Source organism: Medicago truncatula, chromosome 2 (assembly GCF_003473485.1).
Source record: "Medicago truncatula cultivar Jemalong A17 chromosome 2, MtrunA17r5.0-ANR, whole genome shotgun sequence".
NCBI lineage: Eukaryota > Viridiplantae > Streptophyta > Magnoliopsida > Fabales > Fabaceae > Medicago > Medicago truncatula.
In genome coordinates this window covers 1,317,542-1,418,866 of record NC_053043.1, presented here as the reverse complement: position 1 = coordinate 1,418,866, position 101,325 = coordinate 1,317,542, and the positions used below count along the sequence as shown (strand labels likewise).

Genomic DNA, 101,325 nt, shown 5'->3' with positions numbered 1-101,325 from the left:
CACAAACAATAACACCAACTACTACCATGAACCATCACTACATTTTACAAAACAAATATCTATCTTTCTCATTTTTCATGTATTAAATATGACTTTCTTAAAAAATAAATGTATTAAATTTAACTATTTGAATCATGGATATCATGTGAAAGTGAATATTATATATGTTAGAACTCAACATGGTTGTAAATTTTAACATCTATTACATTTATACAATATGCATCTATGATCTATCAAATAGCTGTTTAAATAAATTACGTTATATTATTTTATGGACAAATTTTAAATTATATCAATTACCATTCTATAATTAGGCGAGGAACACCAACATCACACACACACATATATATTCTTTTATTGCCCCTATAACTATTAAGGTATAATTTGTTTGAGAGTTTGGAGCGGAGGAGAAGAAAAGACTTTGAGGGTGAGAAATATAGGGAGAAATAGAAAGAAAAAATCACTATTTTTCAAAGATTTTTTTTTTTTTTGAGAATTATACAGTAATGTTTATGATTAATATATTTTTAATTTAAAAAATATTATAACAACATAGAATAAATTTAAAGAATTCACACAAACCCTCGAAAACCATCCTCCAATGTAATTTTTTAGTTCACCCAAACGAGGAGGAATTTGTGTTATGAAGAAAAATGAACCCCCAAAAGTCCTTCCCTCCTAGTTTTCTATATTTCTTTCACTTGTTTCTTCCTTATTTCCATAGCCTTCCCCTCCATTCTCCATTAGACTCACGAACAAAGCCTTATAGAAAGGGAAATACTAATATGTACCCCAAGTGAATATGCACCCCAAGTGCACATAGCAAGAATCTCAATATATTCATCTTAAAAGTCAAGCGTTCAACTTTTTAACAGTTAAAATATTGTATTTTCAATGCAAAACTATCTTTGGGATTGTTAACGTTGTGCCATAAAGGCACTAAGTTTACAAGACATATAAAAATGCTAAATATATTCAAAGATCCTTTAAGTTTTTACGTTTGTATTAGGTTAGTCTTTTAAAAAAACGTAATTTTAAATGGATCATTTAAGTTGCAACACTAGCTTTAAGTTATGATCACCGGTTATGCTAATGTTGTTTACATTGGAGTATGGATGCCATAACAAGTGATCCTCAAGATGGCCTAATACATACTTTCATCAGAAAAGTTTGAAATATATAGCTTGATTTTGGTTTTTGAGAGTAAGATAAACCTATTTCACGTAGAGAAAGTTAAATGGTATTGTTATATCAATGAACTCATTATGCTTGGTGACCTGAAGCTATTCGTTGAAATAATATATGAAGTCACATTTTTTTGGATCAAGAGCATATGATATTGTTTTACCATATCAGTGGATAAATCTTGAGTGAAATATAACGTTTTGACCAATAACATGTTATCATGACCAATTTTAATTTCTTGTATATTTCTTTCTAAAAATTTGAATATCAATTTTGATTTGTTTGTATATTTCTTCCTGAAATCTTTTGAATAGCAAAACGTAGGTTAAGGCCTCAAAGACAAATATACTAACATGTGCCTCAAACCTGAAAAAGTTTGAGATTTTGAAGGTTAAGGCATTGAAGCACTTATAATACCAAACTCCAATAATTATGGAGTTCCAAGCGGGTCAAATTATGAAAGACGATAATGTCATCATAAGAGTGTTGCAGCCGATTCACCTAAATTAGGTAACAAAAATCACATTATCAAATTAAGCCAAAACTCCACAAACAAAAAAATCCAGATAAATCATATTTTGGCTTTGTTATTTGTCATCAATCCCATTCAAGTATTCAATTGAGATATATGAAGAACTAGTACATGATACAACACAATAACACTAGTATTAATTTGAGAAAATGAAGTTATTTGAATGTACCAATCACATGTGTCGATGTTCAACATGTTGATCCATGTAATTATTCGTAACGAAACGGACCTTGTAGTCTATGTTGTAGTACAAAGTGGATGTATCTACGCAGAGAGAAATGAAGTAGAGACTGTTTTCATCATATAACATGAATACAAACAAACATTGACCGATATCTGCTTTAGTCAATTTGGGTAAGCTTAAGGTTTCGAACTATTGAATGGTAAGAGAATCAAGCTATTCCTTAGAATGAATGTATATATCAGACAATCGTAGATCCTCGAGAATTAGAGATCCAGCTAGAAGCAACATGAAATCTTGAATTCCATTTAATTTAATTTTAATGAGTTGCAATGAAAGGGTTTTGAGTGATGGAAATCCAAATCCAATAGAAGAAAAAGAGAAGCCAGCGGTCGAGAGTAACAAGAAAACACATGTAGGATTATTGATGGCAAAAACCTAAACACTCAACAAGAAGATTACCCTAAAATAATGTAGGGTTCACCCACCATTTGTGTATATCAAAATCTAAACCAGATTTGGTTTCTTTTCAGCCACAAAAAATTAAGACACTACCTGTTCCTTGTGCTAAAGACAACAACGTGAATTTCGTTCTCGCCAAATAACCCAAACCAAAAAAATATGCATAGATAGTCACATTCTTCTAGAGAAACCACTCAATGAACTAAACAACAACGCATGATCAGACAACCGCAAGGGCACACTGGAGATATACCCAACAATTGCAAAACCAAAACCCAAATTCTTTTAAACTGATGACAAACCAAAAACAAATAGTTCGTTATTTCTTGATTACCAGAAACTGATATACAAAGATTATGTTCATTAATTGAACAAAGAAAATAAGTAGTTCAGGTTCAAATGATAAAAGTAGTCGCGCTTGACCATTAACTAAAAGAAACGAATAATTTAAATGTGAGAAGAGTCGGAAATGTATTAGTTTATTATATGTAACGCCTTACCGACGGGTTGATGAGTTGGATATCCTCACGTCTGTCTTTTTCATGTTAAGGAAAAAACAAAAAAACAAAAAGAAAACCAAAATAAAAATTGTCATTTTCGTATGTACAAATTATTATCATGCAAAGTTGTATGGAATATCTTAAGTTTTATTGATTTAATGAGTCTGAATTATGATTATATTGTAATCTGATGATCAAGTGATAAGAACTATAAATTAGTAGAAACTCCATGAGTAAGTAGATCTCATCCCCATTTATATTTTTAGATGAACATGTATACAAAGGTAAGGATATGGCTGAGTAATCAAAGTCTTGAACTAGTATGTTTTGAGATGAATAAAATATCAAAGTCTTGAACTATTTACTAGTCAAGCCAAGTATTGTGACTTGTAGCCGTTATGAATTGTAAGTTGTTGATGTTTCCGTCAGTAATATTAAATATCTAAGTATCAAATGTCGTTTCGATATCATATTGTATCCTAGATGTTATAGAATGAAAAAAGAAAGAAAAAACAAAACACAGTGGTGCTATATGTAGCGAAATTTGTCCCGAGGCGTGTTTAACAAATTTGCACGTCATTATATCCCATGTTTGTGGAATAAAGCCTGCTGGCAGTTCTATTTAGCCAGTAACATTCATTCGCAATTTGTACAAAAAAAAAAAAAAAAAAACATTCATTCCCAATGGCTTTGGGACAATTTGGTTTGCTATACTTAGCATTATTCCAAAACAAAAATGAATTTGTTGGAGAGAGGGAGAGTAACTAACAAATGTTTCTTATGAGAAAAAATAACACATTAAATTTATTGAACAGAGAAAGTGTGAAGGTATAATAGGCAAAAAAACCAGATCTTCAAAATGATCATTTAGACCAAACCATAAACTTTTCATTTGGGTTCCATCTCCACGAGTCTTCAACAGGGGAACACTCCCCACAGAGGGCCCCCTTCTATCCTTTTATCTAACCAAAACAAAATCGTCTTATTTGATTCAAGGGAGAGGAGGAGAGGGAGCGGAGGGATTGTAACAAATTGAGTTTGGTTGAATGAAACAATTTGAAGGAGAGCTAAAATTAGTTTAAGAGGGATTTGTCTTTCCTCCCCTCCTCTCACCTCCCCTCGAATAAAAATAAAGAGACCCTAAAGAATTTGAACAATTCTTGCTTTCCTTGGGAATAGATCAGTCTAGCACGCTGTTTTTTTTTTCTTTTTCTCTTTCAATTCTAAACAATCCTACTAGAACATCAATAACAATAATGTGACATAAAATGGAATACTTATGGAATTTGCAAGTAATATTGCTAATTTCCAAGTAAATAATTTGGACTGAGTATTTTGTTTAGGTTGCATATTTTCAGTTGTTTATAAACTACTTTGTTTCTTTTCAAAAACTGAAAGTTGTTTATATAGTTATTCTCACAAACTTTTGTATATCCCATGATAAATATGGAGCCTTTGTACTACATATCACATGCAGAGACTCCATATCTCTAACACAATCATTATAGCCAAAAGGTTGTCAAAATCGAGACTTTAATTTAGGTCAAAAGGGAATAGCAAAATCGGTACTCATAAAATCGCAATCAAAATCGAAGGATTTTACTCAAGAACTTTTGTAGAATCGATATAGGAAATTGTAAAATTGCAATCAAAATCGATGGATTTAAAAAAATAATAATATTCCTAAGTATATGTTATAAATGGTGTATAGTCATAAATGACTTAGTATATAAGAAATCGTAAAATCACAATCAAAATCGATGGATTTTGCATAGTTTAGGATTCTACAATGGATTTAAGTCGTTGAAGGTGAAGAAAGTCACAAAATCCTAAATTTTAGAATTTAAGTCGGGATTTTGACAACAATGATTATAGCAGTTTACATTTATTTGTGGTCACTTAGTACCTAAGTAGCATTGATACTTCTAATAGAAGGTGTGTTCATGTCCGACATGGGATTAAGTTCCATTCCAAATTTTTCCGGTGTCAATGTGCCCGTGTATGAGGTGGTGCTTCAGAGCTTAGTACATGTTTGACGAAATCACGACGACACCAAAATTCTACTGAACTCCCTGCCGATCCAGACATGCACTTAGTAGTGTTTACCTTCTTCAACGTGTTTGTTATTTGTCTTTTATTAATAATAACAATTTAAGGGTCCTTCACTCACACATTGCAAAAGTGACCAAGAAACCAAAAGCTTATTTTCCTATGCCTATTGCACCACCCTTTAAAATTAGGAAGAAACTTCCCATTCATGGTTGCTACATTACTAAGAAAAGCTGGATATTATCCCATAATTAATATGGTATTAAGTATTAACATACAACTTCCTCAAGGAAAGTAGGAAACCAAAATCAATTTTGTGTAACTTGATTGTCAACATTAGGAAAGATTTAGAAGTTAATGAGTTTAATCTAAATATGATTGGCGTAATTTGATGAATGTAGCCGACTCAATTTAGTGGGATAATGCTTGGTTATTGTTGTTGATGTAACTTGATTGCCATCATCATTCAAGCATGATGACAAAAACATTATGTGAACCAAACAAGAGATCAATCAAATAGTAAAATACAAATGAAAAGGAATCTTTTTCTTGTTGGTGGTTTCAATCCGAAGCCATACCTTTCACCCTTTTCTGCAAGTTTATCTTCCATTCTTAGTTCTTTTGTTATGCCTTTTAAAAGTAAACTTGCAGCCACAATCAATTGTAAGTTGACATGTTGCAGATGCCTTTGGACATGAGGATAATACTCTTTCTGCTTTAGGCCATCTCTTGTAGCACCAGATTGACATAGTTTCTAAAACTCTTGCATTATCCAGAATAAACCTTGCTAACATAATGCGATTACGGTGTTGGTCTACAACAACAAAGTCCCGCATATTGCAAGTTGTAAGGTTTAATGAAAGGCAACTTGGAACTGATTCAGGATCCACCCAATTTTGTTTATAATCTCTTGTAGTGTTCAAATCCTGTCAATTGGTGCCTTGTAACTTCAGTTAATAATAGAATAAAATAATACTCCCTCCATTTTAAAAAATGAATGTCGATTTAACAAAAAAAAAAAAAAAGTTTTAAAATGAATATCACTTAAACTTTTTAATATACAATTATTATTTTATATTTGATTGTCTCTTAATTAATTGAGTGTACATTATTTTCAATGCACCAAATAGTAAATAAGGTTAGTTAAGTAAAATTGACACGTCCTTTAACATCATCAGACATATGTATAAAAAAAAACCTTAAATGTCAATCATTTTAAATTGGAGTACATAAAAAATGCACGATAAGAAAAGAAAAGATAAATCAAATAAGTTTCTTATATTTAAGACACATACCTCATAAAAGTCAAGATTTTGAAGCTTAGGGCAATGGTAGAGCACTTGTACAATTATATCACAGTTATAGTTGAGCACCAGATGAGTCAAATTATGGAATGTAGGAAAGTCATTAGGTGGACAATAACCCTACATTTGAAAGAAAGAAAAAAAAAACAATATTAAAATAATAGGGTGAAATTCGCGAAAATTAAAAATAGAAATTTATCACATTATTCTTTTTCATTGGCATGCATCATCAAACCTTGCATAGTTGTATGCGTAGAAACTCCACATTTGAAAGTGATTTCACCATAAAATAGCAACCATGATCGGTTATATCTGCTTTGTTCAACCTTTTTAAGCTTGAGCATCTTAATTGTTGTTTACGATATAAAGAAGAGAAACGAGCGGAAGGGTCAAAGTGTATATTAGATAGTTGAAGATCTTCAAGAAGTGGACATGCATCCAGAAGAAACGTAAATTCATGTTGATGATGAAGATAAATGTCTTTCAAATGTAGTGTTTTGAGTGAGGGAAAATTATAATGAGAATTAGCATCCTTAAAAAACCAAAACCAACGGAGTTTGAGAACAACAAGGGTTGTACAAGTTAATATACTAATAGGCAAACTAGGGGCTAATGTTAGTTTCCTAATCAACGTATTATGGTAAGTTGTTCTTCTCATCATATCCAAGTAGTTATCACCGGGAGCATGAATTGGAGAGGAATAGCGTTGAATGCCGAGGATGAAAGTGTTGATGGAATGATTACCTGCGGCTTTTCGCAAGAGCAAGAAGGAAGAAACGAATTCCTTGAAGCGGCGAACGGATTCTAGGTCTTCCATGTTGGTTTCTGTGAAGTCGAGAACGGGAACGTAACGCCAAAGATGAATCCATCGCTTCGAAAGAATGGATGTGGCTACGGCTTGTTTGGTGGGAACAGAAGAGAGTATGCGAGTCAGAATATCGTCTGGTAAACTTCCTAACCTATCCATCGCTGCAGTTGTTGTTGTTTGGAAGCAAATTTTAACCTAAAAGTGTTTTTAGGTTTTGCTTAAATATCCAAGATTGGGTCGGGTATAATTTTATTAAATCTTTGTGTGTCAAATCTTATGTATAATAAAATAAAAAGTGGTTAAATCTTATGTATAATTTTTACTTCCTTTGCATTCATGTCACTACATATATTGTTTTTGAATATGACTTCAAGTTTTGGCAATAATGCATCTTAAATGTGTGATTAACTTACTAAAACAATGTCTGGGTTACTTGGGGGAAGATTGAGAAAACAGAATGTAAGGTGATTTTCCGCCTCCAAATCCATGCTACACATGTAAGTTTTCTCTTCAGTTGTGTAAGTCATTCCGTAAATCTAATTGTTTATTGTTCTATACATAAAGCACTATTAAAGAAAATTTGTTGACTAGCTTGATTGACATTGCTTTGTTTTCTTCGCATAATTATTGAAAACAACAAAAACTATGCTTGAGACCCACATATTTTAAATTTTGCAGGCTGATGGAAGTTACATATTTAGCTTAGATATTAGTCCGAAGCTTTGTCAATTAGCTCAAGAACATGTCAAGAGCATGAGAGAATGATAATGTCAATGAAGGAGGGGATAGTAACAACAATTTAGAGATTTGGAAAGTTTTAGATTCATTATCATATTTTTTTTTTTAGGTAATGGATGGTTTTACTTTGATTTATTCAGTTATTTGCAAACTATATTTATGTATTTTTGAGAGTACTTTTCTCTTGTATGAGACATTATTATGTTGATCAAATTTGCAAACTATATTTATGTATTTTTAAGAGCACTTTAGGTTGATTTTTTTTAATTAAAAAATTGAAGTTAGAGACGGAATTTATTTTATGTAGAGACGGAATTTGGTTTCTTTGTAGACATGGAATATATGACTCAGAGACGGAATTTTTCCATGTTTGGTAGAGCAGAATCTGTAAATCCGTCTCCAATAGACTTAGAGACGAGAAAATTAACCACGGATCCAAATCCTGCTCCAATTCCGTCTCTAACTTGTTTAGAGACGGATTTTTTGCATTTTAGAGACTGATTTCACCCGTCTCTAATTTGGATTTTTCTAGTATACTATCACAATCATTAGCAGTCATAATTTACATTTATTTGTGGTCACTTAGTACCTATGTAGCATTTATACTTATAATAGAAGGTGTGTTCATATGTCCAATATGTGATTAAGTTTAATTAATTCATTTTTTCCAAATTTTTACCGGTGTCAATGTGTCCTTGTATGCGGTGGTGCTTCATAGCTTAGCACATGTTTGACGAAATCACGGTGACACTGAAATTATATTGAACTCCCGCCAATCCAAACATGCACTTAGTGTTTACCTTCTTCAACGAGTTTGTTATTTTTCAATTGTGTGACCACGTTATATGTGTGACCACATTTTTCAGTTGCGTGACCACTATTTAGAAGCTGAAAAATGTGGTCACACAACAAAAATGCGCGTGATCACTATTTTTCCACTTAGTTAACCAAATAAATTATGGAAAAATAGTGGTCACGCAACTTAAAAAATGTGGTCACACATACCATATATTTGGTTAACTGAAATTTTTCAGATTGGTACAAAAGGGTGTACACATTAAGGGTGTCTACCTATTATTGCTCCATAATTAATATGGTATTAAGTATTAACATACAACTTCCTCAAGGAAAGTAGGAAACCAAAATCTTTTTTGTGTAACTTGATTGCCATCATTAGGAAAGATTTAGAAGTTAATGAGTTGAATCTAAATATGATTTACGATAAAATATTATGGCGTAATTTGATCAATGTAGCTAACTCAACATAGTGGGATAATGCTTGGTTATTCTTGTTGATGTAATTTGATTGCCATCATCATTCAAGCATGATGACAAAAACATTATGTGAACCAAACAAGAGATCAATCATATAGTAAATACAAATGAAAAGGAATCCTTTTCTTGTTTGTGGTTTCAATCCGAAGCCATACCTTTCACCCTTTTCTGCAAGTTTATCTTCCATTCTTAGCTCTTCTATTCTTCTTGGTTCTTTTCCCTTTCCTTATAAAAGTAAACTTGCAGCCACAGTCAATTGAAAGTTGACATGTTACAGAAGCCCTTGGACATGAGAATAATACTCTTTCTGCTTTGGGCCATCTCATGTAGCACCAGATTGGCATAGTTTCTAAAACTCTTGCATTCTGCAGAATAAACCTTGCTAACATAATGCGATTACGTTGTTGGCCTTCATCAAAGTCCCGCATATTGCAAGTTGTAAGGTTTAATGAAAGACAACTTGGAACAGATTCAGGATCCACCCAATTTTGCAAACCTCTTGTAGTGCTGAAATCCTGTCAATTGGTGCCTTGCAACTTCAGTAATTATAGATTAAAATAATACTCCATCCATGTTTTAAAAAATGAGTGTCTTTTTAAGAACAAAAAAAAATTGTTTTAAAATAAATGTCACTTCAACTTTTTAATGTACAATTATTATTTATTTTTAATTGTACCTTAATTAATTGAGTGTACATAAAGCATTCCAACCGAATAGTAAATAAGATTAGTTAAGTAAATCTGACACGTCCTTTAACATCATCATTACATTTCTTGATATATGTATAAAAAACCTTAAACGTAACTCAATTTAAATTATAGTACATATAAAATGCAAGACTGAAAAGATAAATCAAATATGTTTAAGACACATACCTCGTAAAATTCAAGATTTTGAAGCTTAGGGCAATGGTGGAGCACTTGTACAATTATATCACAGCTATAGTTGAGCACCAGATGAGTCAAATTATGGAATGTAGAAAAGTCATTAGGTGGACAATAACCCTACATTATTTAAAAAAACAGTATTAAAAATATAGGGTAAAATTTGCAAAAATTAAAAATAGAAATTTATCACATTATTTTTTTCATTGGCATGCATCATCAAACCTTGCATAGTTGTATGCGTAGAAACTCCACATTTGAAAGTGATTTCACCATAAAATAGCAATCATGGTCGGTTATATCTGCTTTGTTCAACCTTTTTAAGCTTGAGCCGCTTAATTGTTGGTTACGATATAGAGAAGAGAAACGAGCGGAAGGGCCAAAGTGTATATTAGATAGTTGAAGATCTTCAAGAAGTGGACAAGCATCCAGAAGAAACGTAAATTCATGTTGATGATGAAGGTAAATGTCTTTCAAATGTAGTGTCTTTAGTGAGGGAAAATTATAATGAGAATTAGCATCCATAAAGAACCAAAACCAACGGAGTTTGAGAACAACAAGGGTTGTACAAGTTAATATACTAATAGGCAAACTAGGGGCTAATGTTAGTTTCCTACTCATATTATTGTAGTAAGTTGGTGTTATTGGAGAGGAATGGCGTTCATGAGTTCGAGAGGAATAGCGTTGAATGCCGAGGATGAAAGTGTTGATGGAATGATTACCTGCGGCTTTTCGCGAGAGCAAGACGGAAGAGACGAATTCCTTGAAGCGGCGAATGGATTCTAGGTCTTCCAAGTTGGTTTCGGTGAAGTCGAGAACGGGAACGTAACGCCAAAGATGAATCCATTGCTTTGAAAGAATGGATGTGGCTACGGCTTGTTTGGTGGGAACAGAAGAGAGTATGCGAGTCAGAATATCGTCTGGTAAACTTCCTATCCTATCCATCGCCGCCTGCTCTGTATTTCTATTACGTACGATGCTGTTTTGGAAGCAAATTTTAACCTAAAAGTGTTTTAAGGTTTTGCTTAAATAGCCAAGATTGGGTCGGGTAAAATTTTATTAAATCTTTGTGTGTCAAATCTTATGTATAATAAAATAAAAAGTGGTTAAATCTTTTAGAACAAAAAATATTGTTACTTTATTAAAAAAAAAAATATTGTTACAAATTTCTTAAGTATTTTTTTTATTTATTATTATATTTATCCCGTTGTCGAGTTATAAATATATATAATTTTATTTTTTTTAACAAGAAAAAAAATGAGATTATATATTAACCGATAGGCTCTCTCCAACACAACAATTGTATAGGGAGCAAAGTTTTTTTTTTAACAAGCCAAAAAATGAGATATATTAACAAAATGTTTTGGTCCCTAGCACAAGGAGTGCCAAAGGAAACAAAACAAGATTACAAAGTGTTGATCAAAACCAAACCAAACCAAAAAATACAGCAAGGGAGCAAAGTTAAACTACAATAATACTCCCTCCGTTCATTTGTAAGTGTTTTTTTAGAAAATTAACACCAAAATAGCGATGTGTATTTTTGCACATTTTCTTCCAATTATACCCTCATTTTAATCCACCAATAAATTCCTATCTCACACACTTTATCTTTCCAATAAATTTAATATGTTATGTTTCTCCCGTAACAAAAAATTATTATCTTTTTCTCCAACAAATTGCTTTTTTTTTTTTTTGCGCTCTCGCTCTCATAACAAACAATTGTCAACTTTTTAAATATTGTGCACATCTTTTTAATTATTATTTTTTTGAAGGGACATCTTTTTAATTATTGTAAGTCAATATAAAAATTATTTCAACTTCACATTTATCAAAAGTTAAGAAAAAATTAACATTCTTCCAACTCCTTTAATCAAAGTTAAGGCTTTAACTAATGCTAGAGTCACACTTGAAATTTGTAACAATTGTTCCTCATCTTATTTATAGAATTTTAACACTTCTTGAAACTACTGTTTCGAACAAAATTTTGTTTAAATTTAAAGATAATAAGAAACAAATTTTGTTTTAAAAAAACAAACAAACTTTGATTAAAAAACAAACTTTAATTTTTCAAATAGATAGCATTAATTAGTTTTACAAAAAAAAGATAAAAGTAATTGACAAAGGGTATTATTGCCAAATCGTACGCTTAAAATAGCAAAAAGACAGTTAAATAGGAACGAAAAATTCATCCTAAAAAGACACTTAAAAAGGAATGGAGGGAGTAACATCAAACACTCGACTCTAACTAGCGAAAAGATGGGCACCCACGTACCCGTCATTCCACTCTTTTTATTACGCTAACCTTTTAAAATTATGAACGGTGTTTTTTTTTATGAAATTTCGATTTTGATTAAAACTAAAAATATAAATGTTTGTTGCTTTCTAGTTATAACAAAGAAAACTAATCATGATTATCTATTTCAACGTCACCAACAATATAACAAAAAATATAATCTACAATTTTTTTTTAATGACACCAACAACAATCTTTATCATAGAAAAAAATTGTTTTTTAATGATATAATTGGGATAATGAAAAAGTAAGTATAAATATATTCATCTAATTTGTTACACTTTTTAAATGATAAAGGAAAAAAACAGACATATATATGTAATCATATCGTGTTTGTTTCATTTTTTTAATATTTAAATTTATTCTTATCTATTTGTTACAAATGTTAATTGTATTGAAAATTGAGGGTATTTTTGGAATGAAAATTCCAGCCCAAAAGTGATGAAGGGGTAATTTTCTTTACATATAGTCTAGCGGAAAGATATGCACCATCGAGCCCGTCTTTCTGCTCTTTCTATTGCACTAACGCATGTGATTATATTATTAGTTTGTTTGTATTATTTAAATTTTAAAAAATATAAATAGAACATTGCTCTTTTAAAAAAAATTATGTTTTGATTTTATCACTGGCCTCTTTTCATTTCCAGAGTCGAGCCTCCGAATTCTCAAGGAAGGCCCTGGTACCAATCACATGTGTCGATGTTCAACATGTTGATCATGTAATTGTTCGTAACGAAACAGACCTTGTAGTCTATGTTATAGTACAAAGTGGATGTATCTACGCAGAGAGAAATGAAGTAGAGACTGTTTTCATCATATAACATGAATACAAACATTGACTGATATCTGCTTTAGTCAATTTGGGTAAGCTATAAGGTTTCAAACTATTGAATTTTAAGAGAATCAAGCTATTCCTCAGAATGAATGTATATATCAGACAATCGTAGATCCTCGAGAATTAGAGATCCAGCTAGAAGCAACATGAAATCTTGAATTCCATTTAATTTAATGAGTTGCAACGAAAGGGTTTTGAGTGATGGAAATCCAAATCCAATAGAAGATAAAGAGAAGCCTTTGACAGAGAGGCGACAAAGGTCGAGAGTAACAAGAAAACACATGTAGGATTATTGATGGCAAAAACCTAAACACTCAACAAGAAGATTACCCTAAAATAATGTAGGGTTCACCCACCATTTGTGTGTATATCAAAATCTAAACCAGATTTGGTTTCTTTTCAGCCACAAAAATGGATATCAGTTTAATTTTATAAAAAAAATTAAGACACTAAACTGATGACAAACCAAAAACAAATAGTTCGTTATTTCTTGATTACCACAAACTGATATACAAAGATTATGTTCATTAATTGAACAAAGAAAATAAGTAGTTCAGGTTCAAATGATAAAAATCACACTTGACCATTAACTAAAAGAAACAAATAATTTAAATGTGAGAAGAAGAGTCGGAAATATGCATTACTACCTCCGTTCCTTTTTAACTGTACTTTTTGACATTTTACACAAACCAATACACTTAATAAATGTTACTTTTTCTTATACAATAATTTATATTTTTACTATAATAGTCTTAGTCTTTTAATATTTTATTTCATATATTTCTCTCTCCGCAATAATTAACTAAGGGTAATGTTGGTAAAAAACATTTATTGTTGCATTGAACTTTGAAAGTGACAGTTAAATAGGAACGAAAAAATTTCTACAAATGTGACACTTAAAAAGGAACGGAGGGAGTAGTTTACTATATGTAACGCCTTACGGACGGGTTGATGAGTTGGATATCCTCACGTTTGTCTTTTTCATGTTAAGGAAAAACCAAAAAACAAAAAGAAAACCAAAATAAAAATAAAAATGATTATATTGATTTAATGATATTGTCAGTCTGAATTATGATTATATTGTAATCTGATGATCAAGTGATAAGAACTATAAATTAGTAGAAACTCCACGACTAAGTAGATCTCATCCCCATTTATATTTTTAGATGAACATGTATACAAAGGTAAGGATATGGCTGAGTAATCTACTATGAACTATCGTCTGATGTTTATATTATAATTAATCTTTTGTGAAGTTTCAAACAAAATGTGACATTGAGCGCATAATTGTGTTTATGTTATGCATAATTATAAGTCTTGAACTATTTATAATCCAAAATCTTGTATATTAAATTAGTATGTTTTGAGATGAATAAAATATCAAAGTCTTGAACTATATTTACTAGTCAAGCCAAGTATTGTGACTTGTAGCCGTTATGAATTGTAAGTTATTGATGTTTCCGTCAGAAATATTAAATATCTAAGTATCAAATGTCGTTTCGATATCATATTTTAGATTATTGTATCCTAGATGTTATAGAATGAAAAAGGCTAATCTGCAGTTTTAACCCCCTAACTTTCAGAATGGTGCGATTTTAGCCCCCTATTAAAAAAAATTAAATTTTAAACCCTTATGTTTTAGCCCCTTTGCAAAACAGATCTTTTGGTCAATTTTGATCAGGTCAACGCGGATGTGTCATGCCACATGTGTATTTCCCCATTTATTTTAAATCAAAAAGCCAATTGTGTAATACTTTAAAAAAAGAAAAAAAAAATATAATGGGTTTGGCACGTGAGAGCTTCCAACGTTAAAAAACTCCAACTCTTCAACCCTTCTTCTTCATCTCTTCTTCTTGTTTTTATTCCACCATAACCCAACCTTCATCTGTTCTTCTCCATAAACCGAACCTTCATATGTTCTTATTCAACCATCTTATTCGACAATTCTTCTCCTTTCTTTCACATCGATTCTTCCTCTACCTCCTTTCTTAGTTCCACATCAATTTGTTTTGTGTGTTTGCAGATCTGAAAACAGAAAATGTCTGGTAACAATTCATCTTCAACTGTTTTTGGGTCATCAAGTATGGCCAAATCGAGGTTGGTTTGTTATTGTGGTGTTGAATCACCTCTGGTCACGGCTTGGACAGATGAAAATCCAGGAAGGAGGTTTCATGGTTGTGGAAAGTATTTCCAGAGAAGAAAATGCAGTTTTTTCAGGTGGTTTGATCCAGAAGTGCCCGAGAGGCGGAAGAAATTAATTAGAGGACTTTTGAAGAAGAATGATGCAATGAAGAAGAAGGAGAAAAAGTTGGAGTTTACAATTGTAGTTTTAGGGATGTTGTTGTTTTTAAGTTTGTTTGTGATTTTCATTAAGCTTGGTATGATGTAATGTATCAGTTATGTAATGTTGCTATGCTATGCTATGATGGACATGTAATTTCTGCTATTGGCAAAGAATTAATGAAAGCTATTAGCAAAGAATTTCTGCTATCAGTTCTGTAATGTTGCTATGATGGACATGTAATAAGTAGTTATTTCTCAGGAAGGAGACTTTGTGAAAGTTCCCTGAGTTTGGGGTGATTTGTTCTAAAATCAAAGTGACAAAAGTAACATCTTTGAAAGACTAAATTGTATATATGTTATAAATAACAAGAGTCCAATATCAAATGAAATCATGCTTTCATTTTAAATTCAAATAACAATGCTATGGCACATCAAATGAAAGCATGATTAGAATCCAAATAATAATGCTCCCTGAGTTTGTGAACAGATCGCACATTATTGACATTGTTCTCCTTTTAAATTCTTTTAACAATGGCACATCAACCATTGATCAGAGAATAGAAATGCATCATAGCTTTGGCACATGACATTTAAAGAGTACTTGACATTGGAGTTAACATAGTATTACTTCACATTCACCAAATACAAAATACATGAAGAGTACTTGACATTATAGTACTTAACCAAAACATCATAACCAGTACTTTAGAATACTTAACCTTACATAACCAAAATTAACCAAAATATCAAATAGAGTACTTGACATTAAATAACCTAAATTAATCAAAATATAACATCAGTCTCATTGTCAGTAATTGTCATTCCTAACTTAAGTTTTGTTCACAGATTGTTGAGTCCCCACAGCTGCCATCTCATCACTTTTCCTTTTAGCTCCAGCAAACCTTGATCTTCTAGGCACAAACAAGGATGAATCACCAACAATAACATGCTTGCCAGATGTGTTACTAGTTGCAGCAGTTACATGAGCATTTGAGTGTTGTGCATTTGAGTGTTGTACATTTGAAGCATGGTTGTTCACAGGAGCAGCAGATACAGAACCAGCATGGTTGTTTGTACCAGCAGTAGCAGCTGCATGTACATTTGAGTGTTGTGAATTTGAAGCATGGTTGTTCACATGAGCAGCAGTTACAGAATCAGCATGGTTGTTTGTACCATGTGCATTTGAAGCCTCAGGGTGTTGAAGTTCAGTATTATCCTACAATATCACAAAGTGTGTTAAATATGAGATCCTGTGTTATCTATCAGAAAGTGTTATAACAGCAGAAACTGTGTTATTACCTTGTTCCCTCCAGGTCTAATTGACCTATATCAGCAGCTGTTTTACCCTTACAAGTCCTCATGTTATGTCCAAGTTCTTTACATCTTGTGCACCTCATAGTCTCCTGATTTCTCTTTCCCTTCTTGCTAGTTGTTGACTTAGGCTCATCATTATCCTTCCTTCTAAGCTTCTTTGGCCTCCCAGGTGCCCTTCTGACTGGAGGTGGTAGTATTGGTGGAAGGTTCACTTCTGGCCATAGCTTTGGTCCATTTGAAGGCATGATAAAATTATCATATGTATCCAAGAAAGTTTGCTTCCTGTCATATGTAACCAGATTATACTTAATTAACCACTTAAATTAAGATTACATAAAGCAGAAAGCATATAAATTAAGATCACAACTCACCTGTACCAATGTGCCACATATTCATCTGGGTTTTGGCTATTGTAGTAGATTGCTGCAACAGCATGTGGGCAAGGAATACCACTTAATTCCCACCTTCTACATGAACAGGTCCTCTCTTTGACATTAATCACATACATATCACTTCCATCAGAAACACTAAAGTGAGCATATTCTCTATCACCATGCCAAGTTGGTGACCAATTATTTGCATCCTTCTTAGCCTTATCTAATATCTTTTTTATCATTGGACAAATATCACCAGAATATCTCAACATGTAATCCCTTAATCTAACTATCCTATTAGTTATATAGAACTTTAGTCCCTCAATAAGTGAAATAATTGGTTGCTCTCTTAACTCAATGATTGAAGAGTTAAATGCATCACACATGTTATTGACTTGTAAGTCACAACATGTGTGAGTATGGTATCCTGCCCTACTCCACATACCTGGTGGATATTGCCTCAACTCATCCCAAGCTGCCTGACTAAGACTTTTAAGTTTGTCCATAGCCCTGTTAAAATCAGGCATAGTATTTGCCCTAGCTGCAGCCCACAAAGCTTCTTTTAAGTGCTCACCCGGATTTCTTTTCCTAAAATTCCCATACAAATGTCTCACACACAATCTGTGCTCAACATTATCACCAATAGAAGCTATTGTATTCACCAGACCCTTCATCATTACAAACAATACAAAATTAATCTACATAATATTAAGTTAAGAGCATAAAAATAAGTAAAAAGTTGCAAAATTACCTTCTGCTGGTCTGATATGAAAGACCATCTTTTGCATTGAATGCAATTCAAATATGAAAGCAGTAGTTCAATAAACCAGTCCCAACTCTCTTTGGTTTCAGCTTCCACAATAGCAAATGCTATGGGGATCATTTGATTGTTACCATCTTTCCCAATTGCTGATAGTAACTGTCCACCATACCTCCCTTTCAGAAAACAACCATCCAGCCCTATCAAAGGTCTGCAGTTTTGGACAAATGCCCTCTTGCAAGCAGCAAAACAAACATATATTCTCTGAAATGCAAAACCAGCAGCTATCTCTTTACATTTAATCTTCACAGTACTCCCAGGATTACTTCTTAACAGCTCTTGTGCATAGTTTCTAAGATGTGCATATTGCTCTTCACTAGCCCCATGTATCATCTCTAAAGCCTGCAACTTTGTCCTATACATCTGAAACCTAGTAAGAATTACAGACCAGTTACGCTTACACAAATCTTGCAGTGCCTTAATGGTCATATCAGGTGTGTGTCTCAAGGTTGGTACCAGCTTCTTAGCCAGCAACTTTGTTCTTAACAATCTTACTCTACCAGTATTAGTGCATGTATGTGCTGAATTATAACTAGACAACACATAAAAAGTTTGAGGTGGAACCCTACTAAATCTCATGTGATATGGACATCCATCACTACACTTCACAATAATTCTCCTTTTCTCACTTTTCTTCAAGTGAACATTCTTCTTCTTCTGTAGAGCATATTCTTTCACAGCATTTTTTTACCAACAAAGCAGTTGCAAAAATCTGTCCCTCTTCAAATATCACAGTCTCATCATTTTCAGGAAACTTAAACCTATTGTATTTCTTCTTTTTCCTTTGAATACCATCATCCTCACTTGATTCACAGCTTTCTAGAAAATCAGAGTCTCCATTCTCATCTTCAAAATCTACCTCAGTTGTCGCCTCACTGTTCCTTGATGCTTCAACAGCAATAATTGCCTGACAAGAGTTGGATGACTGAGCAATAGGAGTTGGGTTCACAGTTTGTTTAGGCAGCACAGAAGTCCAGTCCCATTCTTCATCAAAATCACTGTCATCAATTGACACCCCATCAACACTTCCAATTTCAGCTTCAGACTCATGCTCATCACCCTCATCATCTCCATCACCAACATACTCAGGATCAGATTCTTCTTCCTCTGCAAGGTCAGCTGGTTCTTTCCCTTTATCTAACACAATAACTTCCTCATCACTCACATACCTGCTATCAAGTCCTTCCAAATCCTTATCAGCTTCAACATAAAAATTAGCAACTCCATGATTTATATGATCATTTATGAATCTAATGACATCCCTATCAGTTTTCAAAGGCCTAAGACCATCACTCAACTCCCAACCTGGACTGACATAAAACAACTTATACTCACCTTCCACACCAATCTCTCTCACCAGGTTGTTCAAATCTTTGAGGTTTGTCTCATCTATGTCTAACTCACCACCAAATTCATATACTTCACCCTTCTTATAAGCTATAAGAGGGTCAGAAATGAAATACCCTTTGTGGTGAAACCTTATCTTCAATGAATGGTCCTCAACAGCCCTACAAAGATTGAATAAAAATCACTTAATATTTAATTCATATTGTATTACAACTGTATGAATACTGTATTTTTATACCGTATTTATACTATATGAATACTGTATTTTCATACGATATTTATACTCATACTCCTTTCATAGCAATGTAAACCCAAAAAGCAGTATAAAATTAACATTTTCTAGCTTTCAACTGTGCATAATTAAATACAGTATTCAATACTTCCAACAACCCTTTTTTTATTCAGAAATAATGTAACATGAGCTTTGCTTTATAGTTAAACAATATATGAAACCAAAAAAACGCTTACTTTGAAGCATCCATGTCGGGAATCTGTCCAGAGAACACGTTTCCATGAGATGATGGAACTTCCATATTCAAATCTTTCTTCTTCACTGAACCTTCAGTCGCCATCGAATCGTCCTTCTTATTCTTTGTTCTTGTACTCCCCGTCGCATCTTTGTTCTTCACCCTAGAACCCGTACTCGCCGTCGCCTTTCCATCTTCTTTCCACTTCATTTTCACAACAAACGGAGATGAACAATCACCTGGAATTCGATTTGTGATGGATATTTGATTTCTGTAACGATTTTGGAAGGAGATTATTGAAGAACAATGGATTTGGAAACTTAAGGGTTTGTGGTTTAACCCTAGAACTAGAATCTGAAAATGCAGCTCTCACGTGCCAAACCCTTTTATATTTTCTTTTTTCTTTTTTATTTTTTTAAAGAATTACACAATTGGCTTTTTGATTTAAAATAAATGGGGAAATACACATGTGGCATGACACATCCGCGTTGACCTGGTCAAAATTGACCAAAAGGTCTGTTTTGCAAAGGGGCTAAAACATAAGGGTTTAAAATTTAATTTTTTTAATAGGGGGCCAAAATCGCACCATTCTGAAAGTTAGGGGGTTAAAACTGCAGTTTAGCCAATGAAAAAAGAAAGAGAAAAAAAAAAAAACAGTGGTGCTATATGTAGCGAAATTTGTCCCGAGGCGTGTTTAACAAATTGAAGATTGCTTTTTAGGCCCCCCCAATATCTCTTTAGGCCCCCTAAAAATACAAAAATAACCTTTATAATACATCCGGTAGTTACATACCGGTAGTGCATTTTAAATTTTCACATTTTACACCTTCGGTATGTACATACCGGAGGCACATTTACAAATTTTCGCTTTTATCGCATTATGTTATTTAAATGTACATGCTCTGCTATGTTGGAAAATTCACAAACTTTTGGTAGGGTGCATAAAATTTACAGAAATAAAAGGATCAAACTTTTCATTGAATATGACAGAACTCTAAAAAAATTATGCAGAAACAATACGAGAGAGGAAGAAGCAAGGTTTACCTTCTAAATGATTGCAATTGAGTAAAGATTGACGCAATTTGTTCTATTAATTGTAATGAAAACACAACAAAAATTGGCCAAAAAACGCAAGGTATGGAACAATATTGGGTCGGGTATAATTTTATTAAATCTTTGTGTGTCAAATCTTATCTTATATATAAAAAATGTTTAAATCTTTTAGGCAATTTTTTAGAAGAAAAAAAAATATTGTTAGTATTTTTTAAAATTTTTTATTATGGAAAATGTTGTCTTGAAAATGATACATTCAATGCATTAAAACATTAAAAAGTAACCTTTTTTATTTAAAATTTATCTATTATTTTTATTTTTGTATCCTTAAAATTTATCAATTTTTTAGTAATTAATTTTTTAATTAATTGATATGAACTCAATATGATTTGATGTCTAGATGACACGTTAACGGAATAATGAGAAACTCCAATGATCATCACACTATAAGATGATATGGTCCCAGTATACCGCACATGACATATTTTCTCTTCTCTTTATCATTTTTGAAGAGGACTTGAGGCATAAAGATATGGTTAACGAAGAACCAAATCAACCGTCGTTAACTTTTCTTATGTATTATTTTAGATCACATTCTCTTAATTTGTTTTTAACCGTGGCTTTGAAGAGGTTAATTCATCCAAGTATTTCTAATACTCAACTTTCAATGTCCTTGATAACATGTTGTAGATCCTATCATATTGATGAATATATTCAATGTTTTGTTTGTTTCCGTTATTGATTCATAATTATTGAAATGTTTTATGAAGTATATTTTTATTTTGACCTAAATTTACAACAAATAGTATTAGAGTCACTTCATGTTTGGATTATAAACATATTTTATTCCATGTTTAGGGTGAGATTTTATTTGTTGCGTGGCTTGATATATACATCTGCGATGGCTGTGTTTTTTTTTATCAATGTCCATTTGTCTTGTAAAGCCTGTTTGTTTTGTGATATATCAATGCCTAATTGTTTATGGATGTCTATTTGTTTCTCTAATTCATCGACGCCTTTGTATTAATTCATCCAGTTTGCATAATAAACTTTACTTTGGATCTTAATCTTATGGCTTACAGTTAATTTCTCCAAATCTCTAATGTTATTTGAGCAATTAGGATATCTATTTGTTTTCGATCCAGAAATTACGAGATTTATTAAATATTTATGCTAAGAATCCATGACTTCATGTTGGTTCTTTGACTTATTGATGCCTGCAAGTGAATTTTATTTTAAATCGGCCATATAATGTATTGATGGTTACTTTATTCATGTGAATATTTGGATTTGGGGAGAGATATTCTTTTCAGAAACGAAATGATAAAATGATCGTAGACGGTTGCGGAGCCAGGATTATTGTAAAGTTCGGGTAAAAAAAATTTGCAACACATTTGTAAGGGTTTACATAAGAAATTGCAAGCAAATAATAAAAAATCTAAAGAAATTACCCAATTTATAGGGGTTTATCTAAGAAATTCATAGGGATTTATGATGACATCTCGTCATTACGTAATTTTTATATGTATTTTGATCACAAAGTGGAGTTCACAAGGCAACTTATGCAGCAAAAGAGCAGAAAAATGAAGAAAATACAAAGAAGGAAATCGTGTCACGATTTGGTAAAAATGTGACACGATTCTGGAAGACCAAAACTTGCTTCGACATTGAGAAATCGTGACACGATTTGAGGAAACCCTTATTCAGTAATTTGCGATTCAAAGGAAAATAGTGTCACGATTTACTAAAAACGTGACACGATTTTGGGCGAAATTCTGTGCCTATTTAAGCTGAAGTCTATTTCAAAGACAAGGGTTACGATTTGGAGAGAGCAAAGTGCGATTTTGAGACTACAAGACGGCGAGAAGGGCGATTTCTTCACTCTTTTACCAGTTCATGTATGTATTGATTCCTCTAATGATTATGTTATTTGTAAACACCATTATGAGTAGCTAAATCCATTAGAGGTTAGGTCTGAGATGATTCTTTGTAACCCTAATTGATTCATGTTGCTGTGAAACTCTATTATTTGTGAATGACAATCTAGTTTTTATTCAATTCAATTGTTCTTAATGCTTTTTATATCATGATCAAATATAAATATGATTTAGTGAGAACGAACGACTACTGACCATAGCTTTCGACTTAGACCTAATTGAATTGTTCTAATAAACATGGTTAGTCTAGAAATGGATAATCCTTTATTAGTGATATTAGGTTAACGTGCTTAAACCTTCAAAGGTTATTAGACCACCTAAGGAATTAGGGGCTGTAACCCTAGAAGAGGGTCCTAACTCAAGGGATTGATTAAGACTATTTTGTTAACTATCGTAAAACTAGGGACTCATTCACAAGAATAAGTGCAGTATACCAATTAGGGGAACATAGATGATTCGAAAGACCTAAACTCATCTCTCTCTTATTCTTTAAACCAATCTTATTTTCTGTTATTGCTTATGCAACAAACCAATCAACTGCCTAGCGGCAAATTAAAAGAACCTTTATACATCTTAAGTTACAACGTAATTGAATTATTGAGATTAAAACCAGTCCTTGTGGGAACGATATTTTACTACTTCGATAGTATTTGGTACACTTGCCAAAATTTTATCAATTTACATAAGAAATTGCAAAAAAATTGGGTCCGAGCCCGGGCGAGTGCCCGGGGTCGTCGAGCCATAGAACCGCCCATGATCGTAGATTAACTAGAGACATATATGTATATAAAATACGGTGTAATCCATTTTATGTAGCCTATCAGAAACAAAACATCACAGCAAAATGCATCAATGAAATGCATCAATGAAAGTAAACGGGTTAAAAGATGTGTTACACGTTTAATGACGTCAAATGAGTGTAGAAAGTAGAAAACTTATAGTAATCCTCCTCCAATGATTAAGACCAAGATTTTGCACAAAAAAAAAAAACCGTACTTGAGGGTTTTTGTATGAGATCTGTCCGATGGTGATCATATAAAGGCAGTGGTGGCGTGCGGTGTTCTAGTATAGTGGTTGTAACACCCCATTTTCCAAAATGTAAAATAATACATAATAATCAGAGTATTCAACTTAAACAGGATGTCACACTTCTTTAAAAGATAAATAGGGTAAAATTATTATTTATTTAAACATCTTTTATCAATAATTCAACTTACATCGCAGCGGAAAAACATTTAAGTATTCAACAAGATGGCACAACGGCCTCAACATAAACAACTTATTAAAATTTCATTCTAGGTAGTTCATCAACATAATTCATAATAATACGTAACAAATGGAAAACAACACAAATATCTCCATCCCGTTACGTATCAGAGCGACCCTAAGACGACGCGTGAGAGAGTCAACTCACTTCAACAGCTAATCCTGGTTATCTACACGTTACCTACGTAGAGGCAACATTTAAACAGAAGGGGTGAGATTTCACATTCAATAACAATAAGCGTATAATTCTTTAAAAGAATTTAACGACACATAACAACACCTATTCATCTTTAGTAAAACTAATACACAATAGTTTGAGTAAGAGAATTTATCAACATAAAGCAACAACAAATCATCATCAACAATGTCTCACATAAACAACATAAACAACAACGATAAATAATATTGATACTTCACATAGTTCCAACTATAAATTATCAATTAACTTCAAATCATCATTAACGATGCTTCACATAAACAACATAAACAACAACAATAAATAATATTGATCATTCACATAGTTTCAACTATAAATTATCAATCAACTTCAAATCATCATTAACGATGCTTCACATAAACAACAACAATAATTAATATTGATACTTCACATAGTTTCTCATTAACAACTCATTAGTAATTGACAACTTGACAACAACAACAATGCGACAACATCGACATCAACTCGACAATGCAACGACAACAACATCAACTTGACAATGCAATATGCATGTGGTACCAATCAGGGCATCAAGCCCCCAACGTATGGAGCATAAATATACTCACAGGACATCAAGCCCGCAACTTATAGAGCAAATAGGCTCACAGGGCATCAAGCCCTTAAGTTTAATGAGTATGCATGGACTCAGCAACCAACAACTTTAACAACTTAGACAACTTTTAACGACTTAGACAACTTATACGACTTCAACAACAACTTACAGTCTTAGCGACTTTGGCAATAACTTGCAACATTAACGACATTGACGACAACAACGGCAACGATAACAACAACGACTTTGCATCATAATATCATAATTCATCAATGTATACATTCATATAGTTATTCGTTAATTATGAACAACATCATATAACATCGTATTTATCAACATATACATTCATAAATCATGAACAACATCATATAACATCATATTCATCAACATATACATTCATATAATAATTCATCAATCATGAACAACATTATATAAGATCATATTCATCAACATATACATTCATATAATAATTCATCAATCAAAGATATTCACGTCAAACCAAGTTAGATTCATCACAGCATAGGTTAAATACTCGTAAACACCTTAATAGAACTCATGGTACACAAGCTTTGAAGTTTGGAGACAATTCATAAGTTTTGAGTTGACTTAGAAATAGTTATGTGGAATTTTCATAAAATTTCACTAAGACCTCGTTGGAGTATTTTCATCATAACTCAAAAACCAAAAATCATTTTCAAGTCAATCCAAAGCCACTGGAAAGCTAATACAATTATCTACAACTTTCATGTTTACACAAATGGTCAATTCAAAACAGAAACGTTTGAAAAAGACGCAAAAACATGAAACAGGGTATGCTGTCACTTTGCAATTTCGCTAATGGCGAAAAGTTAGCTAATCGCGAAATCGTTACAGAGGATTTCGCCAATAGCGAACTTCTAGCGAGTTTCTCTCCTGCTGTTACGATTTCTGCACATTTTTCACCCAAAAAACACAAATTTCATCTACCCAAATTTGATAGGAAACTTAACCTATGATTATTCTACAACCTGAAGACCAATTATTACGTTAATTCATCGGATTACCTACTCTTTCAACAATCAAATTGCAATTCAAAACCCTAACTTCTTTTCAAAACTCTAACTTCTTTTCACAACCCTAACTTCATTAACATCTTAATTTCTACAATCAATTCTACAATTAAAACAACCAATTACAACTTCTAAACCTAATTCCCAAATTTCCAAAACTACAACCTACCACCTGTTAAATCCAGTTTCAGAATGATACAACTTAGAATTAGAGAAAGTTAGTCTCACCCTTACCTCAGATTGATCGACGAAGGACTCTACCACTTTCTCTCCTCTGACTCTTGTCTTCTCTTGGTTTTCTCCCTTTTTCTCCAAAAACAGGTTTCACGTAATCCTTATTTTCTAATTCTAACTCTTCCTTTTATATAAATCCTTAACCTACTTATTTTCTCTTATTTCAAAATCTGCCCTCCCAGTCTCAATATTCTATTCTAATATATATATAATATAAAATAAAATATTTCTATAACAAATACCAAATATATCTCTATAGCAAATATATTTCTATAACATATATATTTCTACACCAAATAAGAAATATATTTCTACACCAGATAACATATATATTTCTACACCAAATAACAAATATATTTCTACACCAGATAACATATATATTTCTACACCAAATAACATATATATTTATATCAGATAACATATATATTTCTACACCAAATAACATATATATTATACTAATAAATACCAACATATAACATAACAAAATATACTCATTAAAATAAATCGACTAAATTATAAAAAGATATTTAAACTCAATAAAATAAATAAATAATAAAATAGGTCGTTACAGTGGCGATGTGGTTCAATGCCTCTATCGTTGAGAAGAGTGTTACTGAATATCACTGTGTGTTGAATAAATGAGCTGTCCTTGAGGATGAGGTATAATCACCTTTATATAGACGAAGGTTGCACTAAAAGCTTTCGTGAAATGTGACACCTCATCAAGAAGCCGTTGGAGGAAACGTGGATGGTGCTAGAAAGGCTAGGGCGTGTTCCAACATGGTGGTCCACACCGTAACTCGCGTGTTCCCTCAAGGCATTATGCTTCGTTTCGTGGAATTGATCCACATGTCTTAATGGAATTGGGCGATCTAGCCAATCTAGAACAATACGTATGGAAGAGGGAAAAAAATGGTGGATGAAATTTGAGGTGGAAGAGTCTAGACCTAATACTGAAAAGTTATCGACAACGAGATTTAACTGTCGTTGAAATCATTTAACAAACGACAGTTAATTACTATTAAAAGTATTCATGTATTTTTTGGGTGTTAAAGAACAATGTTAATAGTGAGACAGACAAAATCCAAATATATATCTAGAGTTTTTTTGGGTATTCTTTTTCCTTTCTAGAAAGATGGTATACAAAATATCCTAGAAACACTTCTTCTGGGTACAAAATATCCTAGAAACTTAAGTATAGTAGCAATAATAATGATTGTAATATCTCATAAAACAAAATGTGGGCCAGTAAAGGTAAGTGCAAATGGCTTCAATGCCAACGAAAATAATCATCAACTAAACAAAACTTATTCAGATTCATAATCTTTTTCTGCTACAGCACTACTGCAAAAAGAGGCACTAGAATATACATCAATTATGTTCTTGTAGATAGTAGCTACCGACTTTCAATATGTAGAATATAAACGAGGCAATGCTAATCAGTAATCACTGATCCATTCTCTAATGTCCTCCATTACATTTACTCATTGTCATTGACATGTGTGTTTGAATATACAAATACACCTTATTAGACAATAAATTGTGGTGTGGACAGAGCATAAGCTAGTAACAATTTATAATGGTTGATGATCAGTATGAGCTTAAACAAAATGTAACATATATATAACAAGAAATAATCATTAGACATAACACTTTTACTAAACTGCTCTTACTTTATAAGAAAAAGAAAAACTTAAAATTGCATTGAAAATTGTGAGAGAAAAGTTGGAGAAGGTAAAGTTGGAAGAAAAAAATCAAAGTTATATTGGAAATGTAAAGTAACATTCATTTTAAAACAATTTTTTTTTACTAAAGCGACACTCATTTTAAAACAGAAAGAATATTTCTTTCTCACTTAAAAAACCCACACACACTCCACAACCATAGTTCACATCCACAAACACATGTTTTTGCTAAGTTTTATTTATTTTAAAAATGTGAAGGCTTATTTATTCCCAAAAAATTAAACCTTGCACTACTACAGAAATGACATTTCTCCACTGATGTGAAAACTCTGATGTTAAATGTCTTTTTTCTAGTAGTGTTGTGTATTTTTGTCTGCTAACAAATGACAAAATTACTGTATTGGAAATTAGGAGTATTGCATGTGATATAAGTTCTATGGTATATTTGTATGATTTGATGTAATACACCGTCTATTCCTTTTTAAGTGTCGCAGTTTGATCATTTGCACAATTTATATAACCTAATTCGACAATTTTTTTTTATTAATATATAAAAACAAAAGTTAGCATATAAGATGTTGTCTAAATGGTTTCGATGAATATTTTAAAATTATGCTTTTTTATAATCTATTATAATAGATAATTAAATATATTAATGGTCAAAATTATTCATTAACATGTGTGAAGTGGTAAACTACATCACTTAAAAGTAAAGGAGAGAGTATACATATTTAATGTTACAAATCTATATATAGGGCCGGGCCAACGGATTAATAGGATTAAAGCAAAAATTTAAATGTGGCCTTTATATTTTATTTTTGGTTTAATTGCATTTTTGGCTCCCTATCTTTTCAAAAGTTGTGGTTATGGCCTCCTAACTAATTTAAATACAAAACAACCCCCTATGTTTTGATTCTTTGGCAGTTTTGGACCCTCAGTCCATTAGTGAGGTGCCACATGTATTATTTAGGGGGCCACATGTATTATTTTGGACCCTAAGCAAAAGCTTTAAGCCTCAAAATTTTGGATGAAAAAAAAAATTATATATATGGCATGAGTGTGCCTTCATAGGGAGTTTGGAGGTTTGGGGGTGAGACGGTTGAAAGAATTCAATTTGGATTTATTAGAAAAGTGGTGTTGGAGGATGCTAGTTGATAGGAGTGGCTTTTGGTATCGAGTCTTAGTCGCCCGTTATGGCGAAGTAGGCGGGAGGTTGGAGGTTGGGGGCCGGAGTTGTTCTTCTTGGTGGAGGGAGATAGGGCTGATTAGAGACGGGGGAGGTGATATAGGTGGAGGTTGGTTTGGAGAGTGTGTGTCTAAGAAGTTGGGGAATGGTTCAGACACTTTGTTTTGGTTTGATAAATGGTTAGGGTCGGTGTCTTTTTGTGAGCGGTTTCCTAGGTTGTTCGATCTCTCTGTGAACAAATTCTTTTCGGTGGCAGATTTGTTTTCTCTTGGTGTAGAGTGGGGTGGGGAGGCGTGGAAGTGGAGGAGGAGGTTGTGGGCTTGGGAGGAGGAGGAGTTAGAGGAGTGTAAGGCCTTATTGACTGATGTTTCTTTGCAAGATTATGTTTCAGATAGGTGGGTTTGGTTGCCAGATCCTATTGTGGGTTACTCTGTTCGCGGTTCATATCATATGCTGACTTCTAGAGACGTTCCTCTGAGGGATCCTGCAACATCTTTGATTTGGCATAACCAGGTGCCGTTGAAGGTTTCTTTATTTGCTTGGAGGCTACTTCGTGATAGATTGCCTACTAAAGCTAATTTGGTTCAAAGACGGGTGCTTGACTCAGAAGCTTCATTGTGTGTTTCAGATTGTGGCATGAGTGAAACGGCGCAACATTTGTTTCTATCTTGTGATGCTTTTTCATCGTTATGGCCTCTGGTGCGCCATTGGCTGGGAATTCTAGGGGTTGACACCAATGTTCTACTAGATCATTTTCTTCAGTTTGTGAATTTGACAGGTGGAGGGAAAGCTACTAGAGACTTTCTTCAGCTTATTTGGCTTTTGTGCGTTTGGGTGGTATGGAACGAACATAATAATAGGTTTTTCAATAATGTTGTAACTTCTATTCCCAGGCTGTTAGACAAAGTTAAATATATGTCTTTAGCTTGGTTGAAAGCCAATAAGGTTGTTTTTAGGTTTGATTCTGAGATGTGGTGCTCAAGTCCCTTACAATGTTTGGGCATCACGTAATGGTTTGTTTGGTTGTTTGTTTGACTCTTTATTTGTAGAGTAGTTCTTTTGAAGAGTTGCTTTTGGTGATTAATATAATTCCATTTTTGATTGTTAAAAAAAAAAAAAAAGATTTGTTTTGTTTTTCATAAAAAAATAGGGTAATTAGTTTAGTTTAGATTTCATAAAAAAAATAGGGGACTATTTTCATAAAAAAGAAAATAGGGGACGACTTCAATTGGTTTTTAATAAAAAAAATAGGTTTATTTTATTTTTCATAAAAAAATAGGGTAATTGGTTTAGCTTAGGTTTCATAAAAAAATAGGGGATGATTTTCTTTTGTTTTTTAATAAAAAATAGGAGCGAAAATAAGATTGGATTGGATTTAGGAGTTATGTGTTGTTTTTGATTTCAAAAGCATTTGAAAATAACATTTTGATTCAATTAAGGGTTAAATATATTTTTGGTCCCTATAAATATACCAATTTTTTCGTTTTATTCCCTCTAAAATTTTCCTTCAACTTTTAGTCCCTGTAAAATTTTCAATTACTACTTTTGGTCCCTATTTTTAAGCAAATTTTTGTATTTTTTAATGAAATTGTACAGAAATTTATGGAATATTGTAAAAATCACTCCCAAAAAAAAATTAGAATTTTTTAACAAAACATGAATTAAATATGAATTTTTTACCTCCAAATATATAAAGATTCATATTTAATTCATGTTTTGGTAAAAAATTCTAAATTTTTTTGGGAGTGATCCTTATAATATTATACATTTTTCTGAAATTTTTTATTTAAAAATATGAATTATACATATGAGTTTACTTTAAACAAGTGACCAAAAATAAAGATTGAATATTTTATAAGAACTAAAAGTTGAAGGAAAATTTTAGAGGGACTAAAAAAAAAAGTTGGTATATTTATAGGGGCTAAAAATATATTTAACCCTTAAATTAAATAGGGGTAATATAGTAAAATTAATCATTAAAGTTAGGTTAAATCTAGGACAACATTCCGCATTCGAATTAACTTTAAGAAATAAGAGATTTTGTCCAACAATATCACTTTTTTTTTTTTTTTACAAACAATATCACATTTTTATCGAGTATATATTGAACAATACACAACCACCATATATGTTTGAGGCTGCGTGTCCATAATAATAGGTCTATCTATCACACTTGCCGTCTACGCTGAAATGAGCCATGAAATTGAAAGACACTCATGTGATGTACGTACCTTTTTAGTGGCCATGACTATATGTGACACATTTCATTATCAATCATAGTCTTGCTTTTAATTATAGTAACGTAGTGATTGTCTAATTCTTTAGAAGAATCACTGAATCACATCACATACAACTAATTTGGATCAGACCAAAATATAATGGAATGTGACAAACTAGCTAAAAAGAAATAGGATGTGGCGGTTCTGCCTACCATTTTATGGAGAATTAATAACAGTAGTTATCATCTCATTATTGGACTGATTAAGAACACAACACATGAGGTTGTGATTCTTTTAAATAAACTATAGGATATGATTGAAGAGTGCATTGGGTGCATGCAGTCCATATCTAGATTTGAAGATCCAGAATAATATAATTAATTAATGTTAGTTAAGCCATGATCACGTATACGCACAATAGATGCTTTATAGGATGTACGTGTGTCTTAGGATAATATTGTTAAGATGGAAATTAAAAGAAACTATACATAAAAAATAATAATAATCAAAAGTTGTAATCCTCTTCTAAGCCACTCCTAGCACTACAATGTCAAGATGAAATGTTGGCAACCTTTAAACAAAAAGTCATGATCCTCTGAAACAATGGAACAAACTGACCCACACCACACAAACTGCAAATTCCACTACTTACAATCAGAGGCGGATCTGGACTCACAATGTTGGTGAGACACAATTTTTTTGTCAAATAATTAAATAAAACTAAATTTAATAAAAAATTATATTAAAAATATTTTTAGCAAAACGATCATTTATTTGATTATTGATCATCCATCTTGATACTTGGTTGACTCTTCATATATTCTTCATCCTGATTCAATTTCAATTTCAAACAATATAAAATCAATTTTAGTAGTCAAAACCTAATAATAGCTTGACAAACACATGATGCTAAGGATAAAAACTCAATTCTTAAATCTTTTGTAAAACCATTTTCAACAAGCAACACCAAATATATAGTTTGATAATCACAAAAAACTGATATTACTTATTATTAATATTAAATTAAATAATTAATTTCATTCTCTATTTTTTTTATAGAAGTAATTTCATTCTCTCTATATGTCAAAAAAAATATGCATGTACTTTGTAAAACACAGATAGATACTAAGTGAACGATTCTCTTTGTGCTTTATCCAATGCATTGTTTGTGGGTCATTGTTAGTATTTGGTTTGAACAATACTCACTAGTTTGAAACCCATAGGGTGAAAAACTTTAGGCTTTTCAAGTACATGGGTTCTTTGTTTTCTGTTAATTGTACAAGAATTCAAGAGCACCTATTCATAAAAGTTTTTGGCTGGGCTGGTGTGGCAACGTGTTGTTCAGGTCCGCCCGCCCATGCTTACAATATTAATGCTCAATCAAAACATAAAATTGGTCCACCATTGAAACTTTTTGTTTTTGTCTTAAACCATTACCAAGATTAAATTTTAACATCATCAACCAAATGTGCAACGAACCTTCCATTATGTCCAAATATTTAATTATTACATAACTTTTCTCTTAACTTATTAACCAAATGTAAACCACTAGAAGTCTAAACATGGTTGAAAGCGTGTGACTGATTTTGCGATAACTAGAATTGATTCTAATAAAATTGGATTTATCTAAATTTATTTTGACTAAAAATGAATTGAACGTAAATTGATCTATGTTTGACTATGTTGACCTAACATAATGGTGATTCTTATCAATTTACACTTTGTCTCTACCCCACCCCAATAAAAATAACTTTAAAAGATATTAATTTGAGAAATGATACTTGAGGGAACCTTAAAAAAAGAAAAGTAGACCTATAAGATTGACAATACAACTTTAATGAGAATAAGACTCCATCCATCGACAAATTCTACACTTTCAAATAGATAATCCATTTTTAATATTTCCACCAAAGGACCCCAAAAAGATAACCTTGGCATTTTGCCACCAATTGAAATGTGTCAAGATATTTGAAAGGTGTTTAACCCTCCTTACAATTAAGAAATGTTGCAGCTTCTTCCAACTATGAGTTTCTCACATTGATCCAATGAAAAAACTTTTATGAAAATTCTCTTTTATCATTTTCTCAACTTTTTCCCCAGAAATTCAAGATGTTAGTCCTTGAATTTAGAATTAGAATCAACCTAGACACCTCGTAATAAACCAACATTCATCAACAAACATAACATTAAATTTAAACTTTCATCGGATATCAAGAATAAAAAATGTGATAAAAGACCTCACCTCATAACTTTCTAGTAAACCTGCTTTGGGGAATATCTTCTTTTTTAGCAAATGTGAAAGTAGAAAAAGGACCGATCTACAAGCTATAGCTAGCAAGTTGCCCAAATTGATTGATACCGGTATTTTAATTAATTTAAAATTTAAATTCATTTAAAAGTAATCCAATATATAAAAATATAAAACATGATAATAAATGATTAAATCTTGGATGTTACACCGAACAAAATTTAGAAGGTTAACATTTTCAAATGTGCCCAAATGATAGGTAGTAATAATTAAAGAATGTAAGAAAATATTAAACCAAATACCACCTAACTAGAATGACTTATTAGTTGAAGAGTATTTGTCCATGTAGTAACCACTCTTTTGTTCGTTTGTGTAAGGGTGACTCGTGTAGTGTCTCTGTGTGTGTTTTTTCTCCTCCTTTAATCCCTTTTGACTTATTTTTCTTTTATGGTATTAATTTTAATTTCCGCTAGAATGAAGAATTTTTTATTTGAATATCAATTGTTGATTTTATCCTAAGCAAGTTTTGAATCTAAAAATAAGTAATCAAATATTGAAGCACGTTGGTTGTTGGCAGTAGGCAGAATAAGGTTGAGTTGCTTTCTGGATCACCGAAAAAGCAAAAGAGTCCTAATGTGCCAATTGACTTATGTTATGTCATGTGTGGATAGATATGGACAAATTATCTCAACGTAATTATTCATTTGCATATTTTAATGGCTTATTATAAAAATGACTTAATTGCACTTTTGGACCCCTATCTTTTCAAAAGTTGCGGTTATGGACCCCTAACTAAATTAAATACAAAAGACTTAATTGAACTTTTGGACCCCTATCTTTCCAAAAGTTGCGGTTATGGACCCCTAACTAATTTAAATACAAAACAGCCCCCTATGTTTTGATTATTTGGCAGTTTTGGACCCCCAAGGCAAAAAAAAAAAAAAATTGACACGTGACACCTCACTTAGGGTGCCACGTCAGCGTTGACCGAGTCAACAATGGACCGGGGGTCCAAAACTGTCAAATAATCAAAACATAGGGGGTTGTTTTGTATTTAAATTAGTTAGGGGTCCATAACCGTAACTTTTGGAAAGATAGGGGTCCAAAAGTGCAATTAAGCCAATACAAAACAACCCCATATGTTTTGATTCTTTGGCAGTTTTGGACCCCCAAGGCAAAAAAATATATATATATTGACACGTGGCACCTCACTTAGGGTGCCACGTCAGCGTTGATCGAGTCAACAATGGACTGGGGGTCCAAAACTGTCAAAGAATCGAAACATAGGGGGCTATTTTGTATTTAAATTAGTTAGGGGTCCATAACCGCAACTTTTGGAAAGATAGGGGTCTAAAAGTGCAATTAAACCTATAAAAATCTATAAAAGAAAAACAAATTAACTTAGCTAGCAGACAAGTTGTGATAAGAGAGATACTTATTGTCTATTAAACAACCACGCATACAGACACATATATTGAGCACGACATAGACACTGACACGTCGACATTCTTAATAATTTAAAAGAATTACATAATTTAGTGTAATTAAAAATATCGTCGAGAAGTGTCCGTGCTTCATATTCTGGTTAAGCTTGGTGGGTAGTTAATGGCATGAATGAATAACGTCAAGAATGAATTTCAGAAACAACATTGGCCCATTTTTATTACACGAAAGTGTAGTATACTGGTACTGACCACTCTGCTGCACCAACTTGCAACTGATATTTCTCTTTCAAATTCCTACAAGTACTTCTCTTTTTAAAATCTGAATTATCCAATATATTCAATTCAAATTATATTACAAACGCAACACCAAACAATTATTTTGGTCTACAATACTAACACCACTTACTCCATTTCAAATACGGGGATAATATTGAAAAGAAAAACTTGTATATAATTTTAAAAACTGGATAATGATGATTCATTGGGTGCTTTACAGGTAGGATATGCTGCCTCAGCCACAAAGATACAATTATCTTCTTGTTTCTGCAGGCCACTGGATGGGTTCCACTGACCCAAACTTAGACTTCACGGTTTTATGATTGGGCCAAGTGAGACTCTGAGCGGGCCCATCACAAAGAGAATAGTAACCCCACCTATATCTATCTATCACTTGTGTGCATTTCGATGACGATTTATTATTATTATTTGGATTTTAATTATTTTTAAAACAATTTTTCTTTAAAATGAATTCAAAATATCGTGACTTATCTATAAAAATAATAATTTTATTAGTATCAAATAATTAAATCAATTGAAAATTATTATTATTTATTTCAATAGTAAAAACTATTTTGATTTTTGACACATTTTCGTAACATTTCTTTGATAATAAGAGAGTCAATACAACTTGGGATATTAAAATGAAGGGTTAATTATGTTTTAGGTTCTATAAATAGACGTGTTTCCAACATTAGTCCCTACTTAAATTTTATTAAATTTTTTGTCACCAATGTTTTTTTTTCCGTTAGCAAAATAGGTCCTCGTTGTTAATTGTTGCTGATTGAGCAAACGGTGAAGTACACGTGGATGCCACATCTGACTTTTTTTGTTGAGTTAAATATGTTTTTAGTCCCTATAAAATTGAGGCATTTTAAGTTTAGTCCTTACTTAATTTTAATAGTTGTTTTAGTCCTTAAAAAAATATTATGCACTTAGTATTAGTCAATGCTTAATTTATGCTCAAACTCTATTCATTTTTGGTCCCTACTTAAAATGTCTCGATTTTATAAGCATCTACGAAAAAAGGGTTAATTGTCCCTATTCAATCAGCAACAATTAATAGCGAGGACCTTTTTTGCTAACAGAAAAAAACGTTGGTGACCAAAAATTTAATAAAATTTATGTAGGGACTAATGTTGGAAACATGCCTATTTATAGGGACCTAAAACATAATCAACCCTAAAATGAATAGTGAGACTGGCTAATAATGTAACCTCTTATACAAGAGCATGAACGACCACATTGATTTATCATCTGAAACACTAAACCCACAAGTTTGTGAAGGAAGTTGTAGCAACACATACAAACTGCAATAATATGACCAAATTATGTGATGTTTGAGTGGAAAGCATCATTTATTGAATCAATCTCAAAATCAATATTATCAAATTGCACTCATCCTCAACAATAATAGGACCAAATTGATTTTTGACACATAAAAAAAGTATATTTTATGGATTTAATTTATATACACGGATAATGTAAAACTATTTTGCACATGCTTTCAATCAAATCATATAATGTAAACATTTTAAAACTTATTTATAAAATGTACATATTTTAATGTAATTGAATTGAATTTATGTATAAATATTTTTTTATACTTTCAAATAAATTAATCTTTTTATTTTATTTGAGTCAAGTTTAAGTTGCTTAGCCCCTGTACAAACACGGGCTTCATGACCTTCAACTTCATCCATATTCCTGCTGTCTCCAATGAGCTATAAGATATTTTCTTATATAAATTTCAATTATTCTTCTATACCATCATTTTCTCTTTGTTTCCAAGAATTGAACCACCAACCGAATAAAGTTATTTGTAATAAAGAAACTGGTCCTAACATATAATTATAAACTCTACTCAAACTTTAGATACCACCTAAATTCTAGTCTATATCATTAACAAATGTTAATACTACTCTCAAAATTTTGAAGACACCATACATGAACAAACAATCCAACATGGCATTGTTATGATCAAACATCTAACACAAACAAAGGTCATAAAATACTTACCCATTACCCTATGCTTGGTACCACATAATATTTGCTTCATTTATTATTACACAACCATAGAAGAAATTTCTTTATTATCATATCCAACACAAGTGCAATAGGCTTTTATTATCCATGAAAATGACACCCCTTAAAATCATTATTTCATCCAGCCTAAAAGCTTCACAATTACCTCATATATACAGAACCCTTTTTCATGCAATAATCAATTATTATTTTAGGAACAAGATTTTTTTTTCCAATACCATATGATCCCTTTTATTAATTTTATTTTTGTAGCAATTTTTTTTCACTTTTCACAATCTGTTTTAACTGAACCCCAAAACAAAGACAAATGCCAAAAAAGTACTCTTCTCACGTGATGATTTACCGTAGCAAGCAAATGTTGACTTTATTTTATAACACAATAATTCGACCAAAATAGAAAAAAATAATAAAAAAAACCACCTTGCACGCACTATGTAGAATATATATCTATATATATAAGTATATATATAACACACACAGTCACAGACCAAAGTTAAGATTCGTAAGATACAATACATTGATTCTTTCGGTTGTTTTTTTTTTTTTGGCTCTCTGCCAAAAAACAACAACTGCATTCAAAAGGGTGTTTCTTTCAAAGTTCAATCTTCTTCTCAATCACACATCACAAAAAAACAAAGCGTTCATAAATGACACATTTTTCACTTTATTCATAGAAAATAAACATAATAAAACATACCCTTTTGCTTGTTTTGTTGTTTTTAAAGATTTTTAGTGGTTACATTACAGTTATGGCCAACACAAAAAACAGAGAACCAAAGGTTTCCTCTGTTTTCCTCTGTTTCTCAATTTTCTATGTGGCAGTTTTGTTGAATTGTAACCATGTTTATGGTCAAACATCAACTGTTTTTGCTTGTGATGTTGCCAAGAATACAAATGTATCAAGTTATGGATTCTGTGACAAGTCATTGTCTGTGGAAGATAGGGTTTCAGACTTGGTGAAGAGATTAACATTGCAAGAGAAGATAGGGAACCTTGGAAACTCTGCTGTTGAAGTGAGTAGACTTGGGATACCAAAGTATGAATGGTGGTCTGAAGCACTTCATGGAGTCTCTAACATTGGTCCTGGCACACATTTTTCAAGTTTGGTTCCAGGTGCTACTAGTTTTCCTATGCCTATTCTTACAGCAGCTTCTTTCAATACTTCACTTTTTCAAGCCATTGGAAGTGTGAGTTTTCTTTTCTTCTTCTTTTTATTTATTTGTTTGGGAGCGATGCAATTAGTATTAATCAGACAACATGGTCCGAGAAAAAAAGTGATTATATCGTATTGAAAATCGATAATTTAATTCATTTTTTGTGGAACACATAAAGAAGTCTTTTTTTTTTTTTTTTATTTCTTTCTTGGTAGTAGCTTCTCAAAAACTGGGAAAAGGTGATGTTTTTCAACCTTTTATGGAATAAAGACATAAAAAGTTGTTAATTTTATTCATTGGAGTTGGTGGATTTTTTTTTTGTTTTTGAAATTTTCAGATATTGGTTAGATTTTGAATGTGAAATGTCATTTAAAAGAAGTAACCATCATGGCATGCCACGTTCAAGGGTTGGATCTCTAGTTTCAAAAATGGAGTTGAGAGGATATTAGTTGTTGTTGAATTTTGTAGGTTTGAGTATTAATAGTAGGTGGTTTAGCAATGAGGTTAAATGTATTAGTTAGTGATTAAAGGAAGTAGATGGTGGTAGTTACATGGTTGAATTTTGTTTATTTTTCATCATCCTTTCTTTAATGCTTATAGCATAATTTAGCATAAAAGCTAAAGCCTTTTAGGTACAAATGTTAAATTGAGCAATACAATAATAAATGAAACAAAGATATGGGTGAGTTCTCAGTTTGAACTTGCCAAATTAGTACTGTATCTTTTTCCAGCTTGCATATTGAAGCAAAAGTGAACAATTAATTGCTTTAACCAATGAAAAAGCCAAGTTCATTTATTTTGTAGCAGAAGTATATACTTTGTCATAATTATCAAGTACTAAAAGTTAAGGTTATAGACTAAATAAACTTACAAAAATAAAAGGGTTTAAAGTGGTGTTAAGGGCTAATTTATGGTAATTTCAGGTGGTTTCAAATGAAGCAAGAGCAATGTACAATGTAGGGTTGGCCGGTTTGACATATTGGTCACCAAACATTAACATATTCAGAGATCCAAGATGGGGAAGGGGACAAGAAACACCAGGTGAAGACCCTTTGTTAAGTAGCAAATATGCAGCAGGATATGTGAAAGGTTTGCAACAAACTGATGATGGAGACTCCGACAAGCTTAAGGTTGCTGCTTGTTGCAAACACTACACAGCTTATGATGTTGATAATTGGAAAGGTGTTCAGCGTTACACCTTCGATGCTGTGGTAAGTTAATGTGATTGTACTACTAGCAAGCCGACACTTCAGGTTGAAAACGTGCATGAGTGTCTGACACAAGTCAGTGTCCGACCCTTGCACGTTATCGACACGTGTGGTTACATTCAATCACTTTAGTAGTGATTGAATGGTTATGAATATAGAAAATCATTTTTTGTTTGTTCATTTTGTTAGGTGAGTCAGCAAGATTTGGATGACACGTTCCAACCTCCATTTAAGAGTTGTGTGATTGATGGAAATGTTGCTAGTGTCATGTGTTCATACAATAAAGTTAATGGAAAACCAACTTGTGCAGACCCTGACCTCCTTAAAGGAGTTATCAGAGGCAAATGGAAATTAAATGGGTAACTTAGAATTGTCTTAAATCTCACTTAGTTTGATTTCATTATTCATGTTGTTTTCACACTAAATAATATGAATATTATGTCGTGAATGTAGATATATAGTTTCTGATTGTGACTCAGTAGAAGTGCTTTTCAAAGATCAGCATTATACCAAGACTCCTGAAGAAGCTGCAGCCAAAACCATACTGTCAGGTAACAAAATATGAGAAAATTTGTACTTACATATTCCAATGAAAATTGCTGGATTTCCAATCATTTTGTGTTAGACTGTTGGTTAATTGAAAAATTATTGGTTTGCAATTTACACTTGTTGGATATAGTCGTAGTATTTAAACACGAACTATACTTCTATAAACCCGAAATTTAATTAATAGAAAGGTACTCCAGCCAGCCACTCTGCAATCTGAAATGTAGGCACAATTGGCCGAACTATGTGATCAAATATCCTGTGTTTGTGTTTTTTGTATCTTTTTACTTTCGGACTGGGCTGCTGTTCTAGTTGTTTACTTATCTTGGTTGTATGTAAATTTTGATTTCGTGCAGGTTTAGATTTGGACTGTGGAAGTTATCTTGGCCAATATACAGGAGGGGCAGTAAAGCAAGGGCTTGTGGATGAAGCATCCATTAACAATGCTGTATCGAACAATTTCGCAACATTGATGCGTCTTGGTTTCTTTGATGGTGATCCAAGCAAGCAACCTTATGGAAACCTTGGTCCAAAGGATGTCTGCACTCCAGAGAATCAAGAGTTAGCTCGTGAAGCTGCAAGGCAAGGGATTGTGTTGCTTAAAAATAGTCCAGGATCATTGCCTCTAAGTTCCAAAGCCATTAAATCATTGGCAGTTATAGGACCTAATGCTAACGCTACAAGGGTCATGATTGGAAACTATGAAGGTACCGATATTTCCTACCTCAGCAAATAAGTATATGACTTGGTCATATTATGGATATTATGGATATAATATGAAGTTTTGGTAAATGCATCCATTATATCTATGTAGAAACATAAAATATACTAACTGATCACAAATATATCTATTTGAATGCATCCATTGTCTCAGTGTCCAACACAGACACGCTATTGACATATGCGGTTACATTCGATCAGCTTAATTTTTTTTTAAATACTGTCTATGTGTCTTGTCGGTATCAGTATTGTATCTGTGTCCGTGTATGTGTCATTGCTTCATAGCATTTGACAAGTTACTGAAATTTTGCAGGCATCCCTTGCAAGTATACATCTCCCTTGCAAGGCCTAACAGCATTTGTTCCTACGAGTTACGCTCCTGGCTGTCCTGATGTGCAATGTGCCAATGCTCAGATAGACGATGCCGCGAAGATTGCAGCCTCTGCAGATGCTACCATTATTGTTGTAGGTGCAAATCTAGCTATAGAGGCAGAAAGTCTTGACAGAGTTAACATTCTACTTCCAGGACAGCAGCAACAACTAGTAAATGAAGTTGCAAATGTATCCAAGGGTCCTGTGATTCTTGTCATAATGTCTGGTGGAGGCATGGATGTTTCCTTTGCCAAAACTAATGATAAAATCACAAGCATTTTGTGGGTTGGCTACCCCGGCGAAGCTGGTGGAGCTGCCATAGCTGATGTCATTTTCGGCTCCTATAATCCAAGTAAGTTGTTCACAGTTTTCCAAAAAGTTATAAATCGTTGTTGTGGTTATACCGTGATCCCTAATATTAGAAATCACAGCAAATGCTGCTGATACAACTTGATCTCACTCCCCAGGTTGTGGCCCGCGGACATTATTTAAAATCAAAGCGATATACAACATTGACATTTGTCGATGATTTTGTGATGCAGGTGGAAGGCTACCAATGACATGGTATCCACAATCCTATGTAGAAAAGATACCAATGACAAACATGAACATGAGGTCTGATCCTGCTACTGGTTACCCTGGTAGAACTTACAGATTTTATAAAGGAGAAACTGTTTTCTCATTTGGAGATGGAATGAGCTTTGGAACTGTCGAACACAAAATAGTAAAAGCGCCTCAGTTGGTATCTGTTCCTTTAGCCGAGGATCATGAATGTCGTTCCTTGGAATGCAAGTCACTTGATGTTGCTGATGAGCATTGTCAAAACTTGGCATTTGATATTCATCTCAGTGTTAAGAATATGGGGAAAATGAGTAGTAGCCATTCAGTGTTGTTATTCTTTACCCCTCCTAATGTGCACAATGCACCTCAGAAACACTTGTTGGGTTTTGAAAAGGTGCAATTGGCAGGAAAATCAGAAGGAATGGTTAGGTTCAAGGTAGATGTTTGCAATGATTTGAGTGTTGTTGATGAACTTGGTAACAGAAAAGTTCCATTGGGGGACCACATGCTTCATGTTGGAAACTTGAAGCATTCATTGAGTGTGAGGATTTGATTTAAGTCTTCAAATCCTCTCTACATTGGGTTAGTTTTTATTTCCATTTTTCTTATTTGGTTTCATGAAAAGAATTTTCATAGGAGACCAGAAATAAGTTTGAGGTAACTGTAACAAAATTCCATGATTTGTAACATTATATTGAAATCACAAATTTGAATTCAAAATCTATAGTTTCTACTATAACTTGTTCTTTATATGATTTGATCACATATAATAGTCCTTTCACTGAAGTTTTCAACGATTCAAGTTATTATTCATTTATAAAAACCATCTTTGACAATAGTTGTCTTCGAAGTTTTATTGCATGAAATAAATGATTGCTTAGAACAACCATAATGGAGAGTGTTTCTTCTATTTAGCACCAAAACTAAATAGAGGTGCAAGAGTTTTGAAGACTGAGATTCAGTGACGACTTTAGTGGTGGGAAAGTCATCATGACTTGGGCGTAATATATTTTATGGTTAATGGTGCTTTACCCCCTGTAATATAGATCATTTTTGGTTTATATTTTTTTTGATATACTCCCCTGTAAAATATATTTTTTTTGGAAAAAAAAATATTTTACAGAGGGTAAAACACCATTAACCCTATATTTTATCAAAGATGAAAGAGAAATTATAGATAAGATAAGAGAGATAAACATAAAGTCATGGTAACTTTTCTTACTCAAAGGTACGGATCCAAATTTGAGTTTTAAGTGCTCTCTATCTATACACTCATTTAATAAAATTATTTATTTTGACATTATAAGATTCTAAAATGGAGTATCTCTTTTCTCATATTTAATATTTGAGTAAATTACAATTCCCTCCCCTTAAAGATGTTTGAATTACACTCTCCTCCTCTCTTATGTTAAAATATACATTTCCCTCTCTTGAAAAGTAAAATTTATACTTCCCTCCCTTGTAATTCAAGCAACTTTGAGGGGAGGGGAGTGTAATTTACTCTTAATACTTCAATTTTATAAGCATGTCAAAAATATGTCTGTAAAAAAATATTTCAATTTTAACTTAATTTACGCTTCCTTCAAGAAAAAAAGAAAAAAAAAACTTACTTTATCTTTTTCTTTATGCCACTTTGTTTCATTTACGTACAAATTTTCAAGTTTCAACACGTGACTGAGATTATTATTAAAAAATAAAATAAAATCTGGGTTCTTCTTCTCACCGCCGCAAACGTCCTTCACCTTCGCACCAACAGGTTTGTGAATCAATTGATCCTTCTGCTTCCCGATTGCAACAATCAATTTATTTATTCTCGTTCATTAATTGTTTCTTTACTCATCTGTGATTTATTATTATTATTATTATTAATTCTTATTGTTAATCCCATTTAAACTTGGAATGAAGAATCGCATAATTAGAATCTATCATTTCTCATGTTACCAGTTCAATTTATAACTTCATTTTGTTACTTATAATAAAATCTTATATGTTGAATCAATATCAAAACACTCATATTCTAACTTTACTTTTAAATACAATTAATTTAATCTTCTTCATTCAACATTTAAGATTTTCATTTTTGTGACTGCTTGTAACAATTCTGTTGTTAGAGTACTTCGAGTAGTGTGGAGGACACGGTGATGACCAAAATATTGTAAGATCTGCTTACTAGATGTTAATTTCAAGAACTTGCCTACGAGTGATGGTGTGGGGAAAATGGGTTCCTCCATGTTTCTCTTTTTAATGGCTATTAAGAATTATAATTTAGTCACCCTATCAATAATAATCACACTTTCACTCATCAGATACAAGTGGGTTCCTTGAAATTGTTATCTAGTAAGCAAATCTTACAATCTTCTCGTGACCATGTTGTCCACATTACAATGCCCTGAATCCTTGGGCGAGTGTGTGCTTCTCTAAGAACCTGCTCCAAGTACTCAACCTTGAGGATTGGATTTTATGCGGTCACAAAAATGCAGATCTGAAATGTCCAGTGAAGAACAGATTACTCATGACTTTAGTTTTATTTTAAAGTTAAGTTATAATAGGAGTCATTAGATATTCATTCATGATCCATCATCACATTTTATTATAAATAACCAAATCAATTTTTAAAATAGTAGTTTGCCTAACATGTTTTATCAATCAAATTGCACATGTTATTCTTTTGGCGACACCTAATTATGTGATCCATATTGGAAAACCAGTGGTATCAACGGAATCTCTCACATAAGGCAATTAGGAAGACTTTTAGGCTTTGTTTGCGAGTTTGGAGGGGAAGGAAAGGAAAGGCTTTGAGGGGTGCAAAATATGAAGAAAAATAGAGAAATCTTACAAATTTTTTAAAAGAGTAGTTTTTTAGAGAATGGTAAATTAATGCATATGATTACTTTATTTTTAATTTTAAAAATATTATAACAACATAAATTAAATTTGAAGAATTCTTATTAACCCCCCAAAACCCTCCTCCAATACAATTTTTTAGTTCCTCCAAATGAGGAGGGTTTTGTATTATGAAGAAAAGTTAACCCCCCAAAGCCCTCCTCTCCCATTTTCTTCTATTTCTTCCACTTGCTCATTCCTTTTTTCCTAAGCCTTCCCCTCCAAACTCGCAAACAAAGCCTTAGGAAAATGGGACTCTAGTCCTATTCCAACTTTAAATAAACTAACAGGCTGTAAAGTTGAATGAAGTTTGTGAACGTCAATGAAATAGGCTGTACTGTCAATACTCTTTGTTAGTTGACTTAGTTTATGTTGTATGAAGTTTGTGACCTTACTGTGTTTTTTGTTCTTCCTATTCATATCAAATTTTTCATTGATCCTGTTGTGTTATTTGAAGTGGTGATATTGGTCCACTTGATCCACCAGGCACCCATAGTTGATTGTATGATCCACATGAGATTTGATGTTTTAATATATATTAGGAAGACTTATCTTTGTTATGGATTTTAATGTATTTGTCATGGATATTTTTGTTTATTTGTTATGGATTTTATTTTATAAGTTATCACAGTGCATCAGTTATCATGAAGTTTAGCATTATATTCATCGAATAGGGGTCTCGCCAGTTCAACTTTCGCTCCCATTTTTAAAACATTTGACTATAGGTTTCAGACAGTAGTTTGCAGGGTAATTTTAACTTGTGTTTAGTTGTTTATTTATTCGCAATTCTGATCGGTAAACATCTTATTCACATCTCAGCTTTAAGCATGGATCCAGAAGCTGCCAGAAGTGCACGAGAATCTTTGGACCTGGCATTTCACATGTCCAATATACTCGACACGGGTTTAGACCGTCATGCACTTTCTATTCTCATTGCCCTCTGTGATCTTGGGGTCAATCCTGAAGCACTTGCTGCTATTGTCAAGGAACTTAGAAAGGAGAGGCTCCCACTGTCATCATTGCATCCTACACCTCCTTCTTAACCGTGAATGTATTAGTTAGATATGGATTTGTTACTCCTCTTTCTAATATTGTTGTGGAAGGTAATTTTTATGTTTACATTTGAATTGTTGTATGCATACTGAGAGGTTGGTTTATCGAGAAATGCTCATTACAATTTTGGAGCATTATAGATAAACAGAACAATGGAAGAGTAGTTTAGGTGTATAGTATTTCTTCCTTAGAAGTATGGGTTCTGTTTGGTTCATTTCGTTAATTTTTCCATTTAATAGAAATGCTTACAAAAGCTATTGTCTAACTTCATTGTAAGATTGGTTTATCTTGGAAACAATATGTATTTTAACAAAGTTTCCTAGTAATAGGGTACTTGCCTTATGTACTTTTTTATTACATCTATGAAACAAGGAAGGCTTTCCTTTCTTATTTTGTGTGACTTACATACAGGTCATATATTTTATTCATCTGTCGCATTCAAAGGTGTTTTGTTTATTTCCTAAATTTTCTACGATTTTTGGAAGCTACAATTTTAAAAGATGGGCAGATTGTTTTCTATTTCATAACTTCTTTTTCCTTCATTTGACCTCTTTATTTGTAAGTTTAAATCAGGCTTGGAGAGCATCCTAGCTTTATGAGACTTGCCTATTATTCTTATGTTTAGGTTCGATGACCTTTGATTTTAACTTTTAGTTTATTTATTAAATGTTCTGTTTATTAACTTTCTCGTCACATTTGTCACCTCTATACCAGCAGTTGCATAGATTGATACCTTCAGTTGTCCTTCAAAAATGATTTGGTTGATAACAACTAGAATGTTGAGGTATGGGATGGAAATTTGGTGTTGTCATTTGTCAAAGTGTCTTGCATAGAGCTGCTCTTGAATTTCTTAGTTGCACTTCAGGTGAATATATTTGACAACTGGTTTCTAATTTTGTTTGCTTTCTTGACTGTTGTAATATACAGAGCATCTCTTGTCATCTAACTAAAGTAAATTTCCTGAGACACAGTCATGCAAGATTCCTTCCTTAGTAGTATTTTTTTGACAAACATGAATCCAAGAATTATATACAAAATAGCATAGTTAAGAGATTATAATTTTTTTCAGCCCAGACCAACACATTTTCAATTGGTTTATGATCTGGTTATTTTGTTCAAACATGCATACCATTTATGATCTTTATTTATGGAAAACTTTCATGCCACATATTTGAATTCTAGTCTACTTCTGCTATGTTTGAGATATGCAATTGCAAAAGTTTATACTTGATCATCAAATACAATCCTCTCAGGCCATTTCACCAACATAGAAATTAGGAGAAGAATGACTAGAGATACATTTTTTTGTAAACCACAGTGCCGTATATAGAGATGGTCAACCAACATTTTTGTTACAAAATTGAAAAGGGGGAACCTAATAAACCTTTATTGTAAAACAAAAATCACAATAACAAAGGGAAACACATGATATGAACTCAGTCTACCTAGTTGTTGGAATTGGAAGGATTCCTATACTTGTAAAGAGCAGCAATGAGATCATCAATATATTGATTATGAATATCTTTTGAACTGAAAACTTTCCCCAACTCTTTAGCATTGTTCCTGAAACTACTTCCTTCCTCATCCACAATTGCCAACCTCAATGAGTGAGCCACAGAGTCCCTAGTAAAAGACCCATCTTCCTCACTCCTTGGTACCTCAACAGCCACTCCCTTTTCCACCAATGCCCTTGAAAACAAACATTGGTCAAGCAAATAAGGCAGTGTCACAAGAACATGGCCGAAATGAACCTTCTCAATAACAGAACCAGAACCACAGTGACTCATACATCCACCAATTGCTCCATGAGCTAAGATTTTAAGCTGAGGTGCCCATGTCTTCCAAACAATTCCGCGTTCTTTCGTTCTTTCCTCAAATCCTTCAGGTAATTCAAGTGTACCCTCTTTCAGATTCTTCAAAGCCCAAAAGAAAGACAACCCAGAAAGCTCAATTCCATGAGCCAACTCAGTTAAATCATTCTGACTCAACTTCAACTCACTCCCAAATCCAATGTAAACAACAGAAGATGATTCTCTTGAATCCAACCACCCTTTGATTTTCACCCAATCAGGATTGTTCTCTTCCTCTTCATCGTCTCTTATCTGCATAGATGGTGGAAGCAACCCAACAGGAACGACAGGAACCTTGTACTGTTCAGAGATATAATCCAACCATTCACCTTCAAGTTCTCTTGAGGTTCTGAGAAGAAAAAGATCACAACTCGAATAAGCTTTGTTGAGATCAAAACCAGCTATTCCACCTGATTCATTTCTAAGAGCTGTAAAAGCTCGAATAATCTCATAAGGTTTGAGATGAATGGTTGTTTGAAAAGGAACCCATTTTGGTGGGCCACACATGTCTTCAAGTTTGAAATTTGTTTTGACTTGATCCTTTGGTGGATCAAAGAAACATTTGTTCCAAGCTGGTGTTATGTTGTAATGAGCAGCAGCTATGTTGAGGCTTTTAGCTATTGGTGCCAACCAACCACTTGCAAAATCATAGAAAACCCAATCAGGTTTTGATGTTTTGAGAATCTCAGTAACATCATCTTGAAGACCTTCATAGGCTTGCTTAAGGAAACGGTTCATGTTTGGTTGAATGTCCATAGTGTTTTCTGCGCCTGGTGGGAGTTGCTCTATGTGTGGTAAAGGCAATCTTACCAATTTAATGAATGGTTCAATGGTTTTGGGTGTTTTTGGCATTTGGTCAATGTTTTTAGGGGAGTTGATGAAGGTGACAGTGTGACCCTTTGAAGCTAGAATTTTGGCTACTTCAAAGTAAGGGTATATGTGTCCCATAGCCAGCCATGGGAGCATTACAATATGAAGAGGTTTGTTGCTATCTTCATTAGCAATTGAACCCATGGAGACTTGGATTTGTTTGGTATGTATGAGTAGAAAGAATATGTAAAAGTTGAAGATATGATTAGGAAGAGTATGCAAGAGTTGAAGATATAGTAGCAGTCGAAGTCTTAATTAATATAAAGTTATTTTTTTTAATTAATATAAAGTTATTTTTGTATAAACAATCACTGCCACGTGTGACACGCATTCAAATATATTATTACTTGTAAAAAACACATCCAATCCAACGTTATTTTATTTCCACGAGGAGGCTATGCTCTTCCACGAGAGCCATGCAATGATTATTTTAGTGTAAAATAGAAAGAAGATTGTGTTTTGGCCTTTTGGGATTGATTCTTTCACTGTTGGTGTTGGTTCTTCTCTCTTGTCACGTGGTGGTGCTTGGCTGTTTGCTGAGAAATTCTAACGTTGTTGAAGTCAATATTACGGTGACTATGTAAAATATGGATTCCTTGCGGTCATAAAAAACCATTCTAACATTGATGACCATTATATCAAGATCCAGCATTGCAGAAATTAAATATTAGATTTCAGTAGTTTTTTAAAAATAAAAAAAAAATTGTTAGAAATCTAATCTCGACCCAACGATCAATAATGTCGTGAATGCGGCCTTTGTTGACCGCAAGAAATTTACACCATCTTTTTTAAAATGAATGTCGTTTTAGTTAATTGCACACAAATTAAGTAATGGAATAAAATAATCATTAGCCATGACACTTTTACTAAACTGCACAAGAAAAAGACAAACTTAAAGTTGCATTGAAAATTGTTTAAGAGAAAAGTTGAAGTATTTATTGAGGGTAAAATTGGGAGAAAAAAATTAAAGTTGTATTGGAAATGCAAAGTGACATTCATTTTGAAACAATTTTTTTTTTGCTAAAGTGACACTCATTTTGAAACGGATGGAGTATATTCAACTATGTTTGGTTTGATTATTAGGGATAAATTTTATACTCCCTCCGTCCCTAATTATAAGACTCTTTTGCTAAAATTACGGGAATTAAGAAAGCGGATATTTGTATTAAAGTTGTTTGTAATCACTATTGTTTTTACAATTTTATCCTTAAGAGAGAGAGTTAGTTTATGTTTTCCATATGCTACTTATTGCTGATTGAAGAAAAAGATGTATAATAAATAGGGGCATGTATGTAAAGAAATAATTAATGTAGTTGGAAATAACAAAGGGGTCTTATAAAAAGGGACAAAAAAAATTCTCCAAAGGATCTTATAATTAGGGACGGAGGGAGTAATAGATTTTGATATATTTGATTACTCTTTTGAAGTAGCCGACCCCACTTAATGAAAAAAGACTTGATTGTTGATGTTGTTGTTGGTTACTCTTTTTGAAAAATTGATTTTGTATTTAGAATTGGAGAATTAATTTTAACTTGAAGCAAGAATCTAGATCTCTTGATTCTAAAATTGTTTTTTAGACACAAACTTATTCTTCAAGTATGTTTCAATTTTGAAGGTGTCAAAATTGATTTTTTTACTTATGTATAATTGTTTTGAAGGTGTTAAAATTGATTTTAACTTGACTCTGAAAAGAGTCATTCTAGTCATTGCTGCAATAAGAAGGGTTCTAACTCAGAGCATGCCAATAATTCATCCTTAACGTCCATTTTTTTAGAGGACTTAATATCGTCCACTTCTTGTCATTAAATTTATTTATTTAAGAAAATAAGGGATAATCCCCACAACAATTTTTTTAGGAAGCATGCACACGATCATGTGACTATAGTTTATATAGTCGAGTAACGATGAGGGCACTATTTTTTTTTTTTTTGAGAGAAATGAGGGCACTATTTTAGTTGGTCAAGATCATGGATGATAGGACATAGACTCTAGTATCTTGGTTTGTAAATTTTTTTTTTTAGCACAAAAAAAAAATCTCATAGCATATAGACTCTAGTATCTTGGTTTGTAACTATCACTTGTAAATTTTACCATCGACACACTCAATCAATCAAACAACTTATTTTATGTTTATATGCCTCTAACATTTTACTTATATTTTTCTTCGCATTTTAGTTCTTAAAATTATTTACCCCATTTAATACTCTTTGAAGTAGTTAAAGGACTCGTAGCATTGACGCAGTTCTTTTCTATTGACCTAATCGTTTGAAGAACTAATACTCTTTGAAGTAGTTAAAATCTCATAGCATAGAGACGAAATTCATTTATACCGGCTTAATCATTTTAAGAAAAAGTGAATCGTTAATAAGACTATTAACCGAATCATCGACTAAGTTTCACATTCAACAAGAATATTATATGAAGAAATTACTCCCTCCGTCACATTTATAACTAAAAAATAATATTTTAGATTCATTGAATAATTTATGTATCTGATCATATTTATAGACCAGATACATTGACTATTCATTCAATAAACCTAAGAAAATGTTTTTTGATTATAAATGTGATTGGAAGGAATACAAATTTGTATCACACTAAAATTTTAGATTTGATTCACCCCACCAATTTATGTATATTGAATTTCTAAAGGGCTGATGCTTACAAATTGGTCAAATGTAGAAATTAATGGCAATGACCTGAAAGAATTAAGGTGAGGCAAGTGAACAGATATGCCCTACACACAAACAAATAACAACCTTTTTGTCCTATCTCCACAAGTTGAATCAAAGGTTTTTATTTCAATTCAAATGAATGTTTACTTAATTACTTCTAAACATTCCTATGAATTGTGATTTTGAAGTGAAGAAATGAAGTTTTCAATGTATTGATTATGAAGCTCCTTGTTACTAAATTTCTTCCCTATCTCTTTAGCATTCTTCCTATAATCACTTCCCTCTTCATCAACCATGGTAAATCTCAATGCCTTAGCAACTGAATTCCTTGTAAATGATCCATCTTCTTCATTCCTCACTATCTCAATTCCAACTTTCTTCTCTTGCATTACTCTTGAATACAAAGCTTGATCCAATAAAAAAGGCAACATAACAAGAACATGTCCAAAATAAAGATTTTCTATCATTGAACCTGAACCACAATGAGTCAAACAACCACCAACTGAACCATGACCTAAGATCTTAGGTTGTGGGGCCCAACTTTTCCACACTATACCATGATCTTTTGTCCTATCCTCAAACCCATTTGGTAACTCAACAAAACCATTTTTCAAATCTCTCAAAACCCAAAAGAAAGGTAATTTAGAATTCTCAATCCCAAGAGCTAATTCATTGAGATTTTCTTGGCTCAATTTCACCTCACTCCCAAATGCAATATAAACAACAGATGAACTCTTTTGTGTGTCTAACCATGCTTTGATTTGAATCCAATCAGGACTATCTTCTACCTCATCAGAAGAATCTCTTCTTGGTGGAAGCAATCCAACAGGAATCACAGGCTTGTTGTAAAACTCACCAAGAAAATCTAACCATTCTCCTTCAAGATCTCTTGAGCTTCTAATAACAAACATGTCACAATCTGAATTTGCTCTGTTTAGATCAAAAACAGGGGAAGCCCCTGTTTCATTAACTTTGATATCTTCAAGCAATTTTCTTACCTCATAAGGCCTTAAACCAATCTTTGTAGGAAAAGAAATCCATTTAGGTGGACCATAGTAATCTTCTGCATTTGTTCTAATAGCTGCAGAATCATCACCAAGTTGTTTTTTTGGTGTATCAAAGAAACATATGCTCCATGCAGGACAAGGACTGAAATAACAACATGATATGTTCAAATTCAAACCTTTTGCTAACTGTGGTAACCAACTAGCTGCAAAATCATAGAAAACCCAATCAGGATTTGAAGTTTTGAGTATCTCAGCTACAGATTCTTGAAGAGAATCATAGGCTAGTTTAAGGTAATAGAGTTTGTTGGAGGGAATGTCCATGGTTGAATCTGCATTTGTTGGAAGATGGTTTTTGTCAATGTAAGATGATAAGGGAAGTTTGATGAGATTAAAAAATGGTGAAAGGGTTTGTGAGAGTTTAGGAAGACGATCTATGATTGAAGGAGTAGATATGAGTGTGACAAAGTGACCATTTTGTGAAAGAATCTTGGAAACCTCAAAACATGGGTACATGTGTCCCATGGCTATCCATGGAAACATGACAACATGAAGAGGTTTGTTTTTCTTGTTATCCATGAATGAATGAATGTTGTTGCTGCAATACATGAAAAAGATGGCATATTCTTTTTTTGAAGGATGATGGCATATTATTATAGGGAAGAAATAGAAATGGATGGTAGTGGCATGCGAAACGCGCATCTACTAATTTATTCCGCTAAATTGTGCACGAGTAAGTCAAGGAGACACACATTTGTTTGTTTATTTAGGGGTTAGGCAAGTCTGCGGTCTGAATCGGATATCATCTACACGCACCAATAATAATAATAATTGGGTAGAACCGAGATGAGTGTCAAAACTCTTCATCAAAATTTATGCAAGAATATAAATGAAAGACAAAATAATAAATAATAATAAATGTTAGCTTGGTTATATTTATTTTTCATAAACGAAATGAAAATTATTAGACACACATATAAGTAAAGAAATCAGGATTCAAACCATGAGGTTTGACCTAAAAAATTCAACATTCTTAACGGTTGAATTATGACTTGTGAACAATGTACTTGTTTAACTTCGGGCTAATTATGTTGTAGGTAGGGACCATTTACAATTTGTTTAAAAGTTTAGAGAGCCAATTAAGAATTTTTTTTTTTTTTTGAGGGAGCCAATTAAGAATTTTTTAATTTTAAAGTTTAGCAAATTTTTTGTTGTCGTTTTCAAAGTGCCTTGTTTTGATTTATATTATTTATTTATATCTGTTCTTGAATTTCTTATTTGCACTTCAGTTGAATATTAAGAGCATCTTTTGCCATCTAACTAAGAGGTAAATTTTCTTCCTTAGTAATATTTTTTTTTTTACATTCATGAATCCAAGAATTAAATACAAAATAGCATAGGTAGAGATTAGAATTTCTTCTACCCACCAACACATTTTCGGAAAACATTTGGGTGACATTGGGGTGTCAATGTCATCTGACGACATTGGCCAACCACAATGTCACAAGTGTACAAAATGACAAAAAAAAAAAATTGGTTTATGATCTGGTTATTTTGTTCAAACATGCATACCATTTATGATCTTTATTTATGTAAAACTTTCATACCACATAATTGAATTCTAGTCTACTTCTGCTGCCAAGTTTGTGATATGCAAATGCAGAAGTTGATACTTGATAATCAACTACAGTCCTTTGAAGCAATTTTCACCAATATGAAATTAAGAGAATGATTAGTCTAGAGATACAATTTTTTGTAAAAAAAAGTGCCATATCACAAATCAGATATAGAAGGATGGCCAATTAACATTTTTGTTACAAAACTGAGAAGAAGGAAACTAAAATAAAACCTTTTATTGCAAAACAAAAATCACAATAAATATATTGATTATGAGAAGAAGGGAAACACATGATACAAAATTACTAGTCTACTTAGTTGTTGGAATTGGAAGGAACCCTATACTTGTAAAGAGCAGCAATAAAGTCATCAATATATTGATTGTGAATATCTTTTGAACTGAAAACCTTCCCCAACTCTTTAGCATTGTTCCTGAAACTACTTCCTTCCTCATCCACAATTGCCAACCTCAATGAGTGAGCCACAGAGTCCCTAGTAAAAGACCCATCTTCCTCACTCCTTGGTACTTCAACAGCCACTTCCTTTTCCACCAATGCCCTTGAAAACAAACACTGGTCAAGCAAATAAGGCAGTGTCACAAGAACATGGCCAAAATGAACCTTTTCAATAACAGAACCAGAACCACAATGACTCATACATCCACCAATTGCTCCATGAGCTAAGATCTTAAGCTGAGGTGCCCATGTCTTCCAAACAATTCCGCGTTCTTTCGTCCTTTCCTCGAATCCTTCAGGTAATTCAAGTGTACCCTCTTTCAGATTCTTCAAAGTCCAAAAGAAAGACAACCCAGAAAGCTCAATTCCATAAGCCAACTCAGTTAAATCTTCCTGACTCAACTTCAACTCACTCCCAAATCCAATGTAAACAACAGAAGATGATTCTCTTGAATCCAACCACCCTTTGATTTTCACCCAATCAGGATTGTTCTCTTCCTCTTCATCATCTCTTATCTGCATAGAAGGTGGAATCAACCCAACAGGAACAACAGGAACATTGTACTGTTCAGAGATATAATCCAACCATTCACCTTCAAGCTCTCTCGAGGTTCTGAGAAGTAAAAGATCACAACTTGAATAAGCATTGTTGAGACCAGAATCAGGCATGTTACCTGATTCATCTCTAAGAGCTGTGAAAGCTCTAATAAGCTCATAAGGTTTGAGATGAATAGTTGTTTGAAAAGGAAGCCATTTATGTGGGCCACATATGTCTTGAATTTCGAAATTTGTTTTGATTTGATCCTTAGGTCGATCAAAAAAACATATGTTCCAAGCTGGTGTTATGCTGTAATGAACAGAAGCTATGTTTAGGCTTTTAGCTATTGGTGCTAACCAAACAGTACCATAATCATAGAAAACCCAATCAGGTTTTGATGTTTTGAGAATCTCAGTAACATCATCTTGAAGACCTTGATAGGCTAGTTCAAGGTATTTGTTCATGTTTATTGGAATGTCCATAGTGTTTTCTGCACCTGGTGGGAGTTGCTCTATGTGTGGTAAAGGCAATCTTACCAATTTGATGAATGGTTCAATGGTTTTGGGTGTTTTTGGCATTTGGTCAATGTTTTTAGGGGAGTTGATGAAGGTGACAGTGTGACCCTTTGAAGCTAGAATTTTGGCTACTTCAAAGTAAGGGTATATATGTCCCATAGCTAGCCATGGGAGCATTACAATATGAAGAGGTTTGTTACTATCTTCTTCATTAACAGTAGAACCCATCAAGACTTGGATTTGTAATTTGGAAGGTATGAATAGCAACTAGGATGAATATGCAAGAAATGAAGATGTGAATAGGAAGAGTGAGTATGCAAGAGTTGAAGATATAGTAACACTTTTTGCATGCATTCTGCGCAAACGCAAAGCAAACTTCCACGAGAACCTCGCATACCACACAAACGCTGGTTATAGATTAACTTATTAAACTAATGGAAGAATAAATAAACATAAGTTAATCTATAGGAACTTCTACGGTACACCCGCAAATTAAGGTGTACCAGTACTCTCGCTTACATTTTTATAAATTAACTATAATTTTTTATGAAAGAAATAGGTGTTTGTTGACATATATATTTTAGAAAATATCATTTTATAAGAAAAAATATCATTTCATTTTTTAGAAAAATCATACTAATTTTTTTTTTCATTTTATTGTAAAAAATAATCAAAATTCTTTATTATGAGTAATAGGAATTCAGAAAAATCAAATTTTACTGTGTTGACGTTTTTGGTAAATAAGATTTAGTTATTATAATTATAGGTGATAGAAAATATTTTTTTCCTACAAAAAAATAACCCATTTAACTATATTTAAGGATTTGGTGTACCAATACACTCATATTATTGGGTGTACCATAGAATTTGCCTATAAATTAACTTTTGTAAGCATCTATTTGGAAACACGTCCTGTCATTTAATTTTGAGTCCAGAGGCAGTCTCAACTTGAAAATAGAGAAGCTCCAATTTGGAGAGTTTGGAAAAACGCTCGTTTGGTGGGTATTCACCGTGAAAACAAACACACATTAAGATGAATAAATATAATGTTTATGGTTTGAACCCCGACAATATAAATAATGTTCAAGTTCGAACATCCATATATGTATATATTATACAATTTCGCTATCAACTTTTCTTTTTAAAACATTTAAATATTAAGATTTAATTGTATGTTTGGTCTCTCATGTTTATTTTAGGTTTTAAGTTGGTCTCTTATGTTTTAAAAGTTTCAAGTTGGTCCAAAATGTTACTCATCTTAGAATAAGTTAGTCTCTTCACTACTCGACCGTTAGAGATTCGGGTTGAGAATATTAGTGATGAAATTTAATTTATTTAGAAAATCAATTTTAAAACATTTTTTTTAATTTTTTTGTATTATTAAACTCAATATCATGTCGCTAAAGGGACTAACTTATTTCAACGTGAATAACATTTTAGACCAACTTAAAACTTTTAAAATGTAAGAGACCAACTTAAAATTTGTAAAATACAAGGGACCAATTTAAAACCTAAAATAAACATAAGGAATCAAACATGCAATTAAGCCAAATATTAATGGAAACATTTATTATATTAATTATTATTTTGTTGTAATCAACCAAATTTTAATTGAACATTTTCTTATTGATAAAAAAAATTGTGATTATTATTCCAACATAACTTTCAAATTTTATTATGAACTGCTATGTAAGTTAATATTTATTTTTAAGTAAAAAAATATATATATTTTATTAATTATTTAATGAAAGTAATAGTAATTATTTTAAGCGTAATGCTAAGTATAGCGAGAGGCATTTTCACGAAGAGTTGTGTTATTTGAACATCATTTTATATAACAACCTTTGCAACAACTAAAATTTTACAAAGAAAATGAGTGATTGGCACAAAAACCAAAGCAATAGAGAAATAAAGTAAAAATATAATGTGAGTATGAAAGAGAAAGTTTTCATAAAAGTTGTCAAAAATTGATTGTTCAAATATCATTTCTCTTTCACGAAACCTTCAGGATCGGTAACATAACACCACTACCCATGATTTCCGTAAAACATTCTTATTTTGATACTTTCAAGTAGTTTTTGCCACATAAGATTTTGATGATGTGGACACGCATATTGCATAGTTTTTTTTTTTTTCAAGGCAGAGCAAAGTATTTTTTTTTTTTTAAAGAAGAGCAAAGTATTTTAGAAATAGGTTAATTAGTACTATTTGTTTGGTTTTATAGTTTAGAAAATAATGTCATTAGTATATTAAAAAACTTAAAGAAGTCAAAGACACTAGAAAACATTATTTATCTACGTTGATAAAAAATAATTGGCCAGTTGAACAGCTGATTTAGACGTTTCAAATGTCTCATCTATTGGAAATAACCTCAGATCAAAATTCAAACCGAATTTCCCACTTATTCAATTTAAAATGAAATTTTAATCATTAGGCTAATTTTAAAAAACAAATGTTAGTTTTTCAAAGGTTTTGGTCAAGGGAAAAAAACATAGTATTTTAAAGGTATCTATCTATATCATAAGATTTGATTTTGGAGTATCGAGATTACAGATAATCCTAGGTGTCTCTCCAAAGTTTCTGCTTTTTCCTATAATATGACCTATAAGTCAATTATTAGAGATAATACACGAATTTGTCAACTCATCAGAAAAAACAAAATACAATAATTTGTCAAAAAAAAAAAATAATAATACAAGAAGAAAAATAATTTGCCAAAACAAAACCAGTAAAGCATTCAAACAATGACCCTAGGTACAACATGAATAAGGAGAAATTCAATGTCTTTAAGGGATTACATGACTAAGTAAGTTATTACCACTGAGTTAGCAGCACCAATCTCGCATTAACGCGATTTGGAAATAAATCAAAATCATCTTCAGGAAGATTTTATTTGCAGCAATATCTAAATTGAACTTGTAAGCCTTAACTCTTGAAGAGCAGCACTTCACTTACCAATTTTTCCAAATTCAAAGAGGATGAACCATCAACATTGGTTGCTTCTTCTGCCATTTTCTTCCACTCAATTGCTTTTATCCTCATCTCCTTACCCTTTTCACCCTCTATTAACTCTACCACTAGCTTCTCCACTTCATCTCTTGTTACATTATCACTATCCATAGCCATTCCAAATTTCCATTCACTACAAATGTACTTGCAATTCAGAATTTGGTCATTGAAAATTGGACAGCAAATCAAAGGCACCCCATTACTTATACTTTCAATTGTTGAATTCCAACCACAGTGACTCAAAAACCCTCCCACTGCTTTGTGCTTTAGAACTTTCTCTTGTGGACACCAACCTACCATTAGTCCTCTATCTTTGGTTTCTTCCACAATTTCTTGTGGCACAAGCAATGTTTCACTTTCACCCTTAACTAAATCAGGCCTAATCACCCACAAGAACTTTTTCTTGCTATTTGCTAATCCCCATGCCAATTCAACTAGCTGGTTATACTTCATGACTATAACACTTCCAAAATTCACATAGAGAACAGAATTTTCTTCCTGTGAATCTAGCCATTTGAGACACTCACTCTCTTCTTTCCACAAATTGCATTGAATAGATTCAAATCCATTATTTTCTGAAATTTTATCAAGGAACAAATCAAGTGGGCCTAATGTGTAGAGTTTAGGAAACATTGTGGAGAGCTCATTCAATACATCATACTCCAGGGCATCAAAAGTTGGTAGAATAATAGCAGAAGCTTTTGAAGCTGCTTCTATTTGTTCTGTAACAAAGTCCAAAAGTGTATCATTTGGATCTGTTGTGTGATATATGCCTGGAAGGTTTCTTAAAGTAATGTTCTTCATGCCAGGGATCCAGTCTATGATGGTGTCTAAATGTCCATTTGTCAGATAACTCGCATCTGCAAATTAACATAAAAAAACGTACATTAGCATTTCTATGTGTCGAGAAATCTCACATTGAATGAAATAAGACCTAAATATATATTTACAAGTCGATTTTGTAAGAATAGAGTTAGGACCAACTCAAATTTTTAGAGGGTATAAAAACTAATCCAATATCCATTGGGCCACCCGCTATAGAGTCACTCAGGTCACGCTCCATATGTCTAGTCCTAGGCTGTAGGGGTGTTGAGAAGTCCTACATTGGATAAGCCCTAGCTTTGTAAGGATCGAGTTAGGCCCAACCCATATGTTAAGAATATGAATCAAATTATAACCATTTAGTTGAACACGAGTGGCTAATGAGCATTAGTTAAGGACAAACCGTTCAGGAGAATCCGAATTTGAATCCTTAGTGAAACATCATTGTATCTGAATTTACTTATCTCCTAGACAAACTCTAAATTAACAGGCTACTTTTCCGCTGAAAATCGAAGGGTTAGACAAAAAAATATAACCATATTAGAGTGAACATTGTAAAGGTGTGCACTGTGCAGTATATACCTTTAAGTGGTGTTAGGCCTCTTTCCGTGAGATTCTTGATTTGTTTGTAGCTCATGAAAACACAAGCACTATGAGCCCAAAAGAGAACATTAGGCAACCCAAATTGCCGAGAAGCTTGAATAGTGAAAGACATGACACCATCTGATATTATGCAAGTAACTGGAGGATCATTGAGTTTTGATACAAGTTTACAAAATGGTACCAAACAGTTTTTACTTGTAGAGTCACAAAGATCAGGAATGCTTTGAGTTGCATCCATGTTGTTTGTGGGAGGGAGACCATCTGGGATGGTTTCAAATTGGAAATCTTGCAAACAATTGACAACATTAGGACCTATGGATTTGAGTAAGCGTTTGTGGTTGAATTCAGTGTTGACAAATGTTATGTAGAAGCCTTTGTTGTGAAGTATTTTTGCCAGTTTGAGAAATGGATTTATGTGACCTTGTGTTGGAAATGGGATTAGAAGAGCATGTGGCTTCTTTGTTCCAGCTAGTAAATCCATCTTGCATGAATCAGTTTGATTTTAGTGTGAACTATTGTTGGATTGGAAACAAAGTGGATAATGGATAAATAAATACTAGTCTTATTTAGATTTGTATATCTTTCCAATACTACCGACATGTTACATGAATCAGTATCTCTTTCCATACACCTACATCAATTTATGTCCTTTAATTTGGTAGTCACTTAAATTTCCGGGACATCAACTCAGGTTTTGGTCCCATACACCTAAATTATCAACATTAATTGGTGTCTTTTAATGTCAGTCGATTAAATTTCCGGGACATCAACTTTGTCAAAAAACACTGACAAGTGTTGCTTAGATGATATATGTAAAACTGAGAAAGCATTTCTTTATATTTCATGTGCTAATTTAGTTCTAAGAGCTTAACATTTTATCAAATGATAAAGGAAGCTGGCAAATGAACATTGAATGATAAATTAACATTTAAGACTTCATAGTTTTTTTTTAATTATGTTTTTGCATATTTGGTAGCTAGTTTTCTTGTATGCTTTTCAAGCACCACAAGGATGCAATCCTTTCATGATATTGTCTATTTGTGAATTAGGTTCCTTCCCTTCTGGTATAAGATCATGATCAAGGGCATTCTAATTATAGTTATAAATAAAGACAAAACTACGTGTAAAATTGGGTGAAGAACTAACTGATCTTAAAAAACACAAGAGTCCAAGAAATGGGTTTGGCATGGATTGGTTAACTTATTTATCGACATCTAATTTATGTCAAATACATAACATCAATTATAATGATGTGTAAAAGCAAGTATAAGATATTGAGAATCAATCGTGAAATTATAGAGAACAATTGAAATTTCTTGTAAGACATTGTTAGTTACAATCAATCGTGAGCCTTGGTTATACAAAATAGGTTGATATTGATTTGTGCAGGACATAGTGTAGATCCAACCGTGGAGCTTCTCATGGGTGGTTCCTAGGGTTACAAATAGAAAGGTTAAGGGCCTGTTTGAAAGAGTTTTGGTTTTTAGTTTTTAAATTCTATTTTATAAATCAGTTTTAGGAAACTGTTCTGAAAAAGAAATCAACAAAAAAATTTGTTTGGTAATCTCAATTTTGAAAACTGTTTTGGAGAAGTCTGAAGGAAAAAACTTGTTTGGCAAATGAATTTTCGAAATATATTTTAAAAACATAAAAACTGAAAATTTGTTTGATATACAAAGATAAATTTTACTTTTTTTTAACTATTCTCTTTTAATCTCATTTCAAAATAAAAATTCTCTTTTCTTCTTAATATACCGTCCAAACAATAAACTTTTTTGTTATGTCAAAAGTTATGATTGAATAAATCACAATTTATGTTTATTTAATTAAATATAATTTAATTAAAAATTTGTTATTCACAAAATAATTAAATTAAATATAATTTAAGTTAAAGGGACATTTGATATTTAAGTTAAAGGGACATTAAATAAAGTTTGATCAATAATTATTCTAAACATGAATCAAATTCAGATTCTCTCGAACAATACATCATAATGTGCTCATTTTAGTTAAGAATTTAATTAGTAAGCACCGACAATGTAAAATATTTTTATACATACATTCAATCAAATCATTTTATGATATCACTAATTTTATAAGTTAGTTACTAAAATATTTCGTAAAATACCTATTTTTCATGTTGTGGTTGGATGCATGTATAAAAATATTTTACATAGAAATTAATTTCATATCACTATGAATTGAAAATAGTTGTTTCAAAAAGAATTAAAAACATAACAATTTATTTATTCTCTAAAAAAATAACAATTTATTTATTAAATAAAATAAAAGACACAATTTGCTCAAAAAAAGAAGGAACAATACCCCTTAGCCGCTTACACTAGAACGAGTAGTGCACACTACCAATAGAAATAGAGCAAGAAGTGTTGAGAGAGAAACAAAAGATTTTACCATTAATTACAAGTTTGCCATTAATGAAAAATGTGCATTTTCTGCGTGTTTTCTGTTTTTGGCAAGAGAAAAGCAAAATTGAAAAGCAAAACAATCTTTAGCTGTTTTAGTTTTTTAGTTTTAAAAACTGATAAATGGAAAACAATTTCCAAAAACACTTTTCTAAAACTTTATTATCAAACAGGTTTTTTATTTTCCAATTTTTAAAAACTGTTTTTGAAAAGTATATCAAACAAGCACTAAGTGTTTTTTGTCTTCACTCCGACAACTATATTCATCTTTGATGGTTGCCTCATTGAGAATCCATATACCAGAGCATGTGATCATACAAAGGAAGACTCAGTCTCACATCTCAGACAATTGCACTAACTGCAGTTATGACTTCAAACCAACTACCTGACAACAACCCTTCATAACTTTCACCACTAGGCCACTCCTATTTTTGCTGAACATTGTTACTTCCAAAATAGATATATGGTACTATAGCCTTTTTTTTTTTTTTTTTTATGGCAGTTCATGTTCATTATTTTTTTCCTTTCAGTTACCTCATAAAAGTTCTTTTTTCATTTTTTTTCCTTTTGATTACCACATAGCAATTCCTTTTCATTTTTATAGATTTAGTTGTTGCTTTTTGCAGTCATTTCATAGCATAATAATAAGGAAAATGCTAACGAATCCCTCGGAACATTCTTTAAGGGTCTGTAATCTTTTTTATGAAAATTTGTGTATTCATCATATTGGAATTTATAATATTTGATTATTTAAAGGAATAATTTCTAAATTTAGCATGTATTAGAGGCATTCTATTTTTGGGTGTGCTCACACTTAGCCATATTATTAAGTAGACTAACCATGTTATTAAGTTATTATTGAGTAAATAGGCACACTCAACATTGAACAATACAAGGTGTACATCGATCATGTAAACATGTTAGTAGGCTTTGCGGCTATCACTTTGTCTACTTTTATAGTATTTGATAGCTAGTTGTCTTCTGAACCTTGTAAATCTATGTTTTGTTCTGAATTCGAATTCAAAACTCGCACTAATGAAATAAAGATGTGTGGAGTAAAGGAAAATAGTAACCAATATTTAAGTAATCACAAGCAGCAGCAACAATAACTAGAGTTGTCAAAACGGGCCGGCCCGTTTAGCCCGAATAAATATAGGGCTTGGGCCTAAAATATTGAGCCCGAATTTTAATAGGGCTTTTTAGCCCGGCCCTTAAAAGTCCGGTACCCGTTAGGGCTAGCCCGAATGGGCCGCGGGTAGCCCGTTAGCCCGCATAACAAAAAAAAAATCTATAAATTATATATATTTTTCAAATAATTATTTACTTAATTGATTATCAAAGTAAAAAACAAAAGTGAAAATTCAATGAATTAACACAAATATAAATATAATATAAAATTATATTTATTCATTTCGTTATTTATAGTTTTAAAGATCGAATATATAAATATCTATAACCATAACATATCTAATTTATTTAAAATCATTTTCCTCGTCGTTTTAGTTTACGACGTTTGTACGAAAATATTTACAATTTACTTTTGGGCTAGACATTATTTAAACATATTAAAAATATTATTTATAAAAAAATTATAGCAGTGTTTTATATTACTTTTTTAAAATAAAAAAATATATATTATTTTTAATACGGGCCAGCCCGTGTAGGGCCGGGCTCGGGTAGTATATTTCAAGCCCGTTTTGTCAACCGGGCTTTTTGGCCCGGCCCGCTAAAGCCCGAAGCCCGCTAGGGCCGGCCCGTTTAGGGTCGGGCCGCCCGTTTTGACAGCTCTAACAATAACAACACCTAGATCTAATCTAGGAATCAAAGTGAAAAGCTCAAAACCACAATCATAAGATAAAGTGAGAAGAGAAACAAACACACCAAGAAATTGTTGACCCAGTTCGGTCCAATATGACCTACTCTGGGGGAGAGAGCACCTCTCCGATCCACTTAAGATGAAAGTGATACAAATGAGTTGCAAGAAATTAGCACATGAGCTCACAAAAACACAACCTAATTTCTACCCATTTTTCATGTCACCCCCACTCTCAATGAATCATAAAAGAAAACACTAAGGATCTGTTTGGTGCGCATGATAAGATAGAGACATGATATGATATTAAACTGGATAAAGACATGATATAATATAAACATGATAACACTTATCCTATCATGTGTTTAATGCACACATGATAAGGACCAGGATAATAATATTTTATCATATTTAATTATAAAATTACCCATATAATTAATAAAATTTTTAACATATTTTAATAGATTTTTGTATTATACATATTACAACAACATCACATAATAGAGGAAAAATTTGAAATTCATGGAGGGCCATAAAAAAACAAAATCAAAAGGAATCTGAAATGAAAAAAGAATAAAGAATAGAAATCTAAAAGAAAAAAAAAAAGAGGAGGAAAGTTCAAATGCATAAAAAAATTGAATTTAGAAATAAAAAAAAAAAGGAAGACAAATCCATAAAAAAAAAATGAATTTAAAAAATTGAACTTTCAAAATGATTATCAATAACATTCTGAAAGATAGAAGGAATAGAAATTGATTATGGTAAACAAAAAAATTATCGATAGAATGATTTAATTGATAAAGAAACAAAAAAAAAAAAAGGAATAGGAACTGAATGATTATCGATACAGTAATGATAATAAAAAGAATTAGATCATTTTGAAATCGGAAAAAAAAAAAGGAATAGAAACTGATAAAAAATAAATAGAAGTCCACAGCAAGAAGAAGAAAAAAAATGTATTCAATAAAAAATAAATTGAAATCGATAATTAAAATGGAGAAAATAGAAAAAAGAGGAAGAAGAAGATGATAGGAATGGATAAATGATTCATTTGAGATGATGAGAGGCGCAAGAAGAAGATTCATTTTTTAAACAGGTTAATTTTAACCCAATCTAAACTTAGATAGAAAATACAAAGGCGTGATAGGATAGGATAGGTAAAAGGAATGATTTATCCTATCTCATTGTTGCACCAAATAGAAGATTGAAATAATCATATCCTATCTCTCTATCATGCTCACCAAACGGACCCTAAAGAAAGTTCTTTTATCTTTCCAATGGTGAAATTCTCACTACCGAAGATGTTTACAATGTTTCCCAACCTCAAGAGAACCTCACTACAAAGACACTCAACCCTAAAATTACCTCATTTGTATTCATAGGTTTCTCTCTCAAAGCCACACCCAAAAACTTGAAGAACGAAACCTTAAATAGTATGCAAGATTACGCAGAATCGTACTACGATGGAGCAGGTAACAATACTGTAATATGCCTTATCGAAAAAATCATACTACAATCATCCTGCTACGATTTTTTCAATAGCAACTCAAACTTGATTCATCCAATCGTACTACGATTTTTTCAAAACTTAAACATTCAAACTTTGAGTCAATTTTCAATGTTCTGTTCCTTTGTTTGTATGGTTAGGGATGTGTGATGCAAGTATTCGCATGCTTTTCAAGCACCATATATTATTATGTTGTGACAAAAAAGAGATAAAGCATGATGGATGGATATATATTCCTTACTTGTGGAATTTTTAGGTTCCTTCCCTTCTCCTCTTCCTATATACTTGGACATGTGGACCAAAAATAAACAGAAATAAAATGTGTAGTTCCTAGTTTGTATGTGAAAACTACAAAATGAATGTGTGTTTGTTTGTTGAAGACTATTCGTTCCTTTGTATACACAACTGCTACAAATATTGAATTGAATTGAATGGCGAATAATAATAATAATAATAATTCTCCGGCGGCAAAGTAAAGTAAAGAAATGAGAATGAGAATTGGTATTGCTTAGGTGGAACCTACCTACGCACTATCTCTAGTATAGTAGTATCTGAATCAATCAATCAGAATCGCATCGTCAGAAGAGGGAGGAAGGATGGGTCACGAATACTCCAAACTGTCAGAATCAACAGGAGAAGGGAATAAAGGATCGCGTCGTGCTCGCCTCAAAAACCGTCTTCACCTTCATCGCCACCGTAAAACTCCTTCTACTAGCAGCAGTAACAAACTCCTCTCCGTCGACACCTTCACTGGAATCGCTCTCTTCGCCCTCCTCCGCGCGGAGATGCAATTCAAGGACAAATGGATTGCCTGCCTTTCTCTCGGCGAACAGACTTTCCGTACCAAATCATCTGATCAGACAGATAAACCAGTTTGGAATTCCGTCAGTTCTCTTTTCCTTTCTTTTTTATTTTTTTTTTAATCAAAATCAAAATACATTGATCAATTGATAGGTACTTGTCATTCTTTTGTGTGGCTGGTATTTTCTTCTGCAGGAAAAGAAACTTCTCTTGGAACAAAATGGGCCTCATATTGCAAGAGTTTCTGTTTATGAGGTGTGTTATAATATTTAACAACATTACCTTTTCATTCGTTATGCATGGAAGGAGTGGAAGTTCAGTAATAAATACTAACATGCCTTAGCATAAGTCTCATGTTTAACTTGGATATCCATCATACAAAATGACAACAATATAGAAGGCCGTGTTAGTCATAGCATTCAAGTAGGATAGTTGAAACCCATAAATGTTTCAAGTTTTAAGGGAAGTTTTACCACTTAACTGTAAGACATTCTATGTTGTGTGTACGGAACAAAATGCAGGGCAGTAAAATGTCAACGGGAAAATAAGATTATTGTTGCTGAGGTGAGAATGCTATGCTGGATGAGGTGTCATACATGACAAGATAGAATTAGGGAAAAAGAATCGGTAGTTCCTTTATAGAAACGGCGGTAGAATGTTACTCAGGTGGTTTGTACATATGCCGAGAAGTGCATAGAAGCACCTTTAATAAGGGTAGATCTGATGGAGGATAGGTTGTTAGTTAGAGATAAAGAAGATCAAGAGAAAACAATAAATAAAACGAATGAGAAAGATTTTTAGTCAAATGTTCTATCTTTAGATATGAATTATGACAGTTGATTTATATCGTTGTTTGGTAAATATAACTGACTACACCTAATGAAAAAATCTTTAGTTGTTGATTATTGTTTTACGTGAAAGAAAAAAAAACTGCATCTAGTATACAAACTAAAATTGTTGAACTGTTATAACTTTGGGTCCCTTGCCCTCAAACATTGTGTCTAAGTTTGATTTTTCTCTCTCATGTAGACCAACAAACTGTCCAGCAATACTCTTGTTGGATACTGTGAGATTGATCTGCTTGAATTTCTGTCCCAGGTAAGGAAACTTTGTTTTTTTTTCTTTTCAAGAAATCACAGATATTAGACTAGTTAAAGTATCAGCTTCTTCTTTGTCCTTTCAGCATTATTCATTTTACACACTTTCATTTTGAATGACACGGTGGTGCAGGATTCTGATTCTGACATTGAAACATTCAACCTTTTAGATCCATCAGTCCCTGGAAAAGTGGTTGGCAACATCTCCATTTCATGCTCTGTAGAGGTATATGATATACTAATACAATACAATTCTGTTTTTGTTAGGGTGTGGTAAATTTTTCTAACAATTATAAGTGAAAATGAACAGGATCCAATTGAAACAGAAAAAGGCTTTGTTAGACGCATTTTATCCATCATGGTAAGTTTGATCTTCCTCTACTTTCTGATAACCCATGCTTATCGTGAGATTTAAACCAAAGACTTATAAGCGAAGCACAAGAAATGATGATATATAGTAACTGCCTCATCTCTCTACATTAGGGTATTTGTGTTAAACCAAAATTGCACCATGGATTGATGCTGAGACTGTTCTGATACTGACACATTTGCAACATGTTACACAAATTGCTACCACTAGTAGATATTAATAGGTGATAATGTCAGTTTATTCATGCTGTCTCCTTTTCTCTATTGGAGGGTCTTCAAACTTGAAAGGATGTTTATATAAGTTGAATACATAGAAGAACATTTCTAATCTTTTATCTTATTCAGTGACATCCAATAATGCTTTATGCAGGACTACAATGGAGATGGGATGCTTTCATTTTCTGAATTTTCTGATCTGATTGATGCTTTTGGTAACCAATTAGCAACCAGAAAGGTTCAAACTATTTTACGCATTACACAGTGCTGTTAGTTTTTGTTTTGGCTTACTTTCTTGCTATATTATCACTAGTTTGCTTCTATACCTGGGTATGGATTTGGACTTCGATTCATATTTTTTGTATCTTCTAGTTTAAGATATTATGGCTTATATAAACTAATAAAATCTGAATGTTAAAATTTAGAATCTCAAATTTGGACAATGGAAATTAGCTTTTTTGGTCATATCAAAGTCCAAATCTTCACTACAGAAGGTCTGAGGCTTAAGGTTCAAATAATGCATCTTCGCTTTGTAAATCCTAAAATGAATTTACAATATAATATCTAGTTTTGTATAATACGAATTATACCGTTTCAGTAATATACAATTCTTTTTTTTAATAGAAAGAGGAGCTGTTCAAAGCAGCTGACAAGAACGGAGATGGTGTTGTGAGCATGGATGAATTGGCTTCCCTTCTTGCTTTACAACAAGAAAAGTAATGATGCATCTAGAATACAAAAGACTAAAAGCTTTGGTTTTGTATGCCTGTCGTCTTTTGCTAGCAGTGGAGATATATTTACTGCTTGTTATAAATTTTCCTGGTGATGTTTGTTTACATTTCTTTGATTCTTATGTGATTAGCTACCTTCTTGTGTAGCAGGGAACCACTGTTGAATTGCTGCCCTGTTTGTGGTGAGGTTCTTCAGATTTCTGACCAGTTGAACAGCATGATCCACTTAACTCTTTGTTTTGACGAAGGGACTGGAAACCAGGTGATGACTGGAGGATTCTTGACAGATAAGCAGGCTTCATATGGGTACATTATTTGCATGTTGCTACTAATTTAAGCCTCAAGAGACAGGAGAACATGATTTTTATTTTTTACCTAAGGGATTATTTAACAGTATTGTATTGACATGTATATGGACTGCAGCTATATATTTATGGTCTGTATATCACGAGATAATTGAAGTAACTTGTTTATTTTTCGGTATATGTAGCTGGCTCTTCAAAATGAGTGAATGGGCCCATTTCTCATCCTATGATGTTGGTATTCGATCTGGATCAAGTTCTTCCCATATTCTGGTATGCCATATTTCTTTCCATACCAATTTCTACTTTCTTTTATTTAAAAATCTGAAGACATAGATCATACATGGTTGTATGTTTCAAGTTTTATCAGGATGATCCGAACCAGAATCACATTCATCATATTTAGACGAAGGCTACAGAAAAAATATATAAACATTGGTTGTTCATACCTTTTTTATAGTCTCGTGAATTTGAATTGTATTGGTTCAACAACTTCATCAAAGTAGAGAACTAGAAATATCCTTAAGATAATTTGAAGAAACTAGAAACACAATACTAAATACTGGCATTTTTTATTCCATATTTGTTCCTTCTCACCCTTTCAGTATGTTATTGATTTACTTCATCTTATTTTGGCTTTAGGTATATGATCGGAAATCTCAAAGGCTTGTCGAAGAACAAATTGACAAAAAGATTGTTTTGTCAATGAGAGCTATTTATCAGTCAAAAATAGGTCTTGGTCTAATGGACATAGGTATGTGGGTTGTTTATTTCTTTCTTTCTTTTAATAGTTGAAAGAAATTGTAGGCTAAATGTATATTTGACAGGATTGATGATGTGTTGTCAGTAAAACTATTGCTATAAAAAAAAATCTTGTTGAAATATGCTGTGCAGATATTAGATCTCGCTGACATTTCTTTAACCCGATTTGGTGATTTTTTATTAGATTAATACTAATAAAGAAAATTATCAGTTTTAAAAATGATTTTTCATATTTTATCCTTCTGATACTTGGATCGCTCTTTACATGATACATGAGATTTGACGTCAATATGAGATTCAAATTGAACTCGAATAAACCTTTTCATTGGTGTTGAGTTAGTCATTTGCTTTACTTTGGCAAACCTCTTGGATGCAGGGGTAAAGGAGCTCCTGCAAAGCATTTCTGAAAAGCAGGGAGCAAAAATGGATTCACTTGAATCGGCTGCTGATATACCGAAATTCGTTGAATCTTATAAGGTATGACGATGTTTCTTTTAGTTCTTTGTGGATAGCATACTTTGATTTTGAAAAGTCGCGGAACAATGCAATTCTTGGTTATGTTATATAAGGTGCTCTTTATTTCAGTGTTGTGGTTTCTTTTGGAGTATTGCTTTTCATCTTGTGCATTTTAGCCATCTCGTCTAATAATATTTCTTTCTTTCTTTTTTAATAAAAAATACACATTCTGTGTGTGCATGCTTGATGGACATCCTGAGCAACTACTCTGTTTCACTTTCACAAATTAGCCATCTTTTCTTTTATGACTGTGTCTGTATTTTAAAACTGAAGGATAATGCTTTCATTCAACAATCAGCATATTCAAGTTAACATAAGCAAGTATCACTGTCCCTGCCACAAGACAAACATTTATTGCTGGCACACTGGAAGAACCACTTTGACCATAAGCATGATATCAAATGTTAAGAGTACAAGCATCTAATGGCATTGTACCCCCCACAATTGACAGTACAATAGGAAATGAGTATGACAATCATATACGGTGCAAAAGATATGTGTGCATACAACTATTTAAAAATGGAACTAGTTTTGTGTGTGTGTGTTGAAGCATTTTGAGGCACATTAGGATGTTATTTTTTTCTGCCATATTTATTTCCATTTTTCACCTAGTTCTTTATGTGCTGGACTTGTCTGCCCATAATTATATCCATCTTATAAAGTGAATATTGTCTTGTAGGGTCAAATCAGTTTGGCTGAGGTCAAGTATCCACTGGAACACTTTAAGGTGGGCTAAAACTGTAGATTAAATTTATTTGTAATTGATGCACAATTGCTTCTGAGCACACTTTTTTATCCTATTTAGTTATTTAAAGATGGTTCACTGGTTCCACTTGATCATGCTTAAAAAATAAAATTTAAAATAATGGTGTATCATATGCATATGGTCTTCAAAAAAAAAAAAAATGCATATGGTCTTATGACTTAATTTAGTAAATATTAATTCATGTCAAATATTTTCAAAAAATAATAACTTTTCTCCTGTGTTTTCATAAGCTAGGCAATGCTTATGTAACAACATATTTCATTTGGTTGCTGTCTATGCTTGAAAAATATTCTGATACCTTCATCTTGGTTACATACATTCTTCTTATCAGCGACTTTCATTCTGGCTACAGTATTTTTTTTAACAATTACAACATAGCATATTTTGTATGATCTACTTCAGTTGTTTTTTATTTCGCTTTTTAGCAATATTCGATGTGCTTTTGTGGGACCTTCAAATTCTCCTGCTTTTCACACTGATCTATACAAAGAACTAAAATAATTTGTTTTTCATGCTAGCTACATACATTTTGTTTGAACTTTGAACTAGAAGTTGGAACAAAAAGAAACAAGAACTGACCAATGATCATATTGAAAATCATTTAGACTTCATAACAGTAGTAACTATCTTGCAATATGACCTGTTTTGAATAATGTTCTGGGCAGACATTCAATGAATTTTTCATTAGAGAGTTGAAACCTGGTTCAAGACCAATTGCTTCTGCTGAGCATGACAACATTGCTGTATGTGGTGCTGATTGTCGTCTAATGGCATTTAAATCAGTTGATGAAAGTTCAAGATTTTGGATTAAGGTATTTCTTTTACATCTCTTGCATGTGGAAGGTTTCTTGTCTCAAGAATGCATTTTCTTTTTAATATTTAGATAGATGTTTGTCGCTTGAGAATATGCCCTTGACATATTTATCAATCAGAACTAGTAGTTGGCAAGTGTTTTCTGTTCAGTTTGAAGTTAAATAAATACGATAAAATTATGATTTTTCTCATTCAACTTGAACCTGCATGACTCGCCTGTAAATTAGGACAGAGGTGTGGGGTAGGGATTGGTTTTTGCTTATATGAGATTATAATCCAGTTTTATTTTTTTATTTTTTTTGCTAACATGAAACAATTTGATTGCTTAAACAGTATTTAATGATGAAAAGACCCAACTATTTGATGTGATGCGACTATTATATCCACCGCTTTTTCTTTATGATGTATTTTGTCATCTTATTTATCTGCTACAAGGAAAATCATATTATCATAGATATTGGGGTATCTCTATTTCTCTTTATTGTTAAACATTTTTATTCGCATGTGTATTCAAAATGAAATTCTTTTGGGATTGCTATTTGTTGCTTTCAGGGTCGAAAGTTTTCAGTTCAAGGCCTTCTGGGGAAAGAAATGTGTTCCAGTGCTTTTGTTGATGGAACACTTGTGATTTTCCGTCTGGCACCACAGGTGTTTGTTGTTTTCTTTCATTGGGACTTTAATTTTGTGTTCATTTGATTGCAAATTTTTATTGGAACGTTTATTTATTGCAGGATTATCACCGTTTCCATTTGCCAGTATCGGGAACTATTGAGCAATTTGTTAATATCCCTGGAAGCCTGTTTACTGTATGTGAAATAATAACTCTTGGAAAATGATATTTCATTTACATATAGAGTCTATTGTCTGTTATTGTGTATTAATTATCATTTGCAACTTTTTTTGATGTGTTCTATTTCTCTTAGGTCAATCCCATTGCTGTAAATAGCAAGTACTGTAATGTCTTCACAGAGAATACGCGAGTTGTTTCAATAATTTCAACTGTAGATTTTGGAAAGGTTTGTGATTGCAATCAATTTGTGTGTGATGCATGAGTTTATAATGTTATTCTGCTGAAGTTGTTCTGTATGAATTTATTGGAATATATGAATTTGGGGATAACACCTATAAAAACATCACTGGACCTTTCTGCAATTGCAAATCATGTTATGGTTTTAAGAATGCTACCATTTGCTGATTTTATGAAGTTAATGTTTTCTTCTTCCAATTTGTTATGTCACCACCATTAACTAGATTGTGAAAGGGAAAGTTTGCTCACAGTTACAACTATTTTATTACACTGTATAAGTTTGTAGATGGCTTTCTTTTTATGCATTTTATACTTGGTGTACTCCTATAGTGTAGTCCCATATTTTTGAACTTCTACCTGGTCTTGTTCTTATTTATTTATTTATTTATTTATTAATAGCATAAAATCTATCTCTGCATTTGTTAGAGGTCGAGATAATAACTCGTGCTTTTGCATCTCTTGCATTCTTGCTTTGATGGCTTGTACATTTGGGAAATGTTTTTACAAAACACCCTATAAGTTCCCTGGCTCCACTACAATTTCATCTTATTACTGCAGACGAATATGTTACTTGTATCTTAGAGAGTTACCAATGATTTGTGTTCAGGTGGCATTTGTTGCAATTGGAGCTACAATGGTTGGTAGCATTAATTTCACAAAGAAAAAGGGCGACTATGTGAAGAAGGGAGATGAGGTTTGGAATCCAGCCAGTTACAGTAAATTACTGTTTTTCCAATTTTCTTCATGTCCTTGTTTCTTATTGGCACTTGTTTGCTTTGATTGACAGTTTGGATATTTTGCTTTCGGTGGAAGCACTGTAATTTGTGTTTTTGAAAAGGTTGGTATTATAATCGGTTATACTGCCCATCTTTTATTTTTTCGGTTGATTATTTCATGTTTGAAATCTATTTAGTTGATATGGTTCTGAAATCTATTTTGGACTTTATCTATGGGGCGATAAAAATCCATTTCAATTTTTTTTTGACAAAATGTCAAGTCATAAAACTAACATATTTTACTTTTTAAACGTGTAAGATTATGTCTTCAAGTAAATAAGTTCAATTTATTGCCATTTTTTAAACTTTAACCTTGCAGAGCTTTTGGATTTGACATTGGTATTTTCGCATGCTAGTCTTTGGAATACATGTAAGCAATGACATTCGTTTTTTGGGTGTTATGCAGGGTTCAATTGCAATTGATGAAGACCTTCTATCAAATAGCACCAGATCACTAGAAACTTTGGTTACTATGGGGATGAGATTGGGTGTTTCCACGAGAAAATTGTCATGACAACTGATATAGGGTTGACTAACATAGAAATATGAATACTGTGTGATGTGTAGTTATATTTTTTCTTTTTAGCATTATAGTGTTGGATTGTTGGCTATTAATGGCAGATGTATCACCCAATTTGTAAAACTTTTCGAATCTCATTCAGGGTATCACTCTAGCTGCCTCAGTTAGATTTGTGACATTTATCCTCAGTTTGATCTGTAATGAAAAATCAGGAAAAATTGCGATTATCAGGAGTGTGTCTTTACCATTTTTAACAGCAAGGTAGGATAAAACCAACAAGAATGAACAAACCAAAATCAAACATGAGATTATCTTTTTACTCTATGACTTTGGATGTACTGCAAATGGCTTAGTTATTGTGGGACGGATGGAGTAAAAAAAATTGAAGGTGAAAAATAGTGTCATCAAATACTGCACCCAAAAGAGGAGACCACATCGTAAGAATATACTCCATAGCATGAACGCATCAATTATAAAATAAAGGGTCTTGTTAACGAGTATCTCCGGGGCACTCTTTAAGCATCCCAAATTTAATAATTATTCTTTAAAAAAATCAACTATTACAATTTCCAATGCATTCAATATACAATTTTTCATTAAAAACTTATCATTTAAAGTGCTTAAAGAGTGCTCCGGGGACAATCGTTAACATTTTCCTAAAATAAAGCTTGATCTCCATACATCATAGCCAAACATTATTTTTTTAAGAAAATAGATTGGAGAAGTTATAGTTATTTATCAATTTTTGAAAAGGTTTATTAACCTCTCGATTGAGGCTAAGGGGTTAAATTGCCTGGCAGTTCTAGTGTGTGGTTTAGATTCATGGTTTTCACAAACCGTCGTTTATGTGTTGAATTCAAGTCATCTTTATGAGAATCGTTCACAATAGGGTTTAATGTAAAGTCATTGTGATTTTGTTCCTGTTAAAAGTTCTCTCGGTTGAGAGAAGAGTGTGAGTGTTGTTTATAAACTACTTTTAATCTTGATTTCCAATCAATGTGAGACTTTTTTGTACATCGAAACAACAGTTCCTCAGTCGATGCTAGGGTCTGTCACCCCTCTTACGTAGTGTAGACCCTCGATTTCCATAGATAGCATCAATGTTTCGACTTCAAGCCACTTTTATGAAGTATTGTCTGCCTTTAGATAACTTCTCACCGTTTTGTCATTTATAAATGGATAGAGAATTGTGGATGTTGTTTATAAATCATCTTTAGCATTGATTCTTGAACGATGTGAAAAATAGTGACTATAAACATAAATACGTTGAAAGAGTGTCTTAGAAAGTATGTTATCAACAAACATCTTGTCTATACTTCATCTATGTGCTTATCTGAAATTAGTTGGTAAGTGGTGGGAAAGGTTAAGAACAAGTTAATAAGTAAATTAGTCATCAAAATCGCAAATATTCAAAGTACTTTTTTAAATTTTGTAAATTGAAAAATAAATCATTAAACACATCACTTTAAATGAATTATTATTTTCCTATAATTTGATTTGATGTGATAATGGGCCGGGTTTAACCCGTTTTCTTACAAACTTGAAAGCCCATTGATGAAACCCTAATTCCCAAAACCATAAAACACAAAGCATTGCTTCATCGTTCCATTTTCACTGCGCACAAAACTTCATCCTCTCAGATCCAATCTACGTGCCGTCACCATGGTAATCATCTCCACCGTCTCTGTTCCTATGTAGTCGTAAACGTATAAGCGCTAAACCCTTTTTTGTTGTTGAATTTGCAGGTGAACGTTCCAAAGACGAAGAAAACCTACTGCAAGAGCAAGGAATGCAAGAAGCATACACTTCACAAGGTTACCCAATACAAGAAGGGTAAAGATAGCATAGCTGCTCAAGGTAAGCGTCGTTACGATCGCAAACAGTCCGGTTATGGTGGTCAGACTAAGCCCGTCTTCCACAAGAAGGTAACTACCCACTTCACCCCTTTTATATATTTCATCATTTGATTTTTTAAATTTCATTTTTTTTAGTTGATTGTAAGAAAAAAGTACTTAGTTGAATATAATTATGATTATTGTTAGCTTTATGAAAATGATTAGGGAAGATTTAGAAGATTAATGGGAATATAATTATGAATCAAATATGGTTTATGGCGTAATTTGATTCATGTTGCCAAACCCACTTAGTGATATTATGTTTGGTTGTTGTTGTTGAACGCAAATGTGATTTTGAGCTGAATGTGAAATTGATTTTTTTTAATAGAAAGTAAATTCGATTTTTTAGCTGAACGCAAAAATTTCAAATTTGGTTTTTATTTATTGATTGATTTTGTATGTTTCATTTTTTGTTTAGTTTAATGTAAATTTGATTTTTTTTAGTTTAATGGAAATTTGATTTAATTTTTGTTTGTGTTTGATTTTATTGTATAGGCAAAAACCACCAAGAAAATTGTTCTGAGGTTGCAATGCCAAGGTTGCAAGCATGTTTCTCAACATGCAATCAAGGTTAGTTTGTTTATTTAGTTGAAAGAAAGAAACAACAGTTTCAGAAATTTTATTTTGTAGATGGATATGGTTGTTTTTGTATCTAATGCTAGTTATTTTTGTTGTGTTTCTGTTTTGCAGAGGTGCAAGCATTTTGAGATTGGTGGTGATAAGAAGGGCAAAGGAACTTCTCTCTTCTAGGTGGAGAATTAGGATATGTTGTTTTGATGTTTTATTTTCCATTGTTGTTGAAATGTTTTGGTTCTCTTATGGATTTCTGATAGATATATTTTGTTATTTGAAATATCTTTGTGATTGACAAGTGAAAGCTCTGTTGCTGTTATCAATTAGTACTTGTTTACATTCCTTAAATTCCTTTGATGATTTTAAAAATCTTTATCATTTTGGCTTGCATAAAATAATCCATTGTTATGATAAAATTAGATGTTATATCATTTCAGCTAGTTTGTGTTGGTGTTAATTCTAGAGTTACCGTCTCCACAATGTTTGGTAAAATGAAACTAGTGTGGAATTTAGGTTTAAGTTTCTGTGTTAATGTGGGGAAAGTTGGTGATTGAATTGGAAGAACATGAAATAGCTTAAGCTTTATGTTGAACACATGTTTGAAGGGAAATGGTTAATGTGTTTTTTTGGGGGAAATGATTGGGGTTGATGTATATAATAGTTTAACTGCTTAATATGTTGAATACATATGTTTGAAGAGGTGGTTTCTCTTGTTCTAAACTCTCTTTTACACCTCTCTTTTTAGTTGAGTTGTTTGGTTGAATTTAGCTTAAGCTATTATGTTTGTATGGAAATGGATTATGTCCAGTTTTTTCTCTCATTTAAATCGTCATTATATGAAACAAACTTTCAGGGCATTGTGACAAATAAAAGGTTTGACGCATGCAATCAGAATACTAAAATTATGATGAAAATACATGTTTTTTACTGCTTCTTGAGTAATTTATAAATCCATAAACTGGGTTTGCTATGGTTTAACTTTATTTTGATGTGATAAATTAAAACTTAATAAAATTAAGTGCACCATAGAAATGGCCAGTTTGTATTGGATGATTATGATTATTTTAATCATATCATAACGACTCATGGTTTGTTGCCTCTAGAAGGAACACATTTTGTAGTTTTCTATTACTCCTCTCATCAACCATTTAGCTTATTAATATATCGACTTTAATTATGAACTAAACAAGTAATATATCGACTTCAATTTTTATGAACAAAACATTTTTTTTAAAATTGAGTCAATCATTTTATAAAACAATGTTGAATATGTGGCTCCAGTGAAAGACTCATCCGTGCAATAAAAATACGTTGATAAAAGGTGGTTCTTCATTTTATGACGTTAGTTGTTTATCATATCGGTACAACCTATTAAAATGAAGGATAGAGCACAATTTTATTTAGAGTTGTTCAAAACCGAACAAATTCAATAGAAAAACTGCAAATCGAACCAACCTAAACTGAAATCGCAAAAAACCGCATTTGATTTGGATGTATTCGGATCACTTTTTTCCTCAACCACATGGTTTGGTTTGGTTTGCCGTTTTTATTTTATCAACTGAACCAAACCAAACCGCAACATAAGAAAAACACTAATTAAATCTATGTTACATAGACAAATACTCATAGAACTCAATGGAAACTTTTATAAATGACATACTTTTTTGCTTGTTAAGTTTTTTCTTTACTTTTTATTTCAAAAATATATTTATGTGCTACTTGAACTTTTAAAGAATAATAAAATCTTAGTCTTTTACATTTCTTACATAATAGAATTACTTTTTGTCCACGTTTTTTATTTGGTGGAAATGAAATTGTAATGTAGAATGAATTAAAAATATTGTCGAAAATATTGCTGAAAATATGTTGTGTTTTACCTTTTAACTCGATTTTAATGTTGGAAACAAAAAATTGTATTGTCTCGAAAAAAACCGCACCAACTGATCCAACCCAAACCACATTGGTTTGGTTTGGATTTTATTTTAAAAGTCAACCGAACCAAACCAATCTGCATGCTTTTTTACCTTGTGGTTCGGATGATTTTTCGTCTTAAAACCGAATCAAACCGCATCGCAAACACCCCTAATTTCATTATGTAGGTGCCCAATGACAATATTTGTTAGCTTTTGTAATGGCAGCAGAAACAATAAGCTCAAAAACAGAAAACAGAAATCAAAGAAGAAAAGAAATGGAAGAGAAAGGGACAATAACAATGTTTACTATGCTGCAAATTTGATACATACCATCCTTACATCCTTCTTACATACTTATAGTCAAATACTTACTAATGACTCAACCTATACTTTGCTGATGTCATATGACATAAACCTACTTAACTTGTGCAGATAACATTACTTGTGCAGTATAGTTTTACTAACAAAACAAGTTAAAATGATTACACACATAAGCAATAGAGTAACATAAACAATAAAGTATTCAGACAAGTTTTATAGGTCAATTAGTCAACAATATTGCTAATCAATGATGAATAATTTTTTACTAGTTTTCTGAAAGGGGCAAAGAAACTAAGAAAGAAAAACAAGTGTTTCTTAGGAGAGGGGATATCACATTAATCTTCAAAGTTCTAACAAGACTTGAGAACAAGCTTTTCTAATGAAGGTGGATAAAATTGCCTGCCTTGGAATGAAGAAAAAGAGTTCCAACTAATAAAAAATTATTCTAGTCAACGGTGGTAATTGCCATAGTTCTGTTGATAGCCTCCCATATAGGAGTTATTACTACCAGGTTGTTGCTTAAGTGCAGCATGTCCTTGTACGCGATCCCTTTCATATTGCTGCCAAATCAGCTGTTCTTCAACTAGTAACCTTTGCTTCTTCTCCATCTCTGACATTTGAACGTAAGACGGCGGTGCGATAGCCAATGAAGCTGCAAATGGATCTACATATCCTGAAGTAGAATTAACTCCAGTTCCTGATGTTGGTGGTGCTGGCAATGCTAGCATTGCTGGCCTTCCGGCTGAACCAAGTGCTACACTGCTAGCACTTCCACTGCCACCATATCCCACTCCTTGCATGGCTGCATTCATTTCTCCTTGTTTATACATACCATCCAACAATAATGTATCAAAGCCTCCACCTAATGCAGGCTGCTGGTTTCCTAAGTGGCTGGTTGATTGTACCAACGCTGTTTCCCAATCTGCACTCTCATCAAATGCATGCCATGGAAGTGCTTTTATTCCACCTTCACTTGTTGCTGGTGCAGCCCCATCAAATAAAGCTAAGGCTAGTTTGTCCCCATGTTCTTCAGTTGTCACTCTATCATCTCCTAAGTTCAACAAATCACCCTCGGTTTGCACAATTTTTTCTTCTTTCGTCTCTTCTTCTTTTGGCTCTTCCACCACTTCTTCGGCTGGTTCCTCTGGTGGTGGAAGGGCCTTGACTGCATTCATATCCTCTTCCGGTTCAGGTTCGGGTTCGGGTTCCTTGGCTTCTTCATCCGAATTGTTCTCTTCTTGAACATCAGCTTTATTGCTTTGTGCTAGCATGTTCTTATCTTTGATAAACTCTTCCATAACCTCTAACTTCTTTGGTGTGACCTTATCTATCTCAGGGTACTCAGAAGAGCGACAAATTCCAATATTCTTGGACCATCCATAGAAGAGGTCTAGCTCATCAAACTGTTTTCCAATACGACAGAAAATGTCATACACCTTGATACAGTCTGCGACATCCATGTCAGAAAAACGGTCGATTAAGATGCTCAATATTTCTGATATGTCGTAATATGATTGAAAACTCTCCTTCACAATTGGATAAAGAGCCACTATCACAATTCTATGGCTCTTTGCTGTTCCTGTTGCATTGAAACAGATAGCCATGAGAATGCTTTGTATACATGTGTAATGTAATGTGAATATATCATATGGTATGCATACTTAGATATATTTGATTGCAAAAAGGTGTTTGATAAGAAAAAACTAGATAAAATCTAATAATATATAAAGCAAATTGAATGGAAGGATAAGTATTTTGTTATGCAAAATGTATGGTCTAATGATCACAAACCTGTGGGGCGACAAGCTAAAAAGCGTTCAAGAAGCAATTGCAAATGCTGCATTTTGGAAAAAATTTGCTCTAACTTCATTTCACGCACTGGTGTGGATCTTACAACGATTTCTCTACCTTTGTCCCTTTCTTTTTCCCTTTCAGATTCTCTTTCTCTCTCCCTTTCCCTTTCCCTTTCCTCCTCGTCTTCGTCATAACCAAACATGCTACGCTTTCCACGCCGACTTTGCATCTTGTACTCAAGCCTCTCATCCAAATATAACGAATATGTGCGCACAAATGCAGAGAAGTCCCACGAACCAGATTGTGAGCTGTCACGAAAATCGGACATGTTGAGAAGGCGAGTCCCACGTCGAGTTGAGAAGAATATCTCTTGCTCATAAGCAGGGTCACCTTCTTCTAGAAGCCTTTGAATCAAAATAAGAGTTTTCAAAGCCACTGTCCAATTTTTAGTCTTGCTGAGACGCCTCGAGAGGGTATTAACACAAGCACTAATGAATGCGCGAGAGTAACATGTTAAACTCAGAATCTCCCGTATATATTTCTCTTCAGCCGGATATTCATCGTGCCTAGTCGCTTTCACAATAGCTACATCAAGGTCAGCAAGTGAGGTGCTGCTTCCCACCATTGCTAGTCCTATGCTTGTCTGATCCTTTACTGCCCCAAAGGCTTTTCTTAATGAGTTTGGAGGCATACTTTATTTTTGCTCCTATGCTTTTGCTTTTTTAATTTTTTTTGGAGCTTTCAATTTGGATTACTCTATGACCTGATCAAAGATGTTCAAAATTTAAATTAGTTTGTCATATCTCATAATTCTAGCACATTTTACTTTGAACTATATAAAATGAAATTCTTATATTTCATGATTTGTAACATGAAATGCATATTTTGTTATATATATACTTGGTAAAAGAAGAAAACATATATGCTATGAAGCACATACACGTGTGTCCCGGTGTCGGACAAGCGTCATGTTTGACACCGACACATAATTATACTGAATTTTATGATTTTCTCAAATTATTAGCGGTGTCGGTGTCCGGTGTTCGTGTCCGCATCCATGCTTCATAGCACCTATGCCTTAGATAGAGGAAGATACAAATGTGAATATGATGGAAAAGAAAATAGGAAAGGCAGATCCTACCTTCTCAGAGAGCTCCAGAGGGATGTAATTAAGTTTCCCAAATGGATAATTATTGTTAAAGAAATCAAAAAAGTTTAGAGGGAAAAGAAAAAAGAAAGACAAGGAATTGAAAGATAGATAGAAATTATTTTTCCTATCTATCTTGTGTTCACTCTTTCCTTTCTTCTTCTGTTGTTCCTGTAATGGGAAAGCATTAGAACCTGAGTTAAGCATGGTCCGTTTTTGTAGCATGAAAACAAGGGAACCAAAGGAGATGTAGTGATACATGTATTACCCTTTAGAAAGTATTTGACTCTAATTAATTATGACATTCTTGGCTTTGCTATATTCACCCTTTGACTTTTTCAATGGGTTCCTATTCTAATTATGGATCAATGCTAATATATTGATTTTTTTGGTAGAATATTTTATATACTGTGTATAATCTTTTAAATTACATGACATTTAAACAAGAAATGTATCAGTAAAAATAAGATCAGAATTAATATGTGAACATCAATTACATATATGTAATCACAATTTGACTTCAATTAAATGCTGAGCACACACGCCTAATGTTTCCAACAGAACCTGTCTTTACTCCAATTTGTCCCATTTTTACCATGGACTGAACAAAATCATTTTCAAAAGAAGGTCCAAATGTTGGATTTATAGGATTGAAGTAGGAATCAATGACACTCTTTGTTACAAAGTCATCATTAAGTCTTGCATCAGAAGCTAACACAGCAAAACCTTCCCTTATGTTTTTCAATATACTCTTGTCAAATTTCAGATCACTCCCTTCATCCATGGCTAAACGGATGTTGACATCTCCATCCTTAGGGCACCTTGCTTTCAGTTCTGGGAGAAAATTCAGGTTAATAGTTGGGTCTGATCCAAATGGGAAAAATTCGTATAGTCTTTTTCTCATAAAGAAGCATGCTGTGGTTCCAATTGTATGTGCAGCTGAATTTTTGTTTATGGCAGATCAGTGAACAATTACTATGGTTAGAAATTAACAATATACATATAATAAGATTTAATTGATATACATTTTTTTCCGTACAAGAATTTAATTGATATACATTGTTGTATAATGTTAAAAAAAAAATGTACACGTACAATCAATCATATATCTCACTATCATGACCTTTCTAAAATAATATGTGATTGGATGAATATGAGAAACGCACAAATGCAAATAGTATAGAATTGTTTTTTTAATCATGTTATTGATATAAAATATTCACTATCTTTTAACTCTTCACAAAAATACTTGTAGGAAGTACAAGATAAATCCGCACATTCCAATCAATTTTTTTTCATACATTAAAGTTATAGATTGAATCTCTGACCACTTATTTAAAAATTTATGAATCTCTTAACACTCATATCAACTACATGTTTTAGTTATTTTACGAGAGTTTAAAAACTATACACTTTGCTATCTTTAGGATACACAATGATGACATATGTTTGAGAAGAGAACAAAATTCTAAAATGGTGCAAAAGGAAAGTTGGTTTTAAATCCAGAAAAAAGGTTATCCTCTAGTAATAAGAATGTGATGATAAACTTGTTCAAAGAAGAAAGAATGTTATGATAAAATGGGAAGAATTTTATAGAGTGTTTATGCCGTTCTAATTTTATAATCCAAATTACAAAAAACGCGCGAGAAACTCAATAGGACGGAAAAAGAAGGTGCGAAAACATAATCCTAGAGATCCGAGATCTTTTTGTTTTATTTAATTGGGCCAGTAACAGGCTCATTAAACAAAGAGTGGTAGATATTGTGTCAACATTTCTTAGAATCCTGAAAAATTGACAAAATCTTAAAAAAGTGATTGGTTGGAATATTATAATCCTATATCATAATATTTAATTAATATACAGTAACCCTTCTCTATCAATTTCCCAAATTGAGTAAATCATGTAGTTGGTATGGCCAATGTCTTGTTGTGATTATTTATTTTGTTTTTCCCCTGTTCTAGTTCATATTACTTTGCCACTTCAACAACCATGATCTCATTTACTCTGCATGTAATATGCATGTGTTGTCTTGAAGCACTGAAACAGACATTTCTAATTGAAGGCGTGTTTAGTGTCTGACACATGTTACGTGTCTGACATCGACATATAGGATTATGTTTGTTTAATTCATTTTTTAAAATTATTATCAGTATCGACGTGGATCATGTTGTGTCTGTGTTTTATAGTGTAAGAGAGAGATAGAGAGTGTACCACTGAGAAGAACAAGGTCTTTTTCTGTGAGACCCTTGTTTAGGAACTTGGTCTTGAGTTGCTGAATTGAATCATTAACATCCGGCATATTACCTGCAAGAGATTTATCTGAAACAAATCCATCTCTCCTCCCTGTTGGAACTTGATATGCAGGTCCATTTGCCTACATGTAACAGTTAATGGAGAAGCATTAAACTTCTTGAAGAAGAAAAAAAGCTTTGTGGACAATACTAGAGAATGAAATATAATAGAGTAAGTTAGGAATTAGGACCATGACAATTGCATCTCTAGCTGCCAATGCAACAATATCTGCACAAGAAACCACTCCTGGACAGGATGCTTCTAATTGTGCCTTGGCTCTTTCTATCACTTCAAATCCTTTAACACCTGCATGTGGAAATGCAGTCTTCTCTGGATTTTGAGTAGTATTAATCAGTATTGAACCATCACATCCCTGAAAAACTCCATCAAAATCATGTCACAAAATGTTAGAACCAAAACATATTAAAACACGAGACATATATATAGATAGAAAGACCTCAACAAAGCAGTCATGAAAATGAAGCCTGAGAAGAACAGCAGCCTTGGTTCTGTCAAAAAGAACAGCTTCTCTAACAACATCATGGACAGTGGACTCTACTTGAGGACATGTGTTGGAGTAGAAACCAACATGAAGCTGACTCTTAGAACCATCAATTAAGAATAAGAATAAGAATAAGAGAGACAAAAAAACAAACCGAGCCATCACTAATTACAAGTACAACAATACAATATGGTACATCTGCTATCACTCAACACACACACATATATATATATATAATAGATATGTCTGTCAGAGGCACAAATTAAATAATGGTACAAAGTAAGAAAAGGTGAAGGGTAAATTTCAAAAACCGTAAACCTGCACCCCTACCACATACCAATGTAAATTGCGAATCATGTGAATATGATCTTAGTTGGTATGTGGTACGGCTGCGGGTTTATGGTACGCGATATGAGAAGAATTTGATATGTATGCACGTATATTATATATAGCTTCAGTACGTGTTGTTTTATAGTATTAGCGTTTTCTAATTAAGTAGGTAGCCTATAATATCAATAAATTTTGAAGAATTTTTTTTTTTTTTTTACTAGATTTTTAAATAAAACTTAAAATTCATTAATGATCACTAAATATTTATAAAAGTGTATCATCTCAATGTGAGTTTTTCCAACTGCGCTCAACACTATCTTCGCTCGAATGCTTAAAACTTCTTAATATTTGATTAATTAACAGTGAAAAAGAAATAGAAGAATTATATATATAGTAGTTAGCTAGAACAAATTAATGTTACTTTCCGAAACCTTTTTTATTTTCAGTTTTCTTTCGCTTTTGTTCATTTTTATTGGTGTTACTTTGCAAGAGACGCTATGTTTCTCCAAGCTTCACAAAGATTTTCCTGCAAAATTTATAGACTCCATCGAAGGTTTTCCGATCTCCTGCTCAACATTTTCTTACTTTCTTAGATCTTCATCCACTTGCCTCAATTCGCTGGTTTGCCGATTTCCACGAATCAGAAAAAAAAATTATGCAAACCAATTTTCAAAAGTACTGCGAACGGGTACACACATACCAATTCATGGTTTGCAACATATCAAATGAATTATGTGACTATAAATAAGATGACTCAAGAATAGAATACTTTAAATGTGAACCAGTACGCACATACCAATTCATGGTTCGCAACATATCAAATAAATTATGTGACTATAAATAAGATGACTCTAGAATAGAATACTTTAAATGTGAACCAATACGCATATATCAATTCATAGTTCGCAACATATCAAATGAATTATGTGACTATAAATAAGATGACTCTGGAATAAAATACTTTAAAGTTTTGAATTTTGAATAAAGATATGATCATCTAACTCTCCTCATGACCCGATAAAGATACACACACTATTGATGTATGTTTAATGTAAGATTTTTTTTTTATGAATATGTTTAATGTAAGATTGTGATATTACTTTTAAACAATGATGCAACAAAATAATTGAACACAACACAATAGCTTCTAATTATTGAGTTCAATACCTTCAATACTTTTAAACAATGCTTCTATAGATTTTTATTTTCTAAAATTTGTACTCGTGCGCGTTGCACAAGTTTCGTTATGAGTTTAATAATTAGATATCCTTAAGTTGACACCTTGAAGAGTAAGTTAGCAACGTGTCATGAGCCTTGACCTATTTTCTTTCTTTAGTCAATCTTGCATTGTTGTCATTTCTCTATTTTATCAAAGACTTGTGCATAAATCTGTCACACGCATTTCAACTTCTCTATACCAATAATAGTTTCTGATTTTTCTTCAAGTTCATTTTGGAATAAAGCAAAGTTATCCAAATTTCAAAGACGTGTCAATAAATGTCTCTAATGTGAAAATGAGAATATTTACAATGTGGTAGTTCATATTTTGTCCCTTTAATTAATGGTAAGGAATATTGGTTTAACTCCAAAATCTCCACCGCAAGTTTGCTTCCTCCATTTCAATTATTGGATAGAAATATATATGTATTTATAACATAATAACTTTTATAGAAGGTTATAGTGAGAATGATTTACATTATGATGAAAATAGTTGTTACCTCTTTAGTTTTCTTACAAGAATTACAAACTTAATTTGGCTTCAATAACAAAGACATAAACATCAATCACCGCATGAGTATTTATAGTTAGAGAGATTTCGTGGTGGAGGCATATATATATATATATATATATATATATCTTCTTGTTTGGCGTGGTGTGTGTGTGAAACACCGATTCATTGCAACTTGCATGCAAAACACTTTGTTATATCAACTCCAAATGTATCGATACGATTATCTAGTTACTGAATATTACCAATTAAACTTAATATAATCTATAATACAAGATTTTTATATAGGGTGTATAATACAGGTTACAAATGCAATTATTACAATTAGGTGCAAATGTGTCACACCTTGTCTATTTGCAATTCCACGTATTTATTCACAATCCTATAGACCCAAGACCACTTCTATTTTTATTTTTTTGTTAGGGTCAGGATCAGACACATAAAACAAAGTGGTAGATTTTATGTCAACATTACTTGAATCCTGAAAATTTGTCAAAATCTTAAATAACGTGATTTGTTGAAATATTATAATATTATATCATAATATTTAATTAATTCACAGTAATCCTTTCGCAATCAATTTCCCAAATTGAGTAAATCATGTAGTTGGTATATGGACAAGGCCAATGTCTTGTAGTGATTATATATTACTTTACCACTTCAACAATCATATTGATCTCATCTACTTTGCATGAAATATGCATGTGATTTTTGTGAAAGCTACGTAGATACTACTCACTATGTATTGGATACAAGTATGTATTTATAACTTTTAGATATCTATATTAGTGAGTAGTGACAATGCCTTTGATAAAAAATAGTTGTCACCTCGTCTTACAACAATTACAAACTTTGCCTTCAAAAAAGAAAGGCGTAAACATCACCTCATGACTATTTATGGTTAGAGAATTTTGTGGTGGAGGCGTATCTTCTTGTGTGAGTTATTATTGATTCATTGCAACTTGCATATATAGTTGCATGTACATTATTTTGGGGCTTTTTCATAAATATCTTTGATTCTTATACTCTTACATCATGGTTAAAGAGAAGCGTGTGTTAGAGTTGTCCTTTCTCAAGTACAATTTATTGATGTTGAGTCCAAATTAAATATGCCAACATAACTTAGAGAAACCATTGCATGTTTGTAAATAAAATAGATAACAAGGAGAGAATTTATTTCACTTGACCTCTTAAGGCGTTGATGTGTTAAGTTTGAGTTAAAAGTCTTAGTATATGTTGAACATTTTTTTAGGAGATGTTGAACGACATTTAAGTGAAAAGATTCATATGTTTTTTGTCTTAAAGTTTTGAATGAAGATAAGACTCATTTTATTTTTTATTATTTTGATATTGGTCTTGTGGCCACCACACGCACACACATAAGTGGGAATGTGGTCTCAGTTCGCACTCGAGATTTCACATAAAATTTGTTTATAGCTACTATGTTGTAACAATGGAAACAAATGAAATTTATTTGTATGGTTGCTCTTAGTTCAATATATCGATCCAGATCACCCCGATGTGCTTAAGACTCCTGTGAAGTTCCTGCAAACAAAAAAATATACAAGAATATATCGATTATGAGAATTTTTTACTGTTAGTTACGAGGCTGCCTTTGGGTTCTTTGCAAAAATATACATGTAGTTGTAATTCTACATCGATAGTGGTTCTGCAGTCCTATTGACAAATTCATTCTTATAATTAATTAGGAGAATGCTAACCATTGTCCTTGGAGCATTGGATAAGAGGATAAAAATAGAAATATAACATTGGAAAATGGTAAAAAATAATAAATTTAACTCTTTAAAAATCAAAATGTTGTTGAAATCAATGTAAACATGCTAACTTTGGCTTCCTTAACCCATTGCCCTGAGGGCAATGGTTAGCAAGACTCAATTAGTTATCTTGTTATAGTTCAGTCGATCTTTTTTGAAGAATAGTTCAGTCCATCTTGATTAGACAATCTAGACGTTAGACGTTATCCACCGACAGCAGATAGCTTATGTAAATTAAAAAAATGTATGTAAAATTTAATAAAAACAACCCTGAAAATTAATATTGTCTCCAAATATTAAAAGTAACATATATAAAATACTATTGTCTAAAATATTAAGGGTTAATAGTATTTTACATTTTTCACCCCTGTAAAATATGTCATTTCCGATTTTCGCCCTTATAAAGTTTTCGGTTTGATTTGCATCATTGTAAAATTTTTATTTTCCGAAAAACACCCCTAATAGGCCATTTTCAGAATTTTTTTTCAAGAAATTTTGGTTTTTGAATGGCCTATTAAGGGTGTTTTTCGAAAAATAAAAATTTTACGATGGTGCAAATCAAACCGAAAATTTTATAAGGGCGAAAACCGTAAATGACATATATTACAGAGGTGAAAAATACTATTAACCCAAATATTAATATGACATGGCCAAGTAGAATATCCTATTCAATTGCGTTGACCGCTTTCTTCTCCTTTTGTCTAATTGGTTAGAGCGAAAAAATACATACCGGAATTTATACGAATTGTTTGAATCGTTGGTTCCTATGCTTGATTGGAATATGTTGATGTATGGTTTAAAAGGAGTTAATTAGAGACAAAATAATATACATAGCATAGAAACCAATGTCTTTATTAGGATATAAAATTTTCATCTCAATACCTCATTCTCTAGAAAGCCAAGTACTCTCATTGCAAACTAAAGGAATTATGAAGTAAATAAAAAGAAAGAACTAACCTTAGACTGAGCTAAAAGATAGCATGATACTAAATATTGTTTTCCTTGTTTGCGCTCTGAAAATTAGATAAAGTTCTTCAATGGAAGATTCTTATGAATTTGGCAGTTTGATGATGAGATTTTTTAGCAGAATGCTTATCACATTCATACATTCTCCACTACATATCATGTTGAGGTATAAAGCTAGACACGTTTTGCAAATATTAAGAACTTCCAAGTTACCAGAAAGCAAACTTGTGAATCAAATATACCTCTTGGTAAGGTTACAAACCAAGGGTGCATTTGATTTACTAAAAAACAGGACAACTTTTTTGTATCCTCTTTCATTTATAATCATCGGACTGGACAAAAACATGAATTCTTTTCCCTCACTAAACCATGGGACAACTTTTTTTTTTTTTTGAGTATTAAAAATATCATAATACCTTTTTTATTTTTTAACACAAAAAATAGCATCTCTCCTGTACTACTATAAGTATAAAACAACACCCTAAATATTTGTTTGTAGGCCCCTTTTTATGAAAATATATGTTGCATAATAAGAAAGTAGGAGTATGACTAAGTAGGCTGTATTTTAAGGCTCAAGCAAACACCAGAGTTGGAACACCTCCTTTGGTCATTCAGAAAGAAAAAAAAAAACATTGAATGACACAACTTACGTGCAACACACTGAATCAATCCACTGCTGTAAATCCAGCAACTAATATGTCTATGTACGATAACCAGCAGAAAATAATGATAGCATAGAGCTCAATATCATATTTGACAATAACTCAAACATGCACAAGATTTCAATAGAGCTAATGATTGACAGTTATGAACATAAAAAGTTTGATATATTTTCCAAGTATAGCAAATCAAAACACTGATATCATACATCCATAAAAAAATCCAAGGACACTGTCATCAAAAGATAAAGTTGAAGCAGCACAGAAACCCTCCAATTCAAAACTGCAAAAATCACAATAAATGTTTCATCAGAACCATGAAAAACATGTACAAAAAGTAGAACTCAATGCATGTTAAGTACCTCAATGAAGCTAAAGGTATCAACGATGGCCTCCAGATCCACGACGCTCATACGGTCCAGCACGATCACGATCCCTGTCACGCCCACCACCATCCCTGTCACGCCCACCACCATCTCTGTCACGCCCACCACCATCTCTGTCACGACCACCACCATCCCTGTCACGACCACCACCATCCCTGTCACGACCACCACCATCCCTGTCACGACCACCACCATCCCTGTCACGACCACCAGAGTCCCTGTCGCGCCCACCATAAGAGCGATCTGCATTCCTATCAGGACCATAGCCACCACTATATCTACTTTCCCTGCCAACATACCTTCCTCCTCTTTCTCCTTCACTGGGGCACTCCCTTGCAAAATGACCGGGTTTACCACACTTAAAGCATTCACCACCATTAGACCCTCGACTACCTCCATAATCTCGGCTACGATTGCGATCACGTGAGTCACGACCACGTTCTCGGTGACGATCATCATCATCTCTAGATCCTTGTGGTTGGGCTTTATCAACAGTAATAGTCCGTCCATCCAAGTCAATTCCATTCATAGCCTCAATAGCCTCTTCCATTGCTTCCTTGTCATCAAATGTGACAAACCCAAAACCACGAGAACGCCCAGAGAATTTGTCAACCACCACCTAACTCAAAATATTTAGCGCCTTAAATGTCAATGAATGATTATTAGCAAGAAAATGTGTGATGGGAATAGGATCAGGGGATGTATATATATAGTGAAAGGGTAATTTGTATGAGTGAGAGGAGTAAATCCCAAGCATACAATTATACATGGAAGGTCAATGGTCACATGACAACTTAAAAAATAAATTCAGTAGAAACCCAATTTTATTATGGGCCTGTTTGAATTGAGTAATTTGAGATTATCTACTGCATAAGCACTTGTGAGACTGTTTGTGAGAGCTTATGAAAACATCTTATGACATGTCCAGAAGCTCTCTAGGATGGCTTGTGAAAATAACTTATAGCATCTATGAAAACAAGTTGACTTCATTTTAGCTGATGTTATAAAAAATAGCATATACATAAGCACTTATATCAAAAACATTTATGCTATAAGTGCTTAACTACACTATCTATCCAAACAGGGCATCACCAATATCCTATGTTTGGTATGCTAAATTTGTAAGAAATAAGTTCAATGTGTCCATTTTTCATCCAAAGTTATCAAAGAATAAAAGAAAAATCACAGAAGTTGGCAAAAGTAAAGCAGGATACATATATATGACGCAAAACAACAAACAAGTATGAAACTGTAACAAGATGGTGAAAACAAGAAACATAGCAAATACAGTAAAAATATGAAATTAATTACCTTTGCCTCAACAAGCTTGCCGTACTTTTCAAATGCATCTTTTAATCTTCTATCAGACGTTGACCATGCAAGGCCACCAATGAAGCAGCGAAACTCATCCGTATCCGACATTTGAAACTACACATTCGAAGGACAAATAGCATTAGCCTTGAATATTTAAATCAGCTACAGGGGATCCAAATCCCATCCACTATAATAAAACAAATCAAATTCACCTCAAATACACAATTAAATGTATGTGCAAGCTCATAAGAGAACTACTTAAGAATGAGTCTGTTACAGCAATGTCGTGGAGAACAGCAATTTATGTACAAGTACAACTAAGTGGATATTTTGCAAAACCCAAAACCCTTGATCCCTAAAATGATGATAGAACCCAAAGACATCACCTTTATTACAATTTTCAACATTAGAGCTAAAATCAAAGTAAACCCAAGAACCCCATAATTTATAGTACATGAATCAAAACAAAACCCATAGCTATAGAGATCCAAATCCCATCCCACATATATACAAAAAGAACGTGAATAAACCCAATCAAATTAACCTAGAATGCACAATTAAGTAGAAGTGTAGAACCAAGTGTACAACTAAATGGATATTTTTGCAAAACCCAAAACACTAAATTCCAAAAAAAATTACTAAAGAACCCCAAAGGTAGTAGCTTTATTAGAATTCTCAACTTTAGAGCCAAAATCAAAGGAAACCAATGATTTACATAGATGAAAACAAAACAAAATAAAGTTGAATCGGAAACATATGAATAGTGAAGTGAACAGGAATGAATAAATGAAAATGTTAGAACGGTAATACCTACGAATGAGTGGATGGATGCTGCAATTGAGCTCGAGCTTGTTCCGGTCGCGCGCGCCTGTTTCAGATTCCGCCTCTCTCTCTCTCTCTCTCTCTCGTCAGTTACTTAGGTCTACTATGTCGCACGTGCCACACTAATACTGCATTTTAATTGAATTTGGATGACCTTTTTTTTTTTTATAAACAAAATATTTTAAAATGATAATTTTTAAATAAGATGTGTTATTTAAGATGATATTTAAATTAATATTTGATATTTAGGAGGCCTTGGCCAACAAAAAAAATAAAACTAGAAAAATATAAAGAAAGCAAACGTCAAGTCGTGAACTACATACACCTGTCAATAAAACATGTTATAAATAGAAGAGAGAGAAAACTCAAAAATATAAACATTGTCATTCAAAGATAAACTCTCTTTTATAAGATCGTCAACGTGACTAGCCTCTTTAAAAATATGTTATCGGATCACTGCACCAGTATTATTATGAATCTATTGAATATTCTCTATTAATATTTGTTGTTGTTGTGAACGGATAGTACTACAATCATCTTTTAGAAGTGTAATTGCATTTAAAGAATTCGTAAAAACAAGAATTCGTAAAAACCTAAATTTTCAAAAATCTTCTACTCCAAGCCAACTTCAAACTATTGTTTCACCAAAAATAAAATAAAACACACAACTTAAAAGCTTTGATTGCACAATTCATTTAGAAAACAATGATGTATGTATTTTCTTATAAATATAGTAGCAAGTGATGGAGCATTGTGGATATGCTCCTCAACAAATTTAATAACAATCATGTTGTCATAGTTCACTTTATTAAATATCCGCAAAGAGTATGAGAGTCTTTTAAGTTTGTAAATCTTTGCAACTTAGTCATTATGTTAACCCAAACTTAAAGGACTTAGAGGACTAAGTTGCAAACGTTTACAAACTTAAAGGACTTATGTGCGATCAAAATAACTTAAAGAACATATATGTTACAAACCTCAAACATAAAGGACTTATGTGTGACCAAAATAACTTAAACGATCTATCTATTACAAACCTCAAATTTAAAGGATCCTGGTGTAATTTAGCCAAATAAAAATTAGATAGAGGTTAGAATTTCGAATCTACCGAAACATGTGGCGGTGCATAGGCTATATATATATATATATATATATATATATATATATATATATATATAGCCTGGATGAGGCATCCAAACGAATTGATTGATACAAGCTGAGTAGCATCTGCTTGCATCAATCCGTATATGAGCCATAATGCACAGCTAAAGAGCGCCACTAAATATGGCAAGGCAGAGAAGTCATGTGTGCTTCTGTGCCTATATATGCCTACAAAAGTATCCACAAAACCATATCACTACTGATAGGCCATTGGGCCGTTTTGGGAAGAGAAACAGGAAAAAGCCCTTTTGGCTAGAAGGCTTTATAACAAAGTAGCTAAATGGGCTGGGTCACCTTCTTCTACAAACATTATTGTTATTTCGTTGCCCCTAAGTCACAGAGTGACATTTTAAGTTTTACCTGCCACTACTATATATTGTAGGCTCTAGCCACAACCCTAATCATTGAAATAAGAAGTGTCTTTTTATTATTGTCTTTTTCTTCCTTTAATTTTGTGAAAGTAAAAGTTTACTGCAGAATTCTGGCTTTTATCATTTAGTTTGTTAGTAGTAGAATAATTGAATCTATCAACTACACTCCCTGTAAGGGAAAATGATAGGGTAAGTGGCATGGACTGCACACTACGCGTCTGAACCACATGTATCTGCAAAATAATGATACATAAAATTAGTGGAAAATTTGTAATATTATAATTTTATAAAAATTATTATAGAAAAATTGACTTACCATAACACTCAGCAATCAGTGACGGATCTTGGATTAAATTGTTGGGGGTGCCAAACATATATGAAATATATATTAAATGGTTTTAAAAAATATCAATTATTAATAACCGTTCTAGTGGTATGAATTGATTTAAAGAAGCAATGGAACAGGGGTTCGAATCCCCGGAGACATGGAAGTCTCAAACTCGTGACATTTAGGAACATCAAAGCGTACAATCCAAAAGATGAGTACGACTGCACCCACATTCATACCCGCAAGGAGTATGAGATAAGATATTTGTGTTTAAAAATAAATTAAAGAAATTTAATTACATGAATAATATAATAAAGAAAATTATAATTTATAAGTATAAAAAATAGAGGTTAGAATTTCGAATTTACCCGAACATAAGGTGGTGCATATACTATATATATATAGCCATGATGAGGCATCCAAAAGAATTGATTGATAGAGTAGCATCTGCTTGCATCAATCCGTATAGGAGCCATAGAGCACAATTGAACAGAGCCATTAGATATGGCAATACTGAAAAATCATGTGTGCTTCTATGTCTATATGCCTACGAAAGCAGGTCTGCAATATGAAATTCATGTCAATTTAAAAATCAATTTTACGACTAAATTGAAATTGTATGAGAGAGTGTTCATGAGTTAAGTTAAGGTGAACCTAATTAGCCTCTCTGAAAATATGTTTTCAATTCACTTCAACAATATTATTATGAATGATGAATATTCTCTATTAATGTTTGTTGTAAACGGGTAGTACTGCAACCATATTTTAGAAGTGTAATTGCATTTAAAGAATTCGTAAAAATCTGAATTTTCAAAAATCTTCTACTCCAAGCCAACTTCAAACTATTGATTCACCAAAAATGAAATAAAACACACGCGCGCGCGCACGCATGCGAGTGCACAAACTCACACTTAAAAGCTTTGATTGCACAATTCATTTAGAAAACAATGATGTATGTATTTTCTTATAAATATAATAGCAAGTGATGGAGCATTGTGGATATGCTCGTGAACAAATTTAATAACAATCATGTTGCCATAGTTCACTTTATTAAATATCCACAAAGAGTACGAGAGTCCTTTAAGTTTGTAAATATTTGCAACTTAGCCCTTTTGTTAACCCAAACTTATAGGACTTAAAGGACTAAGCGTACACATTAGATGTCAACGGATTCGTTGACACCAAATCCCATTCATTAATTTGGTTTAATCAAGAGGTTAATAATTATTCACTTAAAAGTCCATGTTGCACCAAATATATCTTTTGCACCTTATTATCTCTCTTTCTTAGTTTCTTTTTATTCTGAACCTCAATGTCTCTTTATGAATTTTCATATGGGTGTTGTATATCACAATTCTCCCATGAATCTTTTATTTTCTTTCTCAAACGGTCTGTGTTCATTGATCAATTGAGTTTTGTAAGTTAGAGATTGGAAGCAATTAAACTTTATTGAATTAGGGTTAATGAATAATAATAATTTTGGTGACATGTGATTTGATAATTTCAGCATTCAATTTCCCACAGATCCAATCTAAAATAAAGAGAAAAGGACAAATAGTATATGCCTATGATGAATTGGATTTTCAATTATTATTATTTTTGAAGAAGGGGATATTCAGTTATTAAAATTAAAAGCGGTAATTGAATGCTATTGAGAGGAAGAATACACATATAGTAGAAACATAATAGCCTTTGATTAAATAAAATATATCGTTGAAATTTGGTGTCAACGAATCCGGTAACATTGTTGTCAACGGATCCCGACTCATACTATATATAGCATATACAGAAATGCATTACTATTAGGGATAAAGTTCTGCATTCAATGATTTGAACAAAGTAAAGTATGTTTCTTTCTCCAACTGGAACCTCACAATGTGAACTTAAAGCATATCTAAGATAAGTTTACTACATGTTAACGTGTTTCTCCAAATTCACAATTTGTCTCGGTGTACAAAACTACATGTTAATGTGTTTAAGATAGGTTTCACAGATAATTACAATTTTTTGGGAGAGGACAATGACCGTGCAGTGTAGAATTTAAGTGCTCAAAAGGATGAGAGTGGTGGGATTTTGAGAGAGGGACACAAATGATAACTACTAATGGTTTCACTAAGCTTTTATTTGAACGAAGGCGCAGACATAATAACTATCATAACTATCAGCCATTTTGTAGTAGAACAACTAAATACATAAACCATGCAAAATATATAAAACTGTAAACTATTTACCTATTTTTTATGAGACTTTTGTACTGAAAAAAGTAAGAACCCCATAACCATAAGTTTAGAATTTGTCACCCCAAACTCTCGTTTAGTCTGCTAAACATTCACCACGGCCCATTCACTTCTGGTTTGGTTTAGGATAAAATAGAATGAATAGCATCACAGGTCCTCTTATCATCATAGCCATGGTGTCATAAAAAAAAAACTGCTGATAAGTTGCAGGCACATGTGAGAATGAAAACCGCCAAGGATAAAATAGAAATGAAAAGAGATTATATGTAGATGTAGATAGATGTAGATATTTGAACTAGATTCTTTCTTTTGTTCAATACATGATTTTTTTACTAAAACATATCATTTCATTGATGAAATTACTGATACCATTTTCTAGTCATTACTCCTTTTCCAGTCTACATAACTTAAATTCTTTATTAGGCCTTTGTTCATTTTCCCATAGGTTTAAACGTAAAAGCAGAAGAGCAAATAGGACGTTAGAAATAAAAACAAACAATATGGATAACAACAGCTTCAAATTTTAACTCCGGACAATTACAAGAGAAAACTATATGTACCAATTCCATTTTACAACAGCTCTCTGAAATAACAACTTTGACGAGCTGATTAACATAAAGAAGCATCACATGACTAACATGAAGCATTGGATATTGTTCTCAATTGAGTGGAATCCAAACAGTCAAATGCTGACTCTCAAAGCTAACTATCGAGATTTGGTTTTGAATAATTGCTCCTACTATACTTCAAGAAATAACGATCTGACTTCCTCCTACTATACTTGAAGAAATAACGATCTGACCTCCTCCTACTGTACTTGAAAAAATAACGATCAGACTTCCTCCTAACATACTTGAAGAAATAACGATCTGACCGCTCTTCCCCATGCAATGCAGAATTTTCTCCACTGAAGTTTATCAGCCGATCAGAACAACTTCCCTCCCCTTCCTTCAATTCAGCAGTGCATTCACCATCTTTTGGGCTAGTTATCATGTCACACCTTCCTATGCATGGACAACTTAGATCAGTTGAAGAGTCGCTATCCAAGGATCGTAATGAACCACTGGCACTCCTCGAGTTTGATGTCTTGCCTGATGAATCAACACTAAAAGTCCACCTCTTCGGAGCATCCAAGTTATTTGTATCCAACAAGCAGCGACTCTTTGAAATCATCGGCGAGTTATTCAAACACAAGTCAAAAGCCAAGCATGAACAGCCAACAACTTTAACAGGATCCATTTTGGAAGGCAGATTCAGAGTGCCCTCTTCCCTGTTTGCCGCTATATTCAAGGTTTTGTTTGCCAACTCAACAGCCCTTCTAGCCGCCACAGCTTTCTTTGATGCCACGCGTCTGGCCATAGCAGCCGCCTCAACCTTCTTCTTCGCCTTCTGTTTGGCATCTTTAACCACATCCTCCATAGACCTCGTCAAATTTCCACCTTTCAAAACCCTAGAACTCTCTTTCACTAAATCAACCCGGCCCTTTTTCACAATCACCCCACTCTTCACTTTTCTTAAACTTCTTATTGTTCTTCTTCTCGAAATTTCAACATGCTTAGGAACCCAACAATCCACACAAACAGAAAATTCAGAACCCACACAAGAATATGACCAAGGAGCAACATTTTTGTTCTTCAAGAAACAATTTTTGTGAACAGAATGCTTACATTTAACGCAACGAAGCGAATCGGAAGATGATTCAGAAAAGCAATAGGAACAAATTTGGGAAGATTTAACACAAGAAAAACACTTTTTGCATAGAAGAACTACGCGCCATTCGCTATAAAGGGTTTGAAGTTTGTTCTTACCGGTGCAAACATCAATCTTGAAGCCACAAGCATGACATTCTGTTAAGTTCGGCAAATCCCTAGTTTTCTTCTGCGGATCGGAATGTGAAGGATTTTCCGACGACTCGGGGCTTTGTGATTGTGACTCTTTTCGTTTCTCCGGTTCAAGAATCGCCATCTCCGGCGAAACTCCGGTGAAGTAGAATCTTCGAATTTGGGAAATTGAATTTTTAGGGTTTTGGTGATTTCAGAAATTAGGGATTTGAGAGACCGGCGTGGGACAGTGGAATATTCAAGTTGTACGCGCTATCATTGCGAGTGGTACTTTTGAGTTTAAGTATTTTTCCTTTTTCCTTTCTCCATTTCTTTTTCTTTTTTTAAATATTTTCCTGATTACAACACAATCTTAACCACTAAAAATACTAAATTATTGGCTTAATTGGACTCAAGGTCCCCGAAGTAATTTGTTGTTTTCATTTTAATCTCATAACTCGTAAAATCAACATTTTGGTCCCTCTCGTTTTGTTTCGTTAGTCAAAAAGATCATTAGCTGTTAATTTTAACTTTAAATATCTAAAGTGGAACACAAACAATGTTTGTCCACTATAGACCTTATTAATTCTTTTAAATTTAACTGTTCGATCTTTTTTAATCAAAAAGTGATTGGATGATCGTGAAGGTCCATTATATCTTATGGTATACCATTAATACTTAATTTTTTTTTTTCCAATTTCTTCATAAAAAATAAAAAAAAACAACATAAAACATAAATTTTATTACTATTATTTTCCTTTTGTGTCCATTTTTCTGATTTTCAAAAAAACAAAAACAAAATAGAAAAAACTCTTTTTCTCTCTCACACTCACGTATACAACAGCCACAAAAGCTCTTCTTCTCTCCTCAAACACCACCACCACCACCCACTTCCAGCCACCATTACTTCTCCGTCCGGACTCCTTTGGCAACCCCACCACCATCATTAAATTTCTCTCTTCTTCCTATTAAATAACCATTAACTTATTTTTAGATTGGTGAGAATTTGAAATACCCCAATCACCACTTTGTCTCTAAATTTCGGCCACCATGAAACTCTTTTTGAGAAACGAAAATGACAATCTTGTTCCCCATGATAACCTCTACAAAAGTCCTATATTTATTTCATAATTATAGTAACTTCACCGGCGGACCACCGTGCCGGAAAAGTTGTCAGCCGCGCCGGAAAATTGGGTAGTTTTTGTTTTAGTCAAAATCCTCTTTATCCCCTCTATTTATCACACACATACCAACGAATTGCAACAACAATCATCATGTATTTATCCTCTTTGCAATTAAAAGATAAAACTAAAGCAAAATGAAAAATGAAATCCTCTGCAAAGAGTTCGCGAGAGTGAGTTGCAGGGCTTTGGATTCATGACCTCTTTTTTCTTTTCATCAATAAATAAGGGTTGATAAAAAAAAAATGTTGTTGGCTTCAGATCTGGAATCATATGAGTTGTTGTAGAAAAATCAATGGTTTTTTTCTTGGATTTTTAGGTGGAAAGTGAAAATGAGATGATGGAGTGAATAAATTAGTGTTGGTGAAGATGAGCAGATAGATTTTTTTTGGTACAGTGAATGAATGAGAAGATGAGTTTTTCTGGGTTCTTTATGAATGATGATGAATTGTTTGTGTTCTACTTGAGATATTTAAAGTTAAAGTTAACAGCTAAGGATCTTTTTGACTAACAAAAGAAAACAAGAGGGACCAAAATGTTAATTTTACGAGTTATATGACTAAAATGAAAACAACAAATTACTTAGGGGACCAAAAATCCAATTAAGCCGTATTCTATTATTTTGTGGGTGCTTTTAAATAAGTTGTCCATCCTTTCAAAAAAAAAAAATTGTTGATATTAAGAATATTTTGATGACACGTTTTTTTTTAACTTAACTATAGTTATGTTTTTTTTAAAGAACTAAAATCGTGATTATAAATTTAAATTTGAGCATCCAACATCGTTAGAATTTTTAAGAGTTTGCTATTCATTTAGGTCTTATAAAACTTGAGAGATATTGCATATTATATGCAGGAGCTGGGGTTCGAACCCCGGACACTCCACTTCTCCACAATTAAATTGTGTGAGCTCTAGCCACTAGGCTACTTGACCAAAAAAAAAAAAAAAACTTGAGAGATTGGTCTCTATAATTACGCGTAGAATATAACTGATTTACTAAAGGAAAAAAAATCTTTAACTATATTAAATTATCAAGTTGATTTATATATTTAACCATTGCTGGTATATTATCAACTGAATCTCTATATTAGTCCCATTTAACCATCAGTTTCATTTGGATGGTATGGTTATTCTTCTTATATATGTCTTGGATCATGTCCTTATCTTTCATGAAAGTGTCTAAAAAGGGTTGTTAGACCATGTTGCAATAGTTACAAATTTTCAATATCTTTCAACATCCACTTTTTCAATTTCCAACACTCCACATCATTTTCTCTCTCATAATCCAACACACATTTAATTTTTACTTCTCCAATGGTTTTTTCATTCAACACCCTACCCCACCACCTTTTATTTCTTATTCTTATTTAATTTTATATTTTTGTTTTTATATAATTACCTAAAATTATCGATTATAATTAAATTAAAATAATACAATTAACTATTTATTTTCTAGTTTTTTTGGATCAGAAGAATTTTGGGTTTTAAAATAATGAAATTATACAATTAAATTTCAGAAGAATTTTGGGTGTTGAATTGATTATTATTGGGATACATTTCACTAAACAAAGACTAAAACTTCAAAAGAAATGCTAATAATAAGATTAAGAGAGGGAAAATTTTTGTTTTTTTTTCTGTGTCCAAATCAAATGATCCAAGTCTCTATTTGTAGAGAAAAAAATCACGAATTTTGGTAAAAAAAAATAATAATAATAATTTGCAATGAAATAATTGAGTCCAAATTATTAAGAAGATAAAAATTCAAGCAGGCCTATCAAGAAGCACCACGTGTCCCTACTTTATCCATAAAATCTTCTCTCTTCGCGTCCAACTTGTGGCATACGGTGCA

At 32.6% G+C, this 101,325-nt stretch overlaps 13 protein-coding genes and 1 long non-coding RNA gene across 19 annotated transcripts; 4 read left to right on the top strand and 10 right to left on the bottom strand.

Annotated features, from left to right (window-relative positions):
* Window positions 1-5,508: 5,508 nt before the first annotated feature.
* On the bottom strand, window positions 5,509-7,180 carry LOC11423589 (putative FBD-associated F-box protein At5g56820). The gene is made up of 3 exons (XM_024775575.2): window positions 6,449-7,180; window positions 6,205-6,333; window positions 5,509-5,835 (listed from the first exon to the last, which is right to left on the bottom strand). Exons 1-3 carry the CDS (start codon window positions 7,178-7,180, stop codon window positions 5,509-5,511), a joined length of 1,188 nt encoding a protein of 395 aa, XP_024631343.1.
* A 263-nt stretch (window positions 7,181-7,443) lies between these two features.
* Window positions 7,444-7,967, top strand: LOC120578030 (uncharacterized). Its single transcript, XR_005643985.1, has 2 exons — window positions 7,444-7,518; window positions 7,700-7,967. It is a non-coding gene; the product is annotated as an uncharacterized lncRNA (long non-coding RNA).
* A 1,243-nt stretch (window positions 7,968-9,210) lies between these two features.
* On the bottom strand, window positions 9,211-10,863 carry LOC11423588 (putative FBD-associated F-box protein At5g56820). Its single transcript, XM_003593102.1, has 3 exons — window positions 10,144-10,863; window positions 9,910-10,038; window positions 9,211-9,549 (listed from the first exon to the last, which is right to left on the bottom strand). The coding sequence occupies exons 1-3, from the start codon at window positions 10,861-10,863 to the stop codon at window positions 9,211-9,213; spliced, it is 1,188 nt and encodes a 395-aa protein (XP_003593150.1).
* A 26,690-nt stretch (window positions 10,864-37,553) lies between these two features.
* LOC11424908 (beta-xylosidase/alpha-L-arabinofuranosidase 1) lies at window positions 37,554-42,359 on the top strand. Its single transcript, XM_003593097.4, has 7 exons — window positions 37,554-38,252; window positions 39,143-39,430; window positions 39,617-39,786; window positions 39,881-39,978; window positions 40,330-40,680; window positions 41,007-41,417; window positions 41,608-42,359. The coding sequence occupies exons 1-7, from the start codon at window positions 37,815-37,817 to the stop codon at window positions 42,177-42,179; spliced, it is 2,328 nt and encodes a 775-aa protein (XP_003593145.1). The 5' UTR covers window positions 37,554-37,814; the 3' UTR covers window positions 42,180-42,359.
* Window positions 42,360-46,759: 4,400 nt separating this feature from the next.
* On the bottom strand, window positions 46,760-48,521 carry LOC11420634 (soyasaponin III rhamnosyltransferase). Its single transcript, XM_003593096.4, has one exon. It carries the CDS (start codon window positions 48,424-48,426, stop codon window positions 47,008-47,010), a length of 1,419 nt encoding a protein of 472 aa, XP_003593144.1. The 5' UTR covers window positions 48,427-48,521; the 3' UTR covers window positions 46,760-47,007.
* Window positions 48,522-50,816: 2,295 nt separating this feature from the next.
* LOC11429237 (soyasaponin III rhamnosyltransferase) lies at window positions 50,817-52,641 on the bottom strand. Its single transcript, XM_003593095.4, has one exon. The coding sequence runs from the start codon at window positions 52,568-52,570 to the stop codon at window positions 51,125-51,127; it is 1,446 nt and encodes a 481-aa protein (XP_003593143.2). The 5' UTR covers window positions 52,571-52,641; the 3' UTR covers window positions 50,817-51,124.
* Window positions 52,642-53,799: 1,158 nt separating this feature from the next.
* On the bottom strand, window positions 53,800-55,405 carry LOC11429236 (soyasaponin III rhamnosyltransferase). Its single transcript, XM_003593094.4, has one exon. The coding sequence runs from the start codon at window positions 55,312-55,314 to the stop codon at window positions 53,893-53,895; it is 1,422 nt and encodes a 473-aa protein (XP_003593142.1). The 5' UTR covers window positions 55,315-55,405; the 3' UTR covers window positions 53,800-53,892.
* Window positions 55,406-57,785: 2,380 nt separating this feature from the next.
* LOC11429235 (7-deoxyloganetin glucosyltransferase) lies at window positions 57,786-60,140 on the bottom strand. The gene is made up of 2 exons (XM_003593093.3): window positions 59,500-60,140; window positions 57,786-58,955 (listed from the first exon to the last, which is right to left on the bottom strand). Exons 1-2 carry the CDS (start codon window positions 59,999-60,001, stop codon window positions 58,012-58,014), a joined length of 1,446 nt encoding a protein of 481 aa, XP_003593141.1. The 5' UTR covers window positions 60,002-60,140; the 3' UTR covers window positions 57,786-58,011.
* Window positions 60,141-65,668: 5,528 nt separating this feature from the next.
* LOC11420633 (phosphatidylserine decarboxylase proenzyme 2) lies at window positions 65,669-74,189 on the top strand. Of its 4 annotated transcripts, none has more exons than XM_024776771.2 (20): window positions 65,669-66,147; window positions 66,260-66,319; window positions 67,094-67,162; window positions 67,295-67,387; window positions 67,472-67,522; window positions 67,901-67,984; window positions 68,172-68,240; window positions 68,371-68,462; window positions 68,625-68,783; window positions 68,968-69,052; window positions 69,422-69,533; window positions 69,918-70,018; window positions 70,737-70,784; window positions 71,489-71,635; window positions 72,189-72,284; window positions 72,368-72,442; window positions 72,560-72,652; window positions 73,271-73,357; window positions 73,451-73,501; window positions 73,846-74,189. In XM_024776771.2, the coding sequence occupies exons 1-20, from the start codon at window positions 65,860-65,862 to the stop codon at window positions 73,951-73,953; spliced, it is 1,968 nt and encodes a 655-aa protein (XP_024632539.1). In that variant the 5' UTR covers window positions 65,669-65,859; the 3' UTR covers window positions 73,954-74,189. The 4 variants fall into 4 exon arrangements, with proteins under 4 accessions (XP_024632539.1, XP_013462399.1, XP_024632540.1 ...); XM_013606945.3 differs by having other exon boundaries at window positions 65,672-66,147; window positions 68,628-68,783; XM_024776772.2 differs by lacking the exon at window positions 68,172-68,240 and having other exon boundaries at window positions 65,674-66,147.
* A 1,279-nt stretch (window positions 74,190-75,468) lies between these two features.
* LOC11424907 (60S ribosomal protein L44) lies at window positions 75,469-76,775 on the top strand. Its single transcript, XM_003593090.4, has 4 exons — window positions 75,469-75,624; window positions 75,705-75,884; window positions 76,350-76,424; window positions 76,545-76,775. The coding sequence occupies exons 1-4, from the start codon at window positions 75,622-75,624 to the stop codon at window positions 76,602-76,604; spliced, it is 318 nt and encodes a 105-aa protein (XP_003593138.1). The 5' UTR covers window positions 75,469-75,621; the 3' UTR covers window positions 76,605-76,775.
* Window positions 76,776-78,616: 1,841 nt separating this feature from the next.
* Window positions 78,617-81,865, bottom strand: LOC11420632 (putative clathrin assembly protein At1g03050). The gene is made up of 3 exons (XM_003593089.3): window positions 81,597-81,865; window positions 80,453-81,218; window positions 78,617-80,240 (listed from the first exon to the last, which is right to left on the bottom strand). Exons 2-3 carry the CDS (start codon window positions 81,144-81,146, stop codon window positions 79,111-79,113), a joined length of 1,824 nt encoding a protein of 607 aa, XP_003593137.1. The 5' UTR covers window positions 81,147-81,218; window positions 81,597-81,865; the 3' UTR covers window positions 78,617-79,110.
* A 189-nt stretch (window positions 81,866-82,054) lies between these two features.
* Window positions 82,055-84,883, bottom strand: LOC11424906 (peroxidase 43). Of its 2 annotated transcripts, none has more exons than XM_003593088.4 (4): window positions 84,353-84,883; window positions 84,086-84,268; window positions 83,815-83,977; window positions 82,055-82,436 (listed from the first exon to the last, which is right to left on the bottom strand). In XM_003593088.4, the coding sequence occupies exons 1-4, from the start codon at window positions 84,557-84,559 to the stop codon at window positions 82,123-82,125; spliced, it is 867 nt and encodes a 288-aa protein (XP_003593136.1). In that variant the 5' UTR covers window positions 84,560-84,883; the 3' UTR covers window positions 82,055-82,122. The 2 variants fall into 2 exon arrangements, with proteins under 2 accessions (XP_003593136.1, XP_003593134.1); XM_003593086.4 differs by having other exon boundaries at window positions 82,055-82,541; window positions 84,353-84,862.
* Window positions 84,884-89,902: 5,019 nt separating this feature from the next.
* On the bottom strand, window positions 89,903-92,524 carry LOC112419513 (glycine-rich RNA-binding protein RZ1A). 2 transcript variants are annotated; one of them, XM_024777480.2, is made up of 4 exons: window positions 92,367-92,524; window positions 91,554-91,670; window positions 90,219-90,861; window positions 89,903-90,139 (listed from the first exon to the last, which is right to left on the bottom strand). In XM_024777480.2, the coding sequence occupies exons 2-3, from the start codon at window positions 91,662-91,664 to the stop codon at window positions 90,238-90,240; spliced, it is 735 nt and encodes a 244-aa protein (XP_024633248.1). In that variant the 5' UTR covers window positions 91,665-91,670; window positions 92,367-92,524; the 3' UTR covers window positions 89,903-90,139; window positions 90,219-90,237. The 2 variants fall into 2 exon arrangements, with proteins under 2 accessions (XP_024633248.1, XP_024633249.1); XM_024777481.2 differs by having other exon boundaries at window positions 92,371-92,516.
* Window positions 92,525-96,954: 4,430 nt separating this feature from the next.
* Window positions 96,955-98,615, bottom strand: LOC11423585 (uncharacterized). The gene is made up of 2 exons (XM_024775646.2): window positions 98,284-98,615; window positions 96,955-98,029 (listed from the first exon to the last, which is right to left on the bottom strand). Exons 1-2 carry the CDS (start codon window positions 98,314-98,316, stop codon window positions 97,178-97,180), a joined length of 885 nt encoding a protein of 294 aa, XP_024631414.1. The 5' UTR covers window positions 98,317-98,615; the 3' UTR covers window positions 96,955-97,177.
* Between the last annotated feature and the right edge of the window lie 2,710 nt (window positions 98,616-101,325).

Excerpts from the sequence above, each read along its gene's own strand:
- LOC11423589 (XM_024775575.2), bottom strand. The coding sequence starts at position 7,180 with ATGGATAGGTTAGGAAGTTTACCAGACGATATTCTGACTCGCATACTC. Across the intron at positions 6,334-6,448 it reads TACGCATACAACTATGCAAG|GGTTATTGTCCACCTAATGA; the intron begins GTTTGATGATGC and ends TTTCAAATGTAG. Across the intron at positions 5,836-6,204 it reads AAAATCTTGACTTTTATGAG|GATTTGAACACTACAAGAGA; the intron begins GTATGTGTCTTA and ends ACCAATTGACAG.
- LOC11423588 (XM_003593102.1), bottom strand. The coding sequence starts at position 10,863 with ATGGATAGGATAGGAAGTTTACCAGACGATATTCTGACTCGCATACTC. Across the intron at positions 10,039-10,143 it reads TACGCATACAACTATGCAAG|GGTTATTGTCCACCTAATGA; the intron begins GTTTGATGATGC and ends TAAATAATGTAG. Across the intron at positions 9,550-9,909 it reads AAAATCTTGAATTTTACGAG|GATTTCAGCACTACAAGAGG; the intron begins GTATGTGTCTTA and ends ACCAATTGACAG.
- LOC11424908 (XM_003593097.4), top strand. The coding sequence starts at position 37,815 with ATGGCCAACACAAAAAACAGAGAACCAAAGGTTTCCTCTGTTTTCCTC. Across the intron at positions 38,253-39,142 it reads TTTTTCAAGCCATTGGAAGT|GTGGTTTCAAATGAAGCAAG; the intron begins GTGAGTTTTCTT and ends TGGTAATTTCAG. Across the intron at positions 40,681-41,006 it reads CATGATTGGAAACTATGAAG|GCATCCCTTGCAAGTATACA; the intron begins GTACCGATATTT and ends GAAATTTTGCAG.
- LOC11420634 (XM_003593096.4), bottom strand. The coding sequence starts at position 48,426 with ATGGGTTCAATTGCTAATGAAGATAGCAACAAACCTCTTCATATTGTA.
- LOC11429237 (XM_003593095.4), bottom strand. The coding sequence starts at position 52,570 with ATGTATTGCAGCAACAACATTCATTCATTCATGGATAACAAGAAAAAC.
- LOC11429236 (XM_003593094.4), bottom strand. The coding sequence starts at position 55,314 with ATGGGTTCTACTGTTAATGAAGAAGATAGTAACAAACCTCTTCATATT.
- LOC11429235 (XM_003593093.3), bottom strand. The coding sequence starts at position 60,001 with ATGGATTTACTAGCTGGAACAAAGAAGCCACATGCTCTTCTAATCCCA. Across the intron at positions 58,956-59,499 it reads AGGCCTAACACCACTTAAAG|ATGCGAGTTATCTGACAAAT; the intron begins GTATATACTGCA and ends GTTAATTTGCAG.
- LOC11420633 (XM_024776771.2), top strand. The coding sequence starts at position 65,860 with ATGGGTCACGAATACTCCAAACTGTCAGAATCAACAGGAGAAGGGAAT. Across the intron at positions 67,523-67,900 it reads GACGCATTTTATCCATCATG|GACTACAATGGAGATGGGAT; the intron begins GTAAGTTTGATC and ends TGCTTTATGCAG. Across the intron at positions 73,358-73,450 it reads ATGTGAAGAAGGGAGATGAG|TTTGGATATTTTGCTTTCGG; the intron begins GTTTGGAATCCA and ends TTTGATTGACAG.
- LOC11424907 (XM_003593090.4), top strand. Across the intron at positions 75,885-76,349 it reads AGCCCGTCTTCCACAAGAAG|GCAAAAACCACCAAGAAAAT; the intron begins GTAACTACCCAC and ends TTTATTGTATAG. Across the intron at positions 76,425-76,544 it reads TTTCTCAACATGCAATCAAG|AGGTGCAAGCATTTTGAGAT; the intron begins GTTAGTTTGTTT and ends TCTGTTTTGCAG.
- LOC11420632 (XM_003593089.3), bottom strand. The coding sequence starts at position 81,146 with ATGCCTCCAAACTCATTAAGAAAAGCCTTTGGGGCAGTAAAGGATCAG. Across the intron at positions 80,241-80,452 it reads TTTAGCTTGTCGCCCCACAG|GAACAGCAAAGAGCCATAGA; the intron begins GTTTGTGATCAT and ends TCAATGCAACAG.
- LOC11424906 (XM_003593086.4), bottom strand. The coding sequence starts at position 84,559 with ATGGCTCGGTTTGTTTTTTTGTCTCTCTTATTCTTATTCTTATTCTTA. Across the intron at positions 84,269-84,352 it reads TTCATGACTGCTTTGTTGAG|GGATGTGATGGTTCAATACT; the intron begins GTCTTTCTATCT and ends GGAGTTTTTCAG. Across the intron at positions 83,978-84,085 it reads CTAGAGATGCAATTGTCATG|GCAAATGGACCTGCATATCA; the intron begins GTCCTAATTCCT and ends TGTTACATGTAG.
- LOC112419513 (XM_024777480.2), bottom strand. The coding sequence starts at position 91,664 with ATGTCGGATACGGATGAGTTTCGCTGCTTCATTGGTGGCCTTGCATGG. Across the intron at positions 90,862-91,553 it reads GCAAGCTTGTTGAGGCAAAG|GTGGTGGTTGACAAATTCTC; the intron begins GTAATTAATTTC and ends ATTTTGAGTTAG.
- LOC11423585 (XM_024775646.2), bottom strand. The coding sequence starts at position 98,316 with ATGCTTGTGGCTTCAAGATTGATGTTTGCACCG. Across the intron at positions 98,030-98,283 it reads CAAGATTGATGTTTGCACCG|CATGTTGAAATTTCGAGAAG; the intron begins GTAAGAACAAAC and ends TGGGTTCCTAAG.